Source organism: Cricetulus griseus, chromosome 6 (genome assembly GCF_003668045.3).
Source record: "Cricetulus griseus strain 17A/GY chromosome 6, alternate assembly CriGri-PICRH-1.0, whole genome shotgun sequence".
Taxonomy (NCBI): domain Eukaryota; kingdom Metazoa; phylum Chordata; class Mammalia; order Rodentia; family Cricetidae; genus Cricetulus; species Cricetulus griseus.
Genome location: NC_048599.1, coordinates 29,246,734 through 29,390,912, shown reverse-complemented (window position 1 = coordinate 29,390,912; position 144,179 = coordinate 29,246,734). Strand labels below are relative to the sequence as shown.

Genomic DNA, 144,179 nt, shown 5'->3' with positions numbered 1-144,179 from the left:
TATAATCTGAGCCCATTTCTGATTGACTAGCCAATGCTCTATGGAGTAACAGTAGCGATGTAGATATCTCCTGGCCTATGCTTTGGAATTCAAGTCTTCCAGAGGCCATTATGTAGAGCTCTTAGGAAGAAAGAGAACACATCCTAGGTGTGATCTAGAGAAAGGAAGTTAGGCTGCAGGAGACTTGCCCTTGAAGGTGATATTAGGATCTGGCTCCTTGACCCTTTCTCTTTTACTTCCTGACTGCCTGAGATAGCAGCCTCTTCTTCCACATTGTCCCTCCAGAATGTGTTGTGCTTCCAGAGGCCTAATACCACAGGTCCAAGCTACCATGGATGGAACCTGTGAAGCCACATGCCAACTTAATTCCTTTAAGCTGTTTATCTCAGGTGTTTTACCAAGGTGACACAAATCTGACTCATTCACTGGAGAGAAGCTTGAGGAGGGCAGTTTTGACTCACTGTCTGTGTTCCTGAGATGCACCAGATTGGCAGCCAACATTAAACTGCGATCACGACAAGCCCAATAAAGAACAGCCTTTTGTCTACATACAGGGGGGTTTATTTGGACAGAACTAGGCTCAAATCTTAGAACTGGGACTTGGGCTTCTAAGTACACAAAGCAGGAGTAACACAATCCTAAAGCTGTTGGGGATTCAAGCAGGATCATATCAGCAAAGTCTGCTAAAGCCTGGCAGTATGCTAGGCAAATAGTGACTGCCTGAGAAGTGAAGCTTGCTATTATTTTTACATGGGGACAAAAAGCTATGTTTACTTATGACTCAGAAACAGCCAGAGTGTGACCCTGCTCCTTACCTTTCCATGTGAATTTGGGGATACACTTGTCAGTCTCTGCCAGCAAGGAGGCTGGTATGTCAATGGGATTGCACTGAACAAGTGGTTCAATTAGAAGTACTGCCATTAAAGATAGAGGTTTTCTAGTTCGTTGACACAAAGGTTTCTCCTTTTATTTAGACCCCTGTCACTTATGTGAATATACCTTGCAGTGCAGCATACAGCCGTTTAGTGTCTTTGTTCAACTTACTTGGATATCTTTGCTTTGTTCTTATAAGTATGTATGGATGTATGGATGTGAGCATTGACTGATGCTGGGAAACCTAGGTGTGGTTATTCACCAGGTTTTTAATCCTAGGCAAGATAACTGGCTTCCCTGGCCATCTGTTTCCTCATCTATAAAATGGGCACCATAATTCATCCCTGCTGGTGTTGGCAAGCTGTCCACCCAGAATGACGAGAGTCCATGGCTCAGTGATAGTAAAGTCTATTCTTCCCTCTACTAGATTGGCCATAAAGCTTGATACTAAATCAAATGCTCCTGTAAAAGTTCTTGGTGGTGGGTAAATGTGGGTAAAAATCTCTACACCAGAGATATTTAAAATAGTCTCACACTTATTCTTCAGTGACAGCCTCTGTATCTCTTTCTCATTCTCTATTTCTACCCATTTCCTTCATTAAAAAAAAAAACCTGGGTACTTTTCATTTTCTTTCTCTAAATCCAGCCTTAGTGAGCCTCTTAAAGGGCTTTATAGTATCTTCACAGGCACAATTCAGTTCACTTACAATCTCACTGCTAGTTCATATTTTCTTAGAAGTATATAATTTTATCAGAATCTTTGGGTTTTTTTGTTTGCTTTTTATGAAACCCCTCAGATAGTTGATGTCCAGACCTTACAAACCAACACTTCCTTCTGTCTTTTTTTCTTATTTAATTAGAGGGGTATTTTATGTATTCTAAATATTTATTCCTTGCTGTTAATATATGTTGCAAATCTCATATCACTTTGAACTTTGAACTACTGATGAACATGGAGTTCTTTCTGTCTTTTAGTTCAGTTTTTTAAAATCATAAATAAGATCCTTGGAATTCAAAATGATGGCAAGGGACTGAGTACCTGATTGGGAAGAGACAGGTCTTGTCTTCCTTATGGACCACACTGTGCATACAATCAGGATGTAACAGGCAATTGGATGGTCTCATAAAATCAAAATTTCCTCAGTAACATCGAATCTTTGCTGATACCAAGGCTTTTAGATAATCCTAGATCCATTCATCTGAAGCAAAACCACAGGCACTTGGGGAAACATCCCACTGAGGGTTTCAGATGTTAGCTACTGATTCTAACAAATATGTGATGATTACGCTCCTTTGTTTTTCTATATCACACGTAGATTCACTTCCACTGAGACTAGATGGGAGTATTTGGCTAAATACTCACAATTCATGGTGCTCCCAGTCTGTATTATCTATCTGTGGTTTTACACTGGAAGCTTAGTACAGGTTTGCATACAGAGAAGGCTTTGCTGTCCATGCGATACACTGACAAGTTATACCAATGGTCGCTCAGCTATTTCCCAGACCTCAGCCCAGGGTGATGGCCACATGGTGATATCGAAGCCTGGGCCATAAGAAAGCATCCAGCTGTGGGCTCAGAAGAAAAACCCAAAGCACCATAGTTTATCAAGGTATGACTGGTACCCAGAAAATAGTGAGCATTGATGTGCCAGACTTGATGACTGAGAAATGTGAAGACCCAGGGCCATCAGCACAAGCTGTACTGCAAACCACCCATCACTTCCAAAGCTCCCCTTGCCTTCTAGTAATTATGAATACTAAGAACACTTAATATTAGTTATTCGTTCCTAGAAAATATTTAGGAGTTCAGTCCACATTATTATGTATAGACATTGATTCACTAGATATCTAAGACTTGCTCGATTTGCATGAGCAAAACTTGGTGCCTTTTGACCAATATCTACTTGTTCCCTCACCTGCAATTTCCAGTCCCTGTCAATCGCCATTCTGCTTTCAGCTTCTATAAATTTGGCTGCTTTACATTTTCTATATCAAAAAATGGTATTTGTTCTGTGTCTTTATTCATTTAATATATGTCCTCCAGGTTCATCCATATTGCCAATAGCAGGAACTGTGGTTTCTTTTTTAATGACTGAAAACTATTCTACCATGTTTGTGTAACCATTGTCCTTATTTTTTCATCCACTGAAGGACACTTAAGTTGATTACAAATCTTGGCTCTTGTGAATGGTACTGCAGTGAACACAGAGTTCAGATGTCTCTTTCTGGAATTCAATTCCATTTCATTTAGATACATGTCCAATAGTGGGATTTTTGCACAATATAGTGCTTTTACATTTTATTTTTTGAGGAGTGTTCACACTATTTTCCACAATGGTTGTTCTGGCCAGTGGATCTTGACTTTCATGAATGTCACCATTTGAAGGAGAGGTGGAAATATTTCTTGATCTGATGTTGCTCTGACTGGCTGCAAAGGAACAGGAAATGGGGCTTTGTGTTCTCTCATTATCCCACCTGCTGGCACACAGTTATTTTGAGAAGACATGGAAGATAATTGGTTCACATTCTATGGTCCGCCTCTGCTCCCCAGCAAAGCTGCATCACATGCTGCCATAAACCCAGTTAGGATGTTTACCCGTAGCTGTGGAGAGCTGCCAGTGCCTACCAGCCTGTAATGGCATAAGCATGTAAGGGACAGAATTTTGATTATGTGACATGTGTGTCTTGGGTTGGTTCCTGTCCACATTCCATAGCTTTGCAGAGAATTCTTATAGTGTATATAGCTTCTTTCAGTGGCTTGTCTAAGCAAAGCTTGGCTTGGTGGTTCACCACATGTATTTGTAATAAATTAAAGAAGAGCCACTCTCCCATCATTTAGAAATTAGCCAAGGGACTGAAGAGCATCACTGTGTTGTAAATTATGTCATTGATGTTTGTTTTTATTACTCTAAACAAAGTGTATTTCAAATACATACGGATCTCTGCATTTTGAAGAGCCATGATCACTCTTCCCATGCTTAGTGGGAAGTAAAATGACCAAATGATAGGCATTAGGAAAGGGAAACAGAAAGTGAAAGGCAACCAGTCTTTTACCGAGTATGAGTTTGCTACCAGACTCCAGAGCTGGTGTCTGCATCTGTGCAGGCAAAGCACCAGGACAGGCTCAGATCCCTGCTGCCCCAGGGGATGTTTGATTCACTCAGTTATATTTTACAAACAGCACATGAAATGATGCCAGATATGATGCTTATATCTTTAAAAGTGAGTGAATACTGTTGTAAGGTGTTATTGATAGAAAGTGGCAGAAAAAAAAATAGAAAGACTTGAGATGCTACAAAAGGAAGGGCATACTGTTTGAAAATTCCAAAACAAAATGACATGTGCTATGCACTTTCCATTCCTGCCCCCATAAATGGGCAAGTCCAACTGAGGCCCACACACTCCATCCAACTAAGGATCAGTATGAATGCAGTCCAACACAAAATCATAAACTCACTTAAAATATTATGAAATTTATATGTGTGTGTGCACATGAATACCAGTGCACACCTTAACCACCCAGTTCTCTTCAGTCCTCAGGCCCAAATGTTATAAATGACAACATCATGTTGCAAGGGCAAAGTGCTGAGCACACCTGCAGCGCAGACCTGAACAGAATCTCTATTTAGACAGCAAACCTTGTCCCAGGAAACCCTTTCTCTAAGACTACTCTAAAGTCTCTCTTTGGAGATTAACCCCAAGTGCCTCATGGATGACTTCCTGTCCAATGCCCTGTAGCCTAAGCCTTCTCCAGGAAGTGATGGAGAAAAGCCTTTACTACCTGAGGTGGATCCAATCCATATCTCCTGAGAGTTGTGTGCTTTCAGAGGTGTGGAACTTTCAGTCCAAGGTAAGAGGCCCTAAAATTGCAGCATCTGATGGAGAATGCCAACAAAGCTACCACCAACCCTCAACAAGTATCTTATTTGCCACGGAACACTCAACTACCAGAGCTCTCTCAAGAAGCATTACCCCACTCTCATGAGAGAAAAAGCACCTCAGCACAAGAGCTGAGGCTGCTGAGGCTGGAGGATGGCAAAAAGTTTAAGACCTGGGTTACATAATGAGTTCTAGATCAACCAGGATTACAGTGTGAAATAATGGCTAAAAAAACTAATAAAATAAAAATTATATAGAAAGGCCAAAAAATAAAAATGAAAAGATCTGAGGCTGAGTGTTTCTACCAAAAGCACCTTGAAATACACCTTAGGCTTCACTGAACCTAGGTGTCCATACTGACTACTATTTGTGTCTCATCTGCCAGAAGATATTTGATTGCACAGGGGTGACAAGCTTCTCCCTATGCTGGAGACTCCTTGCGACTTTACAGGCAGCAAACCCATCATGAGCAGCAAGATGGACAGCACAGCGGCAACCCACTAGGGCAATGTGATCAGAAGCACAAATTTTGATAAATTCAGCTTCTAGGATGCCTCCAATGGCATCCTAGATCTCCACACTACTTCCCAGCAGCTGCCTGGAATTGCCTATTCAGGTTCATCATGATGGCTTTCTTAGATACACTCACTCAGGAGAAGGTCTCTTTGGACCTGAAACATCAGAGCAGACAAGAAAACGGCACAGTGAAAAGTGATGGCCTGACCAATAACTCATCTTCACAAAGGATTCACTGACACTATCAGAGCCAAAGCCCAGGTGCCATGAAACCCATGTCACGTAAGGAAGTGTCCATGGCCATTAGCTATATAGAAAGCATCAAATCAAATGTGATACAGGGGTAGCCACCTGCTTTCTGATTGGATCTGAGGCCACTCCGCAGACAGGAGCTCATGTCTGGTTCAATAAACTTGGTGAAGAATCCTTTTCTAGGGAGGTCTTAGGCCATTGGGGGAAATCTTTTATTACTGATATACTAAACAGTCCCAATATCATACTACTGTCTATACTCTGGTTTATACCCAGAGACCAGTGTTGTGTCAAGCATTCATCAGAGAAAATTTATACTGCAATAATCAGTAAATGCAAAAACCTGCCACTGGTCAAAGCACCTAGGACAATATTAGAGTCTTTGTCATTAATAGCTATAATGCCTTCTCCAAGGTTCTGCAAACATCACAAAAGAAAATGTGGGGAAAAGGTAAGGAACCAGGATGAGAAGATATGCAGGGGAAAAAATAGTCCTTTGGATATAACACTTGGGAATTTAGGATTATTGGCCATCAACTCTTGTAGGGGAGGACTGTCATTTTTTTATTTTTTTATTTTTTATATATTTGAATTACAAACAAGATCGAATTACATGACAATCCCAGTTCCCTTCTCCCTCCCTTCCTCCCCTGCCACCCCCCCAACTAAAATCCTACCTATCATATGTCTTTTCTTCTAATCTACACCTGACTCAACCTTTCTGCTCCCTCATGACCTCTGCAGAGGACTGTCATTTTTCTTCAAGTGGTGTAGCCACAGATAAGTTGCCTTTGCTTCACTGAATAACTTCCCTTTCCATCAAGAAACTCTAATTAAACTCAGTGAGCCACAGATAAAAATAAGACAAAAAAAGTAGGAAGGGGACTCATTAAAGAGAAGAGTACCAGAAGGAAAGCAGGGGAATGTGGGAGGAAAATAACTACAATTCAGTATATAAAAATAGGAAACTCCCTGCGATAGTTTGAATGAGAGTGGCTCCCATAGGCACATGTATTTGAATTCTTAGTCTCCAGTTGTTGGAACTTTTTGGTAAGAACTAGGAGGTGTGGCGTTTTTGGAGGAGGTGTGGCATTTTTGGAGGAGGTGTGTGACTGGGAGTGGGTTTTGAGGTTTCAAAAGATTCTCCTTATTCTCAGAATGTACTCTCTGTTCTCTTTTGTGGATCCAGATGTAAGCTCTCAGATGCTCTGCCATCATGGCCTCTAACTTTTTGAAACCATTAGCCCCAAACTAAATGCTTTATTTTATAAGTTGCCTTGGTCACCGTGTTTTGAAACAGCAATAGTAACTGAGACAGAAGTTGGTACCAGGGAGTGGGCTATTGTGGCAGGCCTAACCTTGCTAGTTTTGAAAGAATGTGGAATGATTTGAGACTTTGGACTAGGAAAGTGGTTGAATGTAGCAAACACAGCTAGTGGGCCATCCTCGAAAGGAATGTGGAAATCAGTACTATAGAGAGCTATGTGAATTATAGATAGGGCCCTAGCTCAAGGGGAACAATAAATATTAGCAACAAGGCTAGAGGCCACTTTTGTAAGATTTTGGTAACGAACCTGAAAGGGTTTTTGGTTTTTGGTTTTTGGTTTGTCCATTTCCTAAAATTTTGCCTGAGGCTAAACTGTAAAGGAAGAACGGGGGGGGGGGGGATAAAACCTTCTTTTTGGCAGAGGAGATTTCAAGACAACCTAATACTGACTTTGTCACATAGTTATTAGCAATCACTTATGCAGATCTACAATGAAAAAGAACAAGTGCAAAAAGAAATAAAATTTAGAGTTTGAGGAGGAAAATAGCACTAAGAATTTAATGTTGGAGTCAAGGTTTGTGTTGAAAGAGATGAAATGGAATAAAGGGAGTGTGGTCCTCAGGGCAAGATCCGACCCAGCTAAGCTAAGCTTCCAACTTGTAGAAAGGAAGTTCAGAGAGACTCCCTGTTCCTAAAAGCAGCAAAGGGAAGAAAGCTTATGCAAATGTGATTCAGTGGGACCCTGCTCTACTCCAAGCAGGCAGTTGAAGCTGGCGGTATTGTCCATGTAGAGCCATGAAGGATAACAAATAAAGGGATCCTGGAATTCTCTTCCTTAAGGAGAGATACTTTATGGCAGAAGAATCCATGAGTGCAGGCCCTGAGAGGTCATTGCATGAAGTTGTCAAAAGTGAAGCCTGGATTGCATTGGAGACCCCAATATATTGGAGATGCCAGAGCCATGAGAACTCTACCAAAGAAGGATGCAGATGGGTGGTGGAATCTCATGGAAGGGCAAGCTTTCTCTCACAGGGCCATGTACCATCTATCGCATTTTTAATTTCCTTGCTGACTTATGCAAAGAAGTTGAAGACTTTCTGAAGTCCCTTGATTATTGTATGAAGGCTAGAAGGTTCAATCAAGAAAGTCCTGGATATGATGGCTTTATTTACCTACCTCATTTATTATTTTTATTCTCTATTTTTCTGTTTTATGACTGCCAAAGCATTCTCAGCCCTCACCTTAAACCCAAGACTTGACATGTTAACAGCTATACATTCAAGATGTCCTTATGTTTCCTTTTGAAAATCCATTTTCTCTATTTTATTATGATTTATTATTGTCGTTTGTAAGTGTTGTGTATGTGTGTGTATGTAGGTGTACATAAAGAGGGGATGCATGTGACATGAGATGTATGTGGAGGTCAGAAGGCAACTTTATAGAGTCAGTTTCCTCCTTCCACCTTTTGTGGGTTTAAGAGACCAAAATCAGATCACCAAGGTTGTATAACACGTACTTTTTCTCTGCTAAGATGCTATCTTGCTGTCCCTAAAATCCTGGTAACATTGTTCACAGGTTAAATGAGGAAGGAGAAAGAAAGACCCAGCTTCTAGATAGAGGATTCCTTTCTGCTTAGTTGAAGGTCTTTTCTGAAATAAGGGTGAACAAATCCTGTCTTCTAGAATTGCACCTGACTTTAGGATGCAATTTTACCAAGTCATGACCTCCATTCTATAACTGGAGATGAACATGGCAGTGAATTGTGTTCACTTGTGCAGTGTTCACAAGTTGATGCTATGCAGTGGACTTTCTCACGACTTGTGGCAATGTGACCTACAGAAATTCATCTAAGGTTTTATCTACTGATTGTTGGAAAATAAAATTTAAGCTCCTTTCCTCCCCCAAAGTAAAGGACAGAGAATCTTATCAATGAGTGCAAATTCTATCCTAATGTCGTAAGTTTCCCCAGGACACTGGGTTGTTGGCCTATTTCAGTACCAATATAGAGAATGTGCTGCTTCTAACTGGCTGATGGAAACAAATGCCGTGTCAGTCAGCATTGTCACCATGCCACTATGACAGAATTCTCAAGGTCAATTTCACATATGGATGAAAGGTTTATTTTGCTCCATGTTTCTGAGGTTTTGAGTATTGGTCTTCATTAGTTTGGGTGGAAGCACATACAGAAAGGGGAGACCTTACCTCATGGCAACTTGGAGGAATGGAGGAAAGGGGACAAAAAGAGGCAGGAAGGGAGGGATGGGGGCTGTATTTGAATAGCTTCTTCAAACATGCCTCCATAGTAACCCACCCACAACCCCAACCAAGGCCACGTCTTAGGTCCACTACTTCTCTGTAGCACTGCTACTGTGCTGGGGGCCAAGTCTCTAACAAATGGGTGCTGGGGGGACTTTCAAGACCCAAACTGCAGCACAAACATTTATTTTCCCAATGTCTTACCTCATGTGTGCCACACTTGCCACAGAACATGAAACCAAAAGCACTGTCACTCTTCTTTAGCTTTATCTTAGATGCTTGGCTCAAGTTAGAACAAAAACAAAAAACAAAAAACAAAAACCTCAGTAAAAGCTTGCCTGTAAATGCTAAACACCCCCAGGTGTCCATTGGGATAGCAGGGACCACCCTGATGAGGAAGAGAGATGAGGAATATGTGGTTTATACTCATACCTGTGCAAAGAGAAAGAGATCCATTTCCCATTAAGCAAAACAGATTGCACTCCTGATCTGACTCTGACAGCTGTGGCTCCTGAAACTCCAGGGAAGCCCAGGGGGAATGTTTCTTAATTAGTGAAGAAAAATTGAAAATGGAAGCAAGAAAGCTTACTGCCACACACACACACACACACACACACACACACACACACACACACACACACACACAATGAAAAGAGGTGAGATTTCCTCAAGCTGGCACACATACTGAAATAATTGAAAACTTTTAGGAAAAGAAATATCTTCATGTTTCTAACTATGAAAACACTGCATTTGCATATTTCTATCTATTTATGTGTACCACAGTTTATTTTATGCCTTATATTTCAGAATTGCTTTGCTTGGAACACTGTACTTCCTTATACATCAAAATTCTTGAAAATTGCTCTTCCACTGGGATCTAAAATATTTGCCTATGAATCCTCTATAGAAGATCACCAGCCCTGGGGTCATGGTTGAGCCAAGGCAACGGGCTGATGAGTATGAAGGTGAAAACAGCAGAACCATTGCAGATTTTGTCTCCACTTCACTGAATCCCTGTGCCAGCCAGGTTGACATTAGGGCACAAGCTTTTCTGTAGACAGTCTTTTCAGTAGTTTCACGTCTGATGGGAAGTCATGGGGAGCAGAGGTTGGAGGCCATGAGCCAGAATGTTTGGATCCTCTTCAGATTTGTGTTAGTTACTCAGTCGTAAGCAACTAGGTTTATCTCCCTGCACCTCATATCCTGCCTTGAAAGTGGTGGAAATGATAACAATGTCCATGTTACAGAACGATGATGGCATACTCAGTTCTAAGTGGCTTGACCTGTGTGCCTCTGATAATGTCTGTCTGTCCATCTGTTGGTCCATCCATCCATCCATCCATCCATCCATCCATCCATCCATCCATCCATGCATTATAAAGTTAATGTAGGATCTGCTGGTGTCTCATCCAAGAGTTTTATTTTTTCCCTTTTAAAATTTAAATTAAAAACAAGCTTGTTTTACATGTCAATCCCAGTTCCCTCTCCCTTCTCTCCTCTCCTGCCCCCCACTAACCCCCTATCCCATCCGCTTTCTGCTCCCAGGGATGGTGAGGCCTTCCATGGGGGAATCTTAAAAGTCTGTCATATCATTTGGAGCAGGACCTAGCCTCCCCACCCGCATGTGTCTAGGCTGAAAGAGTATCCCTCTGTGCGGAATGGGCTCCCAAAGTCCATTTGTATACTAGGGATAAATACTGATACACTACTAGAAGCCCCATAGATTGCCCAGATCTCCTAACTGATACCCATGTTCAAGGGGTCTGGGTTGGCCCTATGCTGGTTTCCCAGCTATCAGTCTGGGCTAATGAACTCCCCCTTGTTCAGGTCATCTGTTTCTGAGGGTTTCTCCAGCCTTGTCTTGACCCCTTTGCTCATCACTCCTCTCTCTTTGAAACTGGATTCCAGGAGTTCAGCTCAGTGTTTATGTGTGGGTGTCTGCTTCTACTTCCATCAGCTACCAAATGAAGGCTCTAGGATGGCATATAAGGTAGTCATCAATCTCATTATCAGAGAAGGACATTTAAGGTAGCCTCTCCACTATTGCTTAGGTTGTTAGTTGGGGTCATCCTTGTAGATCTGTAGACATTTCCCTAGTGCCAGATTTCTCTTTAAACCTATAATGGCTCCCTATATTATGGTATCTCTTTTCTTGCTCTCCTCTATTCTTCCCCCCGACTCAATCTTCCTGTTCCCTCATGTCCTCCTCTCCCCTCCTCTTCTTCCCTTCTCCAATTCAGTTTATACACTAGGGAAAATAAGTCCCAGGTGTGGGTTACAGATACTCACCTCTGTTCAGCCCAGAACTTCTTACCACCTGTGATCAGGGCAGTCTATCTGGGCACTTATTTTCAGCAGCGGGAGATTGTTCAGCTCACACTGATGAGCTGCCAGAGTCAGAAAGAGAATATCCCAGGAATAGTTCCCATCAACAATGGGTAGGAGGGTAGTGGGCAGGGGCCCAGCTCTCACATTTCAGTGGAATTCCTGAGTGTCATCTTCTAGACTCCCCTGCAGGACTGAGTCTGGCTTCCTCAGAACATGACTGAGCAGCATTTCTCCTGTGTTCCCCATCTTATTCACAACTACCTGCCTAGCTTTCTGGGCTTCCTAAGTAAATTACAATAAGCCCTGAGAGTGGGACCCACATCTGTAGATTCCACCATTGTGATTCAATCATAGCTCAAAAACGTTTAGAAGATAGTTGTCTATAGTAAGCAGATATAGATGTCCCCTTGTCATTGTTACCTAAATTGCAGAATAGCGTGACACCTTCTTACATAATGTTTACAGTACATCGTATGTCGTAAATAATCTAGAGATGATTTCCAATATATTGGAAGAGAAGTGTGTCTTGGTTGTATGAAAACATTGACCTGGTCATCCACTGTCTGTGGAGGTGCCGGGTCAGCCCCACTGGGAAGCTGAGGATTGGCAGTGTCCACGCTAAAACTCTCCTCTCAAGCCAGCTTCTGAAGCCAGCCCCAGGGAAGCTGAGAGATGACTATCCATGCCCCTACCTTCCTTTTAGGCTGGCTTCTGGGAAGCTGTGGCAACATCCAAGCATGGGGATTGTGGCTTTGCTGAGAAGGCAGCCTGTTCCACATCATCACCTTTTATCAGCAAGTGAATTTTGTCTCAGGAGAAGCATGATTTGGAGCTGATGTGTCACAAGGGAGGCAATGCCACTTGGGAACCAGCTTTGCTTATGTGGGGCTCTGGCTCCTCCAATTCAGGATGAATCATAGTGTGCAGGAGAAGGTACGCTTCTCAGGGTACTCCACAGTGAATCTTCCCCTGCACACTCTCCCTACCAGGGAAGAGCACTGCCCTGAAATAAACACTCTCAAACTGAACAGAAAAACTATTTTGGTGGCTTTTAAGAATAAACGTCATTCTATGAACATCCCATCTACATCTTTCTTAGGAACATGCAGATCCACTTTCTAGATCAAATGCACATCCGCCATGGTACTTGGGCATATGGCTTCTGGTTAGCAGGTGTGCAAGCCTGAAGGGGGGTGGCGTGTCCTCTCCATTAGAGAGAAAAGGATGCAAAGGCCATTGAGTAAGATAAGAAAGAATGTTGAATTGTAAGGGTTTGGTCAGAGGCTGAGCTGTGGGGTGTATGGAAAACACATTGGAAGGATTTTCTACTTTATTGACATTTGTCCTATCCTAAACTTAGACAAGATCAGATGTTCAGTAGAAATTAGCTTTTACAAAATTGTATTTGATAATCATTCAAGATATCCCAGGAATAAGGCTGTCATGACTGAGCTTGGATAGCAAACAAGAGTGGTCACATTTGGCATCATGGCTTAAAAGCTTTGTCTCTAACTAGGCAGGTGAGCGAATCAGAGCCTCAACATTTCTTCTTGGCTGCCCTTTCCTGATGACCATGGAGACAGGCTGGCTTTATTTTGTTTTGCCAGGGGCAGCTTGCCAGTGGATAGAAAGGATGCTGGGCAAAGGGCTGCTTCTGCCTGGTACTTATCACCCAGGGCACACATGACAGATGAGTCAATATGACAAGATGCACAGGTGATGCTAGCACAGCTGGTGGATGGAAGACATTATGGAAAGATGAGATTAAACCAGAGGGAGGAGGTCAGTATCCCAAATATATACTCTGATGTCCACGGCTGACGGTGAGCTCAGCAGCAACAGTGCTGAGAGACAATCAGTAGCATGACTCATGGTGTCCAAGGGGTAAAAATAGACGAGAGACTCATGAAGAGCTCATCTCCTTCTGCTCTTGATAGGAGGTGCAATGAGCATCATCCCCAGAAACACCCACTGGAGTTGCCTCCCAACCCACGCACTCCAGGCTCCCTCCTGCTGCACGGCTTCTCTATGGCTCTTATCCATGTCTCTCCTTACTAAATTCACCATCTGCCACCAAACTTTGGATGGTGTGCAAGCTTTACACAGACATTGGCTGCTCTAGATGGATCCCTGATGACCCTAGAACAGCACATAGCTGTGAAGTTATGAGGCTGGTGGAATTTCTCAAAAACCATTCCTCACAAAGTAGATCTACATAATGCATGAGGAGAGGCTTCACCACACTTGGAGATGCTCTTCCACTGCAGTGTGGGCACTTTGTTTCAGCACCTCATAGACTGTGACCTAGGGAGTAAATACAGGTGGAACATTAATAAAGCAACTGCATCCGTGACAAACTGTTTAAAGATGATGTTGGTAGCTGGGTGTGGTGGTGCTTGCCTTTAATCTCAACACTTGTGAGGCAGAGACAGGCAGATCTCTGTGAGTTCAAGACCAGCCTGGTCTACATAATTAGATCCATGACAACTAGGCTACATAGACAGCTATTTAAAACCAGATAGACAGACAGATAGATAGATAGATAGATAGATAGATAGATAGATAGATAGATACATACATACATACATACATACATACATACATAGATACATAGATAGATAGATAGATAGATAGATAGATAGATAGATAGATAGATAGATAGATAACCTTTGAAAGAAAGCTAGAAGCAATTGGTTCAGACATGCAAGCCATACTATCTACCCTAGCCTAGGATGTCTGTCTATGGCTATGAATCTGCTTAAGGTCTGGGTCTTAGATCTTTGTTTTCCCTGTTGTGAACCAGGAAATCTGTTAGTGTTCAGTTCTTTTCAGAATGGAACAGGTTACACACTTCCAAACCTTCATGTCACAAAAAATAGTTCATCAAAAAATGTCCAAGAAGTCAGCATAGTGATCCATGCCTGTAGTCACAGCTACATGGGAGGTTTGTGAACCTCTTGAACCCAGGAGTTTGAAAAATACCTGGATGACAAAAATACCCCTCTATCTTCCCAAAGTGAAAGAGGGCCAGTGATGTTGGAACACAGAAAGAGGGAACCAATAAGGAATATGAGTAGAGAATACACAGGGGTTGGTGACAGAGGGTAATATAAGCCCTGCTAGGGCCTTTGGTATGTTCTCCAGGCATAACGGCACTGTAGAAATATACTCCGAAGTAACGCAAGATCAATTCTATTTCTAAAATATCCCTTATATTGTTGCACCACCAATCATGTAAGTAGGAAGGTGCTAGAAGGTTCTTGTTATAACATGGGTGAAGGATGGTGCTAACATAGTCTAGGGTAATGAGGAAGAAGAATTGGTTGTTGTCAGAGATTCACTTTAGATGGTTTATTAGGGAGGGTTCTCTACAGGAGTAGAATTGAGGTGTGTGTGTGTGTGTGTGTGTGTGTGTGTGTGTGTGTGTGTGTGTGTGTGTGTGTGTGTGTGAAGTGGATTAACAGAACAGCTTATAACATATAGGGACTGGTAGTTCATCAATGGCTGAAGAAGACAGGCATATGTTAGGTGTTCAGTGCACAGAGCTGGATATCTCAGTAGTCCCAATATGGTGCTAAAACATGGCAAGATGGCAGTGGTTCCTGATTTTCAGTCTATACTAGAGCCCAAAGAAACTGTAGTTTGATGGCAGCAGCAGCACCAGAGAGAGACAACAGTAAGAAGTAAATTCAGATATACAAGTAGCAGTGTTTTTCTTCCAAACTCTTATGATTGAAGAAAAGTGCCATGTACTCTTGGGGAGGGTCTTCCCCCTACTTAAACCTTCCTAGAAATGACCTCACATACCTGGACAGAGGCCTGGCTCTTAGCTGCTTCCAGATCTTTACTACTTGACAATCAACATAACTATTATAGATGGAGTGAAGGAGTTGGTGAAAAGTAAGCTCTGGGGTTGACACTTTGATTGGTGGACAGTGGTGGTGAAGTTCACAGCAGATGATGGCGAGGACCTGGCAGAAGGTCTGGTGTGTGGTGATGATCTCCTGGTCATAGACCCTTAGCTCCAGACAGAGGAAGAATCAGAAAGAAATTGAAGCCTCTCATGTAAAAGCAGAGTAGATGTGTGCAGGGCAACCTTGGTGGGGCAAGAAAGCCAGAAGTAGGTGTAGCCATGGTCCATGGTTGATGTATTTCTGAGACATTAGGCATGGTGAGGCATAGGGAGACTTCTCTTGACTCTTTGATACGTAGGCCCCCTTCAATGGGACAAGAGAAGAGGATCAGGGTTGCACCCATATGTCCTCACCCTGGTTTGCCCCTAACACCCTCACCCCAGAATCTCAGTTTGGGTGGATGCCAGAACTCCAAATGGAGTTCTTAAATGTCTGATTTGTGTATTAGTAGAGCTACAATTCTTTAATGAAATTTAAATGCAATATGATCAAAAGGAACTGTCTGTGTTAACTACTTGTCTGTTATGATAAAATACCCAGACAAAAGCAACTTAAGGGAGAAAGGATTTGTTTTGACTCACGTTGTCATGTCTTTTCCATGACTTATGGCATGGAAGTCATGAAGGAGAGTTTGAGACACATGGTCACACTGCCTCAGCAGTAAGGAGTTAAAGGAAGATAAATGCTTGTGTTAAGCTTGCTTTCTTCTTTATATTCAGTCCAAGATCCCAATCCATGAAAGGTATCCCAACCACATTTAAGACAGTTTTTCCCACTTTAGTAATTCTCATCTAATAATGCCAGCATGGTCTCCTAGATGATTTTAGACATATCAAACTGGCAATCAATATTAATTATTAATATATCAATATATTATTGTATATTTGTTGACTCAAAATTGATTCTCCAAGTCTGCCCCAGGTGTTTGTGTTGGCTGGATGCTTTCCAGAACTCTCTTTAAGACACTAGGCTTAGACAGCAGGGGATTGGGGCTGGACTTATTGCAGGAGATCAAAAATGCAAATACTAGAGTAAGAGGCTAGACTTCACCATTGCAGCACCTGAACCAAAGTCTTAAAACAGTCTGTTGATAGTAACATGCCATTGGGATGCTTAGCCATCTCCCTCTCCCAATTCTATGAAACATCTCCTTCCCCCAATTCTAAGAGATTCTCTGGTCCTGTGGTAAGTATAGGCCACCTGCAACATAGTATTGTTGATAGGAGGTCCTTTATTTACAACATGGCCCAGGATGATAGATCTGATCGAGGGGGTTCATATCATCTCAAATGTTGACCCCCAACAGTATGATACTCCCCATTCTTGGCCCCAGTTTGTATCAAGTGCCTGAATTAGTTCTACAAGGTTCTATAAACAGTTCTAGAGAGAAATTTTCATTAAGTCAGCACATCTGTATCTGGGAGCTTCCTGTCACTCTGATGTAAGAGTCTTCTAACCCAGGCTTTTAAAGCCTTAGTGAGTTATAAAGCAAAAGGCATATAAAATAAAGCTAAATATTTTGGTCCCCTAGACCCCTTCTTCCACTATGCCAAGGATCAAACCCAGGTCTCACACATGCTAGGCAATAACTGTCTCTGAGCTATATCTCCAGCTCTTAGTGTATTGAGATAGGATCTGTTTATGTAGCCCTGGCTGGCCTTGAACTTATTATGTTGCCAAATCTGGCCTTGAGCTTTCAGTCTTCCACCTTCAGCCTCACAAGGTCTAGGGTTAGGTGGTGTGGGATATTTGTACACTATGTGAAGATGTATTGCTCTGATTGGTGTAATAAGGAGTTGATGCCCAATAGCTAGGCAGGAGAGAATAGGCAGGACTTCAGGTCAGAGAGGACTCTGAGAAGATGCAAGAGAGACACCAGCAAGACTGAAGAAGTTGAATATATAGTAAAAGGCAGAGGTAACTGAGCTACATGCCAAAATGTAGATTAATAAAGACAGGTTAATTTAAGTTATAAGAGCTAATTGGAAAAAAGCCTAAGCCAAGGCTAAGCTTTCATAATTAACAAGTCTCCATGTCATTGTTTGAAGGCTGGCAGTCTAAATCTCTGTTTCCTGATGATTCCTTAATACCCCCAGGAACCCACTTTAGCCAAAGTTAGATGTTGCAAGTAGAAGCTCAGATCCAAGAGGGGCTGGTGAGACATGGAAGACATGATGTCAACAAACACAAGTGTTGTCCTATGGGACGCAACATGGGTGGGTTTAGGTGGCCTCCCAAGGAGAATACTGCAGGCTGATTGATCTGATCAAGAGCCTGAACCACTTTGGGATACACAGTACGATCTTAAAGAGAAAACTGTAAGAAAGAACAGTTTTAATGAAAGAGCTGGATAAAACATAGAGAGGAGGGTAAAATGATTAAGACAGCAATACTAACAATGTTAACAGTAGGGCAAGTGGGAAATTGATTCTGAATGGAATAATAGTGAAATGCCCTGTAATTTAAATGCTCAGATGAATAATGAGGTAAGTACAATAAAAAAAGGAGATTAAAAATAAATGCTAAAACAAACAAGCAAAAGCCCAAAGCCCACAAAATTAAAAGGGAAGTCTAGAAGTGAAAGGCTGTATTTTAAATCTAAAATAAAATCCAAATGAGCATGCAAAAGTTAAAACAAGAGCAGGAATTGGAAATGAAATAAATATAGCCCTTCAAAACGATTTAAAAAATAAGACAAGATTTCAGCAGCTCCCACTCCCACCTCCCCCACAGAACATCCTGGAATAATCTTGAGCAGCCATGGAAAAGGAAACTGAACAGAGGAGGAAGCAAGGCACTTGCAGATTAGCAGAGCCTCACCACCGGGTTAAGAAGAAGCAATAATAAGTGATATTGCAGAGTTCAGCTGTGAGGTGTGTTCAGAATAAGCCAAAGCAGAATTCAGGAGGAGAAGGCCAAAGATGAGAAACAGGAGAAATCCCTAGACTGAGCACAAGCACTGATTCATCACAGTGTCCTGAGTCCCTGGTGCAGATGGCTGATGTTAGAGGTGACAACCTGATAGGCTTCAGGCATGCTTTATTTAGCCCGTAGAGGCAGAACACATGTGTACACAGAGGGGCGTGTGTGTGTGTGTGTGTGTGTGTGTGTGTGTGTGTGTGTGTGTGTGTGTGTGTGTATTAATGTATCTGTGTGTTTCAATAATTTGTGTTTGTAAAATAATTTTGGCTCTCTAGCTTTTCTTAGGTTGTTTATTTCTTTGTAAGCCATTCGAATAAATCCCCCATACACACATTTAGAAGGTATACTACTTACTTACTACTTATTCATATCATTAAACATTACCCTTATAATTTTTAAATGTATTTCTAGGTAACTAGGTTCTAGAGATTTACTGCCTTCATTCTTTTCCTTAAGAACACAAAGAACTAAGAACCCACCCACCCCCATTTAATACTATTATTCAGTGTTTCTGCTCCATCTAGATTTTATAACATGAGTTTATCTCTGTTATGTTTGTTGGTGCTATTTTCTGTTTTCAGTGCTTGCCAAAGAGAACTAGTGTTCCTTACTTTTAACCTTCTACCTGTGTCTTGTTTTTGCTTTCTATGGTGGGTTCTAATTTTGTCTGAGAAATACCCTTAAATCATCCTAATGACAGTCTTTAGTTATCCTAATGACAGTCTTTAGTTATCCTAATGACAGTCTTTAGTTATCCTAATGACAGTCTGTAAGGGGCTCATTTTATTGAGCACTGAACAGAGACGTTTGTGGATGAAAGTTTAGCTAGATATAAAATTCTAGATTTAAAGTTTTTATTAAGGAACTTGGAAATCATCTTGGATTTACTTTTTGTGTGTATGTAGATTCCTACGTGTGTGTATATAGTTTCTGCTGTTGAGATGTGTACCCTTGATGTGGTTTTCCACATAGGAATTCAACATTTTCCCTCTGGTAGTATAACCGCTTAGACTTTGTTTTGGTGTCCATAGTGGGCTAGCTTTCTTTTGCCTGATGTAAGTGTTTTAAATCTGTAAAGTACATCTTCTGTCAGTTCTGAGAAACTCTCAGATTCCTTCAAATGTCACCTTTTCTCCACCTCTGTGTTCGTTTATTCTGGAATCTCTTCTCTATTCTTTCAGAATTTTTATTACTTGAGAGATAGCCTCACTTCATCTTCCCACTGCTTAATGCATTTTTTTAATGTTTTATGACAAACTCATCATTCTGGTTTCTTAACTCCCTAACCAAATATTTCAGGTTGTTTATTAACAAATTACTATATGTGAAATTCAGTGTTTGCATTTATTCTAAGAAATCCCAATTTGGTTTGCCTAAGTGTGTGTGTGTGGGGGTTATATGTACTTAGCTGTGTGCAAGTGTGCGCACATATGCACTTGGAAACCATAGGTTGATGTTATGTGTCCTTCTAGACTCTTACTCTGCACCCTATTTTTAGAGAGGCTCTCTCATTGAACATGGAGCTCACTACTTCGGCTGGTCAGCAAGCCCCAGCAATCCTCCTGTTTTTGCTTCCTCAGTTCTAGGATCACAGACATATGACATCATATCCAGCTTTTTATGTGGATGCTGAGGATAAACTCAGGTCCTCGGACTTGGGTGGCAAGCACTTTACAGACTGCTTTTGAAGATGTATTTTTACCTATTTGGATTTACTTCTTTCTTGCGTGTCTTGGGCAGACTCATTTCCTTCACTAAGGTGCAGTTCTGGAAAAGCTCTTCTGTCTGTTTCTGGATGAATTTTAAAGTGTTAAGATCGTCTTCAGTGGAACTAGAACTGAAAATTGTCATTGGGGATTTCCTGATGTCAGGGTGTGCCTGACAGATACCCCATAGGAATTACTCATTCAAGACAACCTTTCAGGGAGCCTCAGTGTGGGGTTTCCCAAATGTGGGAGTTCAGACTGCAGAGCCATGTTCTGCAGTGTTTCTAGCATAGAGATTTCTTCTGCCAGGCAAGTAAAACAATCTCTGTTTTCCCTTCACTGCCCTAAGGAGCACTGTCATTCTAGTTAGCATGCAATTAGCGAGGAAGAGGCATGGCATGGGGACCACAGTGCAACTGCAGTGCTTCCTGTACAGAAATGTTCGTCATGGAAACTGCTGTGTCCTATTGGGACCCTGTATCATTGGCTACATTTTTAAAGGAAATGTTTTCATCAAAAAATCCTCCTTTGGAGAGAAAGCTTAATTCTTAATTACAGGAGCTCCCCAGCCGGCCATGCCCATGCTCCAGCCCCTGGCTTTCTGCCTGAGGTTTGATTCACAGGGTCCTTGTTGCTGTCAGAGGGGTGAGTCATCTCTCTATTCGCTGTGGAGCATCCCTCTCAGCTCTGCCTAAAGCAGTCCACAGAGTTCACCCAATAGAAATCCAAGTTCCTCTTTGTTGGCAAGTTTTGCAATGAAATGAATGAAGGAACCTGAGGCCCAGCTTTGGACTGTACCTCCTGTCCTTCCTCTTGGCCAGGGGATCAGACTCACTTTGAGTAGATTGGAGTTGGGCAACACATTCCCTGGAGTTAATGCTTTAGCCCAGTTTGTGTTCTTTGACCTTCACTCCATCTTTGAAGGCCATCACAGGCTAATAGAGAAATAATGGAACCACTACAGACTAGTAGCCAAGTAATAAATTGCTATAGGGATAAATTAAAGATATTAGCACAGGAATACTGGGTTGCATGGAGAATCATTTTCTCATCAATCAAGACCTATTGAAAAACTAATTTTAGCTACTGATATTTTCATGTTTGTCAGGCTGAGCTGGTCCTCTGTGTTCCATGTGAAGATCCCGGAGGTAGATCAAGCATTTATTATATCAATGTCATTCTCATTAGAAGGTGGATTCAATCCTAGTCCATGAAGTTGTGTATTTATTCCTGGATCTTTGTGATAAACAAGTTGCAGTTTTGTATTGAACACACACTTTTTATAGGAAAAACATAGAATAATGATTTTTAATTTTATATTTTTGGTTTATCTGAGAAATCTGAGGTTGAGGAAAAAACATGACACAGAAAAAAGCAAATAACTGTTCTATTTTTTTTGTAGCCCCAGGATACGATCATCATCATCATCATCATCATTATTATTATTATTATTATTATTATTATTATTATTTTGGTGCTTGGGATTGAACCCAGGGCCTGTTCTCCAACCACATCACCATTCTTTAATAGCATCATTTGTGATGTGAATGATGGGCTGTCTGTATTATCATCTCTGCATTTGTTTGGGGAACTTGGGAAAATGAGCAGCATGGGACTCTTGAAGAGTTCTTTATCCTTTCCCATGAACTGGATCCTAGCCACAGTCAGTTGCATACTATATCTGCCTTGAGTATCCTCACTTTTGATACAGAAAGCCACCTCCACATGGCCTCTTTGATCTTTGGGTAATTGATATTCTTCATGAAACTGTATCCCTTGGAAATGGAAAGCCTTCATGTGCCATAGACATCTTTGTGCATCCCCACTCTTCCCCCCACCCACATGCACCTTAGCTGAGAACAGTTCTTTGGTCTCAGCTTCTGGGTGTGATTATACCCCTTCTACTAATTGCCAGTATGGTATGGGGCAATCTTTGGAGATTTTCCTTCAAGCCAGCAGTGTCTTACAAAATCCAGGCTCTAATTTTGCAGCAAGAGGATCACTCCGAACATCTAATCAACTTTAATGCTAGAAGTAATAGTCTGCCTGTTGAGTGTTTAATTTTCTCCAATGTATTTCTTTATTTCTAAAAGTCTGAGTCTTCTATTTTTAGACACATTCAGCATTGTTAGCGTGTAGTCTTTATCTGATGGTGTCAGCATCTGCAGCCTTTGTGCTTCTGATTTGTGGTGTTTTGCTTATCCTTGCTAATTGCATCTTATTTCCTCTTGCATTTAGGCTTGTCTTAGTCTGCTCTTGATGCAATCACAAAACACCGCAGGTTAAGTAATAACTAATATAAATTTATTTCTCATAGTTCTAGAGGCTGGGAAGTCCATTATGCCATTACTTTAGGGATTAAGTTCTATCATGCTTATGTTGTTGGGGGAGGGCAATTCATTCAAACCATAGCAGTATTTCCCTCCCTTTAATTTTAAACCCAGGTTCCTTCCATCTGTGGAGAACTTCTGAGTCCTGTCTCTAACATACATTTTTTTTTCTTGGTGTTTGGTTTTGCTGCTGCCATGAACAGGGAAGGGGGTTCCTAGCCAAAACATTTCTAGAGACTGGGAGTATGGGGGCCTCCAAGAGGCTTCTAAGTAGAAATTCTCAGAAGAGAAGCTCTGAGGCTTCCTCCTCAAAACTAGCTTCACCCATGAGAATTTTAGAGATCAAATTTTGGCTGAAAAACTCTTCTCTCTCTCCCTTGATGGACAGTGTGGCCTTACTGGCACACTGCTAGAGTCAGTAGTAGTACAGGGGTGCTCCAGTGAATTGATGAGATAACAGGGATTGTGGGCAGAAATGGATAAAGGTTTTCTATTAAAAGTCAAAGCATAGAAGTACACTGAGTATGGCTTCTATCATAACTGTCCTTGTGAGGATGCTGCCATAGATAAATGGGAGTAAGGTGTAATTAATATAATCTAATAAAGTTTGTTCATGGACACCGACATTCGCAATTCATGGAATTATCATGTGCCATGAAAAACCCTTTCCTTCCATCATTTGGAAATGTAAGATCCATCACTGTCTTCTGGGCTTTACAAACCCGGGTGGATAGTAGGTGTTTAGCTCCTGAGCAATAGTTTGTAAAATCCTGGTGATGTGAAGGTGTTTGGGATGGTAGTGGTGGTGATTACAGTATGCTGGGGTGTTAGGGATGGTGACGGTGGTGTTGGCACTTCTCATGCTAGTGGTAAGTTAAGCCGGTGGTGGTAGTGAGTGTGCTGGAGATGGATTGATTGGCATGTGGTACTGCTGGCGATAAAGAAACCTCCTCTTCCCACACCTCCCTTACAAAATGTCATGCTGATGGAACTGTTAATCATTCTGATTTTGTCTGTTCATATTGAAATTTCACACTGTGCCCCACACGTTCACAGAGTTATATGCTTACACAATTTTAAGTTGCTTAAGGAGATGGGAGAAATGTAGAGAATTACAAAGCAAGGGGAGTCAGAATGACTTTTAAACACAGCAATGGCCCAAATACACCATGTGTCCTTATTTCAGAATCCTATCACAACTGCTAGATTTCTCTGACCATTAATTAATCAGGTTAAGAATGAATAGAGTCAGCCTGGCAGTGGTTGTGCATGTCTTTAATCCCAGCACCTTGGAGGCAGAGGCAGGTGGATCTCTGTGAGTTCAAGGCCAGCTTGGTCTATAGAGAGATTTCCAGGACAAGATCCAAATCTACACAGAGAAACCCCATCTCAAAAAAATAAACAAAAAAAAGATGAATGGAGTCAGCCCCAATAGTACTACATGGAGCCTACACTCTCCAGCAGAAGTTTGGGTTGACTTAGGAGCAGGGAGTACCAGGCCACATTGTCTATGTTACTTGCAGGGCAGGATGTTGTCCAGATGTTGGCCCTGATGTTTCATTAACTGTTACCCCTGCTGATCACAGACTTTTCCATGAGTTTCTACTAGAGACATTTTTAAATAATAATAACACTAATAATAATAATGACTGACATGGCTCTGAATACTTCATTGACAATCCCCACTGCCAAATCCCAGGCTTCCCCATGTATTTGTACTAACAGTAAAATTTCTTTATTTTAATTTTCTTCCTTATTAATGATTTATTATTATTTGTTGTTATTATTATTAATTTACATCCTAACCAAAGTTTCCCCTCCCTCCTTTCCCCCAGCCTGTCATTCCACCTCCCTTCTGCCCCACCCCATCCACTCCTACTCTGTTTCCTATTCAGAAAAGGGCAAGCTTCCAGTGGTTATCAACCAAACAAGGCATATCAAGATGCAGTAAAAACTAAGCACTTCCCCTCATATTAAGGCTGGACAAGGATTGTTGAATAAAGATTTGCATTTTTTTTCTTTCAGCATGGGTGTTGTCTGCTTAGCTGGAGGGAGCTGGCTATTTACACACAAGACTTCTAGCTAGTGACAGGGCTCAGGAGCAACTGGCACCTGGTGCCCTTTGAGTGCTTTGTTTAATTGAGCTGTATGAGAAGGGATTAAAGGTGTTAGGAGCCATCCCCGCCCATCACACACCCAGGGCCCTGGCTCAGCTAACTGCAATTACTCTAATTTTTTCCCTCAGTTTCCTGGGGTTGTTTTTACCTTCAGCTTCTGCTTGGGAAGCTGCTCCATAGGCTGAGTTTTGTACCAAATGTGATTGTTGTCCACAGAAATCTTTGTTTTAACAGTTCCTGTCAGCAACAGACATTTGAACATTAGATAGACTTTCTAACTTTCGCTGTATCCCTCACACAAATAACCAATTAGACCACAGGTGCAGGCCTGTCAACTAACAAAGGGAGGGGACCAACTAGGTCAACCAAGAAAAAACAGAGAAAGAGGGGGAAATACAGATACTTCTAAACCTAGAATTATAGATAACTTCAGAAACAAAGAAAAAGTCATAAATGAATTTTGATGACTCTGTTTGTCTTTACTTTCTTATTCGTGCCCTTGTATGAAAACAATTATTCTTGCAGCACTGATTTCCAGAATGTTTATTTCTTCTTCGTGTTTCGTCAGAGCAAAGCCTTCTATTGAGCATTAGACCCACGTTTGAGAAAACCAAACTTGTAACATATAATCTTGATTTCTACAGAGAGGAGTCCTGTATAATTCTGCCTTATCTATGGTGCAGAATGCTTCCCTGACAGGCTGGCCTGCAGGAGGGCTGCATGTATGGTGTATGTGAGAAGATGCTCTTGTTGTGGAAGGTGTAGAAGAACCTTCAATAAGGGCTGCCTTACCTGCAAGAATCTAGCGCCACAGAGTGACATCACCTGGCACTTGTGGTGTCTGGGTTTTCTGTTTCCCATTGAGGAGATGCCAGATAGGGATGGTCTAGTCCTGCCAATGTTTCAGAGCCACACCTCTCCCCAACTGAGTCTGAGGTCTGTCACCTGTGCTCCATGCCATTCCTTCATCCCAAAGGTATCTACTGAGCATGTTGCAATATTGCTTCCTTTTAAAGATAATTTTCTTCTGTGTGCCTAACAAAGGAAAGAAGTATTTTGTCAGTTACTCTCCAGAAGACAGAGATTATAATTAACTCAGTGTTGCCCAAGGATTTAGCATATCCCCAAATGAAAGCTGCAACCAAACCCAACAGATACATACAATGGAATACTATTCAGCTATAAAAGGAATAAAGAGCTACAGAATGGTCCACATTGAAAGCAACATGCTAAAAGGAAAAAGCCGATCGCAAAAGGTTTGCATGATTCTGTGGGTGTGCAATGTCAGTTACAAGCAAATCCAGAGACACAGAAAAAGAGTGGTGATGGCCAAGGGGCTGGGGAAAGGGAGTGGGAGAGCCTGTTGGGTGTGGTGTGCTGGGAATGCTTTAAAACTAGTGGGGAGAGTTGTACAGCTCTTTAATAGTCTGTGACTACACTCAGCATGGTGCTTTAAGTTTTAAGACTCATGAATTCTGTCTCAACAGAGCCGATGCTTTGAAAAGAATGAGAACTAGGGATGCAACTCAGGAGTGCAGAACGGTCCAGGATCCCTGGCACAATAGACAAGAAGTGAATGAAATTGTTAACTGTGCTGGTTTATTATTTTGTTCCTGTAATGAAGTCCTGAGGCAGTCTATGAAAAGAAGCCAAAGATCATGTCACAGAGTCTTTCAAGAGCCACTTTTGGCCATATCACTTCATGGAAGGAGCAATAGACAAAGGAAATGAAGGGATGAAGGTTGGAGGTGGCCATTAAAACTAGAAAGCTGATTTTATATCCCCCTTCCTCTCTCCCGTTCCCCTCTCTTTTCTTTCCTCCCTCCTTCCTTCCCTGGGTTCCCTCTCTTAGAAGTATCTTCCTACATCCCCAGGGTGCTCTGACTTGACCTAAAGACTTCACTGGGCCCCACCCTCAAAAGTTTCCCCTCAGTTCTGAAAGGATCAGACTCCCTGTACATAACCCTGGGGACAAACTACATTCAAATCATCGACCCAATTGAAGTGTCCCATGGGTGCCTGGGAGCATTCATTCTTTTGGCAGAGTTGGGGGCCTCTCTTAGTCCCACATCTTTTCAGTCTGAAGGCCAGTGAGGGGGTCTAACCTGGTCTAAATAGTCCCAGGCTGTTCAGCTGCCACTGGGTTCTTCAGAACAGTGAGGAGACCACACCTTGGCATCATGTGTACCTGGGTTGGTTCCAGTCCCACCTGTCCTCCTTGCTGGCTGGAGTATCTTTTCTTTCGGCATTTAGATCAACAACTGTTCTGTTTAGGCCCTTGTAGTAGAAATTGAAAGACTGGGACAGGGCCACAGTGAGGCTGCACCCCACGGGTGCCCAGGAGCATTCATTATTTTAGCGTTCAGTGAGCTGTGTTTGCTCTTGTGCCTTAAGGCCAGGAGAAAACCAATGCCCAACCCTTTGGGAGAGAGTGCATCTTTCAGAGCACGCTTAATTATTCCACCTTCCGAGACTGCTTTGTGGAACCAGAATACCAATTTATCAATTAGTGATGAGGAACTATTCTCTTGGGAACCAAGGGCGCAAAGACTGTGTGACCCCATACACCCTTTCCTTGTAATCAACAGTTTATGAATTTGCAGAGACAATTAACCATCTTGCAGACCTGGTGTGGATTTTTGTGGTAAGATGCCAACACATTTTCCTCTCCCCTGCAGGCGAGTGTTTTTGCTTCTGTTTAAACTTCTGTGAGAGTCTTCTGCTTGGATATGTCAAGTTGACCACTTTGTCAAGCCCTGACCATAGAGTTCCAGTTGTTTGGTGATATCTGTATACATATTGGCTATACAGAACATGTGGTTATGCCACTCAGGCTTGTAGGATAGCAGTCTAGTGCTTGGGCTTGTTCTCGAAGAAGCAAGCTCTATATACAGCTCTAGTTTCTTTTCTTCCTTCCTTCCTTCCTTCCTTCCTTCCTTCCTTTCTTTCTTTCTTTCTTTCTTTTTTTCTTGCATCCTTCCTTTCTTCCCTTCCTTCCTTCTTTCTATTAATTAATCAATTAATTTATTTTGCATCCACAGCCTCTCCTCCCACCCCCTCTCCCCTCCTCACCCTCCTTCTCCTTTCTTTCCTAATCACTCAGAAAGTGGTAGGCCTCCCTCCCATGGGCTTCAGCCAAGCATGGCATATCAAGCTGCCATAATATTAAGCCTCTCCCACTGTGTTCAGGCTGGGCAAGGCAATCCAGCATGAAGAATAAGTTCCCAAGAGCCATTCAAAGCACGGGGGACAGCCATTGCTCCCATTGCTGGGAGTCCCACCTGTAGACCAAGCTACACAACTGTCACGTGCATACAAGGACCTAGGCTGGTCCCATGCAGGTTCCCTGGTTGTTGGTTCAGACTCTGAGTTCCCATGAGCCAGGCTAGCTGTTTCTGTGGGTTTTCCTCTGATGTCCTTTACCATCCCCCCACCCTGTTTCCTACAATCCCTCCTCCCTCTCCTCAGCAGGACTCCTGGAGCATGGTCCAATGTTTGGCCATGGGTTTCTGAATCTGCCTCTATTAGTTGGCTCTCTGTTGACAACTGGGACAGTCACCAATCCAGTCACAGGGAATGGCGAGTTCAGGCTATGCATCCACTGCAGCTCTAGTTTCTGTTGCAAAACACCACAGTATTTTTAAAGAAAAAAATGGTTAACTAAAACGCTTTTTTAAAAAAGTCAATTTCTGCTTACATTTCTGGCCCAAGATAGAAGAGACACATTTTTCTGTTAGTCATAAAGTGACACAGAGCACCTGTCATATGGCAAGGTATAGTGTGTGTGAGTGAGTCAATGTGAGAGCTTGTGGATGTGTGCTTGGGCGCACAGGTGTGTTAGAGCATGTGTTTGTACGTGAGGTGTATGTATGAGAGCTTGAGTCAGTGTGAGTGTGTGTTTGTGTGTATATCGCTGTGTGAGTGAATATGTGGTGTGTGCATGCATGAATGTGTGTGAGATCGTACACGGACACAGAGTACACGTGCATGAGAATTCGGAAGAGAGTGTGAGAGCTCTATGAATTAGAGTGAATGAATGAGTATGTATGAATGAGGGGATATGAGTGAGACTGAGTGTGAGTGAGTGTGAGAGATGTGTGTGTTTGAGGGTGTGAGTGTGTGTGACAGTGTGAGTGTACCTGTGCAGATATGTGTGTTTGAATGGTTTTGAGAGAGAGAGAGAGAGAGAGAGAGAGAGAGAGAGAGAGAGAGAGAGAGAGAGAGTATGTGCGTTAAGTCTAACAATGTTCTACCTCTATTTCCCTTCCTAAAATTCTTTTATACTCTCTCTGTTCCACCCCATAATGTCTCATATTGGGGACAAATCTTAATGTGGGTTCCAGAAGAGGCAAAAGATGTTTAAACCTCAGCACCCTGAGCCAGGAACTTAGAAGGGTCTGGAGAAGCAAGGAAAAGAGAAACTGGGAGTCATCCAATAAATTGATCTCTGGGGAGCTGAAGCTCAGGCCACTTGAAGGTCAGTGGGAGAGGACAGGACAATGGCCTCAGCATCACCATATCCTAGGGATACTGGTGCTAGGCCATTGATCTCTTCACTAAATGAAATTGCAGGAGACACCCCGAAACACTGCTGGCCTGACCTGGTCAGTGCCATCAGTTCCTAAGCAGTGGAGGCCTGGGTAAAGAGAGGATCTCATTAGGTCAGCTCTTCCAGTATGTGTGAACTTGCCATCATGGCCTCACCTTTCCCTGTCTAAGAGTCTAATCAGAAACCAGAGACCGCACCCTCCCTTCCTTTCCTCTCTTATTATTCACTGAGGAAGATCTGGGTCTGGGATGTAAATCCTGGAGATAACAGGCTGGTGCTTCTGCCCCCATCTCCCCCTGGCCTCCTCTTCCTGGCCTGTGTGTGGTCCAGCTGTCCTGGCCCTTTTCCTGTCTGTTCCCTGCCTCAGGGCCTAAACATATGGCATGGATCATGCCCTTGTCTTTGTGACCCAACTGACTCCACCCCACCCTTCAGCCCTTCCCTTGCATACAAGATCTTTATTGTCAAACTAGGTTACTGCCCATCTGCTTCTTCCTAGCAGGCATATTTCACCTTGTCCCTAGCTCTCATCGCATACCAATGCATGGGCAAACCGTCTTTCTCCTATGCTGTGAGTAGCATCCCAGCCAGGGTGTCCACGACCCCTCATCCAGCTGGTGCTGCTGAAGGTTTATCAAGTGGATGCACAGTTGTGCCTGCTCTGTCCTTGCCACATGCCAATGGGTTGATGCAGAGTTCCTTCCTTCCTTCCTTCCTTCCTTCCTTCCTTCCTTCCTTTTCCTTCATTCCTTCCTTCCTTCCTTCCCCTGCTTCTGATGGATAATCTGGATTCCCCATTTTGACTTTCTCCTGGTGAATTTGCACTGGTACTTGAGCTCAGCTGTGCTATGAGATGATTGGGTGCCTCTGAAGCCCTTTGTCCTCAAAGACTGGCTTTCAACTGCTCCAAGAGATGATTCCTATTTGCAGGTCGGTGGCCTCCGTTCAGCTATAGAAAGCTTCTGAAATCAGCACTTGTAAGGTCTATAGATATCATCAACCTTAAATAAACCAGAGATTTAATGGTGCTGTGTTTGAATGTGGTTCATTTCCCAAAGGTCCGTGCTTGGATCCCTTGTAAAGGTGCTTTTTATGGAGATACTGAGGTGTCAATACAGGCCAGGCCTAGAAGAAGGTATTAGGTCCCAGGGGTGCTGCCCTTATGAACAGATCAATGCTGTCTCTTGGGAATAGATGAAGACTGGATGAGTTCTCTCAAAGGCATATTTTAAAGCCAGGCCACCCTGTATGCTTGCCCCTTCCATCACTTTTTGCTTTCACCAAGAGACATGACTCTATGATATTTGGGCCCTTCAGACACAGAGTCATGAGCTACACAAACCTCTTTTTACAAGCTACCCAACCTCAACTGTCTTACTTTAGCAACACAAACCAGACTAAGATGAATGGAATCACCTCCCTTCCTAATCAAGTTCATAGCGGCTTGATGTTCTCTGATGGCATCTGTGCCAACACCTTGTTGAAGAAAATCAAATGGCAGCTTTTGTTGCCAAAGGCAAGTTCTAGGAGATTGCTTGTTCTAGGAGATCGTGTACTGATACAATTCCTGCGAAGAAATGCAGAACCTCCGGCTAAATGGCTTCTTTGTAAATGAAAGTTTTATTTATGAATCGAGAGAGGCCACTAGATTTCACAGTCTGGTCTGAGATAGGTAATCTATTGCACAGCTCGGTGGACCACCTATTGAACAAGAGGTTTTTGTTCATCAATTAAGAGTAATGCTCCATTTTCCTCAGTAAAGTTCTTGGCACTCTTACCATGAGATCCATTGTTGGCTATCACTGACCAAAGACTTCTTATTACTCCTCAAGCACTTATGGAGCAAGGTGAAGGATGTAGGAATGGTCATTGGAAGTGTAAAGGTGGCTCAAATGGTGGGTCTGACTAGGGAGCTGTGTCACGTAGCAAGCACATTGTAATAGTTTGAGTGGGACACTGTGGGACGCTTGATGCTTGGCTCTCCTTTGAGAGAAAGTGGTGTCTGAGGTGGATCACATGGGAATTACTAGGCAGAAAGAAATGGTATAGGAATTACTGGATGGCAGATGAGGACAGGGTGTTAAATCCCCCATGGGAATCTCTCATACTCAAAAGACCAGTTTAAAAACAGATATTTGCTTCAGGAGGAGTGAGCCATGGGCATTCTGAATCTCAGCCCATGAGACAGAAATGGAGGGAGATAAAGTTTAATTTGGTATCTTGAAATGCAATCAGCATTCAAGAGAGTTTCCCAGAAGACCCCATGCCAGCACATTACACCCACAGCCCTGGAGAGAGATGGTTGGCTTGATTGCCCATGACTCCAAGTATCATTGTTCATGTGTTTTTAAATGTGCCAACATGAATAAATCTAGAGATATTTTATAAACATCTCTTCTATTAATTATGCTTTGATGAATTAAAGTAATTCCCCCAACACACACACACACACACACACACACACACACACACACACACACAGAGAGAGAGAGAGAGAGAGAGAGAGAGAGAGAGAGAGAGAGAGAGAGAGACCCCTATCTCATACGGGACAGTAAAAGAACATCTCAGTACCATATTTCTGATTTGTAAATAAAACTTCTGACCAGCCGGACAGAGTGAGCTGAGTCTCAGTGGCATCACCAGGACCAAGAACAGGACCTGGTCTCTGAATGGCATCCGGGGGATGAAGCATGGAAAATGACATTTTGAAACTGGCGACAGGAGGAGATCTAAGTGGAAAGTCTAAGTCTAGACTAACAGCAATAGAAGCATTGGTAATAAATGACCAAATAAGCCACAAAGAAAACAAGCAAAGGAGGGAAGGGAGGGGCATGAACTCTGCCTCCGGCCACTCAGCTGTGTTCTGTGGTCCTTTGTCACCTTTTATTTTGGTGGGTTTCTAGGGGAGGAAATTCATAAAAGATTTCCAGTGATTCTTCAGAAGTAGTCTCAGATAAACAGTTGTCTTATTAACCTTAGTAGAAACTGGATTTGGACCGGCTATGCTTTGAGTTTGTCTTTTATGAACTGACCTGCCTCCAACACCAGGAGCCTGTCCATGACAGAGGACTGAAGAGGCTCAAGTGAGTCTTTCCAGCAGGTAGTTTTGTCCCCTAAAGAGTAAGAGCAACTGGGGGACTGCTCTTCTGGCATTAACCACAAGGGAGAAGACAGTTGGGCTTGCCTCATTACTTGTTTTCACATAGGTGGGACACACAGTACACAGCAGCATTGCCACGGCTCTCTTAGGTCATGTAACATCAAAGGGACTTGTAGGATATGCTATGCTTCTGAATATTTTTTCGCTGCCCTGAAGTCAGCTGAGTGGTAGAGCTGGTATTACCATGGAGTAGCAGGTCTGTGTTTGTATACTTTTCCTGGTACTCATTCCGCACACTGCTCACAGACCCATAGTCTTAAATGGTATGTGATTTCACTCAAAAGCCTTTGCAATTTGCTGGTTGTCTCCTTACACGGGGACTCAAGAGCCTCCAAGTAGGGTTTGGGATACAGTTTAGTGATACATTCTCTAGGATGGACCAGATCCAGGCTTAGATACCCAGCACTGAAAAACAAACAAGTAAAAGCCCCACAGAAGACTGCAGCCTTCTTCCTCCATGTGTCTTGGTCCTCTCTCTGCTTACTTACCACCACCAGCACACACACACACACACACACACACACACACAGACACCTTGGCTTTGGATTAATGCTGCTCCCTCTATCTGCAATGTCCCTTACACACACAGCTTCACCAAGTGGTAAAAGATCTTCTTTATTATAGAAAATTGCAGGCATGCAAAGAACTAGATAGAATTATATAGCAGACCACATATCTCATCAACCAATTTCATGAATTCTCAATTCATCACCAGTGTGATTTCATTGTCAGTACTCACTCCTTCTATCTAGATTATTTTAAAAGCAGTCCCAGGCATTTTAGCTATTAATATTATCTATTTGTAGACTACATCTTGGGGCTGGAGAGATGGCTCAGAGTTTTTTACTGTTTTTATGGAAGATCAAGGTTCAGCTCTAAACACCGAGTTAGCCAGCTTACACTTCCTGCAACTCCAGGGCTAGGTGACCAGCCTTCCTCTTCTATCTTCTGGGGATGCCTGAATTCTCATTCATATGCATAAATATACACAATTAAATAATAAAACTTTGAAAAATGCGTGGGACCTGAAGTGTTTCAGATTTCACATTTCTCTACTTTTTATTTTTAAAAAATGTATGTATGTGTTCAATCATATTTGATAATTTCACACTTGTATACCAAAACCATGTGTTTTGTTCAAATCCATGGCTCTCTCTTGCTTCCCTTCTTCCCTTCCTCATTCATTTACTGGAACCCTTCTTCTTTCTAGCTAATCTCACTCCTACTTTCATGTCTTGTTCTGGGAGCAAGAGAGGTAGTTTTCCACAGGGAAAAGAACACCAATTTGTTGTCTAGTGCCAAATGGTCATCCCTGAAAGCATCCATACATGTAGCATTATATGGCCAAGGCAGGTTATATTTGTATTATATATAATATATGACTATTTACATAAACATTATGTATATAAATATCTTTACAAAATTGTTTCTATGAACATATTTGTATAAATATAACATATATTTATAATATGCATGCCTGTAATAACTAATGAAAAAAAGAGGCCATGAATTTGAAGGGGATTGGGAAGGGGTATATGGGAGGGTTTGGAGGGAGGAAATGTAAGGAGAAAATATTATAGCTATGGGATAATCTCAAATAAAACAACAAAAAGAGTAAATAAACAACCATAAAATCCAGCAATTTGTCACACTGCTATAGAATAGTGTAAGTCCCCCACTACTACTTACTGCCTGTTTCACCTAGCCTTAAGCCTAAATGTGCTGACTGAGATGCAGAGATCTTATAAGAATGTGGATGTGATTCAAAGGATATGTATCTGCTGCCATTTCTGCTATGCATGTGTCCTCTGTGCATATGTGTAGAGCAGGGGACCGTCCCAGGAAATGATGTGTACTAAGTGTGTGCTGTCTCCCTGAGCTATACCTTGTCTCTTTTACGTTTCTAACCAAATCCCAGGCTTCACTGAGTCTTCTGTGTGTCAGCAACACTTTGAGCAACAGGGACTATGAAAGAAACAGAGTCATATCTGCCTCTAAGCATCTTAATATTGAACCCACCTCTAGTGCATGGCCAACTCAAGGAGTCAACACTAGGGCTTATTCCAATTGCATAATTCTGAAGACAGTTTACATCAACATACAGTCCCTGACTGCTGGCTCCATACCTTGTGCAAGAAAGGGAAAATATGCCACTGATTCCTTGGTCGTAACTTTCAGTCTGGGTAGAAGGATGCTGACCTCAGAAGTTGTCAAACTGGCCCAGAAGAATGCAGTGGGAATCAGAAGGGGAAAAGTCAAGAAGAGGTGCTGGGCTCTCTCCAGCCAAAGGAAATGTTCCTTCTGGTTGTCCAAGAGGACTACAGCATAAGCACTGGAAGATGCTGAAAGGTTGTATTTGAACAAATGTAATCAGTGTCTGCTAGCAAGGTCTGGGTAGATGGGACTCAGGCTGAGAAGCTAGGTCTTCAGGATTTCTGTAGGCTTGTTAGTACACCCACTACACCACAATGATACAAGGGACTCAGTCAGGAGAGCAGGCCAGGGCCTACTCTGTAGAAGGAGAAAGCCTGGACGAGAAATATCCCAGAAGCACATTGTGGTTTCCTGGAAGACATGAAGATAAAGGTGGTCCTCAAACATGTTACCCTTGGTGTGTGTTACAGTCACCCTAACAAAATCTCTCTTCAAGTAGTTTAATTGAAGATTTTAGTTCTCAAATGGTAACAACATCTCCAGAGATAGACATGCCAAAACTGCATAAGCAGAGGTGATGGTGCATTGTGACCCCTTTCTAAGCTGCACATGGTTTCACATTAATAATTCTTATTATCTCTCAGTGCTTATGCTGTAGTCTGACCTCGCTATTTGAATCTGATCTCAGAATTTTCAATTAGGTACAAAGGTCCTCTCCATCACTCTTCCTTTCTTCGGAGTATAATTTTAGATTACTGTATTTACCACCACCACATACAATAAAAAGTCTACAATTAGAAAATACTTAAATGTTATAGAAAATGTTAGTGCTAGAGGAGCATGAGATGAAGCTTTTGTGTGTATATCCATATGTGTATATGTCTCCATATGTGTGTGTATGTGTGTGAACGCTGGAGCTTCCTCCATCATTCTCCACCTTAGTTTTTTGAGACAGGGTCTCTCACTGAAACTGAAGCTTACTTATTCAGTGAGACTGTCTAGCCAGCAAGCTCCAGAGACCCTCCTGTCTCTGCCCCCATAGTGCTGGAATTAAATGTGCTGTACCACCACACTTAGCATTTTTTTCTTTTATTTGGGTTCTTGGGATCGAACTCAGGTCCTCATGCTTGCACAGCAAGCAATTTTCTAATTGTGCCATCTCCTCAGCCCATACAAGATGCTATTATTTATATAATGGCTATTAACATGCAATCTGCAGAAATGCTAGCATTACATTTCCTAGAACTTTAAGCTCTGGTCTCTTTGGTTCTTCCTTTGTCTCCCTCCTTCCTCCTTCTCTTTCTTTCTACATTGTGCAAGCCTAGATAAAATTTTCTAAGGGCAAACAATTTGGAGTCAGTCATTATTTATGAGTGCAGTGCTCATCCTACTAGGTACACAGGAGTGCACTGGTATATTCATGACTTATGTCCTCAGTGTGGAACTGTGTCCACAGTGTGGCACAGTCTTCCTGTCATTAATTTTTTGTCTGTGCAGAGTGTGGTTTTAAAGTGTCTTCCCTTGGTGTGTTCTCCTGCTTGAATGAATGGTTGTATACTTGGAATAATCGATCCCCACTACAGACATACAATTCTATTTCTCTGTAGACCATTGGGATGCTAATGCGATTGAGTTTCTCAGTTTCAGGATGTCTGTTGTCAGACAGAGGCTTCTGTAGGACTGCAGTAGATCCAGTTCCTGCAGCTTCCCCCATTTGGAAACAAAGACTTCATAGGGATGCAGGCAATCGATTTCTGGCTTCATCTGGATGGCGCACTAATGGGCCCTTTGAAAATTCACAGAATGGGATGGACTGTATTTATCTGACTCCATAGCTACTATGCATGCCAGATGACTAGTAAGCTCTGATGCAATGTGTGTCTGTGTGATGAGCTTTGCATAATTTTTACCTTCTCTGTTTCCTGCTCCTCCAGGGAAATGGGTCCTATGGGGCTTGTGTGACCAGTGAGCGCAGCCTGCTAGCCTGACACCCAGCAGGAGGGAGTCTACCATGGATGGCATCATTGAGCAGAAGAGTGTTCTGGTACACAGTAAGATCAGTGATGCTGGCAAAAGAAATGGCTTAATTAACACCAGAAACTTCATGGCTGAGAGCAGGGATGGCCTGGTGTCTGTTTACCCAGCACCTCAGTACCAGAGCCATAGGCTGGTGGCCAGTGCAACACCAAGCAGCCTGGAAGGAGGCAGAAGTGAGCCAGTGCAGCAGCTGCTGGACCCAAACACACTGCAGCAGTCTGTGGAGTCCCACTATCGTCCCAACATCATCCTCTACTCAGATGGGGTGCTCCGCTCCTGGGGGGATGGCATGGCCACTGACTGCTGTGAGACCACCTTCATTGAGGACCGATCGCCCACCAAAGACAGCCTGGAGTACCCCGATGGGAAATTCATCGACCTCTCAGCTGATGACATCAAGATCCACACCCTGTCCTATGATGTGGAGGAGGAAGAAGAGTTACAGGAGCTGGAGGTCAGAGGATGTGCTTGTTAAAGACCTTCTGGGATGGGGGCAATGGGATTTGAGGGATACCTGTGAGTGCTCAGCAAAAGTCAGGGAGTGAAATTGCCATGCAAAAATACAGAAGGCCTTATGGAGCATTTGTGAGGGATGGAAGGAATGGAAAAAGACTGGGAGCTGTACAGTGATCCCGGCCAAAGGTGACTATAGAGGGAAATTACCAATATGGAGTCAGGTAGAAATACAAGGGTATTTAATAGGGAAAAGCCTTACTTACAGAGCAACCTAGCCAGCCGGTGTGGCAGCAGTCTGTCCAGCAAGTACAAAAGTGAAACCGAAAGAGAAACGCAGTCCCCTGAAAGTCTCACCCTGACCACGTCCTCACAAGCATGGTCAGGCACACCTGTAGCCAGCCCCTAAGTAGGCGTGGCTACAGCTTCCCCTACAGGTGACCCCTAGAATTAGCCCTGTATGTGGGGCACAGACATCAACACTGCATGGCAGGGCAGTTGGGGATACTGCCACTGAATAACCTACAAGAAAGAGGGATACATGAGGCTAGAGACATATGGTGTGGGAACAATTGCTGTCATAGCTGGCTGTTTCAGAATAAACAATAGAAATTTAAAGGGGGAGATAAGGGAATTAAACCTGGGATTTATCAAATCGTGGGAAAGCACTGGTCCAGTGAACTGTGTTCCTGAACCCAACATGCCTTACCTCTTTAGTCGTTGAGGCAAGTGAGGGCCTTTGAATTGCACACAGAGAGACACATAAGCAGGACTCTGTGAGATAGGGCACAGTGATTGCCATCCATGTGATGTGGGAGTCATTGAGAGGCCACTGCAATGCAGGAAGAGCACAGAGGGTGTTCTACTGGGCCTTGAGTACAGTGCTCAGGAAGGGAGCCTGTGAGGGCCACCACAGGTCGCTGAAGAGCCCCCTCCATAAGCAGAGACATTTAACCATCTTATGCCTCCAGTGGGAAGAGAAGGGCATGAGGCCAGCCAGAGCCCAAGGGACGCTAGATGCTGGGTGCTTTGGCTTCTGTGCTAATGCCTCTGGCAACTATCTGCTGTTTTCCAAAGTCTCAGGGTTTGGCCAAGAGTAAGTGTCTGAATCTGCCTGTCCTGTATGAACCAGCAAAGCAAGCACAAGTGCAGTGTGAAGTGGACACAGAAATTCTGTTGAAGGAGTGGCTTGTTGGCTGTGAAAACAGTCCTCAAAGAGAAACGTAGATCTGACATTGTGTTTTGAGTGGGAAGTTGTCAGAGGAAGCCCTCCTGAGCAGCAAGCAGGGTCCTACCACCCAGAACCTTAATCATCTAAGGGAGCCTGAACGCAGGAAAGTCACACACTAAGCTATAAGACAGAAGGGCAAGTTGACAAGCTGGAGCTTCCAGGGAGTTAAAGCCCATCTGTACCTTTCATGTCTCTTGGCTTCTGTGCTGTGCCACATCCTGTGGGCCAACCTGCTAGATTCCAATTGAAAAAGTGTGGAGTAACTGAGAATCAGAACCTTCTAGTGTTTAATCCGCAAAACAGCACAGACCGAGTAGGACACCACATGGAGGAACTGAGGCCTATAGGCTGCAGGCTTTGACGTCTGCCTTTGGCTGGAGTAGACAACCATGGAAGAGTTCAGGCAGGAAGGCTGTGACAATGTGATGGATAGCTTTGTGTCAACCTGACACAAGCTGAAATCATCTGAGAGCAGGGAACCTCAATTAACAAAGTGCCACCAGAAGATCAGGCTGTAGGCAGGCCTGTAAGGCACTTTCTTAATTAGTGATTGATGGGGGAAGGCCAGCTCATTATGGATAGTGCCAGTCCTGGGCTGGTGGTCCTGAGTTCCATAAGAAGGTAGGCTAAACAACCATGAGGAACAAACCAGTAAGCAGCATCCTCTGTGGCCTCTGCATCAGCTCTGCCTTCAGGTTCTTGCCTTGCCTAACTTCCTGCCCTCACTACTATAAACTTTTTTTTTTGATTCTTGTAGATTTCATATCAAAATCCCACTCACCTCCCCACCCCCTTGCCTCTACCTTCTGCCCCTGTGACATGATACCCCCCAACAAAACAAAACAAAAATCTTGGTGTGGAAGCTGTACTGTGGCCCAGTGAGTCACACTGGATACCCCTTAATCCATACGTCTTTACTTGTAAGTGTTCTTTGTAATGCTCGTTGGTTTGACCTCTGGCTTCTGCTATCCTATTGATACTGGGCCCTTGCTGGGACTCCTCCTGGATATCCTGTTGTTGTCCTGTGTCATGGAGACCCTGGAGCTTTGAATCTGCAGTTCTGGCCCCTTCACATACCCCAGCCATTCATAGATGAGATAGATGTTGGGGTAGGATAACTCATAGCCCTGGTTCTGAGTCTGGGTGGTAGCTGGATTGGTTAGCCCACCAGCTTTCCCTCAGTCACCACCAGGGAGAACTCTCCAGCACTGACCCAGTAAGGAGCAGGGCCAGTTCTCCTGCTCCCATACCTTCAGGTCTGGCTCTCCAGCCCTCACACCACCAGGGCCAGCACTACTGTCTTGCCCAGGCGAGATGTATAGACTGCTCACTGCTCTCTGGATTGCTGTAGTTGGTGAGGGACAGAGCCAGCTCTTCCATTCTCACACCCTGGAAGCTGGCTCTCCCACCTGCCGCAGTTGGCAAGGGGTGGGAAGAGGGTATTTTCCCCCACCCATGCCACCACATGGCATATGAGAGAAGGGGCAGGTGCTGCTCTCCTGTTCTTTTGTCCACAGGTACTGGTTCACCTGTACCCTCACTGAAGGGTCAGCTCTAGTGTGCTCCCCAGGTGAGGTACAAAGCCTGTCTCCCTATACGAGGAGTCAGTGAGGGGCAGGACCAGGTCTCCAGCTCTCCTGCCTATGGCAGGTGGTGAGGGGTGTGAGGGGAGAGAATCTTTCCCTCACTCATGTCACTCATGTTACCACATGGGTGATGAGGGGGATGGGGTCAGCTCTCCTGCTCTAAAGCCCTCTGGGCAGGCTCATCTGCACCCCCCAGCCCCTGGCATACCCGCCAAGAGGTCAGCTCTACTGTGCTGCCCTGATGAGGTTCGGTGCCAATTCTCCTACTCTCATGACCCCACGGCCAGATCTCCCACCACCAAAGACAGGGGGAGTCTTCTCTCTTTCACCCACTCTACCATATGGCAGATGAGGGGTGGGGCCAGGTCTCCCATAAACTTTTGGGGGTTGATCACCTGTGTCCCCTTCACCCATTAACAGGGTCAGCTCTACTGTGCTACCAGGGTGAGGTGCAAAGCCTGCTCTTGTGTGTGCTGTAGCAAAGTGAAAGTCAGCTCTCCTGCTCTAGTGACCCCCAGGACCAGCTTTTCCCACCTGCCGCAGGTGGCAAGAGACAAGGGACAAGATGAGAATCTATCTCTCCCTTGCCCACACCATCACATGAGGGTCCATTCACATGTACCCACAACATCAGGGACAACTCTCCTGTGCTTCCCAGGCGAGTACAAGGCCTGCTTTCCCCAGTGCTGCAGCCTCCCTCACGACTTTTGATAAGGAACAGTTATATGGAACTGTGAGTGAAATAAACCCTTTCCACCCCAAGTTCCTTTGGTCATAGTGTTTCCACACAGCAATATTAACCCTAACTAAGACAGACACAATGTGTCTTGGGAAACTGCTCTAGCTACAGAGTGGAAAGAGGATTGGGAGAAATGCAGGCGACAGAAGGAGGAGACAGCAAACTGGAGGAGCAGAGCCTTGTTATCATAAGGGATGGAGAGGAAATCAGGACAGCATTAGCAATGGGAAAGACACTTCAAAGTGAAATTTGTCATTGATTGGTGGTAGAGAGGGGTCCACGGAGCATGGGCAGCTCTGGTAAAGGTTTTTGGAAAATCAGCTCCAAGGTACACTATGTCCTTGTCATTATGGCGTGAGATGCTGGCTAGATTGAAACTGTAAAAGGCATTTCTGATTGTCTCCATTATCCTTCTCCCTTTTATGTGTGTACTATTTCCTCTTCCCTCTTGACACATTCATTTACATTCCTTGAATAATCTAGTCTATGTCAAGATCGCTGAGAGCTGAACAGGTGATTATGTATCTTCTTAGGCCTCAGCCAACTTCTCTTCGGAGACTTCAGAAAGGCCTAAGAATTTTCTTCCTTCTTAACACTTGTGTAGGCATCTGATTGAGCCTGCAACTAATCAACCGATATTTAAATGTTGTTTGTATTGATTGGTGCTATGTCTTGATCTACATTTTTGGCAATCCATTACCAGTTGGGCTCCATTTTATTGCAAGTCTTTTGTTGTTGTTGTTGTTGTTATTGTTTGTTTGTTTTCACGCAATGACCTCAGCTTGTTATTTTTGTTGTTGTTGGTTTGGAACTCTGCAGAGGTCTGACATCTGCCCAGAAGCAATCTCTTAGGTTAAAAATTAGGAGGGAGTGTTAGGAGGGGCAGAGTTTCCCATCCTGGTAAGTACAGGGCCTTGAGGGGTAGCATAAGGGCCTGAGGAAATGAGCTGTACCACTCAAATAGTTTGCTCTGCCCTAGCCGTGGCATTGGCAACTACGAGAAACAATTCTTTTAAGAATCAGGTAACTGGAGTATTTAGTTGTGGTGATGGTGTTACTGTGTTCATATTTGAGAGTGGCCTTTCACTACTTGAAACAGCACATTGGTATTCCTACTTTGGTCAGAGGAAGGGCCTTCTAAATAACATTAAAGGAACAGCACAGTGCTCAAAATGTTCATTTGGGCATTTAGACAGATTTTCTGGTGAGTCTCTAAGGAGTACAACCAGATTAAGACATTCCCTTCCCCCACAGACTCTTGAGTACAAGAAATCAGGACATAGTGTAGCCGCTCTCAATTCTAAAAAGCTGTTTAAGACCCCAGAGTGGTTCCTGGCTCTTTCAAGAAATCTAGGGAGCAAAGAAATGTTCTCAAAAGCATTCTTAGGGTATAGCAGCAATCTGTTGTTGGTGCTTTTTATTACATTTTTTCTGGAAAAAAAAGAAATAAAAAAAGAAAAACATGCATTAACTGATTCTGTGGGTTTTGTTTGTCTGTAATAGACATGTGTTGGTTAGCATTTGCTGTATAACAAATCACTTCAAGACTTGGTGATTTAAAACAAGCATTTCTCATAAGGCCAACACTGAGTTGAGCTTAGCTAGTAATTGGTCTGCTGGTCTCTCTGGTCTCACTCATTGCCCACAGTTAACTGTTGGTTGATTAGCTTGGCATCTGTGCTTGTTAAGGTTGGCTACCTGTTGGTGGCAGTGATGGAGCAGCAGGTTAGAATTCTCTCCAACAGGAGACTCCAGGGGACCAAACTAGGCCATCTCTATGTGGGAGACAGTTGTGAAGCTTGGACGAGCTGAGGGGCCCCTAGCAGTAGCACCAGGATACAAACCTGGACCTGATACATGAGTTAGCTTGTTGGAGCCCACTCCCCATGATGGACTGCTATGCTTAGCCTTAAAGCATGAGAGAGGGACCTGGCCCTCCCCCAACCTATTGTGCCAGGCTATGTTGACTCCTCATGGGAGGAGCAATGGACTAGGGAGTGGGCTGGGGGAAGGGGAAGGGGGAGGGGGGAGGTAAGGGGATGGCAAGAGGGGTGGGAAGGAGAACTGTACTAGTAATGTAAAATTAAATCAAAAACTTGAAAAAATAAAGAAAACACATTAGAGTGTACTAAAAAGAGAAAACTTCTCTCCACGAGGATGGTTAAGAGCTGGAGCTCCTGGATGCTGGGTGGTAAGATGCTCTACAGCTCCTCTTTTGTACAGGCCAATCCTAGATCCAAAAGAGCCTTTCCCATCCAGCCACAATTCTGAGACAACATATGGAGTCATCCATTTGCCTTTATGTTTGTGGAAGTGCCATGCATGAGTTCCACAGTCACTTTCAAGAAGACTCATGGAAGGTCTTAGAGCTGCATCGGATGTTCACCATCTTTCCTAGTTACCAAGCAGTGCAGGATGTGGTTTGGTATGGTATGAGAGAAAGCTGAGGGACCTCCCAGGGTTTTTCAGGAGTGCTCACTACACAGTCCCACTAGACATGCACCTTACTGGTTTCTTCAGGGCAATCTGGGCAGAAATAATTTGGCCTGGTGTCCAGTCCCTCAGGACCTCCTTCCTGGCAGAAGGAAGCTACAGGTATTAGGTCAGGACTGGGAATCACATGAAGCAATACTCACCTACCAGGAATTTGGTATTGATATGTGACCATTGCTTTATCTGATTCCCAGCCCTCACCTAAAACCTGAAGCTTCCAGGAGCACCACAACAGGAAGCCACTTCTCATTTCACACAAATTAGCTCAAGCAGCGAGATTACAGGGGCACATAATAAAGCAATTCTACAAAACATACCATTAGAGTTAAAGCCATGGAGTGCAGTGGAGTGGTTAGAGTACACTGCATGGGGGCACCGAAGCCCTCCTGCTGTCAGCAGTGATGACCTGTGTCAAAAGACATCACTGTTGACTGGCCTGTGTGTTTCCATGTACTTCTGTTAGACTCGGAAGCACAGAGAGCACTGTCTAAACCTGCCCATAAGGTCTGGGCCTTTTCTTCATTGTGGTGAAAAGGGGGAGACAAGTGGGAATTCAGGGAACACTGCCTCCATGTCAGGCACTTCGAAAATTGTGGCATATAATGCTCACAGCATTGGAGATAGGAAATACTAAGATTTCACCCTAGATGAGGGATGACATACGCTAGAAGCCCTTCCAGCGTCACACAGTTGTTATGGCTAGAGCTTTGGAGCTAAGACAGGTCTGCTAACTCTGGTTTCTTGCCTGCTAATGATCATGATGGTTTTATTTTTGTATTTGTTGTTTTTTTTCTTTACTGGAGGAGGGGTACGCTATGGCAAACATCTACGTCAGTGTTGTGCAGTGTCCACAAACTGATCACAAAGAGACAGGTCTGGGATTGTCCCTGGCCACTTCTTGGCTTCTGAGAACCCCCAGCCTGGGCCCTCTGAGACTTTTGTGTTTGTGTTTCCATTCAGAAACTTGTGGCTTGTGTGACTGCAACTACAATGGAGATTTTGTGCAGTCATACATGATCAGGAAAGCAGACTCTTCAACAGACAATTGAGGAGAGCCCATGTACCGATGTGAATAAGACTGAACAATAACGAGGAGAATAGCTGACCCAGAGCAAGCAAAACAAGTGTAGAAAATGATAGTGGTTTTTGAAAATTGGCTTTCTTGGCTTCAAATAAGAGGGATTAATCATGTGATCATATGGTCAGGGAAACTTAGGCTGATTTGGATAGGGGAATTTTGGAGGATTTGTTTGTTGGTTGTTTTTTTTCTTTTTGTTTTTGTTTTTTTGTTTACATCGTTCAACTGACTAGAAACCTTTAAAAAGAAAAGTAGTGAACCTTGAAGCAGGGTGATTATAGTGAAAGACTTGCCTGTTTTTGATCTTGGGTGATGGAGGAGGATAGAGGAAGATGATCTCACAGTTTGGGGATGCTACCATTCTCCTTTAACATGGATCCTTCTACATCTGTCCCTCACTCGTGTAGTCTTCTGCCGTGTTCAGTCTTTTCTGAGAAAGACTTTTATTGTTTGATTGTCATTTATTTCAGATTGCATTTTCAATTTGCTAAGGAGTGACTCGATAGTAGTTTCTCTCCCTTTACTAGCAAGATTTTCGTCATTGTCATCATGTTCTCTCTTATTCTTAAACATGGCTTCCTTTATTCTAGACATCTATTTGCAGTAGCTGCATTGGAGTCCTTCTTTTCCTGCCAAAGGCACATCTATGCCCACTCAGACATGCTCCTCTTACTGCTTTTCTTGCCTTGGATATGGATCATACTTTCTCAATGTTTACTTGAAATGTGGGTTACTTAGTTCTTTCTATTTCTATTACTTGATTTGCTATGACTTTCCTGAACTAAATGTGTACAGACTTTTTTCTTCTGTGGTATTTGGCCAACAGCATTACTCCAATTGTGGTTTGGGTTTTTGTTTGTTTGTTAGTTTTTTGTATTGTTTTGTTTTTTCTTCATACTTCTCCCCTCCCCCACTGTGTCTGACTTCCTGGGATTTAGATTATTACTGGTTACAAACTGAACCCAGATAATTTTAGCAGATGATATTTTCAATGTGCCCACAGATCCCCTGATGCTGGGGATATACTCAAGCAGCTTTCAGTTTTTCCCAGATTCCACTCTCTTCTTGGCTCCCTGCTGCTTCATCTCTCGTTTTACCCCAAGGTCAGCCAAGCGTGAGAGGGGAGCTTACACAGACTCTTAGTGGTTCTCTCATTTCCAGGAGGGCTCTATTAAATTTCTGACTAGACTCAACTTGACACTCAACCCAAGATTATAGCCCTAGAGTCTCATAACCGGACATGGGTCTCTGCTTCTGCTTCTATCACTTTAGTCCCTCCCACTACCAAAGCCCCTAGTTTCTCTAGATAGCCCTGTCTGCAAAGAAATGCTTCAGGGACCACATTGAGAGAAGGGACCCAATCTGTTCTTATGCAAACTTCAATTATATTCTACAAATAAGCATCTTCAGTGTGTTGCTGGCCTTTGTTGAGCTTGAGAGCCCTGGTCTGGCTGTTGCTGACTATTTTTCGAGTTTCTAGAGACAGGATTTGGCTTCTTCCTATCTTGCTTCCAAGAACTCTTGTGAAGACTTGCTGGAACATTATGTGAAATTGCTGGCATGGGTATCTCAGCATGCACCAGATGTAGCAGATGTGGACAGAGGTGTTCAGATGTGAACAGACAGTATACTGCTTGGTTTTTATTACTAACATGCTGAAGATACCTGGGAAGAAGGAACTTCATTCAGTTGAAGAATTTTCTCCACCAGATGACCTGTGAATATGTTTGGGGGACATTTTCTTGATTGCCAGTTGATATGGAAGGGCTTAGCCCCACTGTAGGTGGTATCGTCCCCAGACAGTAATTTCTGGGCTATATAAGAAAGATAGCTGGGCTGGGCCAGTAAGCAGCATTCTTCTGTGACTGCTGCTTCAGTTCCTGCCTCCTGGTTTCTTCTTGAGCTCCTGCCTTAGCTTCCTTTGATGATGGGCTCTGACCTGCAAGATACAGCCCTCTTTCTTTCCTCTCCAAGTTTGTTTTGGTTAGTGTTATTTTGTTTGTCTTGTTTTAGATTTATTTTAGGTGCAGGGGTGTTTTGTCTGCATGTGTATCTGTGTACCACATACATACAATGCCTTTAGAAGAGAGAAAGAAGGTATTGCATCACCTTGAACTGCAGTTACAGACCTTTGTAAGCCACCGTGTGGGTGCTGGAAACTAAACTTGGGTCCTCTGCAGGAACAGCCAGTGTGACCTTAGCTGCTGAGTCATCTCTCCAGCCCCTTGGTCAGTGTCTTATTATAACAACAGAAAGCAAACTAGAACAGATGGCTTATGGTTAGGCTAAGAATTTTAACTGAATTAATTATCTTTAAATAATTATGACAAATCACCACTTATGGTATTAGAAAATTAAGCTATTCATGTTTTTCCCTTGGGACAGTCTACCCAGGAAAAATTGTATTTACACACTTCTGTTTCTTTGGGATCAGTGTTGGGTCATACACAAGCTAACTATTTTATATCATTGTGCTCCCATGTGATTTTCTAGTGCTCTAGCTGAACTTCCACCTCATTCTGTAAAAAAAGCACTGTACAGATAACTTTGGCTTTCCCAGCAGTAAAGGTCACCTTCAAGGAAATATATTTACCAGTCTAAAGATGGCAATACCAAATGGAATTTCCACGTAAATTATGTATTCTCTCTCTCTCTCTCTCTCTCTCTCTCTCTCTCTCTCTCTCTCTCTCTCTGTGTGTGTGTGTGTGTGTGTGTGTGTGTGTGTGTGTGTGTGTGTATGTGTGTGTGTGACTAGAATAGTGGTGTGACACTGATTATTTTAGTTTGGGATATAAAAGTGCATCAAAATGTATAACTTAGGCATGTTTCTCAAATAATAATAACCAACTACCTTGCGTCTATTATGTCTCAGGAAATCCATGTATCCAGAAATCATCTCAAGCTGGACTATAGAAGGATTTCTGGCAGTTAGATAAAAACCAACATTCCTCAGTAACTTGTGAGTCATTTCCCTTACTTCTATCAGAAGGGACATACGGTTCTACAGTTCTACCATGTGGTCACATGTGGTGCCTATCAGCCTATCAGGGTATTAAAGCCCTCGCTGGTCTCCATGCCCCCTCAGCATCACAAGCACCTTCTACACCTTTCAAAGTCCGTGATATGATCCTAGCCCTTCTTGTCTCCTCTACCCTAAACTTCCTCCAGCTCACTGGCTTCCCTCCCCCAGCTACCCATCCCCTCTATAACCAATCCTGCTATTAACCATCTTCTGCTATCCTCTTGTTCTCTCACTATGCTCTGTTCTCTATCTCTTGCTATCTCACTGTCTCTACTATTCTCTCCTGCTCTCCACTTCCTGGCTGTGTCCAGTCTGCTTTCTCGTCTCTCTGCTCTAGACTCTTACAGATGTCTCTGAATACGTTTTCTCTCTTATTCTCAATAAAAATCTTTCCCTAATAATGGAGTGGTCATGTCAGCAGTTTCTTTACTGTACCCCTCGCATACTGTGTCACCTTCTTCCATAGTTTTATCTTCTGTATGTCAGTAGAAGCACTAAGGTTTGTAATAAAGCCACTCGATAGGAAGGGGACACTTGCCCTGTAGTATATCCTCTTGTCATAGAGATTCAAGGCCATTATTCATATTCCCTTTTATTGCACCCTCAGCCCAGTGCTAAGCAAAGGCACAGGCAACAACCAAATTTTCTGGAAGCAGTAGAGACTGTAATTGGAATATGTGGTGTGCTGGTCAGCAGCCTTCATTGTGACTACTGGGTCATTGTCAAGCTCCTGAGTGACTGAAGGTCTGTTATAGCTATGGAGCCAATAAACAGAATCATCACCAGAGAACAGAACCTCCTGTCCCTGCAAGATGATCATTACTGTCACGAATTCTGCCCTTTCTGAGCTACATGCTTTTTAGCATGGTAATTGTGACAAATGGAGTTTGAATAACAATGAAAAAGGAAAGCCCATAACTGACAGATCCTCTTTCATACTCGGTTCTGAACAAATACAAAAAGAATTCTAATTCTAAGTGAAATTATAGTTATATTAAGTTTCCTCAATGTGACTAAAGTCTTCTTGTCTCAATACTCAAAAAAAAAAAAAAAAATCTAGGACAAATTGTGCTGGTTGCTTTCCTTTGTCAACTTGACACAAACTGGAGTCACTTGGAAAGAGAACTTTAATTGAGGAACTGCTTAGATCAGATTGGCCTCATGGTCTGTGGGCATGTGTGTCAAACATCATGTTGACTAATAATTGATGGATGACACAGACCTGGGTTGGTGCTCTGCAGTTTTCAAAGTTAGATTTTTGAAATAGAAAGAAGAGGTGTTTTGTTGTTTTGTTTTAGTAGCTTTGCCTGTTAAAATCCTTAGGTGCTGGAAACAGAGGCTGTCCTTATAGATAATGACTAAGCCCTTCAAGGTCAGTGGTCGTGTACTGCAGCCTGCATGGCTAGCACTTTTCTCAGAAACATACCATTTGGGAACAAAAAGACAGACAGACAGACAGACAGACAGACAGACAGACAGACAGACACACACACACACACACACACACACACACACACACACACACACACACTCCATTGTGAAATGCATGGTGAGTGGATCTTTTCTGGGCTTTCTTTAATGATGCCCGTGTTTTCACTCACGTGTGGAGGCCAAAAGAATAGCAGGGAGTCTGGATAGTTTAGGAACTGGAGTTTCCTATATATCTCAGAAGAAAGTTTTTTGTTTTTTTTTTTCTCTCTTTTCTCACAGAAAAGGAAAAATAACATTGTTTCTCATGAACCAGTCACCAGGGAAATGTGAGACCTAGGGAGGAAAAGCAGCCACCATCTAATTTAAAAACCACATGCTCAAGACACGAAGTTCACGTTGTGGGTCGCTGGTGTTAATTGGAAAACATCCCCAGTGTCTGTAGCAGGTTTTCACACTGCACCTGAAGTGTACTTGCAAGCAAAGAGCCAGGGTACAGTGGTGCCATGTGTTAGACCACAAGTACTTAGAAATCCCACTGTTGGATAGGTGAGAGCCACCAGGGCCTGTGTGGGGAGTTAGCACTGCCATGAAACCAATGGATTACAGGCAGCAAGGGAACAGTCGGTGGAGTTCATTCAGAATCGTTGTGCTTTTGGGAGTCTTAAATCCTCCAGTGTGTTGTTCCCTGTCCAGCTTTCCTCTGTGGATCATAACGTGGGGGATCACACAGAGACTGCTGTTTCAGAGCGGCTGGTGGTGCAGAGTATGGGATGAGGTGGGTGGCTTCTATATACCAAAGGAAGAGAGACAGAGGGTGGAGTGGGGAGGAAGTGAGGGAGAGCAAGAAAGGGGAGGGAGGGAGGGAGGGAGGGAGGGAGGGGGGAGGGAGGGAGGGAGGGAGGGAGGGAGGGAGGGAAGGAGGAAGGGTCATCTACAGGAACACTAGGCAATCATCTGGCCCCAAGGTCTTAAAACCTCATGGCACTCATTAGAAGGTCAGAATCTGCTATGAGCACAGTATGCCCCTCCAAGTTCTGTGTGCAAAAGACTTAGTCCAAGCTTTGGCTTTGAGATATTGGCTGTAACAGGGGTTCAAATCTGCTACACAGTGTTTCTCTGAGCTTGGAGAATTGTGGTGACCAGTCCCATTTTAGATATTTGCTGTTTATGCCAGCTGCTGGTGGCAGGTGCTCTAATTTTGCTTCAGGGAATGACAAGGAAGCCATAAATGGGGTCATAAAAGGAACTCAACGTGGCTTTTTCCTTGGTTAGTACATTGGGCCATCTGGGTCAGCTACAACCGTTCCTTGTAACATCCAGCCCATCTGTCATTAGCATGGGCTGGAAGAGGTGTGCGACCCTTAGACTCCTAAGGCTTGGAGATCACAGGATGCTGTCATCTTAGGAGCATTTGATGACTGCCCCTCCACAGTATAATTTCTTTGTCACACTTAGGATCTGTCCACACTGTGAAAGACTGAATTTGGGGTCATCAGAACCCAAGGTAAAGATGATGGGGACTCCCAGTAGAGTTTTGAAACATGCGAGCACACACACACACACACACACACACACACACACACACACACACACACACACACACCTACCAAACAAATAAGGGGCGTGTGTTGTCCCGACAATCCCTTGGGTGCACAGCTGTAGATCAAGGTCTCAACCCAGGGTTGTCATGGATTGGATGTGGCCCCACAACTTATGTTTCAGAAGCTTGATTCTCCATGTGTTAATGTGAGAGGTGTTGTTACTTTCAAAAGAGAGTTAAATGGCTCTCATTGGTTGGTCACTGGTTTGATTCTCGAGAGGGTTATCATAAAAGGGCAAGACCCTCTCTCCTCCCTCTCTGGATTCTCACTTCACCATAGATGTCCTTCTCACCACAAAGCCCTCCTCCATGGTATTAATGTTGACAGGAGCCCTCACTAGAATTATAGTTTGACCTTGCATCCTCCAAAACCTCTGTCTTTATAAAACCTCATGTATTTTGTTACAGCAATGAAAAGTGTAAGAATAAATTCCTGTATTTCTGTAAGTACTCAGGATGTGCTTCCAGAGGTCACAGACTAAAGGTGGTCACAGTAGTTGCTGTGCTAGAAAGGCTGAAGAAAAAGAGCAGCAGAATTTCCTGACATTCTCTTTGAGATGATGCTGTGCTTAACATAAACATTATCTGAATAGGAGGTACCTCTGTCCCCACTGTTCACATTGCTCCCTCAGTGGGGTCACTAGCACAACCTGACAGGCTGGAGCTCTCTGGGGTCACCAGAGCTAGTTCTGGGAGTTCAGGTACCTTTGAGGGGTACAGAGGAGCTGGGGTCTGCCAGCAACACACTAACCCACTCTTGTAATGCCTCACCTTCTGTCAGAGAGATGTGCTCACCTCCTACTACAATCAACCTATTGGCAGCATTATAGGCACAAAAGAAAACCAGATTGGCACTATGCAGGGGTTGCTGCAATTTCTTCAAACTGACTGCTGTCCCTCGTCACCCTTGACTGTGAATGAAAGGAAGACAATCATGTCCCATAAAATGACAGGTGACAAAGTAGACATTCCAGCCATTGCTTTTCTACCCTATCTGCATGTTAAATTCACACATAGAATCAGACATAATATCTCTGGTGCCCTGAGGTATCATGGTGTCTTAACCACAAGAATAGCTCCTACTAAGGAAGTTGGTGATGGACCCAAGGGTCTCACAACTAGGAAAGAACAAATCAAACTTTAATACCAAACCCTATTTTTATATATCTTAAGATCTTGGTGATTCAAATTAGCTGGATCAGAACTAGAAAAACCAGCTTTCTAGTAAAATGATTTTTTTTTGTAAATTTTACTACTTAAGGCAAGTAAATTCTGAACCTCAGTTAACAATGTGTATACTGAAGAGTTCTGGGAAATGGCTGTGGCTCACAGTCCTATGCATCTAGGAAAAGAAGCTGAAGAGAAGGGTGGGTAGAAAAATGAGCAGATGGGCAAACACATGATGAAGCCAATTGTGGCAGCTACAGGAGGATTTGCTATATGATTCTTTTAACTGTTGGTGAGTCTTATGTCCTCAAAATATATGTTGGCACAAAACATAACTCAGGTAGCTTGCTTTCACCATTTATTAACTAACCTATTCTACCCTGTTTCAAAATAGCATACACTGACGTTGGTAACTTTCACATTAGGGTTAGACAGGTAGGCATATTTGTTCTTTTAGGTAAGGTAATTTAGTAAACAAATATATAGGAATTCTATTCTAAAAATAAACGAGTCATCATACCTACATGTGAAATATATAGTCATGAAACTTCGGATAAAATATAGAAACTATCTGTAACCTAAGTATTAGGTGAAAGAGTTTTAGATATGGTACTAAAAGCATAATCCAGATTATTTTTTTCAACTCCACAAAAGTCACTATCAAGATGATATAAAAACAAGTTACAGACTATGTTAGAATTATTTTCAAAAACATCATGTACCCATCAGAGACTTTGTATAAAGTTTTCTTAGTTTATTTTCTAGTTGTGATTAAAAAAATACTCTTACAAAAGTGTTTATTTTAGCTCACAGTTCTTGGTTACAGTTCATCATAGCAGGAAATTCATAGTGGCCTGAGCTTAATGGAGTTGATCTTGTCACATCCATAATTGGGAACAGAAAGCAATGAATGCATGCATGCTTGTGCTCAGCTTTCTTTATTCTTAGTCAGTTCCAGAACACCTGCCTAGGGAATGGTGCCACCCAAGGTGGACTGGGTCTTCACACCTCAATTAATAGAATCAAAACAGTCCCCTACAGATATGCCATAGGCCAACTTTATCCAAACAACCCCTCACTGAAAGTGTTTCAAGGTGATTCTCAATTGTGTTGTTAGAAATTAAACTAACCATCTGAAATGTAAGTAACCAAACAATTCAGTCTAAAATGGGAAAAATATTTAAAGACATAATAAATTATCATAAATAGATGGCAATTGGGCACACACAAAACATGTCCAACATCCTCAGCCATCGGGGAAGCACAGAGAAAATTCATGACTAGATACCACTATGTACCTATTAGAGTCACCAGACCCCCCAAAAAAAGGAAAACAAATGACAAAAAAAATGGCGCCACCAGGTTCTGGTAAGGATACAGAATAAACAGTACTGAAAATTACTTAGGCTCAAAGAAAGGAAGTGGCATGAAATCACCCTCCAAGAGAATTTCAAGCTCATAGCCATAACCAGCCACGATAAAGCCCGTGATAAGTTGGGAGTGCCTTAGAAGAGTTAGAGCATTGCACTGTAGACAGCTTGATGGGTCTTGAAGGGAGACGGAGAGCCTTCAGTTCTACAGGATTTCCAGCTGTTGCCGATAGAAAGGCAGCTTTCTGCGGCCACTCTGAATAACATTTTGTTTCTTATAACGTTAAACTAATCCTGCCTAAATGGTTTTGCGTATGGGTGTTTGAGGAAATAAAATCATACACCCACATGAATTTCTGAACAAATTGATCCATACTATTTACTTTCAATAGTGAAAAAGCAGAAACAGCCAAATGTCCCAGTGGAGGAATAGACACATTGTGGTACCTCTTTCTCATGGGTCATTATGCAGCAGGAAGAAAGGAGTGATGCACTCAGACACCTGGATGTATCCTAGGAGTGTTATACTAACTGTGGAAGGCTTGACTCACAAGACTGTGTGCTGTGTGATTCCCCTTTGTATGGCATTGCCAAAAGACAGCACTGGAAGAACAGACCATAGTTCAAAGTTGGTCGAATGCTAAGGCTGGGTAGCCATAGGATTTGAAGAGGAAGATGAGGGAGACCCCTGGAAATGATGGACAGTTTCTGTCTCCTGACTACTGGTGATTACATAAATCCACATGAGGACCTGAATCCACAAGACCATCCCCACTGACACAGAGGACAGTGGACAGCAGGTGTCTGCAGTCAGGCCAGCACTGAGTCACAGGTACTGAGTCGATGTCACTGTGTGGGCTTTGATCGGTGGACTGTGGTTATGTAAGACAGAAGTCAGGGCATGTGGGGACTCTGTTCTATCTTTGTCATTTCTACAGGAACTCTGTTCTATTTTTAAAATTTGTATGAGCGTCTAAAATTATTTCAAAGTATATATATATATATATGCATATATATATATATACATGTTATATTTCCAAGTGAATATGTACTATTTCAAAGTATGTATATTTCTGTGTACTATTTCAAAGTGCATAAAAATCTGTGTACTTTAAATAATGTATGCACACTCATATATATATATATATATATATATGGCAATTGTTCATGAATTTTAATATTCATTCTATAGTTTTCAAATTCTAACTAGACAGCTTAAATAAATGCTTTCCTTTAAATCACAGAATGTTTCAGAACACCTGAGAAAAATGTAAGTTAGAGTTGTTGAAAATGGCTGATGCCCAATTACACAGAACACACAGCCTTTTGATGAACACAAAGGTTTGCTATAATTGGTGCTTTCACAGAAGCAGCTGTTGGCTTAGGAAATAGTTCTCTGAATGAAGGAGCCCACCTGCACTGTGGGTGCTTCTTACATGTGGTGTGTGTGGTCAGCTAGGGATGCAAGCCTAAGAGATAATATGGCTGATCACATCTGGGTCTGCCAGAGTATAGCACCCTCAAGCTCCCATGTTTTGAGCTTTGGCTTCCATCCTAGCTGCAAAGATACAAGGCGTAGATACCACATTCTAAACTATCTAGAAATGATGCTGCCCATAGTTGGAATTTGGAGATAGTGAACCGACATCAGACTGCTCAGCTAGGGATCTGCTGTTCACCTGCTCTGGACCAAGTGCAATGAGATCCTCATTCCAGAAAAGGGTGCTGGAACCCTGGGGCAGAAGACGGGGCTGTGCAAGTTATAGGGGTAGAAATGCCTAATGGTCTTGTAAACGAACCGACATTGTGGTGTTTCTTTGCCAGGGCGTTTGGAATAGTCTTTTTCCATGGAGGGTCAAAGACTACTACAGAGAAGATAATAGTTGTGTTAGCTCCCCCAAGCTTGCCCTGAGTTCTAGGGAGGGCTGGCATGCTACTTGACAGCTATACCTCCAAGCTCACACTCCTTACCCTGCAGCCTGCAGCTATATTCCTGGTTTTCTGGTGGGTTCCTTCTAGTTCACACCAGTGGAACTGAAAGCTATAGAGCTTGAGAATTCAACCAGCATCATGTGTCTTAAACAACTAGATCTCATTCAGATGCATCAGCAGCTATTTCTCAGTGGCCTTGCAGTGGGTGCTCATTCGCTGCTGTGTCCTTTGAGAAGTTACCCTGAACCCCACCCTCCCACCCCCACCCACCACTTTGGTTTGCTTGGCTCAAGCTCATCAATTGAAAGTGTTTGAAGTCCTATGTTCTTGAGGGTAGACGTGTGTGCCAAAGACCACTAAGTAGTTTCCCTGTGAAAACACAAAAAGAACAAACAGGATGAGATACCAGATTGCAGGGCTAAATAATTTTCATCTGTCATAAAAAGGAATTCAGTTTTTCCTTTTTCATGTTTTCCAGTGGCATCCACATCAGCATTTCTAATCAGAAGAGGAAAAATTGTATGCAATGCTTAATCCCCAAAAGAAAAGAATTCAATTTAAAGTAGCATTTTCCCACTGAAATAGAACATGCATGAAGGGACTTCTGACATTTTGTGTTTAAGGTGATAGCAGACTTAAAGTTGCAGGACTAATGCACAAAGGTTCCCGTAGTCTCATCTCCATTCTCCTCGGGCTTCATGCATCTTCTCTTACTGTCTTTACTGTCCCATTTATAGAATATATTTTCTGTGCTCTTTGGAAGTAAGTTGTAATTATGATGTTTTGTTATTTCTAAATATAAATAAGAAAATCATACCACATACACAAACACATACACGTGCAAGCGTGTGCACACCCCCGCACATATCCTAAGAATATAATTATTAGGAAATTATCAGTTGCAAGACTCTTTCCTAGTCTAAAAAGTGTACCCACCTCCATCTATCTCATTTCTCCCTGCATTGTTTGTGTAGCAAAGGAAAGGAAGTTCAGATCCAGTTCCCACACTGCATCTATTGTCATAGCCCTGCTGTCTTCTTTAATGTGGAAGGGCCTTGCTGTCTGTTCTTGTTGGTCGTGACCTTGACTTTTGAAGAGTATGGGTCAGTTTCATTGCAGGCCAGCTGTAAATTTAGGTTTGTCTGATTGACTCTGTATAATTGAACTTAAGCTACAAAAATGATACTATATCTCCCAGTCCAACCAGTCAGGAGGCCAGTAGCATCTACTTACCTTTTACCAGTGTGGGTAGCTCTGATTTCTTCCTGCGGTGACTGCCAAATTTTTCATTGACTACAGGACTGTGTTGCTTGGTAATCACTGAGTGATTTGCAGGGAGGTGCTCATATTAGCACCTTGTGACAAATGCCCAACTTCTGTGATCCCTATGATATTTGTGGGTAGGCTTGCATATGGTGTTATAGTACATAGGAACATACATGTTCACACACTTGATAACCAGATACTTCTTATAAAAGACACTATTAAGAAATTTCAATGTGCAAACGTCACAAACTGGCCTAACACAAACTAAGATGGCTTCAATGTCACTCAGAATGATTTCTATGTGACCATCATTGTAAATGAAGTTTGTCACTGAGTGAAATGTCCTGAGTGTTGCAAGCTGTGTGCTTTTCTATCTCTCTATGGGTATGCTGTTTATTAATATTCTCTTCGGGTCTCATCTATCATTTTTACAAGCCTCATTATGTTCTCCTGTGGGGACACAGCACAGTTCATTTAACTGCCTGTCCTATGGCTATTCCTTCAAAATTGGAACATTCCTTCCTGGAGGGAGGGGGCACCTATGACTCAGGAGCTACTCAGAACTTACAAGCCTCAGCTAAGACAGTCACAATGCCTCTGGCCAAGGTCATATAAGCAGTACCAACTGCTGGTGAGAGAGACACTGACCAGCAAATCTATCTGTAGATTGTAGAGGTAGCCCTTGAGATGTAGCCTTTGTGATTTATCATCCGTTTGGGCTTTTGGGTTATTCAGCTTCCTGTGTGCTCCCCATGCTCCTACAAGTAACTACTCCAATGACCTCATTGGTTCACCAAGCTAGAGCTGGCTAGAATCAGTTATTTGGTCTGCTATTTACATATCAGATATGTGTAAACATTTGCTTATGTCTATCCAAGGAGAATCATGTAACATCACCCTTCTTTGAATGTCCGTTAAAGTTTAGTTGTTTCCAACATTTTGTAGTTACTTGTAACATTGCAATGAAACAGCTGGTGCCCATGCATCTTATGTTTTTGTTGTTTAATCTTCCAGATCAATTCCTAGGACTGGGCTTGGGAGGCCAAAGACTAAGATCTGTGCTTTTGTTTTATCCTGACAGTTTTGCTTCCTTAAGGGTTGCACTGATTGGCATCCTCTCAGCACATTTCCTTGCAGACTCACCAACTGCACAGCTGCTCATCCAGTCTTCAGGCAGCATCTAGTAAAGTTCGGGAGTGTGGTGGGGTCTGAAAACTTCAGCCTGTGGAAGAACAGAGCCTGTCCTTTTAAGGTCTCTATCGAGGGAAGGGGAGGTGTAATACCACAGAGAAGTGTGTTCAAGGTTGACTGATGCCACCAAACTAGACTAAGTGACAATGTGTTTTCTTGTAATTCAGGTCTAAGGCCAAAGAACATCATTGGATAAGCAGCATCTGAAAGAACAATGGGCCTGGGTAGTATGTGCTGTGACAGCGGTCACTTGCCTTTGCCTATAGTTTTTCTCTGTTCAGGGCTTTGCTTTCAGGAAGGGAACATTTCCAGAAGGCGTGGGGGAACAGGGTCCCTGCCTATGTGATGGGACATTTTCAACTCTCCATGTGAAACCAGGAAAAAAATAGTAAAGTAGTAAAGGGTAGATTAAGCTCTGAGTTCCCCAGGCAAACATAACAAACTAGAGTTTAAAAAAAAAAAATCTGAAATAGGCACTTGTCTTAGAAAATATGCATATGGTTATTACATGCTATGAAGAATCACCTGAATTAATGATGCAGATTTACAGCTGGGGTGCAAATCTACCCTGTATCGACAGTCAGTAGCTTGGCCTGTAGTTGTGAAACCAACCCTCTGAGTATTTCCCGACTAGTTAAGTTGGTGTAGGATATGCCTAGTTTTCTCAAGCAGTAGGGTGTGGTTGGCTGGTGGCATGGGCTAGATGGAGGCATTACTCCATCCCACCTCATGCTGTGTACCCTCTTACTGTCCACAGTGCTGAGTCCCCTGTCAACCCAGGCCCTTTGCATGTGCCCATCCCTCTGCACACAGATCCTTTACTAAGTCAATGACTAAGACTGAAGTCTCTTTTTTTTCTCCCTAAAACTTATTATTTGTTATGTATGTTTATTATTTTCCAAAGGCCATGTTTTAAATGCTTGATTCCCATGGTGTTGTGTGATGGTGGAACCTAGCAGGAAGCCCATATGTCATTCAGTGGTGGGGTATGTCCTTAAAGAAGAAAATGGGACCTTGATATGCCCCTTTCTCTCTCTCATTCTCCCTCTCTTCTTCTCTCCCTCTCTACTCTCTCATTCTCTCCTCTCTTCCTCTCTCTCTCTTCTCCCCTTGCCTCTCTTCCTTCTGTTTTGTTTTCTGGCTCATCGTGTTCATAAGTTATCGCATGTATTTTGTTATAGTAACAGAAAGCTGGCTAGCACAGCATGCCATGAGTTTGTGTCCCTAACAAGAAATGCAAAACATTACTATTGCCACTTGAATGAAATGAGGACATGACTGCAAGGTATGGTTGAAGAGAAAGATTTAATTGTAGATATGAGGGAAAATACGAGGCTATGAGAAGAGAGAGATGGGGAGAGCAAAGGAAGGGATAGAAACAAGAGAGAAGGGAACAAGTGGACCAAGAGAGCCAAGAGACCAAGAGAGCATGTGTCTGAAATGGCAGGTTTATATAGGAAAGAAGCTGAGGGGAGGGAAGGCAAGTTCCTAGGCTGGAGGTGTTTAGGGTAGAGGATGTGTTGAGAATTGCTGAGAGGGCCACAAATACTGAGTGAGCCTGGAGGCCTGTGTGTATTTTTGTGTGGTAATAGGCACCACAGTTAGCCATTTGTCCTGGGTCTTGGGGGGACCTGACTATACATACATTGCTCTCCTGCTAGGTCCTTGTCACTTTTATGTGAATCATGCAGTGTCCTTCACACAAGTCTGGGTTGACTTTGCTTTTAAAACGACGTTTGTATTTATCCTCCGTACCCATTTTCTTGGCAATGGTGATGGTTCTTCACCCTGCCTGACCACTGGTCTGTGTGTTTGTCTCATCTCTCAAGGTTGCCCTGAGTTTGGTGGTTTTGTTCCATATAGGGTGCCCTAGTTGAAGTTTGTGGGTATCCAATCCCCCTAGATTCCCCGCAGGGTTTGAGGAGATACACTTAGTCCCTCCCTGTCTCTCGGGTAGCACTCTTGCCAATGAGGTCCCCTGCCTGACAGCTCCACTCACCTGAAAACTTCCTGTTTCTTTGTCTGATCAATAAATTGTAGGAGAACCTATCCCCCAAGAAGCTAACCACTGGGACTCCTGCAAGAAGTTCCTTTGGCTCCTGATTTCAGAACATCACATATTCCAAAGGCCTCAGCCATCCTTAGATGCTAACCAGACACTTCTTAAATGAGAAATGAGTTTGCTTTTTGCCTGGAACAGATATTTATGAACAGAAGTTCCCCTCTGAACCACAGTCTTCCTCATGAGAACCTCTGCTTGGTGCAGTGACTTCAGGTGTCTTTTATACAACTGAGTATGGATGACAGCTATTTACAGCACTCTCCACGACCTGGTGCCTGCTCCAAAAGGCTAAGCAAACTTTTTTAAATTATTTTTATTTAAATTAGAAGCAAGCCTCCTTCACATGTCAATCCCAGCTCCCTCTCCCTCCCCTCCTCCCCCACCCTCCACTGACCCCCCAAAACCCATCTTCCCTATATTCCCCAGGGAGGGTGAGGCCCACCATGGGCGATCCCCAAAGTCTGTCATATCATCTGGGGCAGGGCCTAGGCCTTTCCCCATGTGTCCAGGCTGAGAGAGCATCCCTCCACATGGGATGGGCTCCCAAAGTCCACTTGTACGCCAGGGAAAAGTACTGATCTACTACCAGAGGCCCCAGAGATTGCCGAGGCCTTCTCACGTTCAGGGGGTCTGGATCAGTCCCATGCTGGCCTCCCAGCCATCAGTCTGGGTTCCATGAGCTCCTCCTTGTTCAGGTCATAGCAAACATAGGAGGAGCTGAAATCTCATACAAAGCATGTTAACCCATGGGAATGTGATCATGGGGAGCTGAGAAAGTAGAAACTAGAATCCAAAGGGCTGCAACCAAGAGAAACAGAACCAAAGCAGGACACAGTATGAAAAACTTGGAAAAGGCGCTGTTCCTAGTGGTGAGTCACACAACAGTGTGTTTCAGCTTCATCCTCAGCTCCACATTTATGCACTAGCAAACACCCTGTCATCCATTGCACAGTTTGCTGGTAAATGTTCTTCAGGTGTTGGAAGTCACCCAATCCCCAGCAACAGGGATGCAATCCAGTATTGCAGGGTAGTGCAGCGTTTCTCTCCCAGCATCTAGTGACACTCCTTTCCTTACCTATATCCCTTTAACTCAGTGGTTCTCAGCCTTCCTAATTCTGTGACCCTTTAATACTGTTCCTTATGTAGTGGTGACCTCCAATCATAAAATTATTTAATTGCTACTTCATAACTGTAATTTTGTTACTGTGATGAATCATAATGTAAATACCTGATTGCAGGATACCTGATAGGTGACCCCAAGAGGTCACAGCCCACAGACTGAGAGCTATTGCTTTCACCGCTTCCTGTCTCTCTGCCTATTTCAGTTCTGTCTGGCTCTGAGTCACACTGAGAGCCTCCAAAGGAAAGGGGTCAGTAATAAGCACGGAAATGACAGGCCCCTCTGCCTCATCTCTTGCAAGACAATGCCTGGATGGTGAGCAGTAGGGACTTCACCCCATCCTTTGCAGGGCACGCAGGCCACTTTGTTTCATTTGGTTTCCTTCTAAGTTAACTTTACTTTTTACTCCTTCATTTAAAAAGTATTTTCATATTTCTGGATTTTGATCAGGTCAATGTCTTCTAAAATCATAGAAACTTTCTTCTTAAGAAATACACCATCATTTACGCAACATTGAACTAGATGCTACCGGGAGAAATAAAAAAGATTTACTTCTGAGTAGTTCATTAACTTACTCTTTTCCAGAGTTTATTAATAAGTATTATTTGTTTTATAAATATTCGTGTGGGAGCTCAATATGCAAATAGGAAAAGGACTGACCATGCTCAGTTTATGTAGTACTGAGGGTCAAACCCAGGGGTTTGTTGCATGCTAGAAAATACATTACCAACTGAGCTACATCCAGAACCTGTTAACAGGTTTACTTTGCTTCTATTTTACCACCTCATGATACACGTTCAATCTGTGGGGAATCTAGGGCCAAATAGGAGAAACTAAACACACGCTCCTAGCTCCTAACATATGCCCAAGATGGTTAATGTATTGTTTAGGACAATTGTACTCTTATCATGAAATGGGCCTTCCTTGTATTCTGTGTTTGTGAGACCCTAGATCTGTGAGCCATGCAGGTACCACATAATAGGGCTATAGGGGATGCCGGCTGTGTCTTTAATGTGGTCTGGTTTTGAATAAAGCAGAGAACATGGACGTTGTATTAATGTTGTTTCTATTGGTGTGATAAATGCCAGGACCAAAAGCCAGAGGAAAGTGTTATTTCATCCACTCCAGACTACCACGAAGGGAAGTCCAGGCAGGCACTCAAGGTAGGAACTGAAAGAGAGACCATGGAAGAATGCTGCTCAGTAGCTTGTTGCCCATGACTCACTCAACTGGAATTTTTATACAACCTAGGACCACCTTTCCAGAGGTGGCACCACCCACAGTGACTGGAACCTCCCACATCAACCATTAATCAAGAAAATATCCCGCAGACTTGCCTCTGGGCCAATCTGGTGGAGTCATTTTTCAGTTGAAGTTGGTGTTTCTGTTGGCTAAGGCCACAGGTGAGCTCTTGCATGTAGCAAAGGTGCACTGAATCCTCCTTGTGCCAGGGCATACCTGTGACCTCTGCCTGCCAAGACAGATAGTAGACAGCAGCATGGCTGAAAATTTCAGGGAAGGTCAAGATTCTGCCAGAGAAGATTGAGACAGTCTGTCAACTGTTGGGGAGTTGCTGATGGGAAGTGACATTTGGGGAGAACCCACTAATTACTGAGGAAATGAGTACTATGTGTATATGACAGAAGTGTACTGATAGATGCTGAACACCATGGGTTCTGAGTAATGGAATGTGTAGTGAGTCCCAGGAACCAGCTGTTGGTTGTATTTAATTCTAAGTGATTCAGGTTTGCACAGGTCTATGTGGCTAGCAGCTGCTGGCTTAGTATTACAAGACCATCCAGAGTGCCTCCTAGGACCATATATGGTGACCCTCCTGCCCAGATGACCCGGTGGAGGAAGAAGGATGACTCCAGGTCACCACACTGGTGGTGACACCTGGAGGGAATCCAAGTAACAGAGCTGAATCAAACTCTGTTCCCTGGAAACAGCCAGTAGCACTTGCTCACAGGGCTGCAAGGAGGGTGGAACTCGGTGAAGATCAGCACAAAGCCTGGCCTTGTGACTACTTAACAATGGAAAAATATAATAAAAGGCTTGAGACCCATCAGCCCAGTGGGAGATATGCCACTCAAGGGATCAAACCAATCAGCAGGCCCAGGCTGCAGGGCCAGCAGCCCCCTTGCCTCTGCCTTGCTTCCTGAAGCTCACAAGGAGACATCTCATGAATCCTGAACTTCTGTGAGTGTTTCCCATCTGCCGCAGATGTTCCAGACAGTGACCTAGGAAAGGGATTTAAAAGACAGCTGCCCTACAAGCCACGTCTCTTCTGTGTGGGTGGTGCATATTTCATCTACTTGGCTGAAAGAATCTGCACATCTCTTGGGCCAGCTGTATCTCCTCCCCTCCCTATTTGGTGGCTCTGTGCCCATGACCGCTTAAACCCACGAGGATCCTGCAGATGGAAGAGCAAAGGAAGGATTACAAGCCAGGATGTTCTTATCTTCTCTGTAATTTTTCTTGAATTTTGAAAATCCATTTTAATCAAACTGATTAATTATTTTGGTGTCAGGCAAGAATAAGTCTGTAACTTCAGTGTGTGGCTCAATTAAGATTCAGCAAAGCAGTTATTGTTCTGAAACCCATTTCTTCACAGCATAGGGACGGTGATGTAATTCTTGAGAGACAGGTAGATCTAGACAGTCAGTGCAATGCTAACATGTTTGGGGGCCATGGAGCAGCAGATTCCAGCCTTCACTGTATGGCAACATTTCAGCACCACACCTACACAACCATCTTGGCACACACCAGTTAGGAAGCAAGATCACCAGAGGCCCTGGTGATCAAAGTGAAGGAGCATAGGCATAGGTGAAACGAAACTGTTTTGTGTGCAGCTGGCTATGAGTTCAAACACAGCACAAAGCCTGTAATAAACAGTGAGGGACTGGCTAATCAGTGCTATTGGCAAGAGTGTCAACCTTTCCCAGCCTCTGCTTTATCCATTATAAAACAGAAAAGGCAATAAAGCTTAAATTATGTCTAGAGTCCTTATGAGACACAATGACCTCGAGAGCACAGAACCCACTCTTTGTAAACTAAAAATCAAAACCCCAAAAACTAAAATCTAAGAATCTAAACAAACAAGCACAGATGTGTTGGTTGTCCATGAGCCAAAATCTCCACACACGTCAGGGCAGCTTTGACCCGCAGGTCAAGAAGATGAAGGTCTGAAGAAAGAAGATGACCTTTGGCCTTTGAGTGTGGTCTTTAGTCCCTGGTGGATTTGTCGGAGGCCAGCCTCTCAGGCACCTCCTGCAGAGATGGCCTTCCAGCAGGACAGCTCACCATGCACAGTTGTGGTCATGGACCTCCTCTCGACATCACTAGGTTTCAGGTGGAAATAGAGATGATCTATTTGACAGGGCTGTGTGTGAAGAGGTACTATGTGACAAGATTCAGACTGAGCACAGGGTGTTTCCATGCTATGCAAGGCCTGGGCACTGCAGTCCTCGAATCTTGCATGAATTATGCATCCCTGCCGGTTGTTTTGATTTCCATCTCAGATAGCCATAATGACAGTAATTTTCATTTTCCTTTACTGTTCTGAAGACCATATGGGAGATTGTGTCAGAATGAAATGAATTGACGTTCCACAGATGTAGTTCAGCAGAAGGGACACTGTACAGTCCCAGACACATGGAAGGGACACTGTACCAGGCAGAAAACTCATACCTGAGCAGAGAGCAACAGTGATCAGCAGGACAGAGACATGATAGAGAGCTGGCCTTCTGGCCTCCAGAGGTGACTTTTGCTCTGGGGAGTAAAGCATGGGACCCCTGTTCCTCAGGCCTACCTGTGTGTGGTGTGGAGAGCCAGCCCTGTGTGGGCAGTGGGTTATCAGCTCCCATGGCATGGCCACGCGAAGAAATCCTTGTTTGTTATGTGAGTGATCCCAACACCCTGTGCTTGTTTTCTTTATTAACTACACAGAAACCAAGTTCCCACCCAGAGTCCCTAACCTCTCAGTATAATGCTGTGCTGTTTGCCTGGTGGCATGGGCTTCCAGCAGTTTTAGTGTAAGATTATGAACACCATTTTCATCTGGAGGATTTTTGGCATCCGTGTCTGAGTGGCTCCAGGCTGGGGGGAGGGGGGATAGCCTCGTGTGGCAGGTGTCAAGTGGAATCATCCTACAGCCAAGCTCCCTAGTACATTCTCAAGCTTCTCCAGGCTGTGGAAGGATCTGAATGATAATGAGCTCTTTGAAGAGGAGACACACTGTTTCTTTTTTGTTTTTAGAAACAGTGTCTAGAGTAAGCTGGGGTTTCATCTTGTGCAAAATAAACAGTTGGAGAAGGCAACCTTGGCTTTTTTTTTTTTTTTATGAGTCAGCATAAAGGGCACATGCGCTTTGATGAGATAAAATCCACAGGGAGCAGAGCCAGCCAGAGGTGCCCATCCAAGATCTGGTAAGCCAGCATGCACAGCTCTACAAGGTAGCTAGGTGGCAGTTCTCCCACCAAATCATCTCGATGGTATTGTCAACCCACCCACCAAACCACCTACATCAAATTCCCAGGAAATTCTCACCAGGTCTGGGAGAGTCCCATGCCTCACTGAATCACCGTGAAGAGAGAGCTACATTTGCAGGCAGCTGCTCCCAGAACAGCTGTCACGTCTCCATGAGGAAGGCTGCACATCTGGGTGGAACTTGGGCCCCTTACATCCTGACTCAGATTCAGCATCGAAGGAAACTTGAACGTACCCAGAGACAGCATCCTCCCTCGGTCCACACTAGCCCCGCCATGTGCTGAGCACAAAAAGCAAGATACAGGTAGGGCATGTCTCCTGGAAGTCCCCAAGGCCACCATCTTTATCCCCATCACCCCACACTAGGATCCCAGAGATCTCTGAGACATAATTTTCCTCACCGACCTCCCAATAAATGCCTGGCGAATAACACCTGGAGAAATCAATGATAAATTAAAACAAAACAGCAACAACAAAAGACTGTACGTTGAACCATTGTGAGCAAAGGACCTTTCGTATCACAATTGTTTTCTATAGTGGGAAATTACCAATACGGAGTCAGGTAGAAATATAAGGGTATTTAATAGGGAAAAGCTTTACTTACAGAGCGACCTAGCCAGCCAGCGTGGCAACAGTCTGTACTGCAAGAACAAAAGTGGAAACGAAAGAGAAACACAGTCCCCTGAAAGCCTCACTCTACGTCACCCTGACCACGCCCTCACAAGCATGGTCAGGCACATCTGTAGCCAGCCCCTAAGTAGGCGTGGCTACAGCTTCCCCTACAGTTTTCCATACCATTTTGCCTACTGTTTAGCTGTCTAAGAGGTTTGCACTGGGAAGGCCTTCAGTCTTCCTGATGTTGGCCAGGTTTCCCACTGCTATGCCCTTGTTTGAGGTTCACACTTGCTGGTCAACATGGTAACAAGAACATCAGAAACAGCAGCTAGAACAGCAGCCAGGAAGGGCCTGCTCCAGCCAGGTGGCATTCCATTATTCTTTCACTAAACTCCCTTCCTGTCCTTCCCACTGTCTCTGTAGAGTGACTACTCCAGTGATACAGAGAGTGAGGACAACTTCCTCATGATGCCCCCACGGGACCACCTGGGACTCAGCGTCTTCTCCATGCTCTGCTGCTTCTGGCCCTTAGGCATTGCGGCCTTCTACTTGTCCCATGAGGTAAGACCTCTGTTGGCTGGTTATACACACTACAAGGTGATATTTACACAAGCACACCATCATGAAGGATACAGCCAAGGAAGCCTGACCATGAGGGGTGTCTGTATGCAATAAGCTGGGGAACCCCAGAGAGCCAGGTGGGGTTGTTAAGTGGCCTTACCTCCTGGTCACTCAGCTTTGTCCTTGTAGAGGTGATACTGCCTTCAGAAGCACAACTGGTGACCAAAGCAGGCATCCACCTACCAGAAGGCAGATGGCCTTTGGAGGCTTGACCTTTAAATGAGACTTGATGTGTCACTTGTGGGGAAACATCTGGTCCAGGTTAGAGATACCAGCGTAAACAACAAATCTAGCCAGAAAGGAGGGAATAGGGTTTGCTTTCCTTGTCAAAGGCTCATTTTTGTAAACTATACATATAACAGAGCATGTCTGTAGCAGCCCGTGTGGATCCATGTTGAGTGGGAGATCCTAAAGGTACCAATTCCCAGCTTATTTTACTATACAGCGTCCCATTGGAATGCAGGTTTTGAAAGAGATTTTTCCTAGCAAAGAAAGAGACAGTTTTCATATTCTTATTCATAAAAGAAAGGCATTTATATGCACTAATTAAAGCATGAAATCACCATCACTGCCACCCACTGTCATTGTCCCAACCAGAACAGAGAGAAAGGCAGCCCCATGTAGCACAGAGTACTAGAGGCTCTGGTGCATATAAAGGGTCTCCAGGTGCAGAAGACCCCTGGGGGAGGCCAGAAAAGCCCTGCTGTATCTGTGCTGTTGGAGGAGGAAATGGTGCTCCCAGCTCCTCTCCCCTCCTCCCCAGATTCCCTTTGTATTATAGTCAGAGGATGGGTTCCCTGCTGTGGGGCCCAGTGCTGTGCTGCTATTTCCATTAGAATTGTCTGGATGGAGTCCTCTCTGCAGGGCCCGTGTCCAAGTCCTGTCTAGGTGGGTTCTTCCATGCCCAAACACTTCCCAAAGTCTCCATCCAGCCAGAAAGCTGCTGGGCACTCTGTGTATGCCTCTGCAACCCAAACTGCAGACAGTAAAGAAATCTCCAGGCCATTTGAGGAGAGCAGGAAGCTGCCAAGAGGAGAGTGCACAGCATGGACTAGAACAGACACACTCAGAATCAAACTCTAAATTGAATCAGAGCTGGCCTGGACATGGCCAGCTGGGACTGCTAATCCTGGGGCCTGGAGGGAGAAGCCCAGTGCCTTCTCTCTTTGTAGGTTCTTTGCAGATGTTGTCAAGGCCCCCAGCGTGCTCAGCTGTGGCACCTCAGGGGAGCTACAGGCCAGCACAGTGCTGTTCTGAAGCCAGGCTCCCCAAGGCTGTGGTGCTGCTCACAAGAAATCTTTGACATGTACATGTGACTTCAGTTGTGTTTGTTTGCTTGTTTGGGTTTTTGTTGTTGTTTCTTTTCCTTTCTCACTGAACCTATCTCCTCAGTGAGGTTACAGAAGTACACAGGGTCATTCTGGGAAAGCAGAGCAGGGGGCTTGATTAAATCCATCAGTGGTGAAAAGAATGAATTGCTGTTCTGGGCTTACAAACTTGTGCTTTTTGGGTTCTGTCTTCCTCCGGAGCAGATCCTTTTCTATGGGCAAACCCTCCTTGCCTGTTTCCTGGTCCACAGCGTGTCATCAAAAATAATTCCCAAATCCAAGATTTCCCAGAGGGAGCTGGGACAGAAAGCCCAATGGTACCCTGCTGGGCACCACAATTGTCCAAACATTGTGGATCTGCAGGCAAGTGGGTGCCTGGACAGAAGCAGACAACAGACAGGAGTTCTGATCTGTGAGATCAGACTAACAGTAGTGATAGCCAGGCAGCAGGAGTAACTGCTAAGCACTCTCTCTGTATGCACCAATGCTGCAATGTACCCCTGTTAAAGCTCTGCTCCCTCTGGGAAGAGATGCTTTGGGACTGCACTTTCCTGCCCTAGCACAGCCCTGCTCCTCGGAAGTGGGTCCTGGGAACCTGTACTTTAACAAGCCTGCTGGCTGATTTTCTCAGCGCTGAGTGTGAGCCCTGCTGTCCACCCAAGGGACCTCATGAGAACCTGGATCACATATATCTTTTTGTGGATGAGGCTGTACTCAGAAAGGCAAAGTGCAAACTTGGGAACACGGGGTTTAGGATAGAGAATCTGGAAGGGAAGCTTGCCATCCAACACTGTGCCCTAAGCTGTAACAAAGGACTTGATATAGATGCAAAGTGGGCTTCACCTGCTGTCCACTTGAACATGGTGTCAACACTTTCATGGTGTCATCTGGTCCCCAATGAGTCAGTTCTGTAAACCAGCTTATAGAGAAAGGTGTGGACTGCAGGTTAAGTTAGAAACTGGTGTTTCCGAATGATGCTAAGGGTACAGATAAATCCCACAGTTTGCTGAGTAACTGCTGTAATCCAGTTAATACACACTTATCTTCTTTAATTCCTCCAATAAGTCTAAAAGTGAAAAACTAAAATCTCCTTTGAAATGGAAAAAAAGTTTCAAGGATGAAAACGACTTCTAGATCTCATAAAGGTAGCGAGTATGGGGCGCACAAGGCAGAACGTCAGCACTTCCATCCATTAAAACTGAATCTGCTGCAGCAGAACTCCTTTATCTGTGTGCAAAACACATCTAAGAGCACAGGACTCCCTCCTCAATCCTCCGCCTCCACATCCCACTTAAAGAATGTGTGGCACAGGGATCCCAGGGGAAATGTGGCCATGTTTGACTTTGTGGCCCTGCACTCTGTCCCTTGGAACAGATGGTGACCTGAAACTGCAGCTGGACACACTCCCCAAGGGCCTTGGATCTGGATCCACACCACAGGCCCTGGGGTTGCATGTGTGAGGTGACTAGCAGAGTCTTCTCTTTGAGACATTTATTATGTCTTGATTTCATTTCATTTCATGAAATGCTTCTTTCCTTTACTAACTGCAGTATTACAGCAATAATTAAATGGGAGATGGGTACTTAGGACCAGATTAGGAATTTTATGAATAGTGCCAGCAAAAGGAACCAGGAAAAGGAGGGGGAAAGGGAACCTTCTTCTGGGGGAACAGGGGTCCTACAGAGCTGGCCAGCATCTCCTTAAAATTACCCATGAGCCTCTGTTTATTGAACACACAGAATGTGCCAGCCCTGATGCGGGTGCCTGGGGTATTGCGGTAAATAAGAGAAGTCAAACTCCCCACTCATAGACTTGGCATTCCAGTGAAGTCAGGCAGTGTAAAAACAAGAATAAAATCAGAGGAGTATGCAAGAGAAAGATAGCATTGCAAATGGATATGAGAGATAAAATTTTAAGGAGCGATCACAGAAGAGGCTGCCAAGACGGTAACATTTCATGACAAAGCCATAGGCCTGAGCCAAGAGGTGCTCTTGAGAAAAAGTCTTCCTAGCAGAGACAACCAGTACAATGGCTCTGTGATAGGAACTAGCCTGGCACACATGAAGACTAACCTGGCATGATTGAAGCCAGGAGAGCACTGGGTATAAGAGTTGGAGACTAGAACAGAAGAGGTAAAGGTGTGTAGGTAAACCCAAGGACCTTTATCTGTTAAAATGCACTGGGCTCTGATTTGGGCTTGAGGAGCTATATGATGTTATAGCAGAAGGCAGCAGGCAGCGAACCCCCAAGTTAAAGGTACTATCAGTTGTCACCATAATCCAGAAGAAAGCCAGTGGGGTTGGAACACTCCTGCTACCAGGGACTTTATAAGTAGAGAGACTGGAATGTCTTTTGGAAGAATGACCTATGGATTTACATTATGTCGTGAATAGAGAGGGATGGAAGCCCTGGAGATGGAACATTATGCAGCAGAAAGGCAGACATGTATACGAGAGGGTGGGGGCTTGTCTTGTCTTCAGCAAACGTGTTGGCATGGAAGAGAGGCACAGAGCAGGCAGATTGGATGCACGCTTTGGGATTCAGGAGAGAGGTCTGGGTGAAAACATGGGCCAAGACAGAGCTAATCCTTAAGCACCAGAGGGAGCAATGAGGAGGTGGGTAAACATTAGAAAGTCTCCGGGGACTGGAGCAGGACAATCTGAAGAGGAGAATCTAGAGGACGTGGGACAGAACCCTTCCATACCCAGGGACCCACGCCATAGAGGACAGAACAGTAGGCCCTGTGCAGCTAAGCACAGGAAGGAGCTGTGGGTGCCGGGGCATTCCAGTTCTTGATCTCTTGTTGGCAAACTTCAAAAGGCATTGCTCTGTGCACCATATTCAACCATTGCCCGCCACCCCCCATGTATGTTTGCATCCTTTAAACTGAAGTATGACAGACTTACAGAAAAGTGCACAATTCATAGGCCTGTGTGTCAAAGAGATCACAGAGTAAGACATGGGTGTTCCATGTAGGAACTGATGGGCGAGGCTTCCTGGAGATGCTCTATGTGATGAGGGTGCTCAAGCATGAGAAGTAGAAAGGCCATCGTCCTCAGAGTCTCAGGATTTATCCCTAGTCATAGACAGAACAAGAGCTTAGTAGATGTGTGAGGGAACCTTCATCAAGAGGTCCTTGTGTCTGGGCAGGCCTAAGCTAAAACGAAGAAGTCTTCCTCAGAAGAAGAAGGATGTCTGAAAGGTAGGACCTGGGCAAGCAGAGGATGGGAAGAAAAAGCCAGGGGGAGGGGTAGCATTTAGAAACCAAGGTGCTGGGCAGGGAGGGTGCAGGTGCACGGCCTCTACCAGTTGTGCTGATGGGCAGAGGGGCCGCAGTCTTGTGAGCAGAGATGGGTCCTTCTGTGCATTTGCTATAGAGAGCACAGAGCTCAGGGCAGGCACTCTGTCCTAGTTAGGATGGCTGAGCCACATAGTAATGGAGAGAGGAGGTGGAGTGGGCACTAGAAAAATGCAGTGACTGGTCCCAGAATCCTGTCCACAGTTTCCTTAGCCAGCTTGGGATTGGGCTCAGTAAGTTCTAAACTTGGGGCTGCCTTGACCCACAACTGCCATGTTAGAGGAAGCACAGGTCTCACTTTAGACATAGCAGAACCATGCAGAGGGGAGAACACTGAGGTCTATACCACAGCACAGTCTGCCACTGGCCACCCAATGTCTATGACAAACTGAACAGCTGAGTGCTGGGGAGGGAAATGATAACCCAACTCCCAGAGGACACATCCAAGGTCAGTCCCATAGGGACCTGTGCCCTATGCTTCCAGACTGCACCATCTGGCTCCTCCAGAACCAAGGGGTTAATTTACAAAAAGAAAAGGGTCTGAAAGGAAGTCACCTCGAATATAGTCAGTGGTGCTCTTCCTGCTTTCCATAGGTGTCATCATGTTCAAGTGTTGAATACAAACACAATTATATAAACTAAGAAGCTACTTACTTATTTGTTTACTTATTTATTTATTGGGAGACACGATCTCAATATATAGCCTAAACTTTCTTGAACACACACAATCAAACTGCTTCTATATCCTGTATACTGAAAATAATACTGTGCCATCAAGACGGTTTATAAATTGTCTTAAAGCAAGTGGCCAACTAATCCTCACTAAACATCAGAAATAAATTGTCCTGAGACCCTCAGGATGGAAGAACTTGGCGTCCTTTCCTAGCTTCTGCCTCATCAAAACCCTGAGGCCACCCAACCAAGCTCCTTAGGGCACACTACCACACAGACTTCCTTCAGGCTCAGTACCCCTCTTATCTTTATTCTTTTACCTTTGAAGTTTGTAACCCACAACTTTCGTCTCTTTATATTTTCTTGCTGTACTTGCAACAGCTTGTGGGATCCTCATGACATCCTTTGCTTCTCTCATCTCTAAGGGGATATTGCCAGCATTTCACTGCTAAGAAAGGTCTTTAAGTCCTTTGTCTTTAAGTCATGTATGGGTTTTAGGTTTATCTAAACATTTTTTGTGCCGATGACAGATAATCTATGAGTGTTTTTCTCTCCTGTGCTGATGTGGTGAGTATGTGGACTGGTTAGAAAGCACTGAACTGCCTTGCGTTTGTAGAGCGCACCCCCAGCCTTTTGCTCCTTGCAGAACTTGTTGAGCTTCTGTTTGCCTCATTATCTCTTGTAATTTCTTCATTTTTGTGTTATTGCTGTGCTGCTTGCAGAGTCCCCTCTTCATTTGTTCTCTGCAGCCTGGTTTGAAACAAATCATTGACTTTTTTAACCTCAGGTGGAGTTTGCTGGTAGAGCTTCTGTGCCTAGGAAGGGCTGTATTCTCAGGAAGACTTTAAATTAGTGGTTTAATTTTCAATTCTGATAAGGCTGGTTGGATTCTTTTCTTCTCACCTTAGTCTTGGCAATTGTGTTTTTAAGCCCCTCATGGAGCATCAGATGATGCCGTTTGGCCTGTGTCTGGACATGTAGTGATATCTTGTTTATACTCTAACAAATAAAGCTTTCCTGAAGATCAGAGAGAGGGTCGGGGGAGCAACTAGTTAACCATAGAGGTCTGGAGGTCTGTACAGACAGAAAGGAAGTGATATGGCTGGACAGAGAGGGGAAGTGATAAGGCAGGAGGAGACAGGAGCTCAGTCTCTTTTCAGCTTGGAAGTTAGTGAGGTAAAGATGGCTGTGATCCTGTAGCATTTGCCCCTATATCTGACTCCAGGTTTTTATTGTTAAGCCCTTTATGTTACGATAAATCTTTCCGCCAAAAGCCGCTGAGTCCCACCGCCCCATATGCGCTTTATGCCAGCCGCCAGCCCGAGTTAGGCCCAAATAAATACACAGAAACTTGTATTAGGTTCAAATGCTGCTTGGCCAATGACTAGGATTCTCATCTGTTAGCTCAGTCTCAATTATCATACATCTATGTATTTTATAAGACTTATCTTATCGGATGCCTTATTGGCGTCCCTCCTGGCTGGTGGATCACATTGTGCTGCTAGCGCAGGAGCCGAGGGGAAAGAGAGAAACTTCCTGTTTTCTCGTTTAGATATCGCACTCTTGACTATGTCACTTCCTGCCTGGATAACCACTTCTCTACTACATTTCTCAGAATCCTCTTTGACTTCCAGTCTTGCCTAACTTGCTGTCTCATTGGCCAAGCAAGTACTTTATTTAACAATCAATAAGATAAACATACACAGAAGTACTTTCCCCATCACCTTTAGAACTCATGCTACATGGACATACGTGGTGAGTAAAACACTGGGACTGGCAGTGGAAGTTTTGTTTTAACATGAGAAGAGAAGCTGATTTGCCCTTGGGAAGAATGACAGGTTGGTAAGGCATTTGAAACTGACTTTTGTCAGTTCCATATAGATCGTTGATTTCACTAATCTCTTTTGAGATATGAGTTTGGGCTTCTCTTGTCTTCTTTTTTGGCTCTAAATAGACAGATGTGTGAATGGATAGGTAAACAGAAAGACGCAAATGCCTCCTGAGGGTAGTAGCATTACTGTTTGATCCTGCAGGCACTTGTTTGCATTGGCCTCATCTGCCAGTAGATTTGATCCTTATCCTTTCAGCATCTTTGACCCTCTACTTGGTAGTGCCCCACAGGCTCAAAGTATGACTCTTGGGATTTTCCTTCTGCTGGTGGTGAATCCTCTTCATTCTTTGTCTTTGGAAATATCCTCTTCTCACTTTGCTCCTTGCAGGTGTGAGTCCCTGGTGTGATGATGATAACTCCCTCTTCCATGTCTCAACGTCTGCCAAACCATCCCCAGAGTGACAACCTTGGGTTTGTATATTGACGAGTTTTAAGATTTCTGGTTCTGCTTCCTCAGATCACTAAGCTTTTTCTATGTTCCACTCACCTTCCCAGATTTCTGTGCCATCGATTGATCATAGTGAGCAGGTATTTTATGGGCTTTGCCTGGCAGGATTCCCTTCCCTCCCACTGCCTAGATGTCATGGCAATGGCTGCTTTTCCAAGGTCACCCTTTTTGGTGGGCTCTAGACTTAAACTTGTATCTCTCCTGTCCCACAAAGAAGCAAAAACACACCTCTTGAGAACTCTGTGGGTGAAGCAACAGTGTCCCCATGAGTCTTGTTCATTCTTCTAGTTTCCTGGCCTCTCCCTAATCTTGGCCTTATAACCATTCATCTTATTTCTCTGATGCTTGCTAAAATAGCTTTTTATTTTCTCTATGAGATTTTTAGATGCCATCTACTGAAAGATGACTAGTCTGCCATTACCTATGGCAGGAATATGCATTTCTGTTTCTTTAAATTATTTAAATGGATAATATCCTCCTTTTCCAGTATCAGTATTTTGGCTTAGACTGCTGAGGTCTCATATGAGGGATTTCAATTATCTATTGCTCAAATTTCCATCCCCTTTGGTGCTAATTGAAACTTAAGCTGTGTTGCACTGCATGGATAACCAAATGCAATCTACTGGGGCTGAATCATGTGAGAAATCTGGCAATTCCTTCTCATTCAAAAGCCAAGGAGGAAAAAGTCCCTAGTTCAGTAATACAGAGAAGCACCAAGCCCAGCTTCTGGCCCTGTGGCTGCTCGTTAAATGCAGTTGTTTGTATCTGATATAGAGATCTAAGTACAGTGTCTCCTAAGGGTGTCAAACATAGCTGAGCAGGACTGGAAACAGCAAAGAACAAATTCAGCCACCCCAGTACTCTGAGTGAATGCCTTATGGAACACAACGAGCAACCCGCACTCACACCTCAGGGGCCTCATGAGCTTCAGAGGTAGAGCCAGTGTGTTCTTTAAACTGTTGCCCAGGAAGGAGTAGACTGATGCAGGTGAGGGGAACTATTCCTAGAAGATCTAAGGCCTTGAGCCTCCAGTTCCTCCTTGGAAATAACACAGAGCTGACCAGAGTAGGACACTGACTTGAGATGGAACACTTTATGTAGTAGGAAGCTGACTGACTAAAAGCTAAGAAGACAAAGTAAGGCCTGAGAGCCCTACAGACAAGCCAGAATTGTCCCTGCAAGTACATCATCAAGAATCAGTGGGTGGGAACAGAGTTTTCTGCAATTGACCTATCCAGGGATTCTGTTTCACAAGTCAAAGAGTGGAGACCCTGGTGAGGCACTGCCTGAGCACCGTGTAGACCTAAAGCACACCTGGACTTGAAGGACTTGGATGCTTCGAGAGCACCTCTCAGGCTGTTAGCTCCTCACCTCCCTCCATGGGGCTCCATTGACCACTGTGATTATTTACCTTGGACTCCCTCAAACCAAAACTGACAGAATGTTTTCAGAAGTCGTCACCTATCTGCCTTTCTCTTAGAAAAACAAGGAAGCACATTCACCTATCTGCCTTTCTCTTAGAAAAACAAGGAAGCACATAAACACCTCCCTAAACCCAGGCACAAAGATAGGCTTAAAATATTTATTATTTTTTATTGTTCAATATTGCGGCTTAGAACTTGTGAATCACAGGAAGCTGGAGACTATGTGCTCCACACACTGGAGAGTGTACATTAACAGTTACAGATCTTAGGGGGCAATGCCCTTTGCCCCCCACTATCTGCCTCTTCTGACCTCAAGTTTATTAGTCTTCAGTGTCACTAGATTTGAAGTAAATTGGATCCTATGGCTGAATGCACCCCATAAGGACTAGCTGATTTCATCAGCTCAGGCTTTAATTTTTCACCTGAGAGCCACAGCCATCCAGGCAGGGAGTTGGGGGTTGCCTTCTGAAAGCTGGGAGACTGATGTCATGGGAAGAGAAAGTGTCTCTGCTCTGAGAGAGTTGGAGAAGAGCAGACAAGGCAACACTGGAAGACTGTTGGCAAGGACAGAGTGGGTGAAAAGACTGGGTTACCTCAGCCTCCTCGGGGACACAAAAGCAAAGGTGACAGCAGGGGACTGCAATAGCCTTTAAACACAGGCAGACTCAAGAACAGCACTGATTCTTCAGGCAGGGAAATTGAAAAGCCTGACAGAGGGGACAGTATGTCAGGTGGACATGTCATACGTGTATTCAACTCAACAGGCATCAACTGTGAGCTCTCCCCTCCCCGGCCCCACTCTCTGCTTTCCTTCCTTTCACTATCTCCCCTCCCCCATCTCTATCTGTTTCCATAGGAATATTTAATATGCTGTTTGTAGCATCTGAGAGTCATTTTGCAACCTCTGAATTTAAACAATTCCACATAAATATTAATGACCTGATACAGCCTAGGCAGATCAGATTTCTGATTCCTCCTTCCGTGGAATCTATGCTGTAGATGAGTCACTGATTTTTTTTTTTAACTTGTTTGGGTAAATAAGTGAACAAATCCTGTCTGTTTTTCCCTGTGGCATGTTGAGTGGATTTTGTTTTCACTTGTAGGAGAGTTTTGTCTGGATAATTAGTGTTGATTTTGTGATTAGTGGTGCGTAGTAGAGAACAAGCATTGCTGACTTTTGAAAGCAGGGTTAGTGCTCTGCGGACATTTTGGCCCCCAGAGTTGAAATCTCAATGTGTTACATTGTGTGTTCTTCGGTCTGGGCTTAGGGCTTGCTCCGAGTGTGTTTCCAATGTGTGATGCATTTTAGTAAATGGTGTCACTGTCATTCAGGAATGTTCTGATTGGTCACAGCCTCCCCAAAGCATCTTCACAAGTATCTCTTGCATAGCACCATGGACTTCCATGCCAACATCCAATGGGCTAGGTCTGGACTCAAGGTTCTGTCTGTATCCAGGGACTTGACTGTGATGCTGGGAGCAGTGTAAAGGTATTCTTGCCTTCTAAGCTAGTGTGGCCACCAGGACTGGCCTATCTTTCTGCAGGCAATGACTCACAAACTGGATTTTATAGAAACCATTTTATCATGAAATTTCAATCTTAGGTTATGCTAACCAATTAATATTTATTCCAGTGGGTAAACCCACGTGAATAATGCAGAAGCAAGATAAAACATTAGCAATACTATCTTCTAAATCCAATCCCAAGAGAGAGGACCTGTCTCCCACCCTAGGACTCACTTTAAATGGAAACACTCAAAGGTGCTCACATTCAAACCACATGGGTTCACAAACTCAGGAAAGAGGCCCAAACACAGCTAGCAGGAAGCTACAGGAACTCAAGCATGCCTTTATGAGTGAACTGCTAATTAAGAGGCCGTGAAAACTACTTTTCCTTGTGGTAAGGAAAATTTTCAGGCATGAGTGAGGCTGTAGATTCTGATAGATGTCTCTCAGTGGACAGGAGACTCTTAGGAGAGACTAGGATGAAAAGCAGCACAGTTGGATGTGAAGACTGTCAGCCAGGGTGATAACACAAATCCTGTTCTCTTAACTACTCCCAAATCTGTGAATTGAAGCTAAGGTCAGGAGTAGGGAGATGGCTCAGTCAGTCAAGCGCATGCAAATCTGAGGACCTGAGTTTGAATCCCAAACATCCACATAAAAAGTCAGGTAAAGAGTGGAAGTCTAGGTTACACACATGCATGCTGACACACAGGAGTATATAAACATACCATATCCATTCACACATACATACCCACACATACACACACATACCCATGCATACGCATGCCTACACATGCACACACAGCTATAATCACATCCTTCTTGACAATTAGGTTTTTGCACGATTTTGTTGCCCATTATTTGGGTAAGGTTTAAGTGTTTCCAGATTCTTGACCTCTTATTCAAGGAAATTAATTAGTGTTGAATATCTTGGGCCTGATCACAGTTAAGTGTGCAAAATGTTCTGCACTCTTTTAGAAGTGTCACATCGAGTATGAAGAATGAAAAAGATCTTCTAAAGGCTGAATCTTCATCCACTTGTCCCCTTTCTATGTAGAAATTCAGGATGGCACAGCCATGGACAATGGGGGCACATTCACCCACGGACCACTTTACTCATTGACATCACACACAAGGGAGCCAAGCAGCAATCTGCTGAGCCTTGTGTCATATCTCTAGCTCTGAATCCACAGTTGTGTCCCTGAGTCACATACATCTCCACATAGTTAGCTCAGATTCATGCACCGCCTGACTGCCCTGGAACTTCAGTTGTTTTTCTAAGGCAATTGGAAAGTTAACTTGTGATTAATTAGCTAGAGTAGGGTGTGATCTATTATGAATGAATGCTGAGGCACTAGAGAAAGTAGCCTGCAATCAGCTGATCAGCGGATGATGGGGGAGGAGGAAGGAAATCCTGTGCTGTATTTTTCCTCGGGTATTTGTAAGCGTCTGTACCCAAAACCTGTGTCCCCTTCCTGGGAAGAGAGGATGAGCTACAGGAAGGGAGGCTGCTTTAGACATCTTGCCTCCTGAGATGGGAAAAGGTCCTCATCTTCTTCGGATGCCTCCTGGCTCTACACTTGCAGGCATGTGTAGAGCTGGCATCTTTTCAAGTCGGGGCTGTCTATGCCTGTATGGCATGGTTTCCAATGGGCCATATGGAATCCATTCACTTCCTCAAAGCTGGTGGCTCTCAGGCTATTCTGTAGCTGAATTTCCTTCATCTGTTGAAGGTACTGATGTCTATCTGTAGGTAAAACTCTGCAATGCTGCACCTGTCATCATCCTCAATCCAGTCCCTTTGAGGGACTAGGTTGTCACAGCCAACCTCCTTTCAGAGCCAGTAGGTGTTCCAGCTCATAACCCTGTTTCCAGTACCCTAAACTTACACTATGTCTCGCAAAGTCAACAAGTTAGTATGCCCGGGCAGAGAGGCTACCACCATCCAAAAGCACACAGATGCCCTCAGCTTCCTCTGGTCTCTAGCCAGGGTTCCTTCCTTAAAACCTGATGTTTCAGTCCAGGCCTGGCCATCCTCATACCACATTCCATGGACCTCAATTCCACCGGTGTACCTGACCGCCCCACCCTCTCTCTGTCAGTCTCTGTCTGTCTGTCTCTGTCTCTCTCTGTCTCTCTCTGTCTGTCTCTGTCTCTCTCTGTCTCTCTCTGTCTGTCTCTCTCTCTCTCTCTCTCTCTCTCTCTCTCACACACACACACACACACACACACACACACACACACACACCTGTCCAGGAGCCCTTCCCTCCCCTGCTGCCTGCCCTCCTGCCTTCACACTTCCACTTCACTCATGACAGCTGTGCAGGGTGCTCCTCTGATCTCTCCCTCATAGCCAGGCTGTGTTAGCTTGCCATTACTGCAACAAAAAATACCTTAGGGAATAACCTGAGAAAAGAAAGTTACTGTGGTTCATGGTTTTAGACAGTGGCCCATGTGTTTGTTGTTTGCTAGGGCTTGTGGCAGGTATTATATAGCTGTTTCCTCCTCCCATGTTAAAACGTTCCAGTTTGGATTGAAACTTCTTAAAACAGGACGTGAAAGGAGGCAGTGAAGTAACAGGATGTTCTAAGGGGAAGTGAGATACTCCTTCCTGCAGGGAAGCTCCTTAAGACAGGAAGCAAACAACTCAAGATAGCTTCAGGAAGTCCCTGAAATTGACCAGATTCACTAGGCTCCTCCTTGTTGAACAGCAAAACCATAAAGGTTGCCGAGAGTCATTCTGAGACAAGCTGAGCTGTTTAGCAGAGGCTCAGACCAAGCAGCTTGTAAGGAGCAGAGATCAACCCAACTGCCTAGAGGAAACAAAAGATGACCAAGCTTCTCTAAAGAGGAGCTGACCAACTGAGCCACTGAAAAGGACACTCTCCCAACCTGTTGAGCTGCCTTCTGGCTGTGTAGTGTGCTCCAGATTTTCAGCTCTTGAGATTTGTCTCCTATCCTGGGGTGAGCTTTGGTGTTGCATGGATTTCTGCTCCTGTAAGTAACCCCTCACCTACATTCCAGTAAGTAACCCCAGTAAAACTCATTGCTTCACCAAGTTGGACTGGTGGTTTTCATATTTTGGTCTGACCTCAGTTTCTTGTCTAGGATGAAGTATTTGTTCACATCTCCCCAGGAATTGTCACACAAGAGTAAGACCACATATCATGGTGGGATAATTCTTTTTTTTTTTTGGTGGGGGGAGGTTCGAGACAGGGTTTCCCTGTGGCTGTGGAGACTGTCCTGGAACTAGCTCTTGAAGACCAGCTGGTCTGGAAATCACAGAGATCCACCTGCCTCTGCCTCCCGAGTGCTGGGATTAAAGGCATGCGCCACCAATGCCTGGAGATGGGATAATTCTTACCTCATGACTAGGATGCAAAAGACACAGGAAGAGGAAGGTGTTGGGGTTCCCTACCTCCTTCACAGGCATACCCCTAGACCCCACCTCTTAAAGGTTCTAGCACTTCCAGTAGCACCAATGAGGATGGAGACCTTACCACCTGAGTCTTTGGGGGACAACAATTCAGATTACAGTACAGGCTATCATCCTTTGTGGTTCCATAAGGGAACTCTACCTTGTTCCTCTCAAGGTGCCAGCTTCATTATGGGGAGCAGCTATGAGCTCAGGAATCATAAAGTTTCTCACCAAACCCCATCAGCATCAGACATGATCCCCAAGGTTGAACAACCATGTAATCCAGATGTTCTGGAATAAATCACATCTCACCCACCCATTGCTTAGGACTTAAAATAGCATGTAGTAGCAAGAGTGTTCTTCCTGTGTGCTGTTTACTACACAAATACCAACAGTGACAACTTGGTGGCAAAGCAAGAAAATGACATCCTGATGAACAAGACTTAATGTATCCCAAATCCTGCAGGCCCATGCTTAGTTAAATACAGACAGTTTGGCTTATCTCCATACTTGCATTAGAAACTTTCATGAGAACAGCCAGTCTGTTCTAACCCCCTGACACACACGCTCACACTCACAAAACAAATTCACGTAATAATTTTTAAAGCACCCTCTAGATCCAAATTCTAGTTTTCTTCTGCCCTTTATGTAAATGCCATGGTATGCTCACTCATATGCACTTACATAAGTGAATAGAATTTTTAAAAAATATTAAAACCCTTTGACATTTTTATCCCAACTGCAGGGACATGCAGGCCACACAACAGTCTACATATTTCACAACAAACAATCCCCTTTTTCAGTAGAGGGGGGTGCTGATATGAGCTGAAAATGGAATCATGTCTTCAATTTTCAGAAAGGACTTAGAATATTGTGATGGTCCCCACCCACACAGACATCCAAGACACCCTGTTTTGAAGCTGGGGAGGAAATAATCACAGCCTCATTATCCATGGCATAGAGCATCACAAGCCCAAGGACTAACAGCAGCAAGCTTTGGCAACAGAATTAAAGCAGACTTGGCACACCTTTCATTAACCTGGGGAAGGATTAATTTTATTCCTCGGTAACTAAACAAAATTGGAAAGCTGGGGGACAGGCTTCAGCAGAGTCACCTTAGATACGTTTCTAAATATAGCTTAGCTTAGAAATATCCCTTCTCAAATCCAGCACAGGAAGCTAATGGTTCATCATAAGCAGCAAGTGGGGTTCAGCCCTCAGCAATCTGAGAGTTTGAGGTCTGAGGAAGACCCTGATCTAGACAGCACAGCAGACACTCAGGGATATTATTATATCATATGGGTACTGAGTGCATGCCTTAGCCACAGCCTGCTCCTCCCCCAAACACTTAAGGTACCAAGCACCACATTAATCTATAGTTCAGATGTCCTTCTTCACAGCTGAGAAAGGGAGGAATTCTTTACAGAGGAACTGAGTCTCAGGGAGGGAGGGAGGACAAGATGAGAAGTCAGGGTAGAGACCTGGCTGTGAAGCCAACAGTCATGCTATCTTGCTAAATTCCCCACCTCAAAGTCAGTCAGAAGATGGTACCACAGCCACTCTTTTTCAAGTGTGAGGGATAGGTACTTGGGTTGAGATTCCAGGCATCACCCTGGTGACATCTGCTCTAGCTGAGACTAGGCCAGTTACTCAGTCTCCATGAGACAAGGCCAAATGTAAAGAGCTGACATTGCTGCCCAGTGTGCACAGTGAGAGAGCCGTGAATGTGCTGTCCATTGTAGGGATGTTGTTCCCAGTGCACAGCTTCTGTCGGGTTTTACCCATCTCTGTTGGAGAAGCAGGGAAGTCATCACTACTTACGCAGGTTATTGTTTTCATTGCTGTTGTTGCCGGCCTCCACTAAACAAAGTTGTGTCCTCTAAACACAGTGCCGGCTTCTTGCTAGCCTCAGACCCCCAGGAGAGAATCCTAATTTGGCCTTGTCATTATCTGACCCACAGCATCTAGCCAACACCCTCTACCCCTTGCGTGCCCCCCCCCCCCCGGCACACACACATACTGCAGCACTGAAAGCTTCAGCTCTGGGCCTCAATAAGACATTCATTTTCCTTCACTCTCCTTCTAAAGCAGTGCCAGTAGCAGGGGCCTAAACCACTCAGAATAGGAGCCCCCTCCAGACTAAGGGATTTCCCTCCCTGTTTAATCCTGCAGCTCAGGGGATATGGGACAATCACCTCATCTCTGGTTCCAATGAAAAGACTCAGACTTTTCTAGTTTCAGTTGTGACCTCAAAGGATTAGGTTCTAGATGGTCGTAGGCAGGATTTGGGCCAGGAGAGCATGGGAAAGAAGCCTGCAAGGGGAAACCAATACACCATACTAACCTTCTGCCTCGGGACAGACAGCTGAGTGCACAGGCCAGTGCCTGATTATCAGAAAGGACATCAATGAGGCTATTTCACTATTATAAGACCTTTCTGTATTTCTGTACTGTAATATGCAGCTTGGTAAAGGACTGTACAGATTCACCTTTTGTGTCTTTCATTTGTTTGAATGAGAAGCAGGGCAGCAACCAATAAAAATGAAAAGAAAGAACTGAAGGGCCAGGTCCATGGTAAAGAGCGCGGGTTACTCTGGCAGAGTCCAGGTCTGACTCCCATAACCCTCATGGCAGCTCACAACGAGCTATAACACCAGTTCCAGGAGATTCCCTCATGGCTTCTGTGGGCTTTGTATATCCATAGTGTACATACATGCAGACACTCATATAAGTTAAATAAAAATAATAGAATCTTGAAATCAGAAGGAAGTAACTTGTTAAAAGCCATTTATTTTTTTTCCAATTTTTCTGCTCATATTAGTTGGAAAGACAATTTCGGGAAGTTAATTAGAAGAATTTTAAGTCATCAGGAAATGTACTCTGATACCAGAAGCTAAGACTAGAGGAATTTTGTCTGAAGTTGTAAATGAATGGTCAGTTACACAGGAGAAATGGGTTCCAGTTCCCATGCTCTTGAAAGCTGCTCATAACATAAATCTAACTAAAGCCTTAATCATTGACACCTTGCTGTCAAAATAAAAATCCTGATTTGCCTGTGTAGATGCTCAAGGTATATTTAGAATATTTATCATGTGTAAATTAACATAATTGGTAAGTTAGGGAATTAAGTGAACTGAGTTTAATAACATCTCCTAGTTGGGATCAAGTGTGGGGAAAAGTCCTGAATTGTCAAATATTTTAGTATAACATTATTGCTTTCAAGTATTTCTACTCCTGTGCAATTAACTAACTTATATGTCAAGGGGTTCTTTGAGAGACCTGCTTTAATAACTGAAAACCTCAAGTTGAAAGGAGTAACTGATTTATGCACATTTATCAAAATCCTTAAAGCTTTTCATACCTGAAGAAGCTTAGGCACTGCCCTTGCTGGGATTTGAACCTCCCTGTAGTTGATCCACTTCACTGTGTTACATCATCATGGCCTACCTCGCCAAAGTGATGTACTTACAAGTTTTTGCCTTGCTAAAAGCTGTCTGGTAAACCCAGAAGGAGCATTAGTCTAATAGCATAGATTGAGCCGAGTTAGAAGGGCCTGAGGCCACACCGCAGTGAGGTGTGATCTGGTGTCAGCCCACATGCTGTGTTTGAATGTGAAATGCCCCTATAAGTTCATGGCTTCCAGGTGTAGATGCTCTTTATGAAAGCTTTAGAGCATTTAGGAGAGAGGATTTCTCTAGAGAATGCATATCATGGGATATGCACCGGAGAAGGGAGCTGGAGGGTTTAAAGTCAAGCCCTACTCTCTGTCCACTCTATGCTTATGGGACTGCAAACAAATCAAATATGACCAGTCACCTGACACCCCAAGTCTGTGCTTGCCCAGCCACAGTAGACTGTTCCCTTTTTAAACAGTGAGATAAAATAGAACCCTATTCCCTCAAGTAATCATTGTCAGGTGCTTTGTGTCAGCAACGGCAAAAGTATCTAACAGTCCAGAGCTTTACACCTCAGGTTCTGCCCTGCCCGCCACTCCTTTGCTCTCACTTCCCTTCCCTCTTCACTGCCCCTGCCTCTCAGGCCTCTCTTCCACATCTTCTGAGGTACCCAGGGCTATGCACTTCTCCCTAGGTCAGTTCTTCCTTTTCTAAACTACTGATCTCAGCCTTCCAGCATTTGACCTAGCCAGATGCTTCAGGTTTACAGATTATCCAGAGGAGATACAGCCAATCAGATGATGGGGAAGAGAGAGCCAGTACCACCACGGAGCAGCCTCCGCCCTGTTACCTTCTCCCACTGTGGAGCTGGTAACCTAATGAGCTGCCTCCAGATCAGGCTCCTCATCCTGCCAGTGGGTCCATCGAGCTCCTGCTTGCCCTTCTGCATCCTCCTGTCCCTCATCTCATCATCTTTTAAACCTGCATTTGGTACTCACTTGCCACCTTGCAACACATCTTGTCAGCACAATGCTAGCGTGAAGGTGGGACTCTGGATCTTCCTTTACCCTCATGGAACTGAGAGGAGCCTCTTGGCCTGTTCCCTGAAATAGAGGTCACCCCTCGAACCTGCTAAAAGCAAAGCACATATTTCTGATAAATTTATGCCTTTCTAGGATGGCCTTCCTTTATTCTCTCCATTCAAGTTTGCTGAGGAACCTAAGAGACAACAGCCGCTTGAAGTTCGTGGAGGTCATAGGTGCATTCTTCCCAAACATAGTGCCTTCTGTCTTAGTATTCTCTAGAGTAACAGAACTTCTAAAATGGATGGGCGGACGGACGGACGGACAGACAGACAGACAGATACAGAGGTACAGAGATACATACATACATACATACATACATACATACATACATACATACATACATAGAGGGTATTTATTAGAATGATTTGCAGGCTGTAGTCCAGCTAATCCAACAATGGCTGCCTATGAATGGAAGGTCCAAGAATCCGGTAGATGTGGGTCTTCTCATCCCTAAGGATCTAGATTAAAGGTGTGTCTTCCCACTTCAAATTAAGCAAAAATCCTTCACAGGTTCCCCCTCCAATTTTGTGATTTAGTTCATCCCAGATGTAGTCAAGGTGACAACCAAAAATAGCTATCACACCTCCTTCGGCAGGACAGCAGCACTGGTATCTTAGAAATGGGATATTTATTGGGGTCATAGATAATGCCTAGATTAAGCTTTGAACTAATTGCCTCCTTCTTCAAGATACTCCAAGCCTAGGAGAAGACATATGTGACTCCATGATGCAGGGACTAAGGACACTCCAGAATGGCAGGCCTAGAAAATGCCCAATGATGGAGGGCCTGAAGGATGTCCTGGGAGGAGCCCCAGGATGTTGGACCTGAGAAGTGTCCCAGAAAGAAAGATCTGGGAGGTCCCCCATGACAGAGGACCAAGGGGATAGTCCAGATGGAGGATCTGAGCAGTGCCTGAGGATGACGGGTGTGAGAGGTGACTCAGGATGACAGATCAGAGAGACACCTGTGATGAAGGACACAGCCTTCATGATTGTAAGCCTGATAAGTGCTTGATGATGGAGGTCCTAAAAAACTCCCAGGATGGTGGGATTAAGGGATGGAGGGATAGCCTGGGATAGATGACTTAAAAAAATTCTCCAGGATAGAAAGCCTGAGAGTCAAAACATCAGGCATTACCAAGGCTATATAGGATAGTAGAGTTCAACACTGTGGCCTCATACTGCTCTCTCTGTAGTTGATGGTAGACTCACACACTGTTCTGGTTTGTTCTTCAGCCAACCTGCAAAGCTCCCAAGAGAAGAAAGCAGCATATCAGCATTGCTTTCACTGCCTTTATATGTTATTCTCATCTGTTGAAGCTAAAAGAAGGATGTTCTGTATTAAATGACTCCTTCCCGCAGGGCACAGTGCTAATGCCCTCCACGTAATCACACTAATGCAATGTTTAACACACCAGAAATAGCCACTGTGACCTTTTCTTCTTACTGGTAGAGTCTTACATTTTCTGCCTCACTCATCTCACCTTGATGCAGGCAGCTGACTCTCCTCTTCCTCTGTTTCTCTCTCCTTTCCTCCTCCTTCTCCTCGTCTCCCTCTGCCCGGTCCTCCTTCTTATGCTATTTCAGTTTTTTTTTTTAACTACCATAACTATGTTTCCAGGCCAGCTTCTGTGATGAGTTTCCTCAGTTGTAGCAACAACAAGAAAACAAACAAGAAATGTCATCAGATATGTGAAGGAATGAAAACCACTTGCTTCCTCCCCAGCTGTGGCCACTGTGAACCCTCAGATTCTTTGATGAGGAGATGGAGGTCTGGGGAACAAGTGGGAGGTGAGATTATTCCCAGACCCAGATGGCATGGCTAAGATTCGTTAGCTTAACCTGCTGAAAAGCTTAGGGGAACACTGTGGTGTTGGGCTCATCTGCTTTAGTAGTAGGAAAATGAGTCTGGATCCACTCTGGCCATGTGACTAGTAGAACATTCAGCCATTCTTAACCTTGAAAGTCTCAGGGATTCTGTCATCAGACTGTTAAAGACAGATCTGGCCAGTGCTGGGGTCACGTGTCTGTGTAACCCTTATTGTACAGTGACCCAGCTGTCACTACTGCCATAGTGTAGTCTCTTCTTTGTAAACTGCTCTCAGACATGGAGCAACAAGTCACTTGCAGGGCACTAAGAAAGCCCCCCCCATCAGTTCACTGGTGTTTAAGAGGCCATAGGAGAAACAGGACACAAGTGGTATGCTCATAGTAGACTCAAGTAGGGGCTAGGGAGACAATGCACTGGTCAGTATGAGTTGTCAACCACAAAATTTCATTTCTTCCAAGGATTCTGCTTATTGCAAGGAGAAAAGAGCAATGGGAGCAATGAGGCTTCCAAAGTGGCAGCCATACAGTGCAAAGCAAAGTAGAGGAGCTTCATGGAGCCAAGAAATGGAGGAAAAGCCTTCCCCTTCCCCCATCTTCCCTCCGTCTACACACACACACACACACACACACACAATTGTTCTTAGGTGATTCCCATGGAACAGAGGCTAGCGTGACACCAACAAGATCAGGCTTTTGGTGCACACCACACATATGCACACACATAACTTAAGGACCTTACCCAGATGTTGTATTTTTAACATTGATAGATATAATCAATGATGTCATAAATAGCTGCTATGATTTGAATGTGTCTCTTCAATGTTCTTGTGTTGGAAACTTAATATCCAGTCATATATTAATGGAATTTGGAGGTCTGGAGGTTGGTCCTTTGAGAAGTGACTGGTATTGTTAAGTAGATAGTCAGGAGAAAAGCTGCCATGGTGGTGTTGGCAGCTTTATAAGAAGAGAAACCTGAAATGCATACTTGTTCTATCTATGTGATGCCCTTGGACCTGTTATAATGCAGCAGAAGGTCCTAGCCAGATGCTGAGTATAAGCCATTCCTTATTCTTGGAGTTCCCAGTCTCCAGAGATGAGACCCAGATCTACTTCCCTTTATAAAGTGCTTGCTCTCAGCTATATTGATACAACAAAATATGGACTATACCAACAATAGTGTAGCCTTTACTAATGATAGTACTTTATTCTGTGAATCTCTACTGATAAAAGAGAAGTTGTTTCCTCAATAGTGACCAGGTCATGCAGTATCCAGACACCACATGCTATGACCCAGCTGAACATTCTGGTGTAAAATCATAGCTCAGTATTTTCTAGTTAAGAGCATTGAAGATGCTTATGGTAGTTAATCTTGACTGTCAAATTCATTGGATAAAAGATGCCCAGAAGATTAGTAAATAATGCTCCAGAGTGGGCCTGTCAGGTCTTTCCATTAGGCTTTGATCTAATTAATGAATTAGCTCCTGATAGATTAATGATATGATGACATTATTGGTAGGTAAGAGGTAGGTGAGACCTGAGGCTTAGTTAGAGGAAGTAGCTCACTTGGGCTTAGCCTTAAGGACTCTCTGTCCTGGGGTCTTTTGTGTTCCCCTGGTCTGTGCTTTCTTGCCCCCATGATGCGAGTTTTCTGCTTTACCATCCCTTCTAAGACCCCATGGCTTTATTTCTTTTAAATAATCAGTCCAAATAGCTCCTCCCTCTTTTGCTCCTGTCAAGTATTTGGGGGAGGGGAGAGGGAGCTAGAAGTAAGAGAGGGGGAGAAGAGGAGGGGAGAGTAGGACATGACAGAGCTGGAAGATTTAGTCAGGGGAAGAATTGAGGAGAGCAAGAAAAGAGATACCACAATAGAGGGAGCCATTATAGGTTTAAAGAGAATTCTGGCACTAGGGAAATGTCCAGAGATCTACAAGTTTGACCCCAACTAACAATCTAAGCAGTGGTTGAGAGGCTACCATAAATACCTTTCTCCGATAATGAGACTGATGACTACCTTATATGCCATCCTAGAACCTTCATCCAGTAGCTGATGGAAGCAGAGCCGGACACCCACAGCTAAACACTGAGCTGAACTCTGGGATCCAGCTGCAGAGAGGGAGGAGTCATGACCAAAGGGGTCAGGACCAGACTGGAAAAACCCCAGGGACAGCTGACCTGAACAAGAGATTGCTCATAGACCCCAGACTGATAGCTGGGAAAACAGCATAGGACTGTTCCAGTCCCCTTGATCGAGGATGTCAGTTTGGAGGTCTGGGCAATCTATGGGGCCTCTGGTAGTGGATCAGTATTTATCCCTAATATACAAATGGGCTTTGGGAGCCCTCTCCACATAGAGGGGTACTCCCTCAGCCTAGACACATGGGGAGGGTCTAGGCCCAGCTCCAAATGATATGACAGACTTTGAAGATTCCCCATAGAAGGCCTCACCCTCCCTGGGGAGCAGAAAGGGATTGGGATGGGGGGTGGGCAGGGGAGGAAGGGAGGAAGAGGGAACTGGGATTGACATGTAAAACAAGCTTGTTTCTAATAATAATAATTTTAAAAATCTGTAGCCAAAAAAAGAAAGAAAATGAACAGATATCTAAAAATGAAAGAAAGAAAAATCATAGGATAAAATAAAAACCAACAAACCTGAATGGAAGAAAACAACCAACCAAACAAAAAAGAAACAAAAAAAGCACAAGAAACACATATAGACACAAGGATGCATTTACACACACAGAGAGACACAAAATTGGAAAGCATAATATATAAGCAAAAGACTTGTAAAAAAATTAAAATTGCCCAGACAAAGTATCATGAGACCAGAAAGCCTTCAAAAATACCACTGAGGGGTGTGTGTGTGTGTCTGTGTGTGTGTGTGTGTGTGTGTGTGTGTGTGTGTGTGTGTGTGTGTGTGTCTATGTGTGTGTGCGCGCTGGACATGGGGCCTGCCCTTAAATGTGGTTTGTAAACCCAGTGAGACCCCACTGGAGGAAACTAATTTTTCCTTTGCAAACAGTTATCAATTGGAAGAATATTCTGTATCAAATTGACAAAATTTCTGGTATCTAAAGTGCTTTCAAGCATATGAGTTCACAGCATTATTCCTACACAAGTCAAAGGACATTTTCTCTCAAAGCCCATGCTGTCTACCAAGGCTCACAGACAGGTACGCTGGCAATGGTAGCACATCAAGGTGGAGTGGGGCTGAGAAGCTTGTGAATCTTCAGTCATCAAAGCAACCATTGTGCTAGTAATGTGAACTGATTCTATTAGCTACTCATAATGTTTTAAAACTAATCTAAGATAGTATGTCCTTTCAAATGTCAGTGTTCATGTGCTTCTTGTACAAGTAGAAATGGAAGCTGTCTCCAGAAAAGGCACTTGAGGTATTTGCTCGTCTTCAGCATCCATCTCATTTGTTAGACTAAGACCACAGTGCTGAGAAAGCTTAGTATTCTCACTTTGCTATCTAAGTAAATAAGAAGTGCCACCCTAAGTGCATGTGCTTAGGTGACTTAATTTTCCCGGCTTAGTACCTGGTTAACATCAATTTGGTGTGTTCTCTGATAAGTGGCCATTTACAAAGTGCATCATCTCGGGTTTGCTGAGACACTCTGTCTTTAATTTGTACCTATTCACATTTTAATGGCACCTTTTCTGACACTTGGTATGAAGCCTCTTTGTGAATATGCCTGAGGTATATTATTTGGTCCCCTCTATTCATATGTAAGATTTCATAAGGACAGTGTCTACTCTGAAGAATGGAGAGGTTGAGTATTGAACTCACATCACTTTCTGTAGTGTACTCCATGGCCACAGCACACTACAAAGAATAAAAATTGACCAGAATATCCAAGAACACCTCTCCCCCATGCCTTACCATCATGTAAATAAATCTTCCCAATAATTATAGATTTTAGCTGAGATATTTGCAGGATATATATTCTGCTTGATGAAGAATATATCCCAAAGCCCAAAGGGAAGACACTTAGATAGGATAGTAGATTTGGTATCTACAAGACCTCAAAATAGTACATTTAAAAATAAATCATACTGAATTCCAAGAGTCAAAATTCAAAGCAATCATCACAACTCAACCAAACATGACTCAGATTGAGTTTTCTGGGAATTTAAAACAATCTCAAGGCAGACAAAGTCCCGACAAGACTAAATGAGGTAGGCATAAAGTCCCATCCCTTGTAGAGGAGTTACTGAGAGTTGGTAGTAGCTGGAAGAGGGTGGGTTGATTTTCTTTAAGTGTGTGAGCCCTGGAAGGTTAACCACACCCCCAGTGGAAGACTCCACAGCCATGAGTGTATGGTCAGCACACATTTAATTTGACAGTTTCATTTAAAAAAAAAAAAAAAGATCACAAAATTGAGTGGGTAGGGAAGGGATGGTGGATCCAGGGTCGGGCAGGAGGTAAATATGATCAAAATACACCGAATGAGATTTTCAAATAACTAACAAAAAAACATAAAATAATAAACAGGAACATAATAATCTCATATTCTTGTGTTACTGCCTAAAAACATATAAATTAAAATAAGTATGATCAATATATCTAAGACTCTAATGGAAAAACTGAGTAACATACAAGGATGTGGGTGGTTCTGCTAAAGAGAGGAAAACTAAAAGAAATGCTAGAAATGAAGATAATAAGAGAAGCTAAGGCTTCTTCTGTTGGGCTCACGAGGTGACAACAGAACTGAGGACCACTGAATGTGAAGACAGGCTTGAGGAATAGCCAAACTAAAGCAAAGATAACAGCGATCTGGGGACAGGAGAACCAACACAGTAAAAAAGCCTGTTGAAATACCTGAAGGAGCATCAGAAAAGATGCCTGAAGAAGTCAAGTCATGCTTTAGAGCCATTCCATATTAGGGATAGACACAAAGCTCTTGATTTGGAAAGGTGACTGTCAGGCAGAATTAAGACAAAACCCAAAACCACATGAACATCAATCTCTAAAACCTAAACATAAAGACACATAAACAGATGTAAAGGAATAGAGAAAGATGAACTATTATAAAACAAGTGAAAATTAAGCTAGCACAATATTCCAGTTTTATTTCTGTTGCTGTGACAAATGGCTCATAATTCCATATTTCAGCTTCTCACTACAGGAAAGTCACAGTAGCAGGAACTTTGACAGCTGGTCACATCATAGCCACAGTCAAGAGCAGAGAGAATGAATGCATACATACTCACTTTCTTTTGGGGGGGGTTGAGACAGGGTTTCTCTGTGGCTTTGGAGGCTGTCCTGGAACTAGCTCTTGTAGACCAGGCTCATCCCGAACTCATAGAGATCTGCCTGCCTCTGCCTCCAGAGTGCTGAAATTAAGGCATGCGCCACCACCGCCCAAATCATACTCACTTTCTTGCTTGCTTGTTCTCAGCTCAGTTTCTCCACTCCAGCTCTCAGGACCCCTTGCATAGGGAGTTGTGCTTCCAGCTTAGGGCTGAGTCTTCCCACATCAACCAACTTAAGACCATCCCCACAAACATGCTCACCAACGTGTCCAAAGGGCAATATAATGTAGAAAATCTCTCTTTGAAAATCTCTTCACAGGTAATTTTAGATTGTATTGAGTTGATAATTAAATTTAATCATCACAGGTAGCTATTTTAACTTGAGACAATGAAAAAATTGAGATTAAAAAGGTACACGACGCTAAAGGTACAAGTTTTCCAAATCGATTTACACCAATACACTAACATCTCACTACAAACATCCACAGATGAGGCAGAAACTGATGGAACTGAGGAGGTGTTGATGCAATTACAGTTGGAGATCCAGCTGACAGATTGGAGAGAAAATTAGGAAAGATATAGATGACTTGACCACCACTGTCAGTCAGCTTGACCTCATTGACAGTAAAGAAACATCTCCTGTAACAGCAGAATACACATTCTTTTCAAGTGCATAGGAAGAGTGCCTGAGGTAGCCACATCCTGTGTCAAAACAGTCAAAGATGTAAAAGAAAGAAAATTTGCAAAGGATGTAGTAGATGCTAAAATGTTAATGCATTATTCAAAAAATAGCAATAGCACAAATGGGCTTCATGTACACATAGCATTGGTGAGTATTGTCAGCCTGTGGTATCGTGTCATTGGAAATTAACAGCAACACTTAGATATACCATAAAAACAACTTTTGAATAAATAAATATTAATATAGAAAATGAAGTTCCAGAACTTCTTGAAAGTGCTAGTAATTAAACTATAAATATAAGGACTAATTGAAAATCCGGAAAACTACCTACAAAATAAAATGGAAGAATTAATACAAGTATAATGGGAAACTAACAACTAATAATGGAAAGGCAGTCAATTACTGAGTAAGTAGATGACTGATTTTATTATTTTTAATTAATAATATAATAAGCAATTTTGGGAAAGAAAAGGCAGAAACGCAACTGCACAAAGTAAGAAATATGACGATGAGTAAACAGATAGTTAATATAAGAAATGCAATCCTTTGGGCTAGAAAGGCGGTGGTTGTGGTTACGACAGCTTACTGTCCTGTCAGAGGACCTAAGATCAGATCCCAATACCCGTAGGTGTCAGTTCACAAATGCCTGAGACTCCAGTTCCAAGGATCATGATGCCCTGCCTGCCCCCATTCTGCCCCCCTGGTATATACCCCCACCATTGGCAACCCTATCCCTGCGAGTAAAATATCCCAGATAAAAATTTCCAATGCCTTGTGAACACAAACTCTCCAATCTCAGTCACAAAGAAGCTGAATTTTCTAACCTACACAACATTGGTCTTCCCTCTGGCCTGTATAGTGTCATCTAGAAAATGTGAAGACCTATGGGTGCCTGGGTAGTTCTCCTAGAAATTTTTTTCTGGAATTGATCTGAAGTTTAAGTTTTAGATCATCCCTTCTGGCTGCCTTGCATAAATTGATCATGCATTGTTCCTATTCTGGTGTCATTTGAGCAAAAATATACTCCATCTTAGTGTATCTTTCAATAGCCAAAGTTTCTCCAAAGTCCTGGGATTGAGCCCAGCTTTGACAATCAACCAACCAGTTCTCATAAAAACAAACAAGACCCACAGTGCTCTGCCACCAAACTCCACAGGGAACATATTTATGAACTGAGTTTGAAAACAGGGCAAAGAAAGCCCCAAAGGATGAATGATTCTTCAGCCCTTCCTTACATCCTCTTTGGAGCAGATCCCCTCCTCTCTTGTGACAGTATAAATGTGGCATCATAGCACCAGCTACTCCCCACTGTGTGGCACACACAATGACACTGGACAGCAGGGTGGCTGTGAAGAATTAAAGAGCAGTCCCTCTCAGTGATGGCCAATCTGTAAATCTTTTATTCATGTCTTTGGTGCACAGCAGATGTGAAAGCAGTTGGATCATTTGTACTTCCCAGCATTTGGATAAGAGCAGAATGGCCCCCAGCTAGGAAGGAGGAAACCCAGTGAGAGGTAGGCACTGTTAAGTTGTAAGCAGCCCACTCAGCCTGTCAGCCTGTCCTTACATAAATATTCTCCTGGATGGACTGGAGAGATAGCTTAACCAATAAAGTGTTTGCATGAATTCAATCCCCAGCATTTTCATAAAGATCTGGAAGAGGTGAAACACATTTATAATCCCAGCACTGAGAAAGCAAAGACAGGTGAACAGAATCCCTGCAGCTCACTGGTCAGCCATCTGGTCACCCAGTGAGCCCCAGCTACCAATGAAGACCTATTTGAGAAAAATAAAGCAGGTATCTCTTAAGGAATGTGTACCTGTACACACACACACACACACACAGAGAGAGAGAGAGAGAGAGAGAGAGAGAGAGAGAATTCTCTTTGACAAAACAAGGCCAGAATTATCTGTGGCTGCCAGAAGGCAAGTAGAAAGTACTCTGGCACTGCCAGAGCCTGGAGGGCATGTTGTTTAACCTATTCTCAGAAGAATCAGGGTGACCATGACCTTCACAAACTGAAGTGATAAACTTTCTGCAGTCTGGGTGTGACAATAACCCTATAATATCAAAAAAGGAGGGGATCCCAAGTGAATAGTACCCTGATTGTATATTGGAGGACAGAGTTGCTGACTCTAGGACTGTTTGCATGTGAGAATAGCCCATATTAGTACATAATGACCTGCATGCCCATGATTTTTCCAAGGTGATACCCTAGAGCTGGAGACTCCTTCTGTTCCTCACTGAATGAGAATACACATGTGGGAGCACACAGACATAGATATGGGTGTCAGAGTAGTGGTCCAGGGAGTGTGCCCTCTGTGATGTGGCTATCCTCGTGAAGTTGGCATCCATTACACGTCATCCACATCTGTCGATCACATCTGAAAACTCTCTACTGTTGAACCTCCTCTTTCCCTTGACCTTCAGGACACAGAAGTAAAATCCAACCCAGGCACAACAGAGCCTGTGGCTGCAATTGAGCCCAGTCCATTCTCTCAGGGAAGCTCTCAGACATATAACATTTTAGGATTGTGAAGATCAGGAAACCAGGGGCCCAGAAGGCCTGCTATCTTGTGAGAAAAACTACCTTGCCTGTGCTGAAGGAGGGCTTCAGAGTTCGCATAGGCACATCTTGCTAGTAAGAACCCCTAAGAGATAATCTCATGTCCTTCACATGGATGGAGAAACCAATCCTGGTGATGAGTGACAGGCACACATTGTGTGCACATCAAGTCTCTGAAGGGCATCTATTTGGCTTCACTCTTGCCTGAAGCACTTCTCTCCAGATATCAGCCACAGGCCATGAGTCTGTGGCCTATATGGTCCCTGTAGGCTAACTTCCTGCCTGAAGTAGAAGCATTGTAGCCACAGGGAAAAGAGATGCAACTGCTGTGGAGTGATGCACAAACCTATGCAGTCTTCCTCAGAAAGTTCTAGTAAAAATCAAAGATTGAGATGAAAAAGGCAAAGCCCAAAGCAGGAACAGGGTGTAGTATCTTATCTTAGTGATTCTAAAGTTTTATACCTAATTTACTTTCTATCATAACTAAGGGAAACTATCACTCTAGCCTTTAACTTCATCAAAGACCCCAGAAGGATGTAATATTACATAACAATGGAGACATCTAGCTGCTAGGACAGTCACCTAAAGTTCCTCTGCAATATTGGGTTATCCATCTTCAGCTTATGTGGCTAGAATATCTGACAGACTTTCCAGTGAAGCAGGAATCTCGAAGGACTGTCCTGCCTTGTCTTGACAACGTTCAACAGTTTTTTTGCTTGACACATTGAAAGCAAACTATATATGGAGCTTCTTCAATGGCCATCATCCTTTTATGAGTAAATTGGTGCTGCCAGGAACAAATGTGTTTCATTGTCATCAAAAAACCTTAGGTTATTAAGCATCTTAAATGCCATGTTCTGTAGGTCTTTGAAGTGTTTGAAAATCATCTTTCTCTCTAAAATATACCTGTTAACCTTAAAAACAAGTTTAATATGAGTGACTACTAACCTCATTTCTTAATTATACATTGCATTTTTTAAATGAGCTGCATAAGCATAACCAAACAAGATTAGAAACATATATACAGTGTAACAAAATAACTTTAAATTTGTATCAATATACCAAAATGCATGCCAATGCAAAATATCTGAGATTAATAGTTGTCTTTCTACCCTGTATTTCCCTAAATGATAACAAGCACCCATAACCCACCAAATAGCCAATAAGTACCCACCCCACCTCTTGGGAATGTAGGTTTCATCTTTTCTAGACTACTTCCTGTTGTCTGTGGGCAAAGGCATCTTTAGGAGTCCCTGAGAAAATCAAGATAATGGCCAAGTCCTGGGAAGACCAGCAGTAGCCTTTGTTGATATATATCACATGGAAAGATTCAGGAGGTCTTTCCTGACCAAACCTGAACCATATCAACCCTGAAGGAACCATAGCCTCTCGTTTTCTGTGGAAATAAAAGCAAAACCTCTTCTCCAAAGCAATGCATTTTTGAGTTCCATTTTAAAGTTCAGGCGTTCTTAAAATATCAGGGCTGTTTTGTTTCAGCAGTCCCTTTTTAATCCCAGTTGTTGCTTGCTTATCAATAATCAAAAAGTTCAAAATCAACACAGTACTATATAGGATCCAGACTCCTAGTGTATTTTCATCTTTATGTGGCTTATTCTTTTATATTACTTTTACTTTTTATTTAAAGACTTTATTATTTTTAAACTATGTCTTTCTATGACTGTCTATACCCTTATTATTTTCTTAAGCCTATGCACATTGTAAACACACTGTAACCATTTTAGAGGGCTTTTCCCCTCTGGCCCTCTTTTCACTGCATATCTTTTAGCCTTTTTGATGGTGTGAGCAAACTTTAAGCTGTTAAGCTACAGCTGGTTCCTTTGTACATCTCTATTGACTGGCTATGCCCCTTCTTGGGTCCCTAAAAGTCAAACCTATGGTGCATGGCCTGGTCAGAGGTGCATTTGACCAGGAACTCTATCCACCACACACACACCCCAGCACTAGAATGCTGACATTTACACTGTGGCAGGCATTTTGTACTTCCTTTTTTTAAAACTTAATGTACCTTCTACTCAAGGGCTTGGCCATGTCAGGTTTTTTTTCCAGCTTTCTCAGGCTCTAGGAGGATATTTAAGCCCCACATCGGGCACCAAAATGTAGAGGGTTTTGTTTTGTTTTGTTTTTTCTCTTTGGAAACCTTCCACCCAGCTCCCAAATAAATACATGGAGACTTATTCTTATTTGTGGATACCCAGCCTTAGCTTGGCTTATTTCTAGCCAGCTTTTCTTAAATTAAATTACCTTTTGCCTCTGGACTTTTACCTTTCTCTATTCTATATTCATTTCTTTCTTTCTTATTCTATGAGTGGCTGACCCCTAGTGTCCTCCTTTTCCTTTTCTTTCTCCTCCCTCTTCTTTTTTTCTATTTGTTCTCTCTGCCTTACAGCCCTACCTATCCCTCTCCTGCCTAGCTGCTGCTGACTATTCAGGTGTTTTAGGCAGGCAAAGTAACACAGCTGCACAGAGTTAAAAGAATGCAACACATCTTTCCATCATCAAACAAATATTCCCACAGCATAAACAAGGTAACACATCTTAAAATAATATTCCACAAGGACGGGGTACAGACAAAGCCGCCCCAGCATAGTGCCTTGCTGCACCTGACTGTGTCAGCACTATGCATGTGACTCTGAGGCTAGTGGAATGAAAGGAATACTTAGAAAGTGGTGGCACACAGCTAAATGCTCATCACAGAGCATGTTCCAAAGAAAGACGGCAGTATCTCCCAGCTTCTACACGCTTAATGAGTACTTCCCACTAACACTAGAAGGGCTCCTTTAGAGTGGCTCAGATGCCCCTGTACAACTCCAGGAATGGATCCTGATGCCTCCCTTGATAGGAACCTAGTGGGAAGGAGAAGGTCCTATATGGATGCTACTGGTATAGAAAATGATATCTGTCACTTGCCTCGGGGCCTTTCAGAGAATGGTGACTTGTTTGAAGCTGATAGTATATGGGATTGGAGAAAGGAGCAAGGAAGGAGAAAAAAGAGAAGGACAGGAGAGAAGGAAAAGGAAAAGGCATGAAGAAAGTGAGAACCGTAGTGAAATCAGGGATATGCACTCAGTCCTTCCAGAATCCAACAGCTTTGCTGTGTCAACGCTGAATAAACATGCCAAAGAAAGGAAGCAAGGCACTGCCTATGCCATGTGTGCTGTGGCAACACATAGAATCTGAGGCTTTCCACATATTTATAAAGCACCAAGGTTTCTGAGCTGGGAGTGATTTATAATTCCAATCATGGCAGGTTGCCAGCAAAGAGTTGCTAAGATGATACAGCTTTGGCAAAATCCTATCAAACATAGTGGCAGGGATGATGGATGAGAGTACAGAGTGCAGGAAGCTTGGAGGAGCTAAGGTGATGTCAGCAACCATGGTAGACACAGACTGCTTAGAGATGCAAATGAGGGGCCGTGTTCCACTGGGGATGTTGTGTATTTGGAGGGTATACACAAGCACTTGAAGTCAGAAGTTGGGTCCCAAGCCCAAGTGTGGTTGCATGATAGGGTAGGAGGGGTCCTCTAAAAAAATAGCAATGTAGTGGAGTTCAAGAATAACTGAGAGCTTGTAGAAAGGGGGTCACCAGTGTCCAACTGCACATCTCCTAGTCTTGCTCTCCACTGCTGTCAGGCTAAGCTAAAATGGTTCTTCAAACCCTGGCAGGAATCTGTCTGAGCAGAGGGATACCAGTGAGGATCATGGATACAGTTCTTGAAAACCTGTGTGCACAGAATCTCTTGGTACTTGAGCTTAGCACCTGATTTAATTATAACACTAGTTAAAATGTGCAGTCCTGGGAGAATAAGAAACACACCTTTGACAATTTCTTTTCCAGATTCTTTTTTTCAGTTGCCCTATTAATGATTATTTCCAATGACTAAGATGGGCTTCTAGTTGTAAGCTTTGTTTTTAGGTAATGTATCTTTAATTAAAATATAACAATTATAAATACAGTAGGGTACAGTGTGACATTATATTGCATGTATACAGTGAATAATCAGATCAGAGTCATTGGCCCATCTGTCACTCCAAACTCTGAGCCATCTTTCTGTGCTTCTTCAAACGTAACTGCCAGAGAAGAATTTGAGTGTTTGTATAAGATCTTATCAAAATGACTCCAGAGTCACCCACGGGGTCCCTTTAAGTTCTTTGTAGAGCATCCAGGTAGTGGGGTGATAATTTGGCTGTATGAATTGGGTAGGGAAAAGGCCCAGGAATCTTTTCACCTTCTGGTCATGTCTAGTGCAATGTAATGGAGTTCAAAAAGAACTCTGAGAGCCCTGTAGAAAGGGGGTCACTAGCGTCCAACTGCACATCTCCTAGTCTTGTTCTCCACTGCTATCAGGCTAAGGAAAGGGGGCAGTGAACAGCTGCTGCTCATGCTGGGAGGGAACCTGGGATGGGATATGGTCAAGGCACACTGTTCTCCTCCCTAATGGAATACATTTGAAAGAAGTCAAAACAGAACTTGAAACGATGGCATTTTGCAGAGGTTCTGGAGGCACTGTCTCTAATGCTATGAAGTTTCCTCCTTTCATTTTGGTCAGTAGAGTTACTGTGGGCTCCGGCAGCACAACACAACCTTTCCTATCATTTCCAGCCGTTCTTCACATTCTGTTCTGGTCCTCGATGCCCTCGGGAAAATTAGAAGTGAATGAATTGTGTAATGGGAACACAATGGGGGTTTGCTGGCCTTCAAAAAGCTTAATGCCATACTAAATAGACACGATAAGTGGTGAGGAGGTGTGTGCCTGGAAGTGCTCTCCAGGCAAAAAATTCATTTGCAGACTGAAAAGTCCTTGTCCCACAATCTGAATAGGTGCCACGGTCTTGAGTGTCATGATGGGATCAGAGCCCAGTCCCAAGCTCTGCCACTTCTCTGGTACCTGCTTGCCTCCCCCGTGTCACAACAACCCTGTAGATTACACTGTGGCAATTTATCACCATTTGAAATCCACCTGGTCCCTGCTCTCCAGACAGAGCTAAAAGGACCCAATAGAGGAGCAGTTAAGAGGGGAACTAAAACATAAGCATGCATCAATATGGACCAATCACAAGTTATCCTGGTGAAGGCAGATATTCAGTGCTCTCTTAATTCTAGTTTATCACCCTAGAGGATTAATCAGATGCCTCTGTTTTACTGGCTCCAAAGGTAGTTCTTCAAGTGTGGACCCTGGGTCAGCAGCATTGGATCACCTTGTCACGTCTTAGGGATGCATGCCTACTCTTGGCTGTTTCCCAGATCCTGTGAATGAGACCCTCCAGAATGGGGCACAGGACTCTGAATGGACAAATTCATGAAATACTGGTGCAGCTCCTGTTTGAATCTAATCTCCTAGGATTAAAAAAAAAAAAGCCAGAGTTGGTCTTTTCCTAGTTATCCAGAGTCACTTTTGTTAGGAACCCCAGTGCACAGGAAGATTCAGTGCATGGCATCTCTGTACCAAAGCTCTGTCCTGTCTCTTCTTTAAGGCCCTCATCAACAGCCAGCTACTGTTTCCCAGATTCAACCCCTTCAGTTCACTGGCATTGCTGCACTCTGTGTCCCTTACATACAGAGGATATGCTAATTTTATATGCCTCTATTTATTCATTCATTCCCCTTTTATTCACCTAGAGAGACCCTACAGATAATATGAGAAGAATGAGAAAAAAATTTTAAGTGATCTTCTCTCTCTCTCCATGTCTTTTTCTAAAGAGACCAAGAGACCAAGAATTTACAAACATGTTCATGAGTAAAGTTGTGTGTTACAAATAAAAGAACATCAAGATCTACTGCAACTTGTGATTTTACATAATATAAATACTTTTGTTCTTAGTACACAGTGTTCAGTATTGATATTTTTTAATGATTTTGTAGCATTATGATCTATGAATGTATAATAATCTAATCAAGCCATTTCCCCCCAAACAGACATAAATTGTTTTCAAATTCTCATTTTGTATCCATTTCAGCAAGTGAAATTCCACTGAATCAAAAATTACTCATGTCTAACTTCAGTCAAATACCTTCCATCTGTCATATGTATCAATTTTACTCCTAAGAAACAAAATAGGAAATGCTATTCCCTCTGCCTGCAGGGCTCAACATTCGACTTCTACCACCTGATTGAGACCTTGCTGCTTTTCAATTTTCATTTCCTTGGTCACAACAATGTTAAATATTTACATATATATTCTTTTCATTATTTTTATTTCTTCTGTAACTTACTAGTTCCACCTTTCCCTACTTCCATGGAGCTTTTATACTTTACTGATTTGTAGATCCCATTTTCATATCTGCTATTTGCTTTGCCTATAAGCTATATCTCCCATACTTGCTATTGGTGGACTTGTCTGTCAAAAGTGCCATTTGCCACACAGAGAAGCCCTAAAATAGTCTCTCTTCTGTGGCTTGGAGATGAATATAAGCTGACTGTGCAGAATCTTGGTGTCACTTGGCAGAAACTTTTACTGATGGTCTCCCAGGCAACATCACACAAGCCAGTCTCACCAGGAGCCTAGATACCTGAGTCAGCAGCATTCGGACCTTCCCTGCTTCTGCCAGCTCCAGATGGGAAGAGAGCAAAGCCTCCTAACCATCTCTTATTCTGTTGGCACAGAGACTTTTGAGACAAGGGAACCTATGACTGTAGAGACCTTGCTTGTTTTCACTGAGCTGTGGGGCCCAGGACTGGTTTCACAGTGTTTTTCATGAACATATGAGAATGAAGTGATGAAGTATGCTTTCTTTCAGTCAGGAGAAAGGAGCAGAGGAGAAATCAGATGAAACCAAGTTCTTGGTCCTCAGGTGAAAGCTACCAATCACCTACTACACAAAGTTCCCACTGAGGCAGCTTTATTTTGCCATTTGAAAATTTCTACAGCTTTCTGCTTTTTTAATGATCTCCTTGCAACTCTGTTTGCTTGTATAAGTTCCTCTCAATGTGGTAAAGAGTGGAGGTTGTTGTGTGCTAGAGATGGGCCTGAGACCAAAGGACATTGCCACTCTTTTCAACTAGAATATAAAGTATTCAAAACCTATGTCTTTATCCCACTTTCCATTTCTTTTTTATTCTGGTAGCTATTTAAGTCTCTAAATTGGAAATACAACTTGGATATGAGGCCAACCAAAAGTATACCTTATTGTAGACTTTGGGTTTTTATCTTGCATTCATATAGCATAATGCTTTTCACCGGCAAACTAATTATCTATACAGGCTTCATATTTTATTGCCCTTTCCTCACTGTGAGATTGGGCCCCACTGGTTCCATGTATGTGTGGTATTTGGGCCACACGTGACCTGTACTGCTTTTCTTGACCACCCTACTTGCTGCTTCCATGAGCATGCGAGCACACACTCACACAGACACACAGACACATACACATCACATAATGTCATACATGTCTCTGCTATAGAATTGTGTCAACAATTCATTGTCATGAGATTAGACACACTTTCTCCATCTCAGAATTTCCACTCAAAAGACTCTGCAATATCCTATTTATTTTGTTTTTATTTTTGCCAGTTTCATAAATATATATATATATATATATATATATATATATATAGTGTGTGTGTGTGTATTGTGCTCATATTCACCCCCATTACCATATTTATCTCCCTCCTAGTCCTGCAAAACCCCTTCTTCCTAAGTATTCCCTCTCCCCCTATGCCCTCCCTGTGTGTGGGCGGGGGGAGTCTTGTGAGGATAACCACTGATGAGATCGATCCGCAATGGGTAAGGCTAAGGTTTCTTTATTCAGATAAACACCAGCCCAAACACAAGCCAGAGCATGCCAGGGGCAGCAAGGCAGACAGGCCAGAGAGAGGGGCCAGAAAGAAGGGCTATTCACGTGTGCGTGGTCCCTTAAGAACCATTCCCGAATCACCTTAGACTTTCCCTCACCACGCCCTCACCGGCGTGTCCTGGCACACCTGTCTGGGCTGCTAGGAGGCGGGGCTACAGTGTCTCCCTACAAACTACAGCTGCTGTGTGTTCTGACATTTCACTGTTAACTCATGTGTTAGTCAACCTTCCACTGTGTAGACAAATGACTGAGATAATCAACATCCAAAGAGAAGATGTTTACTTTTGTCCTTTTGGAAATGGAGCACTTCCATGTCTGTAGAAAGAGTTATCTCCTTTCAACTGCCTATCTGGAAAGTGACTACATTGTAGGAAGAAACCTATAGAAACTGTGTGAGCATACTTAGATGTCCCTGGGGCACAGGAATAAATGAAAAGCTGTGATGGAGGCCTCTGAAGATTATCTAGTGTTTCTTGAGCATTTGCTCCTAACAGCAGTCATTACTTGGATGTTCTCGTGGAAAACTGTTGAGCAAGAAGAGATATATGCTCATCTTCCGCCTCCCTTCATGCTAACAGTCCTTCTAGGAAAAAAAAAAAAAAAAAACTATGAACCAAGACAGATAGGAAACTAGGCCTGCAAAATACATCCTGCCCTTCAGAGAGATCTGTCCTTGGAAGTCCCACCTAGCATGGGACCCTCTGTTATGGAGCCTCTTGCTAACTAGGGAAATTCCAGCACAATATAGGGTTCTCAGATTTCTACCACAGGGGAGAGTTATCCCAAGAGCTAATATCCCTGGATGTGACCTATTTCAAGCCATTAATATTCCATATTTAAATGGACAGGGCAGACATCCCAGAAACAAGACAAAGAGCAGAGTACTCAGCCAGTAGGCACTGTGCAAAGGCCCAACATTCATGTTGCGGGGTGGAGTGGGCACAGCTAGCTCTAGAATAAAAATGAAAGTAGCCAACTGGTAGAGGCTGTTTGACTCCCTCTGGACCTCCTCGCCTCCAGACTACCACACTATTCCTGCTGTCAGGACTCTGTGGATCCAATCCCAGACAGTCATAAAAACACCTTAGAAACTGTTGTGACTTGTTTAAATGTTTCTGTCACGGCAACAGATGGTATATGGCCAAGGCTAAAATGTCCAAACAAGTGTTCCTTCCAACCAGTACATATTGTATTGCCACATGCAGCTATGAAAGATGAAGGTGAATGGGTCACCTGAGTAAAATAGCTGCTGTCAACCCTCACTTGAAACAGGAAGAGCTAGTACAGAGCATCCTTGCCACTGTGTCCCAAAGCCAGAGACTCTATGACTGTGCCTGGCTGAAGAACCATCTCAGAGAAAGATAAAGCAACAGCAATGAAGGGGAGGGAAAAGATGGGTAGGCAAAAAGTCAGAGGCTGGGACTCCAACATGAAAGGCTCTTGGTGATCTCATCATGGGCCCATGATAGTTTCCACTCCCAAATTCAGAATGCGCACAGTGCCCAAGAGTGTCAGAGGCCCTGTCTGTTTGCATTTGTGGTTGTAGTACAGCCAAGAGGCAGCTCTGTGGCCATCTTCTCAGGGCAGTAAGTGAAGCTTTTGTCTTTGATGGATGATCAGTGTAAGTAGTAAGTGGAGGCAAAGAGATGCCATCTCGTGGAGGGACCGTAGAGGCTGTACATAGGATTACAGCCCAGAAATGTGCAGTGTCTGAAACATGAGCAAAAGAGATGCCAATCTGGACTGGGGAAAGTTATCCAGAAAGAATGTGACTGGGTTTATGATGGGGCTGTAAGGAAGCTAGGATGGACTGCACACAGCAACAGAGACTTGTGCCCTGTAGATCCAGTGCTATTAGGCGCTCTCCAAGTGGGACTTACAATGATAGTAATTGGCTTGGGGACACAGTAGTCCTTGTGTTGTGGATGAGAGAGCCATGAGAACCAGGAGACCAAGGCAGTGTTACTCATACAGTTGCACCTAAGGCAGAGCCTTGGCATTTTAAGGAACATTCTAATGTCTTCAGGCTCAAAAAGTGGTATGGTACATCTCTGCATCAGCTTGCTGGCCTGCATGACAGGGACACCATATCCAGGGCCTCCTCCTACTTGTAGGAACAAATTGAAATACTGACCTGGCATCGATGAGTACCTAATAGCTCTCTGTTGTCTCAGTCTCAGTAGTCTTTTTGCTTTCTTACCACTATTGAAGTTTTAGACAATGCAATCCACGATGGAAAGGCAGGACAAATTTAAGAGGCAATTACATGAACCCTTAATATTCATTTATTCTTGACTAACATTCTAAAATTATGTTGCCTTGTTGCTTTGACCACTGGGAGCACTTGGCACTGGCTCCTGTGTCCAGTCGATGTCCAGAGCATATGTTTTTTCCCACTACACAATGCTGTTCCAGTTCACCCAGTATTAATGTGTAGCAATGTGTCGTTCTAGTATTGCTGACCTGCATCTTCTGTTCTAGCTCTAGAACCACCTGTTTCCTCATAGAATCCTGGCTTCTTTCATTGGATAATGGCGTATAAAACCAAGACCTAGACAGTAACTGTTGATTCTCGGCTCTGGCTGTGGCAAAACCAGGAGACAAATGTGCATGCTTAGTCGTGTGACTACTTCTAATAGCAAGTGTTTGCACATTTAAATACACAGAAATATTTCTGCATTTGAGCTTATTTTGAATACATTTACATACACACATTTATCTGTGTCTCTATTCATCTAAATTTGAGTCTGCCATAACAACGCCTCCAGCTCTAACCACTATCACATCTTACTATAGCAGTCTTCCCATGTTTCCCTGCAGCTTCCTGCTTCTGCAATGAAAAACCCGTCTCTGGGTGTTTGCTGTTTATTTACTCACTTGTTCTGTTCCAGTATTAACCTGGAGCTTCATAATTGTTGACTAATAGCTTCACAGGAAAGAACTTGAATACAAACCCAGGTGCAGTTCCTTTTTCCTTAGACCACAAGTTACTTAGGTCAACATCTTCCCACCAAGCTCTTCAAGGGTGCTTCTTCCTAAATTTTTAAGACAATTAGACCTCTTGTCATAATCTGCATTTCATCCTGGTGCCCCCTGCCCTCCTACTCACTTTCTTTGTAAGCATTGAGACATACTCTGTCTGTGTTTAAGTTCCCTGAGCTTTGACAGTTATGTGCAAAGCTCTGCATACCCACCATGACAGCATGTCTGTATAAGACAGGTTCTCAGATACCCCAATTTCAAACAAGAGGCAGGGTAGCTTCAGTGCAGAGTCTTTAAAATGTGGTCTTCAAAATAATCGTGTGCTACTGGCTTTTCCCTTTTGTTCCCTAACTCCTGTCTGGATTTCTCAACAGAAAAAATGGAAAAGTCAAACACAACAAAAATCAAACACAACATCTTAAGTGCCATCCTGAGCACTGACAAAAACAAAAGAATATTGAGTGATAATTAACTTGTATAGCTTTATATATTTCAAAATGTAAATTAGATTTTATACTCCAAAGAAGAATATAGAGTCTTACAGACTAGCTGCATCTCGTTGCCCACAGGGACGTAGGAAATCAGTAGCTGATCCCAGGTTCAGGACTCTTCAGATTCTGCACACATTTTCATTTAAGTGTATGATTTTAGCAAATTAATCTTCTTTACGAAATCTCCATGTGTTCATCCCTTAAGCAAAGCTATTATTCATCCTCAGCCCTCTGCAGCTCATAGAGATTCTAAGGCGGATGTACTTTAAAATGACTTTTAAAGCATTTTACTCACAGTGGCAATCTGTGTTTTCCAAACATGGCTAAATGACATTCTATTTCATCCACTCCTCTTTGGGGTAACCTTGCCCCTGCTGTATCTCCAGAGGATCCCAGTTCTCTTCTTCACTCTGGGATTCACTCAGCACCCAGTGTGTCACAGAGAGAATGCAGGAAGTTAGGGCTGTGTGAGTTCCAAGGCCAGGGTCACTGAGGTCTCTTCCTCATCTGCGGAGATGCATGTATTACTTTTAAAGACACAAGATGCTATGCAAAGAATTAGCACCTGTGAGACCACCATGCTGAAAGCAGGCCACTGGCACTAGGCCCTGAAGTCATCTCAGTCCAGGCCATAGTTGTCTAAAAAAATTCCAAATTGGACCTCCAGTCCATTTTCCATATGAACACTATTGAGAACCCCTTGCTGAGCCCTTCCTTGACTCTGGCCCATAGCATTCATGAAGATCCCTCAACTGTTGCCTAAAGCCCTGGCATAATTAACTGCAGAGTGACTCATCACTAGACCCCTCACACAACTATGCCTTAGTTACTCTTCAAAACTTGCTTATGTCCAAATTCTCATATTCTCAGAGACCTCGTGGTGTAGTGACTCATTATCTCCAGCTGACAGAGGAGGAGACCAAAGCTCAGAGAGGGAAATAATCCTGCTGAAAGCCACTCTAGTAGTAAGCAGTGAACTGGAAATCTGGACAATTAGGGAGAAAAGCTCCTGGGCTCCCAAAATGCTTGCAGACACTTGGAGAAGGAACTAGTGGAAGATTAAAACTGCCTGCTTTGCCTACTGTGGCCAGATGGACAATGACCCTCATCACTGCTATCCTGACCTGTGAACTGAGCCTCCTGTTAGAATGAGGACACCAAAGAAAGTGCAGACACCCACAGCTAAACACCGAGCTGAACTCCTGGAATCCAGTTGCAGAGAGGGAGGACTGATGAGCAAAGGGGTCAAGACCAGGCTTTAAGAACCCCCAGAAACACCTGACCTCAACAAGGGGGAGCTCACGGACCCCAGACTGATAGCTGGGACCAACATAAGACAGACCCAGACCCCCTGGATGTGGGTGTCAGTTAGGAGGCCTGGGCAGTCTATGGAACCTCTGGTAGTGGATCAATATTTATCCCTAGTGTACAAATGGACTTTGGGAGCCCATTCCACATAAAGGGATACTCTCTCAGCCTAGACACATGGGGAAGGGCCTAGGCCCTACTCCAAATGATGTGACAGACTTTAAAGATCACCCATGGAAGGCCTCACCCTCCTTGGGAGCAGATAGGGGTTGGGATAGGAGGTGGAGGGCAGGGGAGGCAGGGAGGGAGCAGGAACTGGGATTGACATGTAAAACAAGATTGTTTCTAATTTAAATTTTAAAAAGAAAAAAAGAAAGTGTCTTTAAGGATTTTACCTTTTTAATTACATTTATCATATTATTTTTCCATTGAAAGCATCTGAACCTCTTAGATACAAATCATCAGAATAGGAATGGCAGACTACTTACCCAAAACACAAATGAGCAGATCAAACTAACTGGCTTCCCAGTCATTGCTGAGGAGCCCATGCCACCAGTAAGGGCACTCACAACTGAATCAGCAATATCTGTTCCCATGGCTACTCCCACTGAAGTAGCTTAGTAAGGATAACCAGTTCATGCTAGAAATAAGCAGGGAGGGGGAGATAGAGCAAGTATAGCTGGAACTGATGGTGGGGAGAGCCTTCTCCATGTGTAATAGGATTGGAGGCTCTCAGCTGTGAGGTCTCTAGGAGACTCAGCCCTCTGACTCTTCTGGCCCACAAGACCACACTGCTGTCACTGCCAAGTGGCAGAGGCTGGACCAAGAAGAACCTCATCCAACTACTCCATATGACCCCCATTTCATCTATCCAGTATTCACAAGGTGTTCAGTAGATTCTCAGCGAACAGCATCCCAAAAGACCCCAGATACTAAACATTCAGATGTGGGCTCCCCCCTTCTGCTTCAGAGGTTTGCAGTGAGAGTTCCCCATGCTACGTAGCTCCAGAAATTTCTGGCATAAATTGAGACACCCTCTAACTAGGATAGAACTTAAGCTCACACTTTACCTGGGGTGCTAGCTTATAGCCTCATCCCTCATGGAGCTACTTTTACCTGGAGTAGAGAGAAGGGGCCAGATGCACGCCCTGCCTCAGGAAATTCTCATATCTGCATCTGAGCTGCTCCTCCCCCAAAGGAGATACCCAAGGAGAGACCTTCCCTTCCCAATTCAGCTTCTCACTTGGAACCCCCAAACAGTTCTGACAAGCCATGCATGCCTCTCAGACACAAACAGGTCTACAGGCAGATGCCAGTGTGTTCACATTAAGCCATATACAGTACCACCCAAAGGGACAGGGGACCCTGACTTCCTTTGTATCTTATTCTTTCCAGTTTGGTAAAAGTAAATTTCCCAGCTGGGCGTTGGTGGCGCATGCCTTTAATCCCAGCACTTGGGAGGCAGAGGCAGGCGGATCTCTGTGAGTTTGAAGCCAGCCTGGTCTACAGATTGAGTTCCAGGACAGGCTCCAAAGCAATACAGAGAAACCCTGTATCAAAAAAAACAAAAAAAGAGTAAATTCCCCATTTTGCTTTGAATTTATTCCAAACAAGGAGCTTCTTGCTAGCTAGCGTCTGAAAATTGGCACTTGATTAGAAGCTCTAATAAAGAGGTCGATGTAGACATACTTGTAGTTTTGCATTCCGCTTCCAATCAGGGAGCCCAGGGGACTTCACAGAGGAGGAGTGCTGTGCACACAGACAGAGCAAATGGCAGTCCTCTCTCCATGGCTCGGCATCCATTCACCTGAGCAGAACCACAGAGCACACCAAAGAATCATGTCTGTTCTGTGTACATGTCCCATCAAATCTTGCCTCAAAAGTCAGGCTCCTATTGATGAGGATAGGCAAGGCAGTGCTACAGGGACATTGTTTGTGAGCCAAGCACTTTCTCTGGGAAGAAGCATGGTAAATATTTCTAAGTAGCTCAGTATGTCCACAGGCACTGTCTTACTTAGAGTTTCTATTCCTGGGATAAAACACCATGACCAAAAGCAATTTGGGGAGGAAAAGATTTATTTCAGTTTACAGTGGTACATCACAGTCCACTACTGAAGGAGGTCAGGGAAGGAACTCAAGCAGGGCAGGAACCTGGAGGCAGAAACTGATGCAGAAGCTACCGAGGAGTGCTGCTTACTGGCTTGCTCAGTTTGCTTCCTTATACCAGGGCCCACCAACCCAGGAGTGGTACCACTCACAATGGGCTGGGCCTTCTACACTAATGATCAATGAAGAAAATTCCCCACAGGCCACTATGGTAGGGGAATTTTTGCAATTGAGCTTCCTTTTCCCAAATGGCCAGCTTGTTTCTAGTTGACATAGAGCCAACCAGAACCAGCACCTTGCTATGGTTTGGGTGTCAAATAGCTTCTACAGGCTGATAAGTTTGCACACTTGATCCCTAGCTGGCCGTGCTGTTTGGGGAGATTGTGGAACTTTTAGGGCCTGCCAAAAGGAAGTGAGCTGAAGGATGGAGGTCTTATGAGTTACAGCTCAGCCTCACACTTTTGGTCTAGCCTCTCTGTTTCTTTGTCTTCCAAGATGTGAGTCCGTCCCACAGCCACAAATGCCTTCCACTAACATAACCTGTATCCTTCTCAACTGTGAGCCAGAACACATCCTTCCTCTCTCGAGCTGCTTCTTGTCTGGTATTTGGCCACAGCCATGAGACGAGTAACAAGTGCACTCGGGTAGGACAATGAGACATTTTCCACTAAAGGGTGGACTTCTGTCAAGGAATGGAAAGGAGCAGAAAATGCTCAAATACATTTCAAAAACAATCCCAGTGGAGACAGACAATCAGGCTGTGACCTGGCTCAAAAGAGGATGGAAATCCCAGGACATAATTTTTGTACAAGTAATTAGGTGTGTAGAAGGAAGTTTTGTGGGAGGTGGAGGAGAAAGTGAGAGGTTCACACGGTCAGATGGGACAACTTCAGCAAGAGAATGGAAACCATGTAGAGTAGGCAACAGACATCCTTCTGTTGGGGGGTGGGAAGTTGAGGTCAAGTGCCAGCAGGCTCTGGTCAGGATTCTTCTCTAGGTTACAGGCAGCCGTGTTGGCCCCTGTGTCCTACATAAAAGACTATGATGCTCCTGTTTCCTCGTTTTCCTGAAAGAGAATTGATACCAGCATAAGAGCTTCACCTTTTGACCCCAAAGGCCTCCCCTCCCCTCCTCATTGGGATTTAGGTTTCAACATAAGGACCCAACAGGAACACGAACATTCAAGCTGTAGCATTTTGGCTCACAGACGTACCTCCATGGAATAAGTAGGAAAACCTGACTTTACTAAAGCCCTTCTTGAAGTGAATATTGTCTAGTAAGAGAGAAAGTTTATGTGGGTTTGTGATTTACAGCCTTTCCTCCTGTGAGTGTGTCCTGGACTCAGCAGAGATCTGAGGACACTGGGAACACTGCTTACCACAAGGTCTTCTTCGGGTTTATTTCACCTGTCAAATTCTGACATCTGACTCCCTGGCTCTCTCTGTATCATCAAACATTTGGTGTTACCTTAAGACAGGATCTCTTGCTGCAAGAAAATAAAGATAAACATGATGCCCCCCAAAGAGTAGATTCAGAGGGACACATGCCTGGACTTATCCGCCAGTTAGAAAGCAATGAGATTCCAAGGAAAGCCGAGGCCAGGTACGAGCCCAGCACCAACCCAGCATACCTATACCCTGGCTGCAGGTACAAAGCAATTAAAGGAAGTTCAAATCTAATACCTTTGCTAAGCCAGCCAGAACACGATGAGCCAAATATCTGAAATTAGCATTGAAGTTGAGTGCAGCAACATAGAAAACAAGCCAGTGGTGCCAAATTCAATTTTCACAGTCAGCACTAAGATGCTCCTGGATGCTGGGGTTCAGCGCCTGCTATATTTATATTATCACCAGGCTGTTTTAATTCATGTTGCAAAAGGTGGCTCCCAGAAACAATTTAATCCAGCTGCAAAATAAAAACTTGTGAAAACCATTCATTAAAGGAATATTGTTCAGTGTCACCCACAAGCAAAGTGAAATGCTAACTATTGACAATTAAAATGTGAGCAGAGAAGCAGCCTCTGCTCCTTGGGACACTGCAGTCCAGTAGAGAAATGAGCAGCAGTTCAGTAACTGGTATGAATAAACAGGCATCAGTTCTGTGGAAGCATGGTGTGGTTGAGATTGGGAGGCATCCTCCTGAGGAGATGGCCCAAAGGCCTTGAAGCTCAATGAGGAGCCAAGAGAAGTAAGGCTAGAAGAAAAAAAGAGCAAGGGATAGGTGAGACAAGACTTGCAGGTTCTTATACCAGCATAAAAGCTGGTATAAGGCTTTTGAAGGGTATTCTAAGAAGAGACAAAGAGAATGTGGGAAGGGAAATAAGTATAGGATGTGTACATCTTTGCCATGTCCTCCAATGCAGCCAGAGAGAGAGCAGGAAGAGAAGATTGGCCTAGATGACTATGGCATCAGAAAAACAAAGGGGAGTCTGAATTTCAAGCTGTTTGGCAAAGGTTTCCATCATGACAAATGATCAATTAAAAGGGTGGCCAGCAAGACTGATTATATTGCCAGTGGCCAGTTAGGATGCTGGCAGATTTAGCTGTGGTTTTGGCAATGTAATCAAGTAGTGGAACTCAGCTGTGTACATGTGTATGGGCTGGAGTTAGGAAGCCAAGGTTCAGTACCTGAGATGGCAGTTGAATCTCTGGGTGCCGATGAGCGGTCAAGAGTAAAATAGCAATAGGAAAGCCTTTGAACTGAGCCTTTGCTGAGTTTCCCGGCTTGAACTCTGCGGTTCCACTAAGCTGTCTCCTTATCTTCATTCTCATTTCTTCTATTCAGGACTCTGTGAACCCCTTCAGTCTGAAGACTCAGCTCCCACTGCAGTTTGGATAGCACCCAGCCATTGCTTTGGCCCCCCTCTTTCTACCCTGCTCTCTCCAGTGTGCTATATCTCCTAAGGGGTTTTCATTTCTGTATCTTTCTGTGCCCGTCTTGTTGACATTTTTTAATCTGTCTTCCAGAACACAAATTCTTTCTTCAGCTGTGGGTAGTGAATCATCTGTTTTGCAACCATAACTCTTTCTATTCTTTCACTTTTGGAAATTCTTGCTGCTTCCAATTTTAGATGTGTTTCATGTTTTAATGTGACCTATTACCCACTGTAGATTAATTGTAGCTTTCTGTCCCTTTTAATCACTGAAATCATTTCAATTACGTTGAACACTGAGATTGCTGGAGACCATCTGCTCCAGTATCTGCAAACTCTACAACTCTATTCTCTTGGACTTCTGCAACTAGATTAAATAGAATTGCTTTGAAAGGACATGATTCAGGAAGTAAAGCTTCTGTTTGGGGTGTCATGCTCACCAACCTCTTGTGTCTCCTGCAGTTTATAATTTCCTGTTGTGGGTCTAACTAGAACCAGGTTCATATTTTTTCTCGGCTGGAAACTCATGAACTCTAGCTGTGAATTGTCATTGTCCTTAGAGACCATCTTTGTGGTGTTTTTCCCCCCTCAGCTTGAGTGCTGAATCCATTTGTATTTTAATTTCTCAGCAGGACACTTGTGCCTTGAATATAATAAGCACAGAGCCCACACCTCTGATTAGCCTGGACTTGGTTTGATTGCTTATTCAAGGGCCAGGTCAAATTCCAGCTTGCTGATTTCTCCAGCCTAGAGGAGGAATTTCCAGACCCCTGCAGAGAGAGGACACTTTGAATTTCTGGTTTTATGCATTGGCTTTCTCCTTGCCAGACACTTTCTTTTCTCTCCCCCTCAGAGGATTAGAAATTCAGCCACAGCCCCCAGACTTGTCTCCTGGATGCCTTACCACCAGCTACATTGATTTCTGGTGGAAGGACAGGCCAGGTTACCGTCTTCCTGGAATACAAACTGAGTTCTTTCACAGGTCAACATCAACCTTGATAACAAAGGCAAAAGACTTTTGAAACCAAGAAAGTCTTAGAAAACAAAAATATAAACAGAAATTTAATTCAAGTCATGGGAGGACTTAGGGGAGGGGATGAACCTGATTAAAATACATTATATGAAATTCTCAAACAATTAACAAAAACTTTTTTTAAGAAAGTAGTCATTCCTCCCTGTGGCACACATTTATCCTTGGCATACTCTATGCGGCATGTGGTCAGCTGGACCACATAATCAAAGTTCCTACTAAACCAGCAACGGGGTCAGTGAACACAGGAATAAGGGCAGGCTCTGGGGAAGAGTCCCCAACCAAATCTCACTCTCACAAGTTCTTGGTGTTGCCACTCCACATTTGTCTCGGCCTCTGTTTGCTGTTTAATGGCAGGTGGAATCAATCCCACAAAAGTGAGGCATCTCTACAATGTTGTTTCTCCCTTCTAGAAGATACCACATTTAAAAATATAAAGATGCAAGTTTTTCAACCGCACTACAAATAAATGCTTTGCCTAGTGAGTACTGGGTCTGCTGATCATGACAAAGACCCATAAAGCCTCCATTGTGGCTCCTGAGTTGGGGCTTCTTCAGAGCTGGGGGGGTATCAAGACTAGTTTTGATACACCATGAGGAAGGGGGAGGGGGAGGAAAGTGGGAGGGAGAGAGAGACATGGGAGGTAGGGAGAGAGAGGAGAGAGAGCCTGCCTGGTGGAGCAGGCACCCTTTCCATCCTTGTTTCACTTGAATTATACAAGAATCAGTCCTAAATGTTCTATGAATTGCCCAAGTAAGAAAAAACGCTTGCTCTCTAGCATAAACACTGAAGATTGGGACTCACTCTGGCCTAGTTGCCCAGCTGAGAATCAGTGACTTCCTTAGCATGCTGGTGTCAACCACAGTCAGAAGTCAGTTTGCAATTTATATTTAAATTGGCTACTTCACAATATGAAAACAAACACCAGTTCCTTGGAACTGCAGGACACCTTGTACCTCTCAGAGATCACATTGGCCCCAAGGCCAGTAAGCTGTGTGAGGCTGTCCATCTGCCATGGTCTGACTCTGTTTCTTGTACTCTATTCACGTTTGCTTTTAATGTGTCTGCTCACCATTCTAGGTTCTTTGTATTTGATCACGACTTTATTTAAAAATAAACACGTTAGAGTTTATTGATTTTGTTTCCCTGCAGAGAAACTCTGCTAAAAGCTTCAATGTCTCAAACACCATCTTGAGTCCATGACCACAGCTACACTAAATGTCACAAATGTCTGTCTTATTTAAAAATAAAAAAATTTTAAGTGGCAAGAAATTGCGGGTTGATTGACAGACTCTTGCCCCACCCAGAACTTATCTAAATGCCCTACATTACTAGCAGGCCACACTGCTCTTGAGTGACAAAGAATAAAACCACAGGAATGATGGCATAAGGGAAAATAGTATTTTTTAAAAATTATATTTACTAACACACTGTTATTGGACATATTAAGGTGTTTTGATGGCATACTTTTTCTGTGCTTGGAATTGTTTTTGACATATATTTAAAACAAGGGAAATTTACTCAGCTGCCCAAATTAGAAGACCAGCAATGATCTGGGGATTCTTCTTCATAAAGATGGCAGAACATGGCTATATATGTGGAAAGGAGGTGTTGAGGAAGGAGACCATCTCCGTGGATGATTCTTGGCGTGCCTCTCAGCTGTGTCCTCCTCCTGGGGACCTGTACCAAAAGGACACAACAGAAGGGCTTCTCTGAGTCTCCTCTTTCTTGTCTCTCATTTGGAGCCCTGGGGTACCACTCAGGAATTGAAGCTGTCAGTGACCATCCTGGTGGAGAGGAGAGGATGCTAGGCATGAATGAAGCCATCTTAGACCCTTTAGAGGAGCACAACCACAAGTCAGAGACCAAGCAACCCTACTTAATGCCAATGGAATGGAAGCCAGGTGGTCTGACCTGAATTCCTGACTCTAAAATAACAGTTCATCGTCAAATGGTTGTGTTACACACCACTAATCCTGGAATCACCTGTTACCCAGCAACAGATAATTAGAGCATTGAGTGCCCTGTACCCACAGGGAAGTCATCAGTGAGGAATGAAATGTGAGCAGGTAACTCAGGCCTTGGGTTGCATTCCTGAAGCAGGTGATTGACTAGGAAACCAGGCAGAGTCCAAGAAGGGGGAGGGATTAATGAGTGGAGCTTTCTCCAAGTAAGATGAATGGGAAAAGCAAAATGACACTTGTAGGTTAACTTCTTCTTTGAACTCTCTTATATTTTCAGTTTTCAATTCCAGGGTCACCCTTATCCTAGGCTGACATACTACACTTAGCACTGCTCTGTCTCCTAGCTCTGACCCTTCCCATCACCATAGGTGTCTACAAAGCCAAGGTACATCAGGAGAACTTTCTGACTGCATCATTCCCTTGACCTGTCCAGCCCTCACCTGTTGTTGGCTCTAACTACAGTAAGCTTAGTCATTTTGTTTTTTACAGAGACTCGTTATGTAGCTCTGGCTACTGTCAAACTCCTGATCTGATCCCTCTGCCCCAGTCACATGTGCTGAGATTATAGGAATGAACTACCACATCAATCAAGAGGACTTTTGTTAGTCATATAAGGCCTGGATTTCATTCGAAATCCAAAGTGATCCAGTGCAGTCCACCTGTCAGCAGATATGGATATGGGAGATCATGGAAGCAACACAAAGCATTTTTTGGACACAGCAAATGGTGTCAGTGTGACCTCCACATACCTTGGCGCTCCAAGTTCTCATTGCCAAGGGCCTGTGACTACTAGAAAGCTCATAGCAGAGTGACCAGTCATTGGGTGGGGAGGGCAGAAGTATGGGGGAGTCAGCTCAAGAAGAGGCTTGTCCTCAGCACTGATGGAGGGAATGTAACTGAACGTCCTAAAGGTTTGCCTTCAGGGAATACCTCAAAATACTTTCCAGATGTCTTTAGTAAGACCTACATAGCCATCCCTGCTCGCTATCTGGCCATACACAGCTCTTCGCTTACCTTTCTTTCCCGACTCCGAATTCTCCGTGACCTTCTCTGTAACCACCTTCACACTGTCCCTGAACTTCAACAATGTCTCAGCATCATTCAGGGAACCCAGCCTGACTAGAGTGACATTTAGAATAAAAGGATATATTTTCAGCGACATATGCGGCCTAAAGCATTCAGACTATCTCCGTTCTGTCCTAAAAACTTCTTTTTAAAAAAATTACAGTCAGAGGAAAAGGAGACAAAACTATAAAGGAAAGGGGAAAAGGAGATGAAGACCTTGGAAACAAGGATGGGGACATATCACACAAAATATGTGAGCGGACCAGAGAGGGGACAGTGCAGGCAGTGGAGTCTGAAAGGTCCCATGAAAATCCCAGTCAGCCTTGTGATGTTCTTAAACGTTAAATAGCATCCAGCCATTGCCTGCATCTGAGAACACCTTTCCCCACCACACCCAAGCCCAAAATGAGACCTGAACAAATGGAGGGTCTTTTAGAAAGGGCCTGGGTATAGGCACATTCAGGGAAAAGGACATTTTTTTAATTGTACAATTAATATTTTCAGAGAGCTAAAATGTGAAATTATTTGTTTCTGAAGCAAAACTGTAGTAATGAGAGAACAAGAAGAGTCCTTGGAAATACAGCAGCGTGACAATCAGAGTGAAATCCCATAAAAGGGTTGGAGGACAGAAAAGGAAAGCTCTCCTAAAGTGTGACCAAGGACAAGCAGTGGACAATGCCGCAGGCACACACAGAAAAGAGACAGGTGGAAGACCAGTTCGGCCACTGAGCAGGAAGGACTCTCACTGTAGTGTTTTTAGACTACCAGGAAGAAGGGTGCCCTCAAACATTCCCAGAGAGACGGGGAGGGCTACAGAAGTGTCCTGGGTGCTGCTGATGCTGACCTGAGAAGTGCTGCCAATGAGAAATGATTGAGAAAGGTTGTAAACAATTTAAGGAAAAGATAAAAATTCCCACATGGAATTATATACCCAGCTAAGCTGTTAAGTAATCAAATGGATGGAATATGGTGATTCTCGGGTACGTACAGTCTAGGTGACTTCAGAAGCACATATTGGGAGGATATGTCTTCCCAAGTGGAGGGTGGAGGCCCAGAAAATAAGAACTGCAGCCCCGAAGAGAGTAGCAGGAAGTGGCACTCACCTCTAATCCCAGCACTCAGGGGCAGAGGCAGATGGATATCTGAGTTTTGAGGCTACCTTAATCTACATGGCACTAAGGCTACCTTGTTTAGGTGTGGTGTGGGATTTCCATGTGCCAAAGAACAGGAAGAAAATCCTGAAAATTTTGAATTTGGGATTTTGCCCAGGCCGGTGGTCTGTGGTGGTGCTAGTCAAACAGGCTTGACCACAGATCTCAGCCAACACATATTACAAAGGGACACAACAAACACTCCACAGTATGCAGTGTGGATACTACAGCTAGGGACAGAGATGCCCTAGGGAGATATCTGAAAACCATGACACCCAGGATCTTCAGGATCTCAGTGTTCACGGAATACAACAGTGGATGCCAGGGACTCGTGGCCTGGCTATTGCAGGATAGATGAGCTGGTGTTATCCGTTCCTTCTTTGTGAAATATAGAAACCAGCAAACCCTTGGGTGCACTCAGCTAGACCTCCTTTTAGGGAGGTCTTCCTCCATATAGCCCTCATGGAGCTGGTTGTTATATGTTCTTTATGCTTCCACATGCTAGCCCTGGACCCGTGCATGCAGATGAGTCTTCAAATCAGGGTCAGCATGCCTGGTGTGTGTGTGTGGGGGGGGGTGAGGCAGGTTGCCCTCGAGAACCTGTTCAGGGAATGTGGAATCTGCTGTCCTGTATACAAAGCATTGTCCTGTCTCAGAAGGTGTCAGCTGAGGCCTTCCTCTTGCTCACTTTTCTTTCACTGTAGTCTCTGTCATCCACACTAGATTAAGTCTCCAAAGCCAATTTATACTCCCAAATTGTCTCAGAGCCTGTTAGTGAGCCTGCTCTACTCAGGACATACCAGGTGACCTTAACGTGGCATGTGAAGGTGTAATAGCACTCAAGAATGCAGGAAGCTCCACTGTTAGACCAGAATTGGAGATGGAGTGAGCATGGAGATAAGTCCCTAATTTTCAGATCTAAGCAGTGGCAAGTAATGCTTGTATTCAGGCTCTCCGTCTGTCCCTCATTCTTGTTAAACATTGTGTATATGGCAGCTAATATTGGAATGAAAGCGGTTTGCCTCTCAGGGACATTCCCTCCTAGGGGCTCATATTGGGATCACTGTGCTGCTCCCACTGGCAGCACAGCTCTCGGCATCTCGTCCTGGCACAGTGGATGTTAGATGGCCATAAATCCTGGAAATGACTTGTAAGAGTGCAAAGACATGTAGGGCAGCCGGTACTCACACTAGAGGAAGCACGGGCAGTAAAGATGCCCACAGTGCTAGTATTTTTCAGAGAAGTGATTACAAAGACTGCAGGAGCCTGTCACAAATTCAAGGAGGTGGGGATCCAGCATTTGCTGCCAAGGCCCTCATGCTGTTTGTGACCCAGGACTCTCCAAGAACAAACAGCAGGCTGGCTGGGTAGATGATGCAGAACATGGTCGCCTCTGGCCTGACTGCCTTCTTCCCTTTAGGATAGTAACTATAGGAAGAGCAAAACAGCAGGGCAGTCTTTCAAAGAAAGACTGTGGTTTTTCTCCAAACCCCCAAACTAAAGTAGTTTCCAGCAAAAGGAAATGAATACTTTGAAAACAGCTTGCCAAGATTTCAGTCTAGAGCTAGAGAAACCTCAGCCTAGGGTCTGTCACTGGCCACAGAAAGATCAGAGCCGGGTACTATGGAGAACATAGTCTTGTCACAGCGGGAGACTGGGTGTCCTCCAAGACAGTTTGCCATGATGTTGCTGAGAGCCAGGGTCCCTGGATGAATCTGCTGTGAGACTTCAAATGTGAGCATGGGTCTGTGGACTCTTGGGATGTGGAGATGCTGGGATCATGAGTTTCTGCAGATATTGAGATTCCTTCCCTGACTCCATAGACTTTCCTCAATTTCCTTCATCCTGAAGCTGTTTCAGTGTATCCAAATATGGAGCCACCCCAAAGCCACGTGACCTGATCTTAAATATGGGTCCAACACAAGGCCATGTGACCTGACCTTAAAGATGGAGCCAACACAAAGCCATGCAACCTGACCTTAAACCTCATATGAAGCTTCTAGCTGAAGCCTGTTAAACAGCAAGCCAGCAAGTGAACAAAGGAGGGAGGGAAGACCAGAAGGAGAAAGGGGTATGTTCCAATCTGTGAAGCTATGTTAAGATAAGTCAGTTGGGTAACCCAAGGACCTGGGTCTTCAGCAAAAAGGGGAAACATTAGGTGAGGTCAGCCTTACAGATCTCCAGGTCTGGAAATGTCTGGACCCACTAGCAGACTCTGTATGAAGAGAGAGACAGCCACCCTGCTTCCCACAGAAAGCAGTGCTTATTTTAGATGGAGCCATCACCTAGCCCTCGCCCATGGATGAGCTCGCCCATCAGTCATATAAAGTCATTAAAACGACCACCTAAGAAGAAACAACCACTTCTCTGCAGACTCGGCATGTCCTACCTCAAAAATCAGAGCAAAGTAGCCATCACATGTCAGAAAGCCTTGAGCTTTTTCACAGTGTGTTCCTTTGACCCATTTGTTGGGTGGCCATCAGTCTAGTCTAAGGAGACATGAGCAGGTAGTGGCAATTATAGCCAATGCACAGTTGTCCTCACCAAGAATTCTCCATTTTTTAGAGGTTTTATATTCTCAATTTAAGATTTTATTTCATTTGTTTCTTTATTTACTACTTTATTTCATCTACTTGTTGTGGAGTGAGGGACGGAATCCAGGGAGCCAGGCCTTCCAGGCAAGTGCACTATACTGAGCTCCGTCTCAGCCCTTTTTGTCTCAGCTGGAACTGCTCTTCATTCCTGAAGGTGAACTGTTTTCTTGAGTCTTAAGGGCTCCTTTTTGCTCTCTGATTTTAAGACCATGTTTTCCTCGTATATTTACAGCCAGGCAAAAGAAGAGAGCTCTTTAGCTCAGGAACCAGAGTGTATGCAGTGGTGTAGTGGCCTCTGTATACCCAGCTCCTCGTGGTTTAAGTGGTTTCTCCCTTTCTAGTTATGTCTAAAACCCTGTGCTTGCATATGTGTCTGCCTTATAGTTGCTTATCTCTCTCTCTCTCTCTCTCTCTCTCTCTCTCTCTCTCTCTCTCTCTCTCTCGCTGTGTGTGTGTGTGTGTGTGTGTGTGTGTGTGTGTGTGTGCACATGTGTTGATATGTTCAGAAGCTTATAGTGGCAGAGATCTTCCACAATCACTTTCCATTTAGTTTTTGAGACAGTCTCTCACTGAAACTAGAGCTTGCCAATTTGACTCGACAGGCTAGCCAACAAATCCCGGGGTTCCTCTGGTCCCTGTCTCTCCTGCACTAAGTTTGCAGGTACACACTGCCACAGCCAACTAGGGGTTGAGCTCAGGTCCTCTCGAACGCAGTAAGCCCTGTTCTTTATAAACTCAACCATCTTACCAGCCCAGTTTTTAAGGTGCTCTTTCCCTTTCCTGTGACTATCTGTGGGCTGAAATCCACCTGTGCAATGTTCAAGAGTACAGAAGCCACGGCTGCTGACCACACTAAGCCAACTCCCTATGTCCATCCTACTCCTCTGGCACGCAAAGATGCACATCGAGCCATTGCTACTTGAGAGTTGTGAGCCTCCTGCCCTTTCTGTTTTATGACAAACATTACTCAGAACATGTTGACCTAAGGGCGGGAAAGAAATACCCAGGCACAAAGGAGCCTGTTCCTAATCCACTGAGGGAAAGGGGAGAAGGCAACAGTGTTCCTCCCATGTTAAGGCATAGGCTAACAGGGCTTCTCCTGACTTTGTGAATCATACCATTTTTGTAGCTAGAAGGTGTATTCAGATGGGTGGGGGGCATATTTAATGCTTGCTGCACACTGTCACCTCCCTCCTACTCAGCCTGGTGGCTTTCAAAGTTCTGGGTTCTAAAGTGGCAGAGGAAGAACTGAAAGAAAGCCACCTGTGGTGACCCTCCAGAAGTGCAGCCTCTTAAGCCCAGGAGCCTGAATTTGGTTACACTCCAAAGGCTGGTTGGGATTAGATTCCATTCTGGCTAGAGGAGCCCCCAGGTAGACATTCTGTATGTGTTTCGATAGTAGTATTAGTTACTATCTCCCAGGGACCACATGCTGGTTTCCCAGTGGCTTTAGGGGTAGTGGGTAACCCTATGGCTTGGACCTCCTAGAGGCAAAGATTCTGAGCTACAGTGAGGATTAGCAAGTTGTCTATCTGGAAGACGATCACGCATACCTGAGAAAGGATCAGGGCGAGATTGCCAGGAGCCACTGAGGGCAGGTGGGACCTGAGTACTGAATCCTGAGGAAGAATGAGGAGGAACCCACAGGGATGGGAACAGATCCAATTCTTTCTAGCCCAAGTAGCACGCATCTTCCACAGGATGGGGAGATGACCACAACAGAATCCGAGTCAGACTGACAAGCCAGACCTCTGACCACAAGAACTGTGGGACATAAGTGAGTAGCCTTGCTTATGGCCACAGAAGTTGGAGATGTCATGTTTCTTAACAACATATGATGGACACAAACTTCTAGGTTGTGAGGGCTGGGGCAGAGAGCAACAGGTCTGGGTCTCAGGGAAGCTGAGCAGGTAGGTGGCTGGTTCACATACAAGCAAGCAGTATTTAAACACACACAGGGTACCCTGAGACCAACTTACTGGAGTACTGTCTAAACATTGACTTTTGCCATAGGAGTTTCCTGTGTAGAACCTCGTGTAGACAAATCTAGTTATTCCAGGCACTGTTCATTCCAGGCAACTTCCCCACCCCAACGGTGTCTCTGTTGCCTGGAGAGGCACTGGTTACTTCTGTCCCTTGTCCCTCCTCTCCTCCTTCCCCTTCCCCAACATAGTGGTTAGGAGCAGCTGGGCTACTTGAAGAATTCAACTGAGCTGGACCAGTCTGTCCTATGAAGAAAACACTTGTACACTGTCTTGCCTCCATCATCTGCAGACAAGCTAGCAATAAACCTACCAAAGAACCTGATGTCATTAGCCAGTAGGGAGGCATTTCTTTCGGTTTGTCCCCTCCCAAAGGGTCAAGAGGAAGGCTGGTAGGCACAGTCATCCACTTTCTGACATGAAGGGTTGGTATGGAATCCACTGCCTGAGGTCATGGGGTTGGTAAATGTCATCTGTTCTCATGGAGAAGGAAGAAGTAAGCTTGGTCCTCAGACACGGAGACGTTGGGTATGAGTGCTTCAGCTCCCTACACTCAAAACCTTCAGTACTGGGCTGGAGTTCATCTGCAGGGTTGGGCAGGCCACTACTCCCTGCTTTCACTCCTGGAAAAACAAAGATCCATTACTGAGGGCTAAACCCTGCATGGCTTTTGTAGGTGATATTTCAGCCCTTACATACTTGGTCATCCATTGATAGTTATTGACTGCCCACCAACATCACCACTGCCACCTGTGTGCATGCTCTAGGCTCTCTGTGACCATAGAGGACAAGGGAAGTGCAGACCCTGGTCCATAGTAAGTGCCCACACATTCAATTCTGATGAGACAAGAAAGTGGCACTCAGGAGATCTTCTAGAAGGTTCTTGATCAGCTAAAGTGGGTTCCACCCCCTCCCAGGCTTCCTTTGCCTCCCCTCCTCCATCCTAGCCCAGGCACACCATGTGAAGTCTAGGATACAACAGACAGTCACGCTGCTGTCTAATGTCCCAGGGCTGTTTGGGGTTAATGCCAAGAAGGGCAATTACAGCGAATTATGTTATAGGACATTGGAGTGTTTGGAAGCATAGCTATATAAAATGAAACCCAGCTAATTATAGCTTAATTAATTAATTACTGCTATCCTTTGAGGCTTCTCATTTTAAATTACCTCAACTCTGCTTCATCAGAACCTTGTCCACTGCTAGCTTCCAAGCTCAATGCCAAGGCAAGAAATGAGGGGGGAAAAATAAAACCTAGCTCTCAAGATTCAGAAGTTAGTGTCCAGAGAAGGGGTTCAGTGGCAGAAGCCAGTCCTTATGCACACATCACAGATTTCCAGTCTCACTAAATCAGAATCAGGAGATTTGGAAAATGAAAACCCACTCACCAGTTGTCTCCAGGTCTGACCTTCTATGGCTCATGGCACATGTTATCATTTTTAGGTTAAGTGAATAGCATGTCCTCCTGTACCCACATATAATGCACAAATACCACAGACACACCATGAAAAGTGGAGCCAGTGAGAGAATACAGTTTTTTTAGAAATGGCTCATGAGAATGAGTTAGGGGATGCCACAGAAGAGTGGGCTCTGCTCTTCTTCTGACCAGAGTCCTCTGCTTCTAAGGATTAGCCTTCCTAAGCATCACCAAGAGCAACAGGGGATCATGTGTCTTAGCCCATGAGCCACCAGACTCAGGAAGTCCCTCCACATTGCTACAACTTAATCCAACAGCACTCGGCTTCCTGAATCAAGGAGCAGTGTGGTTTGGCAGAGTCCCAGCCAGTCAGTAGAATCTGAACACGGGGGCTCATGTTCCTCAGCCAGCAGGTGTGGGGCAGGCGGCTTCTAGAACTGGGTCAGGAGTCTCTCAGTGTTGACATTGGCTTCTGTAATCGCCTTTGTGATTTCCCCCAGCCTCAAAATACACATTATATAGATAATCCCATAGCCATGTCCCAGGCAGGAAGGAGGACTATGTCCTTCACGTCTTATCAGGAAAGGAAATACTTCCCAAAGTTCTTCCAGAGATGGATGAGACCTTCCTATAACACCCAACTCCCCTTCCTGGAGAGTGTGTTTACTCTCAACTGTGAAAAGGAAGGAGAAAGGGAGGAATGAGAGAAGGGCTTTCAGGATCTGCCCCCAAACGCTCAGATTAGATTCTGAGCCAATATCTAATCTCAACATCACTGTTTACCCCCTGACTCCAAGAAGTTTAAATCTAGCTAAACCAATGCCCCGTTTATAACCAAGTGCTCAAGCACAGAGATGATGGCCTTCTACAGAATACTTTCACCAATAAATGAATGTGACCAACCCCAGCTAGCTGACGAATGGAGCCTCGAGACTTCTGGGATGCATTTAATAATATTATGCCCTCTCTTCTATCGGGCTACAGAGGTTGGAAAATGCTCTTTAGAAATCATTGTCCTAGTGAAAAGTATACCATTGTTGAGTAGGTAGAATGGCAGTAGAGATGAGAGCCTCACCCATCTCTGGCGTATCATTCCTGAGACCCTGCCTTCACATTTGCGGTCTCACTAGGATACTTCAATATGTGACTTCCTTGAGACCAGACAGAATGGGGGCTTTGACTCCCTTGACCTGTGGAAAGCAGTGACAAACACCAGCCATACATTTCTTTAACAGTCAGAGACTTAACCTGGTGCCCAGTCACTATAGGAATACATGTTGTTCCCCTTGTCCTTGCCTGTATTGGTGAATCCTGTCTGTAATCCAGTGACGTTGAATGTTAGAAAGGAGCCAAGCAGAACCCTCTCATCACCATTATTCCCAACTTGTTCACTCTCCCTTTGTTTTTCTCTGCCAACTCTGCAGACAAACAAAGCTGTGGCCAAAGGAGACTTCCATCAGGCCAGCACCAGCTCCCGGAGGGCCCTGTTCCTGGCAGTGCTATCCATCACCATTGGAACTGGCATATACGTGGGTGTGGCTGTCGCCCTCATCGCCTACCTCTCCAAGAACAACCACCTGTGAGCTTCCCAAAGGCTGTTGGAAGGAGGGGGAGCCGGGCCACGTGTGTGAGGGCAGAGAAGAGACACCTGTGTGATACTGTACAGTACAAGTGATTGTCAAACAATTCCATGATGCCCTGGAATCTTCTACTCCTGGAATTCTTCTTCTTTTCTTTTTTTTTAATCCTTCCACTACATCTTCAGCACTGTGCAGAGCACCAGGCAGCCAGCAATGCTGATTCTTCCACATGGAAGCTCCAAAGATTCCAGCCCAGTGGCTGACCCTGGATGGATTCTAGTAGATCGATGACAACCCAGCTCTGCAGCCTGCCAGTGCCTGGACCACCACCCCATTAGCAATATACAAACAGTTAAAAATACGTTTATTTTTTATGGAATATGGTGCAATAGGCAGAATGCAGGAGACATGTCACCACTAGCTGTGGCCTGCTTAACTCCTCAGTGTCCCCCATCTTTGTGGCTTTCTTGTCAGAAACAAGTGGGGCTGAGAAGGAAAAGGAAGCACCTGCTGGGAGATCTGCTATCTCTTGTCCACAGATGAGTCCTGCCTGAGAATGCAAAATTAGAGGAGCATAGCGCCTACCCGGGCCAGGGCCCTGCTCAGTCCCAGCACGCTGCCCCAGCTTGGAGCATCAGGCTTCCTGCAGATACCCAGCAATACACAGTTCTGGGGCCTCATTAATCTTAAAGGGGAGGCAGCCATGGCCCCACCTCTCTCAAGAACAAGCCCAGCATTTGCCCCAGGAGCCAGAGGGAAAGGAACTGTGAAGACACACAGGATGTTTAACTCTTGGACGCTCATCTGGTTATGAGCAGCAATACTGGGATCCCGGAAATGAGATGGGCCTTACTCTGTCGACTAAATGAATGGCTATTTTCTTGTCATTTTTTTAAGTGCAACTCTTGCTTCATGCTGCTTCAGTTGCCAGATGAATGCTGAGAAATAAGTAACCACAGATGTTTTAATACCATGTCATTGCTGTTTTACGAGTGTTCATTATTTAACAAAAATTATCTTTTAGCTTGTTTGCTTATGACTTTTCTTTCTGATGAATAGAGAAGGTTGGGCTCTGTTCTGATGATTTATTTCGTGTTTAACTAGTGGAAGAGCCAGCCAGCACTCAGCAACTATGGTTGAGTGGCCTTGTGGGGAAAGAATCATGCATCACACAGCTCTGACTACTTAAATGTCCATCTTGAGACCATCAAAGGATGCAGAGGCACTCTGTTTGGGTTCTCCCTGCAGCTTTGAAATACTCCCAGTCTTTGGGATCCTCCTGGCATCAAAGCCCCAGAAATACTGCTTTAACTAGTCAGACATTCATCCTGGTGATTTCAGTATATAGTATAGGTGAGAACCCTCGTCTGGAAAAATGATAATAAATTTAGTCTCTCCTACTTGACACTGCCCACCTTCACCTTGAACTCTTAATATTTTTAAAGTCACCAGCATTGTTTTCCTGAGTTAAATATAGGACTTATCTCAAAAAGATAATGCAAAACATTCTCTAAGGCCATAGCTCTAGAAAGAATGTATAGAAGATGCCCAAACACTCCCAATGAGAGCTGAGTGAACTTGCCATATGGAAAGTATAGGTGTTGTTCTTTTGTTTAAGCTGCAGCTGCTAATAAGGAAAGGAACAACGAATAATCAACCCACGTGGAGTTTATTTATCAGAGAAGGGGGAAAGGGGATGGGCAGTCAGCCAACCCTAGGGAAGCCGAGAGAAAAGGGAAGAGGGGTGTGGGGCAGGACCTTTTAAAGGGAAGATTGCATATGCGCAGTAGGGCAAAGGTCGAAAGGCATGGCGGGTGAGTGAGTACCCGCTTGTTAGGGGGCGGGGTTAGGGTCATCCAGGTGTTTTGTTCTTACAATCCCGGCTGTTGTTTATTATAAAAGTTAGAGAATTGGGCGTGGCAGGTTAGGGAAGTAGGGGCGAAGATGTCTTAAGGCTGCTTCCTGCTGGCCTGGGGCGTTGATCGTCTTTGGGGGGTTGGGGGTGCTGCCACGTCCTGGAGTTGATTGTTGTTTCATTGTAGTCCGGGCCACTCTGGTGCCTTTTAGTCCTGGCAAGATGTTTGTAGAATAGAGGACAAGGTTAAGTTTAGAAAAAATTTTTTCTTAGGTCCTGTCATTTGACGGGAAGATTGTAAGATGAGGGAGGGGTTCCCGAGGAGTCCCAAGATGAGGGAAGGGAAATTGGGACTGGGGAAGGGTTGGATATTACCTGGAGTGAATCTGACCTGTTTGGATCTGATTCGGCTCCCTAGAACTTATAAGAGTCCTTAAAGTTTGGGAAAACAAAGATTAGACATATTAAATCATATCTAGGTGGTATGAAATCTTTCTGGTTACCTTTAACCAGAAGGCACAAACACTTGGTGATCCTTGTATCTTTAGATCCATGGTTTTTAGGCTGGCATTCCTGTAACAACAGCTAAGTAAATTATTGTGAGATACTTTGGAAATTAATGAGCAGAGTGTAATTAGAAGCAGGAAAGTTTAAAACAGCCTTGTAAAACTTGAGCCTTATTCTTCTGAAATAGGAGGTAAAGTGGATGATTTCAGTGTCCTCTGAAACCTAAGGGAACAGGGTCCTGTTGTAGAAACTGTGTATGAAGGGCGAGTCTCAGGTGGAGAAGTAAAGGGCTTGAGGTGGGATAAGTGAATCCAGTGGGGAAGGCCCTCAAGCTTAGCTGCTGTTGGAGTGACAAGAATTACTTTGAAAGGGCCCTTCCACTTAGGAGACAGGGGGGAGGGGCTCTGGTCTGGGGGAGAAAGAAGTACTTGATCCCCTATGTTAATTGGAGAGGTACAGGGTGTGGCACATGGCCGAGGTAGAGAGTGGTCAGCAAATTCCCAAAGGAGGGAACGGAGGTGATGAAGTAAAGGTGTGAGCAAGCGATCAGGGAGAGGCGAGGGTTTAGGTGAGAGGCCAGGTGTTAGAGCCGGCCGCCCGTACATGAGTTCAAAGGGTGAGATGAAAAGTGGTTGTTTAGGGAGAGCCCTAAGCCTGAAAAGGGCCAGAGGCAGAAGCTTTACCCAGTCAAGGTGAAGTTCCTGTGACATTTTAACCAGAACAGTCTTTAAAGAACGGTTAGTTCTCTCCACCTTCCCTGAGGACTGGGGGTGGTACGGAATATGAAAATGCCAAGGAATATTGAGAGCTTTAGACAGGGTTTGAGAGATCTGAGAGGTAAACTCAGGACCATTGTCTGACTGAAGAGAGGCTGGAATCCCAAACCGGGGGATAATTTCCCTGAGAAGGATGTTAGAGACAGTCTGAGCTTTCTTGTTAGTAGTAGGAAACGCTTCTACCCATCCTGAGAAAGTATCCACTAGTACCAGGAGGTATTTAACTCGCCTGACTGTGGGCATGTGGGTGAAGTCAAGTTGCCAGTCAGTCCCTGGGAGAGAGCCCCTAGCCTGGTGGGTGGGAAAAGGGGAGTTACGATACTTGGAATTAGGGTTTGACATCTGACAGGTTTTACAGGAGGCAGTGATAGTTTTTAAGAAATTTAAGTCCTCAGAAGTAGGTTTGAGGTGAGCCTTGACAAACAGAGAAAGAGCCTTACTGTTAGGGTGGAAAAGCTGGTGTAAGTAGGACAGAATTTGTCTCATGTTAGGAGGTGGCTGTGAGGATGTGGGTTGTAGTGTATGAACTCCCTGTGGTGGGTGAGGTAGATCTGGGCCTCGGAGGGCTGCAGCCCTAGCTGCTCTATCAGCCCGATTATTGCCCCTAGAGATAACGGAGCTGTCAGTCTGGTGTGACCGACAGTGAATAATTCCTATAGCTTTGGGGAGGTGAGAGGCCCTTAGCATAGCCATAATATAATCTGAGTTAGTTATGGATCCTCCTCTTGTAGTAAGTAGCCCACGTTCCTTCCAAATAGCTGCGTGGGACAGGAGGATATGAAAAGCATATTTAGAGTCTGTGTAAACATTTAGAGAATGTCCCTGTGCCAATTGAAAGGCACGGGTGAGGGCTATTAATTCAGCCTGTTGGTTAGTAGTGTGGGCAGGAAGTGCCCGTGCTTCTACCACCCTGGTGTCTGACACTATGCCATAGCCCGCTTTACGGGTCCCCTCATGTAAAAAGGAGCTGCCATCTGTGTACCAGGTATAGGTGGCCTGAGGTAGTGTGCCTTCCTGTATGTGTGAAGGGTGGGGCAATAGTTCCTCTAAGGTTTCAATGCAGGAATGAGTTGGAGAATAGTTAGCATTAGGTTGAGGTAGAAGATTTGAGATATTAAGGGGTGGGCAAGATTGGAAAGTAAGTGTGGCATCTTCTATTAATGCCACCTGGAGGGAAAGAACTCGGGAAGGAGGTAGAGTTTGTAAGCCTCTGTAGGTTAGGAGAAGGGACAGGTTGTGATGAGAGAAGACAGTGATGGGTGACCCAAAGGTTAGTTTCTTTGACTCACGGATAAGAAGCTCAGCAGCTGCTAAAGCACGTATGCAGGATGCCCATCCTTGGGTGGTTAGGTCTAGCTTCTTCGACAGATAAGCTACAGGTGCAAAGGAAGGTCCTAGCTGGTGACCTAGAACTCCAAGGGCAAATCCTTCTTTTTCTGTTACATAGAGGGAGAAAGGACGAGTTAAATCTGGTAGGTGAAGAGCAGGGGCTTTTAGGAGAGCCTGTTTAAGTCTCTGAAAGGGCTTAGTAACAGGGTTAAGGAGGGGTTCATGGGGAGGTCCGAGAGCTGCCTCATAAAGGGGGCGGGCAAGGAGGGAGTAAGAGGGGATCCAGGTACGTAAGAAGCCAGCTATTCCCAGAAATGATAAAATCTCCTCTTTAGTAGAAGGAACTGCAAGAGACCCGATTAAGTTTTTTCTGTCTACAGTAATAGCTTTGTGGGTTGGGGTAATGGTTAGTCCCAAATAGGTAACCTGAGTGGTAGACAATTGAACCTTAGAAGGTGAGACTCTGTAACCCCTGCTAGACAGGAAATTTAGGAGGGTGGAAGTGTCAGTCCGGCTAACTTCCAAGGAGGGGCTACAAAGTAAAATATCATCTACATACTGTATGAACTTGGATTTAGGGAAAGACAGAGAGAGCAGGTCAGAAGCCAGGGCCTGACCAAAAAGGTGTGGGCTGTCCCGGAAACCCTGAGGTAGGACAGTCCAGGTGAGCTGAGTGGAGACATGAGTATCTGGATCAGTCCAGGTGAAAGCAAAGATATTTTGAGACCGGGTGTGGAGGGGTATAGAGAAAAAGGCATCCTTAAGGTCTAAAACTGAGAAGTGAGATGTCCCCGGGGGGATAGTAGAGAGGAGTGTATAAGGGTTAGGAACCACAGGATGCAGGGGCACGACCGCAGAGTTAATTAGCCGGAGGTCCTGAACCAGACGAAAAGTCCCATTAGGTTTTTTTACTGCCAGTATAGGGGTGTTAAAGGGGGAGGAGGTAGGACGAAGCAGCTTTTTCCTTAGGAGGTCAGAGATAATAGGTTTAAGTCCCTTAAGGCTTTGGAGTGGGAGTGGGTACTGAACTTGAGCAACGTACTTAGAGGGATCCTGTAACTGAATGACAATGGGGGGATGGTGTCTAGCCACAGAAGGGTTCTGGGTGTCCCAGACCTTGGGGTCTACCTGAGAGGCTGGTAAAGGAAATGACGTATTGGACCCCGTAGGTTGAGTAGCTAGAAGGAGGAGGAGGGGAGCAGCAGGCGAGTCTGGAGTTAGGCGAATGTGGGGAGCAAAGGAAATAGACGCTCCCACTTTAGCTAGGAGGTCCCTCCCTAGTAAAGGTACCGGACAAGTCGGTATAACCAAAAACGAATGAGTAAGGGGAATCCCCCTAAAAATACAGCTAAGCGGTGGAGTCTGCTGAGGTAAGTAAGGCTGTCCTCCTACCCCGACAATAGGAAGACGAGAAGGAGAGGTAGGTCCCCAAAACTCCTTTAGGACTGAGTATGTGGCACCGGTGTCCAAAAGGAAAGAGATAGACCGCCCTGATACTTTAATGTCCACCCGGGGCTCCCTTTCAGAGATGATGGTGGTCGGGTCAAGGGAGCCAGGGTCCCGTCATTCATAGTCCTCATCTATAGCCAGAGCTAAGAGATCGACTGGAAGGCCGCCTGTGTTTGATGTCCTCTTGTCACCTGGGACACGGGGACAGTCCACTGACCAATGGCCTACTTCCTGGCATCTAGGACATGGCTTTCGTGGTGCGCGGGGGTTCGGGCAACCCCGGGCCCAGTGCCCTTTTTGACCACACTTGAAGCATGGACGCTGCGGTACTCTGGCCCCGGAGGGCAAGGGATCCCGGGCGGATGCTGAGGCCGGTCGGACAGCTTCAGCTAGCATCTGGTATCTGTTCTTAAGGGTCTGGCCATCTCTCCCATGGTACACCTTAAACGCCACTCTTAGGGCCTCATCCTGTGGAGTTAGGGGTCCTTTCTCCAAATTTTTAAGTTTAGCCCTAATGTCGGGGCAACTCTGAGCAAAAAAGTATGTCATGAGAAGTTGTCTTCCCTCTAGCGTCTCAGGGTCTAAGTTAGTATACTGTAAAAAGGCCTGTTTAAGACGCTGTAGGAATTGGGAAGGATTTTCTGATTTGTCCTGAACTATATCTAGGAGTTTATCATAATTTATGGGCTTTAGGGCAGCCTTACGGAGACCAGACATTAAACAGGTTACGAATTGGTCTCTAGCCAGGATACCACCCGGGGTGTTATAATCCCAGTGGGGTTCCTTCTCCGGAACAGCATCATTCCCAGTAGGGTGAGTTGGCTGAGTCTGATGTATCTCATCTGCACATGCCCTTGCATAATTCCAAACTCGCTCGCGCTCCTCATGTAGTAAGTTATTACTTAAAATCATGAAGACATCATGAAAAGTAAGGCTATAAGACTGTGCAATATACTGAAATTCCTTTATAAAGGCAGTGGGGTTAGAAGTATAAGATCCTAATCTGTGCTGAATCTGAGAGAGCTCTGATAGTGGGAAGGGAACGTGAACTCTAACCACGCCGTCCACACCAGCTACCTCACGCAAGGGGAGGATGGTGGCCGGATCAGCTTTAGTAGCCCTGGATCCGGTCCTAGAACGGGTAATAGGTGGGGTGAAGGTAGGAGCCAAGAGTGGTTGTTTAGAAGTAGCTGAGTCAGAGGAAGCCGGAGCGGGGACGGTTGAAACAGAAGAGAGGGAAGGTTCAAGGATCTTAGTAGAAGCTTTAGAAGGCGCAGCTGAAGGGTGAAGGCGAACCGGTGGAGGTTCATCAGCTGGATCCAAGTCTATAAGATTTAATTCAGGCTTAGATTCCATAGCCAGAAGAATTGGGGATGAGGAGGGAGAGAGAGAGTGTTTAGCAGATAGATAGAAAAAAGCCTGTACATAAGGTAACTCCTTCCATTTTCCGGTTTGCTGACAGAAGTTAGATAAGTCCCGTAAAACCTCGGGGTCTAATGTCCCGTTTGGGGGCCAGTGAGACTGGTTTTCTAAGGAATACCTAGGCCATTTTTTAGTACTGAGATATGTGAGTCTAGATGCCTTAATTAACGGCATTAGGTTGAAGGGTTTTAAGTTTTCTAAAAGACATCCCAGCGGTGTGGATGGGCTTATTTCCTTAGTTGGCTTATTCCCCATGGGTGAAAAAGTTAAAAACCGGTAAAAGCCCCTCTCCGGATGCTCGTCAGCCCGGGGGGGTACCGAGGGGCCTTAGCCCGATAGACCCTGGGTCTGAACAGGGACTCAGCTGTCCCGAAGAAGAAAAAGAAAACAGAAAATCCCACAGTCCCGCAGCGCAGCGACTAACCGCCAAGGGAGCAAGTAGCTACTGATGGGACCACCCTTAGGAAGTAAGCCAAGAGAGATTGTCGGCGAAGGGGGTCGACCGTAACCGTGAAGGTCGTGGCCGGGTGCTCCCCCGCCTCCAAGAACACCAGAGGGGTGCCGGACGATCAACGGTCAGTCCCTCGGGTTCAGGGAGACGTTTACGCTGACTGAAAGGGGTAGCCTTACCGAATTGGGTCCGGTGTTGTATGTAGAATCCAGCAAACCGGTGATCTGGAATGTGGGTTGTTTATTCGCGTGATAAGGATGTCCTTGGCCCAACACGTACCCGCCAGCGGGACGTGGAGGGGGGTACCAAGGGCAGAGCCTTCCCACGTCCAGGGCGCCAAATGTTGTTCTTTTGTTTAAGCTGCAGCTGCTAATAAGGAAAGGAACAACGAATAATCAACCCACGTGGAGTTTATTTATCAGAGAAGGGGGAAAGGGGATGGGCAGTCAGCCAACCCTAGGGAAGCCGAGAGAAAAGGGAAGAGGGGTGTGGGGCAGGACCTTTTAAAGGGAAGATTGCATATGCGCAGTAGGGCAAAGGTCGAAAGGCATGGCGGGTGAGTGAGTACCCGCTTGTTAGGGGGCGGGGTTAGGGTCATCCAGGTGTTTTGTTCTTACAATAGGATTGGGGGCCAACCTAACCTGGATTCGAAATTCAGTCATACTGTTTTTACAGTGTGTGATCTTGGACAATGTCTGCAACTCTTTAAACTGTGTCCCTAGGACAGGATTATTGAAGGGTTTACTTCATAGGAATGCTGGAGACTTCTTGGGGCCAAGAGAACAGTGATGGGTGTAAGTAGGTACATTAGATGGCACAGCTCTGGTTACTGTCAGAATTATTAATAGCCCAGCTCATAACTGGTTTTTATAATTTTTCTCTTTTAGAACAACCTCTCAGGATTTAAGCATCATTGTTGTATAAAATAGGGACGGGTATTTGTCCTGAGGTGATACGTTTAAAAATCAAGGAATGCCCAAACTTCCATTTCTTATGATTTGGTAAAGACATAGTTTCAGTCTGTCTAGGCATGTTAGTCCACTCATGCTAGCCCAGCTTCCCACCATATACCAATTTTCTCTTTCTAAATGGAAAAACCTTCAATTACAAGGCTGCTGCCCTTGCTATAGATTCTCAAGAGCTACTACATATTTCTCCGGGGCTGGGAGACCAAGACCATTTCAGGCATCATACTGGTCATGATCAAAAGTGATTGTATTCAGAGCTGGAACTAATGGATTGGGGCTGTGTGGCTCATCAGCATATTTAGTGGGTAGAACAGTGCAATGAACAGCATGGCTGGGGTAACCACAGGGGAAGTGGCTAAATGTCATCCTCAGTGGCCCTGTTAGTATTTGCTGCAAAGCAGAGCAACCTTCCTTCAGTATGTACTTCCTTGGATCTTATTATCGTGACTGTCATTCCCATCATTGACTAGTACTGCGTTGGCAGCCCCATCCCTGGGCACATAATCTCATATCAGTGTCCTCGGAGAAACATAGTAAGGAAGAATGAAAACTGACATTCAAAGAAATGAATACACTCCACACCATAGGTGTTATGAGAGGGCAGAGCCATGCCTGCAAAGTCCCCAGCCTGGCTTACCACTGGTGACAGAGTTCTATTTCTGGCATTCACACTCTTGCCCCTGACAAGGAAAAAGTGTCTTTTCCATGCCAGCCTGTTTAGGTATTATGAAAAATCATTCTCACAACAATATTGTTGAAAAGCAGAGACCCAGAGCACATAGTACTTTCCCCAAAGTCCTATGAAGCCAGCTAGAAGCCCTAGTTTGCTCAGTTTGGTCCATGTCTTGCATCTCAGATGGAACATATGGCAAGAGAAATGGCCCAAATCACACAGCTGGTAAGACACAGACATGATGCTTAGGGACGTGGAAGATGTTCAGGTTTCTATATTTCCAACTATCTTTGCCAGAAACTTAGGGAGCAGGATAGAGAGACCTAAAATGACATCAATTCTTAGGGAGTCTCTCTTCCAATGGCTGGTTTCCATCCTCCCTTCTTTAAGATGACTGTGGCTGGGAGTTGGTGGCGCACGCCTTTAATCCCAGCACTCGGGAGGCAAAGGCAGGCGGATCTCTGTGAGTTCGAGGCCAGCCTGGTCTCCAGAGCGAGTGCCAGGATAGGCTCCAAAGCTACACAGAGAAACCCTGTCTCGAAAAAACAAAACGAAAAAAAAAAAAAAAGAAGACTGTGGTACCTCTTCAACTCATTTCTCCAGATGTCACTGTTCCATTCCTGGAAATGGCTCTTTCATCTTTCTCATTTATCTTTTATATTTTACTTGAGAAGACTGACTTTACCAGAAGTCCTCACTTTACCAGGTATCATCAGCTCACAAGGTCTCCCCTGTACAAAGTATCCTCATATATGTCAAATGTGTATATGTGTCAAATATATATATATATATATATATATATATATATATATATATATCATACCTCACTAGGCTCTTCCATGATATTCTATGTCCCACCCCATTGGAGTCCCTGTTTTATCAGATAGTTAACCATACCCAGAATTCCTCCTGTATTTAGTCTCTGAAGTACCCAATATGCACCCATTTCATGCATATCTCCAACTTACCAGGCACCTCCACCTTCCAAGTGCCCTTCTTCTATCTAAGCAGGCATTACATAACCAGCTACACCAGGTATCCTAGCTATCCTCATAAAACTACAATGAGTCCTAAGAACATGATAATGAAGGCCATATCCCTAAGTTACTGAGACCTGGTTGGCTGCCCAGTTCCTACAGACAGGTCACATGGCTGAGTTATTCTACTGCATGAGTAGAATAACATGAAGAGCCTCTTCTCTGCTGAGCAGGACATCCCTCAAGCCTGGCCAGATACTTGCCCTCTAAAAGAACTAGAGGCCACCTGGAATGCAGAGTGCACTCTGGGTATAAAGAGCATCAGTGGACGCCGCATCTTTGCCAGTGGCTGTTTCATCTCCTGCAATATAAATGCTAAACAGCTACCACAGTTGGGGCCTGATTTTCAGGACTTGGCTTTACTCTCAAGGATTCACAGAGTCTCTGAGGCTCTAGTGGTCTGGTTAAGATTCCAGTCTCTTTTGAGGACACATTGGTGTTTCTCCTTGCACATTTATTGTCATGCATATTGACATCTCTTGACTCAAGTGTAAATAAACCCACGGCATAGCAACTCTGAACCTGAGTCCAAGCAGGCTCTGGGAAAGTGGAGTAGAGCCAGCTCTTAAAAGAGCCCAGGCTGTACATCTGCTTTTCTGTCAAATACTGGGAATATTAGATGCGCCAAAGATGTGACCATGGCTGTGATGTTCACAGCTAGTTACCTCCCTGGTCATCAGGATAAGCTCAGGAGACCAAGGGGCAGAGAACCAGAGGCCTTTGTGCTCCTGGGCTTATCTTCCTAGCTCTGCAAGATAACAGTAGATGTTAAATGCTCAGACACACGGGGCCTGAGGATGGCTGGCACCCGGCCAAACAAGCTTGTAAGTCTAGTAATGAATGCATCAGCCTGCTGAGCACCCCAGGAAGAAGTCAAAACTCCATGTGGAGAAAAGCAGCCAGAATGAACGTTTCTTTAGGAAGCTTTGGGATCCCAGAGCATTGTCTGTCCCAGCAGGAATGAAGGGTGGGGCATGGCAGCTACAGCCTTGGCCAATCACACTGGAGGCTGAGAACTACTGCCCATACACCAGGGAGGGGACACTGGGCAAGGAGCTCCATGGCTCTTTGTGGTCATGGCAAGGGAAACCTTCAGGGTAATGATAAATGATGGAACAGAATGTGATGCCTCCTGGAGAGGCTTTAGGCTGGAGGCATTTCTAGGGGGTGAAGCCTATCTGGGCTTCCTAAAGCTTAACAATGGCAAGAAGGGCAACTGGGGATCATAGGTGGCCCCTTGTCTTCCTGAGACAAAAATTGGCAAGCAAGCCTTTGGTTCCAGGAGGAAGGTCAAGAGCTAATTCCTCAGGGTTTTGTCAACACTAGTGTTAATGTTATTGTTTGGTTTTCTTTGTTTTTAAATAACAGGACAGATTTCTTACAGAAAGGCTGGGAAGACCAGGTGACAATGAGGTGAAATGAGGACTAAGTCCCTGGCATTGGTGTCATGTGCCACCTCCTCTTCTCTCCCCCAGTGTCTTCTATGAGGCTGCTGCCAACATTGTGTAAGGGCTGGACCCCTGGCAGGACAGTGCCCTATTAAGGCAGTGTTGCTAGCTATCAGCAGTCTCAGGATCTACTGTGATTCTCCATGACCACACTTGTTGAAGACTCTGTAGAAGATGAGAATTGCTGGGATGCTGACCCATGAGAAACCTTGAAAGAGTTTGCTTGCCCGGACCTTCATTGTCACGGCACTAAAACCACTTAAAAGAGTCACAGGGATGGTATTATCCTGACTCTCAAACTCATTGGCATTCACTGTAAACACTGCCATTGCCTGGCATACTCTGCCCTGCTCTCTATCCCCAACCAGCACAACTAGGAGATATAGGCCACAGGCTTCCATAACTTACTTCTGAACCAATACCTTGGGCTCTCTGCCGCCCTCCTTATCAGGATTAGCATTGGCTGACTAAGCCATCAGGCCATTGCTTTCCATGGCCACGGCATCTATCCCAGCTATGCAATGACAGTCCCTTTAGTGCCATAGCCAGTCTCTTCTCTCACAACCACGCCGTTTGCTCCAGCACAGTGTGAGTTCAGGTCTGCCTCCACCAAGGCTTGAAAGAAATGTCTGTGTACCTGCCTAACGTACAAGCATAATCAGGAAGCAAAGAGTAAACACAAGGTGTTCTGCCAGCCGCGGTGTGAATGTCAGTGAGTCCCTGTGCTCCCCAAAGCTCCAGGCTTTGCTTGCCACTGAAGTCAGGACATTTGGGAATGATCTGAATCTAGAACAAAGAGAACAGTATGATACCTACATGTGGGGAGTAGAGGTGCCACACAACCAGGACCAGCTTGCAGATCTGACTTAATGTACCCTGTCCCTACAGTGCTTTGCTTGTAACATTCATGACACCTAGCTCTAACTCATGATTCCAATTAATAAGAGTCAGCAATTTGTATCTGTTTTCACCACATAATGAATCCACCTTTGGGCTCAAATTATTTTATTCTGCAAGTCAAGATGCTTAGCCAAGATGCTTAGTGCTACTCTAAGTCACATACCTAACTAACATCTTTGTCACCTGGATATGACTCCCACACATTTCAAGTGATTTCTGTTTTCTGATTGCACTAGCTAGTGAGGTGTGCCTGATGAGTAAGCAGGATCCATGAAGATTGGCTCTGCATTTGCTGAGGGCAGAATTGGCCAACCTTTCATAAGGAGCTGTGCGAATGCAATTGCCTGTTAGCATGGGGCAACATCTCCATTTGCTTTCTCGAGAGATCCTTGGGTAATTAGAAGCAAGAGGCAGTGTTTGACCACTGAAAGACATTAATTCTGTTTTCTAAGAGACCAGGCTCACTTCAGTGGGGGTTGGTAATGTGGAACCCTCACAAATGAAGCTCTTTTCGTTTTTATTTCAAGAAAATCTTCAGCTTCCTTCGACTTCCCAAATCAGCGCTTCACATGACATCCTATGGATTTCCTAGCAACGGGTCTTTTAAAATAACATGTGTCTTGCATTTGAAGAACACATTGCAAAACCATTGCATTTCACGTTTGTACCAGTTATTTTTGCCACACTTGTCCCTAGCCTCCCTCTAGATGAAGAAACTGTTCAGTGAAGCTTTCTCCATGTCACCTGCTGGGAAAAGGACAGAACCTAGCCCTAGGCTCAATCTAGGAGTGCTGAGGCCGGTGCCCTAGCAATAGTCAGAGGTAGCATTGGGTGTACCCCCGCCTCATGTCTAACCGAAATTTGGGCAGCAAGGACACCTGGTTGTGCCCACCCCAACACAGAGCACCCATTTGGGAGACTTACTGCAGAAGAAAAGCTGGAGATACAGACCTTCATGTGCCCTGTCCTATGACCTCCCCTAGAGCAAGTGTGGACTCCAAACAGGGAAAGGATCATTCTCTGAACCCCTCCCCAGACTTCATCGAGCACTGGATTCATCTATGTCAAATTCCCAGGGAGGGAGAAACTGGGTGTTAGAGAGAAAAAGCGTAAGACCAGAAAAGCATAGAGTCAAGACACACACAGCCATATTAAAGTGTGACAGAGAAGGAAATGAAAAACAAAAAACAAAAAACAAAAAACAGGAGCAACTTTATAGCACTGTGGATATTTGTCAGTGTCTGGAGACACTGTCACAACTGTCTGTCTTATAGACAGAGGCTAAGGAGGCTGTAAATGAAGTCATGTTTGAGTAGTGACTACAATTTAAGCACCATAAGGGAAGGGTCAGCCACACATGTGGAGGGTCGCCTGGCTAGGTGAGCCTGAGATCCACTCACAGACCCATGAAAGGCTTCACAGCTTAGCAGGAGAGCAAGATAAGTGGGAAGGTGGAACCAGAGCAGGGGAGGAGGAAGGCAAATGCCAGTGTAGCCCAAGACACAGCTCTACCTGCCTGTAGCTTCCTCTACCTGCACATGTCTTAATTCCAGTACAAGATGAGCTGTAAGATAATGATGGCCTTCACAGTGGTTAAACGGTGGTTAGAAAGGCTCTACATCACCCTAGAAGGGCCACAACCCCATTCACAGATGGAAGAACCAACGTTCTCTGTGAGGCAACTTTCCTAAGTCAGCCAAGGTAGTAGAAAGAGACTCTAGCCTCCCTATTGTGATTGGCTGAGCTTCCTTCCCTACTACTCTGCTAAAGCAGATGAAGGATATTGTCACAAGCCATGAGACACATGGATTGCTGCCTTCTGACCCTTTGCAGGATGCTCTCCCAGACACTGTCATACATGTCTTTGTCCTAGTCCACTGCCATAGTAAGGACACCAGGAAAAACTATTAGCTTATGACTATTCTTAGACTCTTATGCTGTCTTGGTTATCTATTTAAGAACCATGTCTCCAACTATTCTGAGGTCTAACATTTGAGGTTTCAGCATAAGAGTTTTAGGGGTACACAACCCAGTCCATAACACTGCCCATGGACCTTTCATCCTGTGACACACACTCCTCAGTTGGCAGTCACCATAGTCCCTTACCTATCACTCTCAGCAATGATACTCATCCCTGTCTCTGTGCACATCTGTCTGTTCACCAGTGTCTGTTGTCCTAAATTAAAACTGTGTTCTTTACAAAGAGTTCCAGCTGCCTGAGCACAGGTACACAGATGCCTTTTTTCCTTGGCATGGCAGGAAATCCAACCTGCACTTGTTCAAGATTCAGGTGTGGTGTGTCAGCTGAAGTAGGGTGCATGGACCATACTATATTTGAGAAAATAGGCCAGGCTGGATATGTGGCTTAACAATAAAAATCTCAATAGTGGAGGCTACAAGCATTTCTCACTCAGCTTGTCTTCAGTCCAGCTACACCACAGTCCTGAAAGACAAAGGGACTCCCATGGAAACCCAGAAAAGGCATCATGACTAAACCCTAGACTGTTTGTGTGCACAAGGAAGTTCCACTTAAAAACTGACATACAAGAGTTTTATGGGATAGGGCTAGTGGCGTACACCAAGATACAGACTTCAGACCACACAAAAGTTGTTTGTCTGGACTGAAGGGACTTCCCATATGGGAGCAGAGAGGAGAATGAGAAAGGGTGGTGTTGGCCAACTGATGTGTTCCAACAGAATTCCCACAAATCCTTGACAAGTGAAAGTTTCAGACTGATGAGGCTCTTGATGTTACTTGAGCCAGCCAAGTGTGTTCCACTAATGCCTACATGGCTCTAAACACCACACACTGAAGGTCAGTTTAGATCGGCTGTCCAATTGTAGCATTTGCACTCACTCTGGCTGTGCCTCACTTCCAGGGGGACTGGGAAGGGAATGGGTAGGGGGAATTATCTTGCCCCCAGAGGGCAGATTCTCTATCAGCAGCTTTCACTTTGGAAAGCCACAGTGAGCCTCATTGTCCCTTTAGAATAATAGAGACTCCCAGCCAAGTTGCCTCGCTTCTAGTTTACAGACCTTATGGCTCACTAAACATGCAAAAATACATTCTCTGAGCACTAACTTGTTAAAGCCTGAGCTCTCATTTACCTAACCCTTATCCATGGGTTTGGGGTTGGCTGGTTTCTCTAGGAAGCAATACATGCATACATACATACATACATACATACATACATACATACATACATACACACACATACATACATAATCATGCATACATATACACATACATGCACACATATAACATACATACATTCATACATACATACATATTAGGCTTTAACCAGATAGAGCTCAAAGAGTTCATGAGTGGCTAGAACTTAACCCTACATGACTTCCCCATAGCAGAGCAAGCAGCCCACATACCAATTATACCGTCCCTCAATACATCATGTGTGGTCCCCCCTGCCTCCTTCTCGGGGATGGGAAACCAGTCTCCACCATAGCTGCTGTGGGACTCTTCCTCTATGTTACTTCACCTGAGACCTGTAGCCATTCCCCAGTGCTGTCTGGTCTCATCATGCACCGTCAGAACAAGAGACACTTATGTAAAGCTCTCTGAAAAGTGCCACTATCTGGATGCTACAATCACAGATTTGGCCCCTGCAAACTCACTGAATGAAGACAAGTTTGACAGGTTTGCCAAATTTACCCAGAACTCACAGCACAGAGAGCACTTGTCTCCCCCTGGGAAAGAAACTGGGTATAGGTTTGTTTGCAGAAGCCCCCATTACCAGAACGCAAAGAAGGTAAAATGTGTAGCAGGGATGTTTGCAGCTAAGATCTGAGCTGCACTGAGGCAGCTTGCCATCCTGGGATTACCTGCACACTTTTAAACCCCACAAGTGTTCACTTGCAAATCACAGCTGAAATAGATCTCCTCTGTTGTCCTAGAAACACTCCTGAATTATGATGGTGTGGCTGGGGAGCAGCCTCTACTCCTAAGTTATGTACCAAAGACATGCATAACAGTTTTTCAGTTTGAAAGCTAAAACATGAAAATAAGATTTGTTGGAAAATTAATCAAGTGAAGCCACATCTCCTAGAGATTGGCCCAGGAACATGCAAAATGGTAACACAGGCTTGAAAACAGGCTAATTAAGCACCAGAAGCATTTGTGGCACCTTTATCTAGTAGTCCAAGACAGAGAGAACCCAGAACTGTCCCCAGCCTTTCACCTGCACCCACAGGCTGAGCACAGGTTAACAGTAGTCTATGTGTTACACACAAAGGCTCCTTACACCTAGGAATCTGTTACACCGCTGGCCACACTGCAGCCAGAGCACAGCAGTCCACCTTTTCTGGCTCAATCAACTGGTCATTTCTATGGTCATTTCCTGGAAACAGTTTATCAAATCACCAGCGACCTCTTTGAGTCTAGCTGGAGCACAGCAGATAAATCACCATCAGAGAGGGGCTGCAGCATCCCGTTCCTCCCCGTCTCTCATCAATGGCAGGAAAACTGTAAAGCCACTCCACTCAAGCATTCCTTCTGCCAGTTTACTTGAAATGCATTGATTTCCCCAGGGTTGGCTGGGTTTGCTGCCTGTGGGAAATGCTCATTGGCTGAAGCTTTCATTTCCACAGTGTCTCGCCTGCCAGTCCCACCTCTGAAGCTCTCTGATTTTCTGCATCGTGGAGTGCTGGTCAATGAAATGCCTTTACAATGAGATCTGCCCAAGTGTCTAGAATGATGTGCAGGAAAGACCTTCACTCAATGTGTGCTGAATTTGATTGACTTGAACTTGTGATTTTATACACAGTCCATGCTTTCTCTCTCAGTGGGCAGTGAGCAATATGTTGTCTGTCCAAACATCAATAAGAGGCCTGTCATAGTGTGAGGAGAGCCAGAGAGGCAGGAATGAAGGCTGCCTGGTAATGATGGACTGAGTGCAATGGCATTCAATTATTAATCCTGGGGAATCTTGTCACTGAGACCCTCTCTACTGATCTTCTAACAACAAGGTGACGTTGTGTCCCCATTATCTGCGGTCATACACACACACACACACACACACACACACACACACACACATGCACGCACATGCACGCACACACATTCACGCGCGCGCGCACACACACACACACACACACACACACACACACACACTTCAAGATGGTGGTTGTTCATTAGGGAAGACGGGATGAGGGTGGCAGGTAGCAGAAGCATGGCTGGAATACTGACAATATCCAGCTCTCAGGATGAGTGGAATAACACTACTTCTAATCATCTTAAACTGTGTGTGTACACAGTACAGAATGATTTGCATATGTGTATGAGGATGCTGCCCATATACTTGTATACTCCTATTTGTAAACATTTGTGCATGTGTGCACACTGTGTGTAGTGTGTGTGTGTGTGTGTGTGTGTGTGTGTGTGTGTGTGTGTGTTATTTAGGGTCAACGAACATGAATTGGGAATTCTGAAACCCAGTTCACCAACATCATCAAACATCTCTGAGCCTCACTTTCTTCATTTTCAAAGTGGGAGAGACAGACACCTGGTCTAGAAGAAGCCCTGTGAGATAGCACAGGAGACAGGCATAACCCAGGGACTCCTGAGAAACAGCAATGACAGTCATCTCATTGTAATTATGATTCCCATTCCAGCCCTGTATCATGCTGCCCACATGACTGCAACCCTCTCTGTATTTGAATACTTATTTTAAATAGTATATTTTACTTTATATGTTTGTTTATTTCTCTCTACAGTATTTATTTGGGAAAAAAACTGTGTTTGACACGTGGACTTAACCCGTTAATAATGCCTGTATGAAGTGTGAAAATGGGAAAGCTATTTTTTTAATTTGACAAGGAAACTGAGGCAGTTCAAGTTTAAGTGTGGATTCTACTCCACGAAATAGTTCTTTTTACAAAGGAGTATTACAAAAACCCCAAGGCTGCTTTCCACCTTTGAAAATCTCACCCCAGCTCAAACGTTCAGCCAAGGACACCAGCCCCTGCTGCTCATTAGTCCCCAAAGTTCCTGTCAGCCTTTTAGAGATCCCAGCGGCTGCTAGCAGGAAAGTGAAGAAACTGCTACACTAGGAAAACGTGTGCTTGAAAGCTGAAAACTCTCTTTGAGGGAAATTTCGTTCACAACACAGCTGTGACAAGCTTCCTTTCATCTCCAGAGAGAAGTGTGTTCGTGGAAAGCTCCACAGGAACAGGTAAGCGTGGCAGCCTCCCTTTCCAGAGACGGGAAGGTGGGTGCTTTCACTTCACCACCAAGACCAAAAGATTCCAAAGGTAAGGTCCGAGATCTGGTGCTAGAGCAGCATCCATGGCACCTTCAAGTTTCATCTGCCTGACCTCTGTGTCTGAGCTGTCTCCCTGACCCCCAAGTGTGATTGCAATCATGAGGGTGGAGGCAGGGAAAAGAGATACCGTCTTCTGCTCACTCTTTCACGTGGGTGTTGGCGAGATAAAAACTAGAAAATGAAACAATATGTTAACCAGGTTTGTTTCCT

The 144,179-nt window shown here is 44.3% G+C and overlaps 1 protein-coding gene across 1 annotated transcript; it reads left to right on the top strand.

Moving 5' to 3' along the window:
* The first annotated feature begins 36,234 nt into the window (after positions 1-36,234).
* Positions 36,235-124,879, top strand: Syndig1 (synapse differentiation inducing 1). Its single transcript, XM_035446131.1, has 3 exons — positions 36,235-36,714; positions 65,528-65,665; positions 124,721-124,879. The coding sequence occupies exons 1-3, from the start codon at positions 36,235-36,237 to the stop codon at positions 124,877-124,879; spliced, it is 777 nt and encodes a 258-aa protein (XP_035302022.1).
* Positions 124,880-144,179: the final 19,300 nt, after the last annotated feature.

Excerpts from the sequence above, each read along its gene's own strand:
- Syndig1 (XM_035446131.1), top strand. The coding sequence starts at position 36,235 with ATGGATGGCATCATTGAGCAGAAGAGTGTTCTGGTACACAGTAAGATC. Across the intron at positions 36,715-65,527 it reads AAGAGTTACAGGAGCTGGAG|AGTGACTACTCCAGTGATAC; the intron begins GTCAGAGGATGT and ends CTGTCTCTGTAG. Across the intron at positions 65,666-124,720 it reads CCTTCTACTTGTCCCATGAG|ACAAACAAAGCTGTGGCCAA; the intron begins GTAAGACCTCTG and ends CCAACTCTGCAG.